General features: G+C 41.2%; 2 protein-coding genes across 4 annotated transcripts; one reads left to right on the top strand and one right to left on the bottom strand.

The window, feature by feature from the left end:
* Positions 1-13,126: 13,126 nt before the first annotated feature.
* Cdc40 (cell division cycle 40) lies at positions 13,127-62,474 on the bottom strand. The gene is made up of 15 exons (XM_055616185.1): positions 62,265-62,474; positions 46,567-46,653; positions 38,194-38,323; positions 32,576-32,659; positions 30,969-31,108; positions 29,812-29,908; positions 27,850-27,989; positions 27,050-27,124; positions 25,082-25,127; positions 22,915-23,016; positions 20,946-21,061; positions 20,579-20,712; positions 16,195-16,271; positions 15,458-15,602; positions 13,127-14,608 (listed from the first exon to the last, which is right to left on the bottom strand). Exons 1-15 carry the CDS (start codon positions 62,451-62,453, stop codon positions 14,431-14,433), a joined length of 1,740 nt encoding a protein of 579 aa, XP_055472160.1. The 5' UTR covers positions 62,454-62,474; the 3' UTR covers positions 13,127-14,430.
* Positions 62,475-62,912: 438 nt separating this feature from the next.
* Positions 62,913-109,158, top strand: Wasf1 (WASP family member 1). Of its 3 annotated transcripts, none has more exons than XM_055616192.1 (9): positions 62,913-62,997; positions 92,227-92,387; positions 97,179-97,313; positions 101,208-101,361; positions 102,920-103,037; positions 104,171-104,343; positions 105,550-105,729; positions 106,785-107,413; positions 108,303-109,158. In XM_055616192.1, exons 2-9 carry the CDS (start codon positions 92,255-92,257, stop codon positions 108,458-108,460), a joined length of 1,680 nt encoding a protein of 559 aa, XP_055472167.1. In that variant the 5' UTR covers positions 62,913-62,997; positions 92,227-92,254; the 3' UTR covers positions 108,461-109,158. The 3 variants fall into 3 exon arrangements, with proteins under 3 accessions (XP_055472167.1, XP_055472168.1, XP_055472166.1); XM_055616193.1 differs by lacking the exon at positions 62,913-62,997 and adding an exon at positions 63,382-63,468 and having other exon boundaries at positions 104,174-104,343; XM_055616191.1 differs by lacking the exon at positions 62,913-62,997 and adding an exon at positions 63,387-63,468.
* The last annotated feature ends 24,461 nt before the right edge of the window (positions 109,159-133,619 follow it).

Here is a 133,619-nt window from a genome sequence, read left to right as displayed (position 1 = left end):
TTATATTATATTATATTATATTATATTATATTATATTATATTATATTTTTATAGCAAGATTTTTGGAGACTTAAGGCATTGAAGGTTCCAGACAAGTGATACAGAGCCTTGGCTTCATCATACCGTCCATGACTAAAGTGAGAGTGGATTTACTGTTAAAAAAACAAAAACCAAAAAACAGAACCTCCACCCAGACCCATTTAGCAGGCAGCCTGTGTAATGGTCTTAATATTTATGGTTATTTTTCTTTGTGGATAGTCTAGTATTTACGGTGGATATTCCGATAGTTGCTATGGCTTCCCTGTCTCTAGAACTGATTACGCTTATGTTGGCCAAGGTCTCGGCAGTGTTGTCAATTGGAGCTGGATGAATCCTCAAGTGGGAAGACTTAGCCTGTATCCTGCGCTCTGTAGGAGGCTTAGCAGCACCCCTGGACTCTACCCACTAGAGGGCAGGAGCAACAACCCCACTCTCCCTGTGGTCACACCCAGATGTGTCTACAGTGTCAAATGTGCACTAGGTAGCAATCCATTGGCCATACTCTCGCCTCTAAAGTGGGGAATTTCAATGCTGGCTCTGAAAAGTGGGTCAGGCTGCTGTAGCTCCGGTGTTAGCTTTCAGAGGAGGGGTAACACAAGCGGGTGGTGAGGGACAGCCAAAGCCAGAGCCACCACCTCAGACACAGCACAGACAAAATACATCAGACAAGCAAAGCAACAAAATCAAATGTCATCATCTCGTGGGAGCTTACAGATGTACCAGACACCATATTCATTAGTCATTTCTTTTTCTCTCAACAATCCAGAGTATATGGGTGAAGAAGCTAAGAGATTACAAAGCCTGTGTTCTAATTACCTAGCAAATTGAATGTGACTCTACAGTCCCTGCCACAACCTACAGAGAGCACGCACAGCACAGCAAACATTAGCGTTGCAAATTGGTTACAGTTGGTTTGAGCGTCCAGGTTTGCTTACTTTGGACTTAATTTAGATAAGCCTGGCAAGTGCAGGCTTGGTGAGGAAATACGGGGATCCGATACCTTCTCTGTCAGCGGAAGTTAGGCAGCCAGAAAGGCTTGTGCGGGGGGCCTGGGTGCTGCTCTTGCTCCTGCTTGTCCCATCCTCCCAGACGTAGGAAGGCTATTGACTGAAACTACAGCTTGGCTCTCCAGCGCTGAAAACTCGCTTTTGGTCTACAAATAAATGAACTGAGATACGAGTATCTGTGGCGCACATTCCCTTAATCAACGCTCGCCAGTGCAGTGGTGCATACGTGAAAATACGAATGTAATAACTATCAAGTTACTTCAGAAAGCCTGCACTTTCTGAGGTGGAGGGAACAAGGGGGGGGGTGTCAGAGACTCAGAAATTGTCTTTCAGCAAAACTGGGTGAGGCTCAAAGAAAATCCTCCTCTTCTTGTTTGCTAGACGTGGTTGAAATAGGTGACTGTATAAACAGTCGCCAACTACTTGACAGGTTCAGATGAACTGAGCCTGAGTTTACATGTATCCAAATCTGTTGCTCACATCGGCATTTCTACCTTGGATCTGAGATCTTTCTGTAAACGTGGGCCCCAGGTGTGACTTTTCCTGAGAGTTAAATGCTCGGATTTTGCAAAGCTGAACTAAACCCGCAGAAGCAGGCTGGGCCTGGCTTGCCGGTTTAAACAAGGGCAGCTCTGCCCTCAGCTAGTGTAGCTGTCCTCTGGTGATAAGCCTGAGCTGGCTTGTTAGGCAGGGGGCTGGCTGATGCGACAGGGGTCACTGTGGAAGAGCGAACCCCAGCTGAGAAAGTTGCCCACCCCATCAGCCCGTGGACAAATCTAGTGCATTTTTTTTCATTCATGATGGCTGGGGGAGGGCCAACATGGTGCATGATGACATCCCTGGGCTGGTGGTCCTGGTTCTAGATGAAAACAGGCTGAGCAAGCCATGAGGAGCAAGCTAATAAAGTAGAACTCCTGCATGGCCGTGGCCTCAGTTCCTGCCTCCAGGTTTCCTGCCTGGGCTTTCCCCAGAAATGAAGTGTGAGCAGAGAGCAGTAAGCTGGGGTAAACCCTCTCGTCCCCACATTGCTTTTAAGATAGGCAGTAATTATTTTACACTAGCTGAATCCTGTCACTTAATTATGTTCAGTAGCTCATCCACCTACTCTGAGAGGCACCTGAACTTTTTGAAGCCACCATCCAAAGATCCAGGAAATTCCTAAAACTGTCTCAATTTAGAGGTTATTTTAAAAACTGTCCTTAGGAAAAATTAAATCAAGCAGGCCTAATGCCATACTCTGTGTGCAGAGTGATATGGGGAGATGCTACACTATTAATGTATTAAAAAAGAAAAAGAAATTGTTGGAGCTGAAGGGATGTTAAAAGCGCATGCCCACACCTGCACTCTCACACACATACCACACACATACACATACATAAAAAGATACAAATAAATCTTAAAGAAATGCTTTTTAAAAAACAGGTAGCTACATATTCATCTCACCTAAAGTTTTTTAGTAGCTTGTTTATTAATGGATTATATTTAGCCAAATTTAAGTTCAGATAGATGATTCAGAGGCCCTAGTGTTCACAAGACAATACCCCATCACTGTGAACCAGTAGAAGAGATCTGCTGCACGCACACACTCTCTCTCTCGCTCACACACACATAGACAGACATATTCTTGACAGAATGAAAGGGCTTTACATCATCTTACTTTCTCACAAAATAAAAATATCCTCTGCACAGCTAGAAATTGTACGTGCTAGATTGTAGTTTACTGACTGACTCAGAAATGACTGGTTCTTGGGAATTAATATAAAGAAAGGACAGTGAGGCATAAGGAGAAAGCCTGGGCTGGCTATCCCAGTTCTTAGATGGATGGTCTAATAACTGAATCTTCATTATTACCATACTTATTCAGTTCAATTATTAATTAGCAATTAGCCCTCACTTCCCCAAGGTTAAGACTACAAATGTCTCCAGATTAGGTTCTTTCAGTCAGGAACAAAAGCTGCAAATCCAGTATAACAAACAACAAACGGACAGCTGTGTCCAAATTTAAAGCAACAAGTTAAAAAAAAATAACAACTAATCTAATTTCCAAAAGTATTTTTAATGACAGACAACTTCAATAAGAAATGATGAGATAATTTTATAGGAAAGTTCTATTTGTAAGAACAGTTGAAATCTACACAGAGTAAGTACCTCTTGGGCAGATTCCTAGCAGGCTCCATGGTAGGCGCTGGGCTCCAGGCTGCCGATGTGGCCCTTACTCTCTGGAACGAACAGTCTTGTGGGAGAGACAGACATTATCCAGCAGGGCAGAGACAGAAGAGCCTTCAATGGAATCATGAAGCTGGAGACCTTACCTAGGGCTGGGGGTGGGGCTTCCCCGATTTCATCTCAATCCTTCAGAAATACCTTCTTGTATGCTTAATAACATTACAAATGTAACTAGTTTCGCACTGAGGCTATGGGATACACTTGGACTTTCATTTCTTACATGTGTCCACCCAGGAGTAGCTGTCGATATACCCAATACCCAATCACAAGCCAGACGGGAGAGAAGCTAGCCAGTGTTGAGGTGGGTCCTAAAATAACTGTCAGAAAGCTGCCATTGCTCCTTAATGAGGAAGCTGAGGCATTCTGCACAGGAAGAGACTCTCCTGGAACTTAGAACCATAGTACTAACCACTCTAGCTCCACAGGAAGTTGGGTTTTGCTTACTTGTTCAGGTTTGTATAAGTGTGTTCAAAATATTTCATGGAATAGCTCACTTTCAAATTAACAAATAAAGTTATATGCATTTACTGTGTACAAGACACTTGGGTATAAGTAAAAATAATGGCCTCCATTGTCTCACATTCTTAACTTCTGTTGTTTTGTTTCAGCTGAGAATATTTAAAGTCTACTTTCAGTCATTTTTATGAATATATAATTTTAATCTTCCAAGCCACACTGTCTTAATAAGATGAAATGAGTAAGAAGGCTGTTATGGGATAGTTGTTTTTTGTTTTGTTTTGTTTTTTTTTTTTTTTTTTACCTAGAAAACCTAATTGTCAGCAAAATATAAAAGCCCAAATAGATATTGCGTTTGTCAGATGCAGTTTGGGCCCACCTCTAAAAGTCCCCTTCCCTCCCGGCTGTGTAGCCCAGGGTCCTCTATCTAGAATGACATAAGCAGAAAGAGATTTCTCAAGAGCTAGTAGGTTAGCTGTAGAATCAGGCTTGTAAACAGATATTTTGTATTTGGTTCAGAAAATAAAGTTAACTCACTGAGCAATCAAGTTTTTGTCTCCGTGTGTTTATTGGCATAAATCTTAAATAATTCAAACAATTACAGGAAGGTAGCAGTTAGAGCGAAAACCAAGGTGGGAGAGGCATTATACATTTTCAAGACTGATGTATGAACCAAGGAAAGTTCTCTTTGGGCAGTGGAAGTGCTGGAGGCCTTCTCTAATATAAGGGACTCTGAGAAAGGCTTTAGGAACAGGCTCTCACTAGAGGAAGACATAATCATAAATTGTTTATTGACTTAGTGTGTGCATGCAGACGTGTGTCACAGGGTACGTCTGGAGGGCAGAGGACAACTCTCCTCCCACCATGTGGTGGGTTCAGCATGGGATGGGATAGTGGTCCCCAGGCTCGGCTCTAAGTGCCACTTAGCAGAGGCCGCATGACGAAAGTGAAGATTCTAACCTAAGTCTTAGTCTTAAGATACACATTTTACGTGTGGAGACAGGACAGTAGGGCCAAAGGAGTAAGGGGACCTGAACACTGCCACTAGCTAGCTTAGTTTTAGCTAACAAATCACCATCTTTCTTGATCTGATTTCTTCCTTTAGGTTTGACTTTGATTTTGAAGAGTTTCTTCTTGCTGCAATGTCTGGTTATTTTGACTCCTGTGATTAGGTGTTGGCAATGAGTGGATGAAACCTTGACTGTGTGCCTGCTGGGTCTGGATGTCCTTCCAGACTTCCCCTGAAAGCTAATAGTGCCTCAGCATTGCAGGGAAGAGATCCGAGAGGTGAGTGGGGTTATTAGGGTAGAGCCTTCATGCTTAGAATTGGGGTACTTAAGAAGAGGCCTGGGGAGCATGCTTCTCCTTTCCACTGGGTGAGGGTAGAGCAAGAAGGTGCTGTGTCTGAGGCAGACAGTGGTCCCACCTCAGACACTCGCCTGCAACTGCTGGCTCATGAACATCTTGGCTTCTAACATGGCGAGCAATAAATCTGCTGTTTATGAATTATTCAGCCTAATGCATATTGTTACAGAAGCTTGACTCGACCGAGACACTTGCCAGGAAAGGAAGTTATAGGATATAATATGCTTATGCATTTAAAAAAAAACAGACATGAGGGGAGCTCATTCTGATGGGCGTTCGGGAAGCAGAGGTGCTCTTAGGAGAACTGCCTTCTGGGTCATGTACACTCATGGTTCTAAGACTAGAACTCAGGCCTTATAGGCTGTACTGGGTTATTACTTCTGTTTTCAGACTGTCCCAATAACATGACAGTGTGCTAAACAGAACTATGAATAGCTCTAAAGATTCTTTCATATGCATGCAAGTGTATATGTGTATGTGTATTTGTGTAGAGGGCATAAGTATGGGGCGGGTGTGGCTGAATGCCGAAGAACAAAACCTTGAGACATACAAAACCCACAGAGAGAGTGGGACCTCACGCTAGTCACACCTTAGGACTTCAGGGTATCTGTGATGGGAGAAGCTGCAAGCTGTAGAGATAAACCAGGAGTTGGGGGTGAGGGAGGACTGGATTCTTGGAGGGCAGGACTTCAGTGAAAAAAAAAAAAGTCATAAAACTTCACATCCATCAGCATCACAAAGCTTACCTCGTGCTGCGGCTAAGGGCAAACAGAAGCGTCTCCTGGGAAATAAACTTTAAACTGGTGCAAGGACTGAAGTAGTGGGATTCATCTTAATCACAAATGAACAAAGCTATAAACTGAGGGGTTATAATAACTACTTGTTTTTAGGGGTGATGCCCTCAGGGGGACATGGGAGAAGTAGGAATAAAGTGCTTTGAAGGGACTCTTCACCAACCCAGAAATTCCTCAGGTAAGAAATTCCTCAGAGAACAAGACCCAATTGTAACCAAATGTTACATCCCATAAGGGACTGAATGGTGAACAGTGACGTAGGGTCAACAGAAACAAGACACTCGGGAGTTCCGCCCAGGTACAGGAGGTAACTGAGGAGCACTCCTTCTTGGAGTGCAGTACAGAGAGGGGTGGGACACGGTCCCATCGATCCCAGGCTGACATTGAACCATAGCTGGGGATGGGCAAGACTTCTGATCCTTCTGTAACATTCTAAGGGATGTAGAATATGGGGCTAGAGAGATGCCTGAGCAGGTGAGAGCATTTGCTGCTCTTCCAGAGGACCTGGGTTCAGTTCAAAGCACCCACAGAGCATAGATCACAACTACACATTACATGCATGCACACATGCACACAAACACATGAATAAGGAAAAATATCTTGTATATATATATATATATAATGTGTATATATATATATATAATGTATAATATAAGCTGCTCATGACTGAAGACATAAGACTGTCTAAACCTTACAAAAACAAGAGATTATGGGGGGAGGAGGGAAACAGGCATATAAACACGTGCAAATAGACCTCCCAGAAAAGAAAAACTGTGGCTGAATAGAGAAATTTAATGGAGTAAAGAGGTCAGACATAGCCAAAGATAATTTAAAGTTATCTGGACATATGTCTGATCAACTATCCCAAATGTAACATGGGACAGTATGAGCATCAAAATCCTTATTTGAATTGTTAGGAGCAATTTGGACCTTAGAATATCTTTTAGAAGATGAGACAGTAACACTGGGTACCTGGTCTCTTTTTATAAGGAAAAATGATTCAAGGGCCATACTGTGCAGTATGTTAACCAGCAGGCTAATGTTGCCATTGGGCACTAAAAAAGTGGCTGATTGAGATACATGCTTATACATGTTCAAGGAATCACAAATGCTAGGACATGGAAGCAGCCTAAATGCCCAGTCCAACTGATGAATGAAAATGTGGTTCCCATATACATTATAATTTTATTCAGTTTTAAAGAAAAATAAAATTATGAAATTTGCAGGCAAATAGATGGAGTTGGAAAACATGCTGAGTGAAATAACCCAGACACAGAAAGATAAAACATCACAGGGTTTCACTCTTATGCTGGTCAAAGTGTCGAATCTTCAGATTTGTGTGTTCAGTAACTTTGAACACCCATAGAATCTAGGCAACTAGGAAGGGACTAATGGTGATACGGGAGACATCTTAAGGGAGGGGGGGAGGTAGTAGAACACAGGGCACATAAAGAGGAAATAATGCAGAGGGGGGTTTAAGTGGAGAGGGATGAGAGGGTAGGGCAGGGAGGAGAGGGCGGGTAAAGGGATAACTAACAGTAAGGATGCCTGGAAAATTAGAATCAGCTGTATAGAGAGCCTGAGAAACTGAGAATATCCTAATTAATGTGGAAAGACCCACCCCGAAATGTAGGCAGTACTTTCTAGTATCAGCCCACATATAAAGGGCATTCGCAGAAGGTAGATTATTTGCCTGTTGGTGGTTTGGTCTTGCCTCTTAGTACTGAGTGCGTTTATCCTGTGCTGCTGCTGCTGTGATGATTCCTTTGCTGATACCAAAATCAGTGTTCCCAGGCTTTCATGGGTAACTGAGTACCAGTTGCTCTCCAGAAACCCTTTAGGTTTTGGGTGAGGTTTGGACTGCTGAGCAACCCACCTCAAAGACGAAGCAACTACAGAGTTCTTGGTCTCCAGGGTATGATTCAACTATTGTTACTATTTCAAAATAAGCTGACTCAATAAATAATTTTAACAATATACCCTTTCTACTGGTTCTGTGCCTCTAGAGCAGTGATTCTCAATAAGTAGGTTGCAACTCCTTTCACAGGGGCCACCCAAGACCATTAGAAAACACAGATACTTACATCATGATTTGTAGTAGGGTGGCATGTTTTCCCTCCAGGCCCCAAGCTCTCAGAATGACTCATGAGACTTACACTTTATTTACAAATACCTAGGCCATATGGCTAGGCTCTTATCTGATTAGCTCATAACTTAAAATGACCCATTTATACTAATCTACATTCTGTCTTATGGCTGGTTACCTCTGCTCAGGTACCATGTGTCTGTTCTCACATCTTCCCCAGGCGAATCTCCCACATTGGACTCTATCCCCAAATCCTTTCTGCCTACTGGATGTCCCATCTTCTATTCTATCTTTTCCTATAGGCCATAGCTTTTCTCATTGACAGATGTTGCATCTATACAATACACAAGATATTCTCTCTACAATGATTCATAACAGCAGCAAAAATGCAGTTATGAAATAGTAACAACAAAAATAATTTGTGGTTGGGGGTCACTACACATGAGGAACTGTATTAAAGAGTTGCAGCATTAGGAAGGTTGAGAACCAGTGCTCTAGAGAAATCTGGCTAATATACCTCTTTTTGGTCAGGGTTATTCTGGAGCCTTTAAAAACAGTACAATCATTGCTCTTGATTGCCCAACAAAACTTGATGGTAAGACCCTATTGCTGAAAACACCACACATTTTGGTCACAGGAGATGATGAATTGAAGATAGCACTGACAAAGAAACTTTACCCCTGTTGCTTAGCTTTCATAGTACTGGAAGGTGCTATGTAGGTTGCAGGGGGTGGGGAGAGTCCTCAAGATTTTACTCAGTTGTAACCTCTATGAACTACAATAAAGACCAAGGTGGAAAGATACGCCCATGGAGGCAATAGTGGTGCTGGTGTAATAGGGGTAACCACCCAGTTCCTTCTTGGATTTAAGATCTGCATCACAGGAAATAAATAAATAAATGCTCAGTTCTGTAAATCTTGCCAAGAACTCCTAGTTGGAGAATTCATAGACCTCAGGAGTGCATCTAATGCTATTATTTTGCTAAATGGACACAATATCAAACTGCCTTCTAAATTTATATCTATGCCCATGGAATACTGCAGCCCTCAGACCTCATCAGAGAAGTTTCTTTGTGCAATAAAGGGTGGTTAAGCAGAAATCCACAAGTAGTCAAAGTGCAGAGTGTCAGTGAAGTGCTCAGTTACCATAAGACATCTATATCCCAGCCACCCTGCACGGCTTAGGGACTACCATGGAAGAGAGAGCCTAAGACTGGAGGTTAGGAGGACCAGACCTAAACAGTATTTTCTGGACATGACAGGACCACTGTAATAATGAACTCACAGCACCTGTAGTTGCCTGCACAAAATCAAGCCAATCAACATTCCAGCATGCAGCTCCAGTCCCTGGAGAATCTACTGACATCTAAAGGCATCTGGGGGAAAGAGAGTCAGGTTTTCTAAAAAGGGTGTGGCCCTTAGTAGGTCAACTTTAGTGTGTGGTCTTATAGTCATGAGTATTCAGGCAGCACAAATTTGACTCAGAGTTATTTAAACAAAATGACATAAAGTTGGGTAGAGGAGGTGTCGGATGGTTCTGGACAGAGTGAGGGGAGAAAAGAATTTAAAATTATTTGAAATTCTCAAAAGTATATACACATGTATATACATGTATATATATGTATATATGTGTGTGTGTATATATATATATATATGTATGTATGTATGTATGTATGTATGTATGTACGTACGTACGTATAATGGCTGGGAAAATTAAAAGAACTGAATTTCTTTTAATCAAAACCAATTCTGGGTCCTAAAGAGATGGCTCAGTGTTTAAGAGTGCATATGGTTCTTGCCAAGGATCCAAGTTCGGGTCTCAGTATCTATGACCGGTTATTTACAACTCACTGTAACTTCAGCTCTAGGAGATTTGGGATCCTCGTCCAGCATCTGCACATGTGCACACAAATAAATCTTAAAAAAAAGTTTTTGTGCTGAGGTGCCAGGGTAGAATTCAGTGCCTCAGTGTGCTAAACACATGTTCTTCCACCAAGTTCATTTCCAGTTAAAGAACTGACTTTCAAGTAATATTTATTTTTATAATTAAAAACTATAGAATTTATATAAGATTCAGTTATTAAAAAAATTTAAAGTATGCTTGCAACAACTTGGTGGGTAATTTATGTTGCGTGAATGGTAAAATGCTTTAATGAAAATTTATTTGTCTGATTTGAAACATGTAATCAGTGTAAAACACAATGTTTCAAAGTCTTAGGATACAAAAATAAAATACCAAATTTCAAAATTGAATACATGTTGAGATAAAAATTTATACATATTAAATAAAATGTAAGATTAATTGTCCATTTTACCCAGTGATTAAAAATGTTAAAACTATGTCTGGCTCACATATTTCTATTGGAATATATCATATACACATAATGTTATAACAGAATCTCTTTGTACACAGGTATATAAATTTAAAAGTATATCTACAACACAATTGCTGAACCTGAGGCTCAAGGATCATTGTGGAAAAGGGGCCAGAAAGGTTGTAAAAGCCAGAGAAACAGAGAGTTTGTTGTGAGATTGTGTCTCCTAGGCATGTCAGAAGTTTCACCAACATGACTGCCTAGACATGAGCTGAACAACGAAACCACCAACAGACATGCTTATGTGGAAGAGAGACAATTCATGAGGCCTCAGCCCTAGACAAAGAACAATGGGCAACAAAGGTATGCTGAGGAGAAATGGTCTTCCCCAGGGAAGGGCGGACCAACTGGTCATCCAGTTCTAAATGATCAGCCTTGGGGACATACAAACAGGTAACATTATACAGACTGAGAAGGTTGTATTTATGTCCTTAGGAAACACACATGCGCACGCATGCACAAGCACACACACACATACACACCTGCAGTTAACGAAAAAGGAGGTGATGAATTTGAGAGGGAACAAGGCAGGGTACAGGGAACGGCTTAGAGGGAGGAAAGGGAAGGGATAAATGAAATAATTGTATTATAATCTCGAAAATGAAAATTATTTTTTAAAAGGACATAAATTCTAAAATGTTTAAGCTGGGCATGGTGGCACACACCTTTAATCCCAGAACTTGGGAGGTGGGCCAGCCTGCTTTATACCTACCATCCAACCAACCAACCATCCAACCAGCTAAAAAATGTTTGAGATTTGAGTTAAACCCCTGAGATCTAAAATGCTGGAAGTTGGAGAGCAGGGAGAAAAAAACATTCATGTAAAGGCAGCTAATACTGGTGTATTGTGAAACCGACACAAAGCCATACCTGGTAAGAGGGATTCTTAACTGAGGAACCACCTCTATCAGACTGCCCTGTAGGCGTGTCTGTTGGGCATTTTCTTTGTTGATAATTGAGGTAGGAGGGCAGTGCCATCCTGGGACAGGTGGGCCTGGACTATGGGAGGACAAGGAAAGCAGACGGGCAAGGCAAGGCGAGCAAGCCAGTAAGCAGCTGTGGTTTCTTCTTCCTGCCTTGGTTTCTCCTTGACCAAGGCTAAGATGAAATACGCCTTTTGCTCCCAAGTTGCTTTTGGCTATAGTGTTTATTACAGTGACAGAAGTTCTCTCTTTCACTCACTGTCACTGTAAATGAAGCCATTTCAAGACTTTTGGCTGAAAATCTGTAATCCTCTTTTAAGTTCTGGGTAAAACAATAGTCAGGCTGAGAAAGCTGCTTCCATGATAATTGACTTGTACCACAGAAGGCATTGTGATACAAGCACATGATATATGTACATACATGCACTCAGACACCCATGGGGGCTTTTGGCTATCCAATTTTCGTATCCCAAACAGCCTAAATTTTTAAATGTCTGATATAAATTTGGGATTCTAATTTTGTGGCTCTCCTCCGTAGTGTGCTCTTCCTGGAGGATTATCGGGAAAGCCGGCCAGAGGTTTTACCCTGAGCTAGAGGCAAGAACTCTTCATTTTAAGGAGAACTTCCCAGGGACTGTACATGTGTCTTTATTTTTACTTCAAGTGAATCTTCCGTTAGTTCATTCTGTTTATTTACCCGCCAATCATGTGTTCCACGATGTGAATTTTGATCCCATGCTTGTGACAGGCGCTTCCCTCCCACTAGCGCCTTTTCCGCTGACTCCTTTGCACTTGCCTTCTCTGTATTCTATTATGTTAACTACGTTGTGACTCACGAGGAACGGATGTGCCAGTGACGGATGCTGCCAGTCAAAGTATGGCACAGCATTGCTTTCAACTACAGCCATATCCTGAGACTTTATGTGAACATTTTGTCTCTGATGAAATACGGCAGCTGTGTTCCCTAGTCTCCTGCCGAGATCCACACCGAGGCTTCTGGCGGGGCATTTTACATTCCTTTCTGGCACCTGAGCTCTCCGTGGCTCCCTCAACTATCTGCTATTTTCTTCTGAATCCTAAATCATGGCCAACAACACACTCCAAATGTACACTTCAGTCAGCCGGTCTTCGAGGAGCTTCTGCGATTGCTGCTGGTATTGGGATCTTCTCGGCTGTTCCTCAGAGGTAGGCAGTTTATAAACACTTGAAGGTTGATGGACAGCCCCACACTGTGGTTCTCAAGGGTCACTTCCTGCCGGATTTGGTACATGCCTATAATCCTGGCATGTGCCAGGTAGAGGGAGGAGAACCAATACAAATACATGTTTGGCTACATGGTGCATTTGAGGCCAGCCTGAGTACATGAGACTGTCTCAAAACACACAAAAATTAAAACGTTTTTCCTCAGAGTTTGTTTGACCATACTTCCTGTTCTCTGTCTTAAAATGGGTTCCTTACTTATGGCAAAACAGTCCATCAGTGTTTAAACATTCATTCAGCTGAATCTTTTACCTCCGTTCAACACACCTAACTTTTCGGGAGCAACGCTGTCCTGGGTGTGACAAAAAGCTTGCAGCCAGGAGGAAGCACAGAATGTAAGCGCTTGCAATGAGCAGTAGTGAGCTTTTAGGTTTTCTGTGCTGGAAGGAACCTGCCTGTCTGTAGACCCTGCATGCTTCAAGGGGCTGGCTGTGTCTGATCACGTGATTAGAACAAACCATTACCACAGTAAACCCACTCCTCCCACCTCTACACATCATTTCTTTCTATATGACCATTTACATATGAAGATGGTTTGATTGGTATCCCCACAGACTTAAGACAAAAAGGACACAATGGACATTTCAATAGCACTTTCTACAAAAAGAATACTTTATTCAAAAATAGGATCTTTTCAAAAAGAGAAAACTTTTATGTACAGTAACTTTGTTTAGAAACAGTCAAAAGCATAATAAGAGAAATTGAGATTCCAAAATTATGATTCGTAACATGCAATACTGCTGTTGAAGTCTTTCTCTTACCATACACATTTCAGTAATTCACATTTGTTAAGACAGTGTTAGGGATGACAGAGAAGTTGTGTATGGAATCTTTCCTCCTACAGGCCACCCTTCCTGGAAGACATAGAAATGGCAATGGCTTGGCAGTGCAATGTTCAACATGTGATTTAAAAAGTGGGAAAAATGGTTCCTGCCTCTCAAACCTAAGATCTGGAAAGAAATTTATTTTTTTTTCTAACTTTCAGAAGTTTTACTGTTCGTATTCACAAGCAAAATCAGAGTAATCTTAAAAGACAAAAAGTGACTTCAAGTGGTATTTTGGATTATGCCTTCATGCTCTGGCCAGAGGGAGTTCATTACAATGAGTAGCGATGTGGGAGCAGAGCCCTAGACACCTCGGTTTCTGAGAGTGCGGCCAGGCCCTTACTGACAGTGATTACAAGGAAAACGCAAAGCCTTGGCTGCTCATTGTCTCAACCTTCAGAGAAAACCTCACGTTCTGCTCACCCTGCCCAGGAAGAGACAAGGAGGAAACTGGGGAGGACTGCTTGTTAATTTTACATTGTTTAATAATTAGAGGAATGCTGCAGCCAATGAAGGTCACTATTTACAAGTAAAAATATTCAACACAGGCCATAAAAAATAATGGAACTCGCAAAAGACTAGAACTTGATTCAGTGAAAATCATAGAAACAGTACTTCTGGGTGGTTTCAGCCTTCCTCTATAAATCACACGATATAATTCCTTCCCTCTACTGCCACTTTGGTTGGGTTGCTAAGTACCTGGTACCTTTCTTAGTCATTAGTTACATCACTTCCTGTAGGATCTCATATCCAATAGGCATTTTTTTTTGACCCCAAAATCCTCTTAATGACATCACAGGAATAAATGCAAACTGCCTGCCAACAAAAGCTACTTGTCACATAGTCAATTGTCATTCTTCATATAAATAACATCTATAAGGAACAAAATGAAGTTGCCAATGAACTTATCTGAAGCAAATATACAAAGCTCTTAACAAAAACAGGCCGACTGCAAAAGGCCAAATATAAAAAGATTAGCTATACATCAAACTGTCATCCAACACATTTTAATAATTAAATAGTTAAATATAACACTGGATCAAAAATGATCCCAGACAGTGAAAGGACTAATCCCGCTAATCCCACAATTTAATGAGGCCATCCCAACCACACGTGATGACCTTGGATGTCTCATGGGGATGCCATACTGCGCCTATGCACACTTTGTCATGGGCTTTAAAGCGACTGTAGAGTTTGGTGGTCTTCCAGTCCCAAATGTTTAACTTTCCATTTCCGTCTCCTGAAATCACGTAGCTGCAACAGAATGAAAACCAACCTTAATTATTCATACACCTTAAGCTGGTGAAAAAGTGAAGGGAGCTTATCCCTTTACCGTAAGAAATACTCAGAAGAATCAATGAATGAGGCAGTCTGTGGCTGAACCCCTCCCGCCCCTCCCCCCAGTAAGCTGCCAGTCTAAGAGCTAGAAATCTCTTTGTCACCGAGGAGCCTGGATGTCTCTAGACAGGCAGACTGCACAGGGGAACCAGCATCACATATAGCCAGGGAACATGGTAGGCACGCTGGACTGCAGGAACTTTTACACATCTGTTGCCTCAATATGATTGAACACGTTGAAGACTGAGTCATAGGCAGGCATCTGAGGCCTAATTACCACGCTAAAGATACAAAGACGCAAGGCTATCTGAGTTCTTCAACCTGTGTATCTTTAGCTAAGAGTAGGGAAACGAATAAAAAAATCTCACTAATTGTGACCTAGAAATATCCAAAAAGCTACATTTCAGTTTTCAGTGTAGACGAATCTGTAGACAATATATGAAGCTCCATTCAAATCTGTGATGCAGAGCTCTGGCATCCACTCAGCCATGGGGATGAGAGAGAAAAAAGTCATGTTGTTTTAGACAGGAGTGCGTCAGGTAGGCGGATAAAGGGCACAGCCTAAGTAATATCAGAAAAGAGATTGAGGAAGACCCTACAAAAAAGCAAAATCCAATTTTCTGAACGTGTTCTTGACTTTATGACTGTTCTGTCATTTTGAAGCCACAGTTGTCACGCGACTACAGTCACAGTGACTCGTGGAGCACTGTTATTGGAGTGCTACTCTACACGCCATCATATGCGAGTCTGAAGACTTCAACTTACCTCATGTCCGGTGAGAAGTCCACCTGGCAAGCATAGCCTGCTACCATATGGCCCTTAAAAATTTTCTTCTTATTTAATCTGAATCTGTTCTGTGCTCCAAAAATTAAGATCTGGTTATCCATTGACTGGCATGCTAGCCATTTCCCTGTAAAATGCAAAAATTGGCATATTTTAGAGGAAGCGTGAAACATTTCTTAACGTTTATTTACAAGTGTGATGCGGGTGGGTTCACTGACCAAGCAGCACACTGTGTGACCTAGCGTTACCACATTCAAAAATCTACACAAATGGGCATGAGAACTAACTTCTCAGTGTCAGACAGGATCATAAAACTGCTTTAAAGAATCTTTTATATGTAAATTGCTAAACTGTTCTCATTTTGAAGAGACAGACCAACATTTCCTATTCCCTTGAAAGAAAAGTGCCTATTAAACGATATATTGAGCCTGATTTGTGTTGGAAGGGAAATCATTAAAAAGAAACAACAACAACAACAAAAACCCCCAACTGTCAGAAATCCAAAATGTCAACTATAAATCACCTATTCTTTTATTTTTCCTAAACAAGAGAGTGGGAGGGGTGATTCACACAGGAAACCCAGTAACCACTCCTAATATTGAGAAGGTTTCCTTACACAAGGATGGCGGCACACTGACTCCCCCTAAGTGGAGCGCCCCAGTTCTTGTGAGTCCAGCAATTACTCTGCATCTCGGAGCACGTTCTGTGTGCCAACTCACCATTGGGAGACAAAGTCACCGCAGGCATTGAGTGCATGCTGGGCTCCGCTATGTACTTAAAATCCACAGGGATATCCCTAAAGGTTGAAAAGAGCATACAGATCAGAATGAGTAGTTCACAAAGGCACTTTTAGAAGAATTGCCCAAATGTACCCGTGTAACAGCAACTTGCCTTTTCATTAAACTTCCAGGGTGGCGTGTACTACTAAAAAGCTTTTATTTCAAAAATGACTTTCCATGAAAATTATATTAGTGTCAGAAGTTGTATTTTCTAACTATTGACCTTTGGCCCTTGTATTACTATTCTTTAATGATGAAGTCAGCTTAAAAGGCAGCAACAAGATGCTTCAGCAAGCCTATGAGGAATGCTATTACCTGCCCGCCAACCTTCCCTCATTCCCTCGTGAGCACGTGGAATGTTAAAAAGCCCAGCAGTGAGCAGGACGACAGGCAGGGCTGCAGGGATCGGCGTGTGCTGGTTTTATCTGCCCAGAAATAACGACCCAGGCCACCGAGTTTAAGTGCTTGTAGCAAGCCTATTTACAGTTTACATATAAAGCATTTCCACAGTGTATAGTACAGGACAAAAGGCAAACTACAGAACAGCAAAAACTTCATGATAAAAACGCCTGAATACAAAACAAAACTCAAAAGTTTTCACTTAAATTGAGAACCAGTTATACTAAGTACTGTTTCATTTTCATTATTTTTCATAATAAAAGTTATTTGGTAATTCGGGGAGGAGTTTTGATGCTGCTTCCTACGGGATCCACAGTGTTTGTGTGGAGTATTGTAATCTGATGAAACACTATGAGGCGAAGAACAATTTCAAATTATGGTATGATTCGAGTTTCAATACTTTGCTTAACTGGGAAGTAATTTGCTGAATTAGAAAATAATTATACTTTGCCTCAGGTTCAGATTTCTCTCTTAGGTTATCCAAAACACCTCTAGAAGGAACAAATGACTAGAGGAAAAAGACTTCTGTTGCAGCCAGGGAAGTGACATTTGCCTGCTCCCAGGACTCACATTTCTAAGCGCAGTGAAATGCATCTTTCTAAATGACCCAAGTCTATGAAGGCTCAGTTTTTAAAAAAGATTCATGTTCCCCACCTTCGTATCTGTCACTAGTAGGTACTGAATTTTATAACACGGATTGGAACAAGAGCACTTTCTAAATTAACCAACCATACTGTAGGTTCACATCTTTAGTAGACATAGCAAAAAAGTTCCAGGGTCCTATTTCAGGAAGTCTTAGTATTTGGTAAATAAGCTAGAACAGTGGTCCTCAACCTGTGGATACAACCCCTTCGGGGGCTGAACAGCCCTTCGCGGGGTCACATATCGGATCTCCCGCATATCAGAGATTTATATCATGACTCACAACAGTAACGAAGTTACAGGAATGAAGTAGCAACAAATAATTTTATATTGGGGATCTCTACAATGTGAGGACTTGTATTAAAGGGTCTCATTAGGAAGGCTGAGAACCACTGAGCTAGAACAGGAACTGAATCTGGGCTACCTCTGGAACCTCACTAGTTCTGGCAAAAATGCCTGCTAGGCACAGTGAAACTTCATTAGACCCTGTAACTCAATATAACAGGGTTGGAACCGATTTCAGATAATCTGGTTTGGAAATGAGCTTAGTGAAAGTTAATGAGTCTGTGGCATTTTAAAAACAAAAGGTAACTAGCGATGTTTATCAATTTCTGTAAATTTCCTTTAAAAATATTTCACCAAAATAAACATCTTTGGTTGAAAGAAAAAAATAAAACCCTCAGAGCAACCAACCCCTATGCCTGCTGACAAGCTTTTGGCTGACTCACAGGCCACAGCTGCTGGTATCTGCCATCCCCCCCTTCTCCTGCTCAACTACGCTACCGCCTTGCCTGTACAGCACTGCTGAAGAAAGCCCAGCCTCCCCTGGTTGTTTTAAGTCTTTCTTTTCATGTGTATGGGTGTCATATTTACATGTATGGCTGAACACCGTATGTGTGCTGGGTGACTGTGGAAGTCAGAAGGCATCAGATGCCCCAGAACTGGAGGTGTACAGGGTGTTCTGAGCTGCCACGTGGGTGGTGGGAATGGAACCTGCATCCTCTGGAGTAGCAAGCAGCTGGTTCTTTTCCTTTATCACGGTGCTATGCCACAACGAGGCAGCGGATAGTTAAGTTTGGAAAATCTCCTCCTGTGCAGAGGCCCCAGTGCTGGGAGCGTCCTGCCCCTGGGGAGTCTCTGTGCTCAGGGCTCCCTCCCCCCGTGCTGGCATCAGGGTAACCAGCAGTTACTCTCAGGCAGAGAGATCTGGGGTGATGAGCTGCTTTGCTCTCCACTAAGCAGAAGCGAATTACCTTCTCCCTACAAGTCTCCCCATCTTTCCCTCCCCCACCCCGTGTAGCCACAAACTCAAGTTGTGAAATCAGTGGGACCTGCAGTTTGACTTTTGACATTTTCGTGTCCTATGTAACCTTAGGCAAACCTTAAGCTTTGTTAGCTTCCTTATATGAAAAAAGAAAGAGCCCACCACACATAAGGCTGCTCTGCACATCACGTCAGAGTCCACATAAAATGTTTATCTTGGTGACTGCCGTTTGGACGCACTAGCTCCACCACTGTATCTCCACTAATGACTGGACCAGTACGGACTTCTGATGACTGGGGAGGTGGCTCAGGGCCTAAGAGTGCTTGTTGTGTAGGCGTGAGGACCGGAGTTCAAATCCCTAGCACCTCTGTAATAGCGAGGCATGAGTGTGAGATAGAGGAAGACACCTGACGTCCTTTTCTGGCCTTTGCATACATCACCCACACGTGTGTGCATACAGCATATGTACACACCCCAAACCATCCAAACTTCGCGTTCACATCACATTCTCTGAAAGCCCCCCCCCCTTCCTTTCTTTCACTTTGAATGGAGCTTGGGGCCTTGCACATGCTAGGCCGGCGCTCTCCCACTGCGCTCAATCTCTAGGCCTAAGATTCAGCATTTGTGAAGACCGTAGTTTTAAACCATGAACGGTAAGGGTGAATGAGGCTAAATGTTAAGATTAGATACAAAATCCAGTCAGTGTCCTTGGGGATGATCTGCAACAGTACAGCGATGGTACGGAAGTTGCCAGTTGCACTGAACCTGAGATGCGCTCAATTATCTTGACGGTACTGAGAGCCTGTCTGGCTCTCCTTGAGAGGCAGGCTGAGGAGGGAACCGCTGGCTGTGGTTCAAGGCCTTGCTTTCTTTTAAAGTGCAGCTTCTGGGGGGGGGGGGGGGAGGTGAACGCTCTAGTCCTGGCTAGGCAGTGGTCTCCACTGAGCTGTGCTCTGTGACTATAAAATCAAGCCGGGTTCCACCCAAGAACTGATTTTAATAAGAACCATCATCACTTATTTCTTTGCAAATAAATCATAAAACTATCATGACAAATAATGAAACCAGCTGAAGAATTTTTTTTTTTTTTTACTTTAGAAAAACTTTTTTCTTGAAAAGGAAAAAAATAGTCAATATATTCTGATTATATTCAACAAGCAAAATGTTGAAAGCTGATGATACGAGGCAACTTAAAGCATGGATGATTACAAAGCAGACATTAAGAAAACCGAGAGCTAACCACATTGGTATTTTCTTTGGATTTGTTCTCAGTCCAGGATCTTTATGTGTGACCCGCACAAAACCAAATGTAGCCAGACATCCGACAACTTGCCTGCCAAAGATGAGTAAGACATCTAAGAAGGACTGAGAGGGAGCTGGCAGGATGACTCGGTGGGTAACAGTGCTGCTGTGCAAACTTGATGACCCGAGTTTGATCTCTAGAAACCCCAGTGATAGGAGCACTGACCCCTGAGAGTTGTCTTTTGACTCTACACATGTGCAGCGAAACACACGCCAACACTTACACACATACGAATCCAAAAATAATAAATAGAAATTTAAAAAAGAGCTGGAGAGATGGTTCAGTGGTCAAAAGCACTGGCTGTTCTTCCTGGTTCTATTCCCAGTAACAAACATGGCAGCTCACAACTGTCTGTAACTCCAGTTCCAGGGGATTTAAACACCCTCACATCAATGCACATAAATAAATTACATATAATTCATTTAAAAATTTTAAAGAAGAACGTGAGATATGACAGTTAACAGTTATCATGACCACAAAAAACAAAAATAAACAACAACAATGACAAAAACCCAGTTCAAATCTTTGGGGAGATTCTCCAAAGACTGTGAAGGATAGTATAAATATTAGTTCTCAATTTCCAAACTGTCGGGGTACTTAAATAATTAAAACACTTTGGCTGGAAAAGTATGCAAATAGCTGCACATTATCAGGCTTTGGCTATAGTTTTTTAATTGTTGTTTCATAAAAGATTTTTTTTACTGATGAAAACTCACCATTCCCAAACTCGTAGGCTCTTATCATCAGATGTACTCACAAATCTTCGATTCTCATCAACAAAAACAATAGTGTTGACAGCTCCCAAATGCCGGTCATATTCCTGAACGACCTCTCCACTGCGAATGTCCCACTGTGTAGCAATGAGAGGGAAGGCACAGAGGTAAGAGGACTCATGAAAACCAGCAAAACACACCTTGGAACCTAAAGACTCTAAGCACCCTGGTTTATGAACTGACTGCTTCCCTCTAAGCACGACATGGATGGACCCTCAAAGGAGCAGACATCAACCACGTGACCGTCCTGCTCTCTTCACAACACAATCTGAAGCTCCAATCCCGACAGATGGACTGAAGAAAGACTTACCTGCACGATCTTTTTATCAGACATCCCAGCCACAAAGAGATTCTGCTTATCTTCGTCGGGATTGAACTTGACACAGTAGGGCACTTTGCGGTTGGTAAATCTTGATATACACTGTCCTAAACCGAAGAGTCAAATTAAACAAGAAACATAAGTTTCACTCCCGAGGGATGACAACGGCATGAAGATCTATTGAGCAGCCAGCCCTTACTGAATTCTGAGGAAGGGCAGCTTGCTTGCTCTTAAAGCCACTACATTGATACTTTTCATAGATTTTTTTATGATTACAAACATCATTTTTAGGAGCTGGGGAGAGGCCTCAGGTGATAACCATGCTTTCTGTGCAAGTGTGAGGACTTGAGAAGAATCACCAGCAATCATGTCAACAGCCAGGCATGGCTGTGTATGTCCGTAAACCCAGCACTGAGGGCAGAGACAGGAATCCTGGGAGCTTGCTGGTTAGCCAGTGTGGAGAAACTGTTAAGCTTTCAGTTTAGTGAGACCCTACATCAAGGCAGTAAGGTGGATGTGTACACACACGTACATATGTATGTGTACACACACACACACACACACACACACACACACACACACACACCAAAAGTAATGTACCAGCAGTTCTGGAGAAACATTCTAAGTACATCAGTGCAGAGGACTATTTTGAGCAACAGAGAACATTACTGATACAAGCCATGAGAGTAACTCATCATGTCCAGCTGAGTGATGAGTTAGAAATAAAGAGAAAATACTGCGCGATTCTATCTCCAAGTTTAAGAGCAGGCACAGGATCTGTGGTGACAGCTGTTCCTGTGGCTGCTGGGAGAGGGTGCAGACCAGGAAAGGGCCCTGGAGGCTGGAATGCTATAAGCCTTGATCTCAGTGGCATTAACATCGCTGAACCCCTGTGCACTTTATGCTTTTGGCATATCTTAATTTTTAAGAGCTGTAGGATGGGTGCCTCTCAGCCTTGGGGACACTGGAGAAGCCCCTAGTCCATATACTGCACCAATCACATAAGAAGGGGAGGTGGAGCCCAGGCAGGAGTGACTCTGAGCTTCTCCAGGTGCCACCAACGTGCAGCCAGAACGAAGAATGGCCGCCAGCAAGGGGAGGGAGCTAGGCTGGACTCAAGTTAGGAAATTTAGACTTGGCTTTTCTGTAGGGTCTTCCTCAGTCTATTTTCTGGTACTATTTAGGCCTGTGCCCTTTAACTACCTAATGCATGCCTGTCTATCATGACTTTTTTCTTTGTTTTTCTATGTTGCTACAGTTTGAATCCAACTTGCCGCTTACTTAGATGTGTGCTCCTGAGAAATATACCTTTAGTGCCAGGTTCCTCATCTGTAATGTAAGACTACCACCCACCTCTATGGGTGTGTTACAATCAAATTATATATGCATATATGCATACATACATTTACATATATCCTCAGCATAGTCAATGTCCACTAAATATTCTTTATTATCATTAAACTTGACTTTATTTTCAGACTGGGTCTTACTCGGCAGCCCAGGCTGGCCTTGAACTCATATCTTCCTGCCTCAGCCTCCTGAAAGGCCATGTACCTTCACGCCTCCTAACTTTCTAACACTATAAAATACAAAACCACAAATACCAATGCAGGCAAACTGACTGGTCTATGTGAGGTCGGATCTACCGTGGGTAACTGAACTAAGTTTTGCTTTTGGTCTGTGCAATGCACTGCAGTGGGAGATGCGGGGAAATAGAGAGATCAGTCAGCTGGTGTACAGAACAGCGTGCGCTTGTCTGTCTATCAGTGTTTGCCGTGTATCCACAGAGGTGAGAAAAGTGCTTCCCAGGCTGTAAGGATGAGCTCCAGTCTACATGTACATGGTGCTATCAGCTGTTCCAATACTGAGAGCTGGCAGCTGGAGGAGGCATCATTTCACCACAGGGCCGGTGTTAGGGTCCACACAGGAATGCTAGCCCAGGAGAGTAACGCACACTCACCTGTCTCAGTGTCCCAAAGCTTAAGGTACCTGTCGTAGGCTGCGCTGAGGAACTGTGTTCCTGCGGTGTTGAAGCAGATGTCTCTCACAGCTTTACTGTGACCTAGAGGCGGAGCCAACAGAAGCTATGGTCAGGAGCTGTCTCTGCGTGAGCACTCCAAGAGAAGTTAGACAGGGGTGTCAAGGACGCTGTGGTCAGGATCCCCAACCCCAACTGCCTGAGGCTTAAGGGTGACTGTTTCCCTTCCTTGTAGATGCAGGTGGCTCTGATGCCTTACACTTCCGCAAGGATCAAGAGAAAACATCTACTTAAAAAAAATTTTGTTGTAGTATCTTTTTCTGTTTGTTTGTCTGTTTTGTTTTTTCATGACAGGATTTCTCTGGATAGCCCTGGCTGTCTTGGAGCACGCTTTGTAGACCATGCTGATTTGCCTGCCTCCCCTCCTGCTGGGATTACCACCGCGGCCCAGGATCTTTTAGTATGCAATGTGCATGCTGATGCATTTACTGAGAGCTAAAGTTCTGATTATTGCTCATGAAAGAAACAAAGCTGAGATTTGAGGCTCACTTCCAGTTTCCTCACCATGCTAGAAGTAAAAACAAAGTGTCCCAAACCTCAAGTCCAGGAAATTATAGCCCTTATTCAGTAATTGTATATTTCTGTGATGACATTACTCAATTTCATAGACATTGACTGAAAACTATGATGTTAGCTGCATTTTCTAGAAGATGGTATTCCGATACTAAATTAACTTCAAGGCACCGATCATACTTTACTTGGACGTCAACCTTGCAGGCCAATAAATCTTCTCCAAGTTTTGAGACAAATAAAATGTAGATAAGAAAAGCAGAAAAATCCCATTTTTCACCATGACCAGGACACAAATAACTTCACAAAATGTGCCTGGCTCCAACTGTCAACCATGGGCTACATCCTGGAACCACCTCCACCACAGAACTCCAGTCAGGCGGGTGCGGTGCAGCATATGAGCCATGGCAACGCGCATGGCAACTAGAGCCCCTCTGCAGAGTAGCTATTTGTAGAGAATTCCAGTCTCCCCTTCACCCCCCGAATATTCTGGCAATATTCTGGTGAGGCCGATGGAGAGCAAACCCGCTGTATCTGAGGGGCATTTTATTCCCCTTCAGACAGTTAACTGTTGCCCTAGGGGTGTGCTGGGGTGGCATCTCAGTATCTATCTGCACAGATCACCCATACCACCGTACCCTTAGCACAGCATGGGAGAACAGACTCCCACTTTAATCTAAAAACAGAGCCACTGTGAGCCACAGCACGTCAATGTGGTACAGTTAAATTTGGAAAAAGTAATGAGAAGCGACAAGGACAGAAAAGTCTTTGTCAGAAAGGCTACTCTGGCACACAGCCTATCCTCCTTTTAGTCCACTTCTTATCTTTAAGGAGTTTCCTCAATCACATTTTTTATGTTCCAGCTGCTAGCTCCCAACCTCGTCCTAAAGCTTCACCTATGGCTGCTGCTTACTGGCTGTCTTCACAGGCTGCTCAGCTATACAAGCTCAGACCTCTGCCCCCTCCCTTGCTGGAGGGCAGTCACTACCATTCACCTGGCTACCTGGGGTCATCCACGGTCCCTGCCATCCATCACTCCTGTTACCGAATCTCATTACATTCTTTTTCTGTCTCTGTGCTTTTGTCAAACTCTCACCATTTTTAATAGAGACTAATAAAATAACTGTATAGTTTATTTTCTTACTACCTATCAAAGTGTCCTCCATATTGCCACATAATCTGTGTACACTTCCAATCACATTACTTCTAGTAAGGGCTGTTAAATGGCTCTTCACTGCCATTAGGATACAGTCTCTTTCATTAGTGGCATGACTGGTTCTCCAGGCCTTGGTTCCCTTTCTATTTTCAGCCACACTTGTCCCTCTCCTATATGCTGGCAATCGTTATGTCACGTGGCCCCCAACGCAGCACACTTTCTCATGACATTTGTGTTTCCACCATTCTCACTCACCTCCTAGTCCTCTCTGCAAACCGAGAGAGATTTATTTCTTTATGACTCAGCTCAGGTCTATGAATACTTCCTTCACATCAGGGCAGTAAAATTACTGCTGATGATGTTATCTTTCTTGCAAAAGCTTTTCTAAACAGATTTATAGACAGAGAGAAAAAGAAATATTACCAATAAATGTTCTCAGACAGCGCCGGTCTCCATAAACTTCCCATAGCTGGAGAAAAAAAAAAAATGAAAATATTAACTGTTTCTTTATGGCGTTGGAAATTGAACCCAGGGCCTCATGTATACTAAGAACGTGCTCTGCCAGTGAGCGAAGGCCCTAGCCCTGGGGTATCAACTTTAATACAAGTCTTTATCAGTAACAATAGTTATTTGCTAGCTGTATGTATGTGTGTGTGTATACACATCCTGTGGGCACAGTGGATTTAATTGGTAAGTACTGGTTAGTTTGCCGGTCTGTTATATTTTTGGGACACAGATTATATACAAACATATTTTTTATACTTGAAGAGGTTTTTACATCAAAGCACCAAGAAGATTTAGCTACAGAGGGAGTTTATCTGAGTACTTCCATTTCTTATTGTTTTTTTTCTTTTATATTTTATGTATTTTTCTATGAGGAACAGTTTTTAAAGGAATTAAATGTATTAGGATTGCTGTTACGAGTCACTTTAATATTGAAAAGTGTTTTTAAAAAATCTTTTCTGGTTAATGTACATAATCTGTATGAAAGTAGTATCAATGGCTCATAATTCTAATCATTGCTAAAGCAGATAAATACAAAGATTTCAAAACTAGTGCTGCTTTTGTCTACCTCAAGTTACCCTGACAATGTTGCTGTGCTCTAAGACTGAAAGCATTTTCTGGCCACCTAATGCCAACCAGAGAGAAGCCTCATGTTCCATACATGCCAGGCAAGAACCTCTGGGCCCTACGCCCTTGCTTCGGACTGTAATTATTATTTTTTTCAAATATTTTAAGCTCTGACAGCCACAAAACTGCTATAGGTTTCAGCATACATCATGCTGATTCATTGTCTTCACTCTCCCAAAGCATGCTCTACTCTCCCTGTCCCTCTCCCCACAGTCCCCACCCCTTTCCTTGGCCTTCCTGCAAAGGCATGCTTCTTGTAAAGCTAGAACCGGCTCCTGTGCCTGCCTGTGTCATGTGAGCAACCTGAGATGATCATTCCCAGGAAGAGTCCATACTTTCAAACCTTTGATAGTATAATCCCTCTGTCCGCAACAGGTACCTGATAAATGTCTACCTGAGCTACATTCAACTTTATGTTTTATCTCTTGATCCAAGGGAGGATCATAATTTCAATGTATAAAGTGAAAGTTAAAGAAAATTAGGGATTTTCTGGGAAACTGTTTTAATTAAAGGCAAACTGTTTCTATTATAGACTAATGCCTGAATGGCTGCTCCCACTAAAAGCAGTGGCTTTATATACTGATAGTACTCATCAATACTTAAAAAGTCTAAAGCCTTACCAATGTCACTGTCCAAGCCACAAGAATACTACAGGGTTAGTATTTATTGAGCTACCACAATGATCTGGACACAGAAGAGACACTACCATACCAACTATTCTTTAAAACTTAAGGTTTCAAAGAAGTTTTCTTTGCACTGAGTTGCAAGAATAACAGCTTGCCGCTCCTGTCACTCTGCAGCTGGGAGGAAGGTTCAGATGGGGCTTCCTGAGAGCACCAGGAGCAGGAGAGGGCTGAGGGCACTACTGGTTGGTGTCCAGTGTTCAAAGGGGAAGGATAAAATAAATTAGACTGTCTACTCAGCCAGTCTGAGCAACAAACAAACTCAGTTACATATCCATAACCTCTATAAAAAATGCATTATTCCTGATTCAATATTTATGTGCCCAATGCCAAAGTGATTGGATTATATCCTAATCAGTTGTCTGAGCTTTAAAAAGAGTCCAGCCAATTGGACCACAGAGCCATGTCTGAATGTACAAGTTTGGAAGCAGTCCACAAATAGCTACATCCATAGGGCTTAACAGAAAATAATTAGCCTCTAATTGCCTAACAACCACATATTTATTTATGACTAATCAAACAGACTGAACCATAGCACTGGTTCTATAGCACTCTCCCCGGGTTACTGAAAACTCACCTTAATTTTACAGTCCATGGAACACGACAGCAACAAATGTCCAGAGAGAGGAAACAGCCTGACTGCACTGACACCCTGGAAAGAGGCATCACGTCATTGCCCTGCTGCATTCAAAAGACAGTATCCCACAAGCAACCTAATTTGCCATTTTTCTTTATTCCAAACATCATGTTTTAGAATAGCCTTCATCAGTGTTCCAGGAGGCCTTATCTCAATACCAAGCTATTGAAGGCTTTTTATTTTAAAAACTTCCGATTCACTTCCTTATCTGAGCCAGTCAGACTGTTACATGCCTACTTCTTTCCCTTATTTCCTTGGTCTTGGCAAAGACCTGGAAATTAACAGCTGGAATAGTGCAGACAACAAAGACATCAGCCTCTTAAGTTTGCAAATACCTCATTTTGCATTATTTTAAATACTACCTTGGCCTAGACAGCAAGGGACATCTACTCTCTGCTGTGTAATAACCCAGGAGCCACAGCAACATTCCTGAGGCTGGGTACCATCTGCCCATTATTCACTGTGTGGTGCCAAGAAGAAGCAGATGGCAGTAGGAACTTGTGGGAAAACGAACAAGCGACAGTATGAGGGATGGACACTGACCCATAAAGCTTAGGTCATGGCCAACCTGGATAGCCTTGCAGACTGATGAGCCACTATTCCATGAGGCGTTTCCAAAGCCTAGCTCGCATTTACCTGAATCTGATGCTCCTATTCTGTCTACCTTCCCTGTGTCAACAGCTAAAACTCTGCACTGGCTTCCTTCTGTGTTTTATATTGGGAACACTCAACTGTCTTACCTTTGTGTGTCCAGACCACATATGAATTTGTTTTTTTGGTAGGTAACATTTTTCAGGTGGCACAGATGACCTTAGATTAACACCAACATCCTGAGGTATGTGAAGGTAGGACCTGCCTTGATAGTCGTACATTTCTTTAACTAGAATAAAATGTCAAAAGAAAGCCACAAATAAGCATAAACCATAGTCATGAAATCTGTATTCTTAAAATAGTAACAAATTCTCAGGTATACTGTCCTTATTAAGATCATGGTCTGGCTCAAATTAAGCTCCTGGAATTCTGGCTATCATTGCAACGGGAGGTAGTAATTTAGAATTTCTAAACACCCAAGAGGTAGGAGACCTTTAATAGGACCCACAGTTCTCTCACTCAGTGACACACGTCAGTGATAAAGACTTCACTGCAATCTAATCACAATGAAGGAAGAAAAGAGGATACTTAAGTCTCTTGAGTCAATGTTACAGAACTGGGGGCAACACAGGCCAAGAAGGGAGCCAACAAAGAGCAAGTGTGAGCGCTCTGTTTTTTCATCTTCCCACTTTTCACCTGTGGGCCTCCTTTACATCTGCCTTTCCCCGTTCTCACTGCAAATTTTGCAGGAAAAGTTGCATGGGTGGCGTGCTGCCACTGCTGTAACACCAGCACTGCTTACGGACCCTCAGCTCAGATGTAAGACGGACGACTGTATGACACAGCTTTGTGCTGTTCTAGACATGTGATGATGGAATTTGGGAAAACCAAGACTTTCGATTTTCCTGCCACCATCCTGGGCATGTATGCATCCAAGTAGTATACCTTTGTCTGATTTAAAAAGCTGCTATTTGCGTAGGTTTCAGTTTCATTAAAAATTACTAAATGAGTTCTGGCTTGGAATTAGGACAGAATTTCCAACAACCTCTGAAACGGCCCTAAATATTCGTCTGCCATTTTGTACTCTGTATTCATGCAAAGTGGTGTTCTCAGACTGCTGACCATAAAATCAAAATATTGATCAAGTTGGAAAAACATTAAAATGCTTTCTACCTCCCGAAGTATCAAATATTCAACCAAGATTTAGTTCTTATGTAAAAATCAATAAGAACATTGATTTCACTAGTATGAAAACCTGTTTGACTCTTTAAAGAATGGTAAATTTATATACAATTTTTTTTTAATTTCTTTAATATCAGGTAAATGTTTAAATTGTACACCGGTTTTACATACCTGCCACTGCTATACATACCCAAGTCAGACATATCTCTCAGGTGTAAAGGAGTCATGAGTGGAAAAAAATTTAAGCAGCTGACTTAAATAACACTGTATACCTAAAGCAGCTGGCAGCATGCCTGTCCCAGGCTCGGTGCTCAGTAAATGGGGCCAGCTTCCGCTTATGGTGCTTATGGTTTTAAACATCACAGCACTCACTAACCAGAGTCCTTGGACATAAAATTGAAGTTTGTGAAACCACTGGACTTCCTGAAGACTAAGGACCAAGCACCACATCAGTACTGAAGCATTCATTCTCTTTGGCCATCAGCACGTAATTTCCTAACCGTAGCAACTCTTTATGAACACATACACTACAGTGTGTTTATATGTCTAGTGACCTCTAATTTACTCATACAGACAGTCTGTTCTTTATAGGTGAATGTACTGAAGGATCTGGCCTGGACTGAAAATAGACTTAAGTGGCTGACGTACCCAGGAAAGGACTTATGGACCACTCTTCTTTACTCATTAAAAAAAGAAAAATCCACTGATAGTTAAACAAAAATGATCTGTGCTTATCTTTAATCATGTTACATTCCCCCTTTAGTGGTATAAAGTCTGTGCTGATTTCTGTAGGATGGAAACTGTTTTTGATATATGGTTACATAACAGCAGCCAACAGTAAGAGCAACTGGTATTATATGAAATGAGAAAAAAAAAAAAAAAACATAACAGATTTTCATTAAAGTAAAGATGTCTGAAAACCATCTTACCATGTAGGATTGTCTTCTCCTCCCCAGGCTTCTCTTCTTCCTGCTTGCCTTTTTTCTGCCTCTTCGCCGTGATTTCATCCAACTCCTTTTGTTCTTCCTAAGGAAGCAAAGAAGTGAACTTCAAAATGAGTGTCTGAAAATCTCATCATGCGCACTGTTGGTTATATATTCTTTATAATGAGGTTCACAAATATGTCTCCTAGGACAGCAATGGCAACTCTTCCACAACCAGCGATGACTACCTCTTAAACAGATCACAAGATGACATCAAACACATGCTCAACAGTATTTTTAAACATACACTTCTGTTACACCTAGAAATAAATGTAACACGTTATGCTAATTATGCAAATGAAAAGCCAGGCCGTCAGAAAATCTGGTATCAGTAAGGATAATGAGTTTTAGAACACAGTGTTGTTTTCAGTGAGTTGCTTTTACAATGTCAAGAGCAACAATTATGGATTTTAGACCAATATTTTTAGAGATATCTGGAAAGAGAAGACAGCAAAACAGCAAATCCATATCTATCATAAACCAGTGTAGAAGTAAAATCTAAAGGAAGAGAGCAGAACATACATGCCACTATGCTATACAGATGTAAGGCACAGCTAGAATATAAGCTTTATAAGGACAAAGTTTTCTTGATCTTGTCTATCACTGTGTTCCAGAACCTGGAACAGTGCCTCATTTCAGAGACAGTGGGTTACAGAGGTGGGGAAGAATTCTGTAGTTTTATTTTATAAACTTCACAGGAATCTTTTAAAAAACAAAGGATAAAACTGAAAAAATTTAAAACAAATTAGTAAGTAAAGACTATTACTAATTCCAGATGACAGCAAGGCTGACTCTGTCGTGACAGTCTGTTAGGGATCGAAGGACAGCAAGCAGGGCAATTTATGAGCATTAGTAAGGGCAGTTTTATTTAAAAAAAAAAAATGGTTCCATATTCTACATTAGGCAAAAGAGCATAGGGGAAAACAACAGAAAACAAAAAAGGTAAACAAATATTGTAAAGATTATATTTTCTCAGTCAGCTAAGGCTGAGAAATTCTGATGAGTCATGGGTTCTCAAGGGAAATCTCACATTTATCAACACAGATATGATTGGTAGAGACACAGTACACATTGGAACTGACAATGAAAACATCAAAGCTTACTTCTGAAGGTTTCGCTACATCTTTTTCATCCACATATTTTGCCCACGGTCCCAAGAAACCATCAATATTAGATGCATCATTTTCTTTGAACTTTTTCCTTTTTTCTGTTTTCTTCTGACCAGTTTCAAATACAGTTAAACCTACATTAACAACAAACATAAGCTGTAAGTAAGCAAGCCTGTTTTCTTCTGAAATACCAGCACAGATGACTTTATATGGTTACAGCGAGTCTAAGCAACTAAACGTAAAATGCCTGAATCTGCCATATTCTTGCCGACAAAGAGAGAGAGACTTATTATTATTTATTAAATGTATTATTGTTCGCTTCAGAAGGAGTGAGAGAACAGCTGCCACTTGACAGGAGACCCGGGAAATAAGGCACCCCACCAGGTTGCTAGTCTTGGGCTTTGAAAGACTGATGACAGAAGCTGGGGGAAGAGGGGGAGCTGAGGAGCTGCTCAGTCCAGGCGCCTTCTTAATCAATCAAAAACCAGTACTGGGGGCCTTTCTGCTTTGTTCTCAGAGACCAGGTCTCATGTAGCCTATAGTAGCTTTAGCTGGGATTATAGGTGTGTATCATCATGACCAGCAAGATACAGCAACACTGAAAACAAAAATAAACTGTAATTTATCATTTAAAAATGGAACTACAGCAAATGCTCAATAATTTATTTTCACTTTCTGTGTATACAACAGTACAAATTAAACAATGTTTCATAGAATCTGGTATTACTCCCACAATACCATATGATGTATGATGCATGGCTTCCACATGATGTCAGTCTAAACTCGGTCTCTAATATCATCAACCTTAAACAGAATTAACAAAGTATGATGTTTCTTATTTTGATTTCATCAGTAGGTGAAGGCTGAATACTGTTTGCACCCACTAAATGTCAAGAAATGTTTGAGTGTCATATCACAAGCTCAGAATCTAGTTATATATTTAGGGGAAGAGGTGTAACTGAAAGAAAACAGACCATCTATATGAACTCAAAGCAGTTTCCATTGGGCTGCTTGTTACAACAAAGAATTAAAATTCTACTTCAATACTAATTCACACACTCATAATAAGGGATTATCCTTGCGTAATTAGTACATTTTATTTTAACAGCATTTTATAAATAAGACTCCAATATTCTGAGGAGCTTTGAATAAAGGTGGCCTTTGGGTTATAATGGCTTGTTTTATTCTAAGTACTAAGTGAATTTGAACATAAATATGTATTAAAAGATATTGAAAATCTGCTATTTAGCAATTTGTCATAATTATTTGAACAGACATCTAGTACAGAACGTTTTCTGTTAAAATGTGGCTTGACAGTTGCAAGGCCAATTGTCAAAGTTACCTATCCATTAATTGAAAGAATGAGTTGTAGAGGTTGGCATGGTGCCAAGTTTTCAGGCCACACCACCACCTTCCCGATGAGACTGAGCAGCTCAAGTGGCCAGAGTGAGTCGAAAAGAGTTCCACACTTCCCTGCTGTAGCCTGTATCTTTCTATTTCTTCAACTTAAAAAAAATCAGGAGCTAAACAAAATGCTCGCTTCACCTACTGATTGATGACAGCCAAGTCATACTTATAAATATCTGCTCTGGGTATCTTACCTTGATTCTTCTCAGCCTCTTCCACAGAGCCAATATACTTAGCAGACACTTGATGGTTATCCAGTGAGGGGTCCAGTGCATAGCCTGAAAGCAAAAGGCACAAATGACTGGCTCCTCTCCTTCAGCTTTGCTGTAACTGCCCATCAACACCCACTTCATAGTCCCCTTTCCAGAGAACAAAAAAGTGTCCCTAAGGGCTAGGCCTTCCTTTCTTGGTTCCATATCTATTTATAAATGCTTAAGCCCCATGTCAGACTGAACCAAGAAAGATTTGAGAAGAGGAAGCAGTATTCCATAGGACGAACGTAACAATCATTGTAGCACCAAGAGCATTTCTAGCTGTGAATTCAAAGTTCAGCTTCAAATTCTTTTGGAGCTTAAGAAAACAGGTGTACTATGTGTTCAGAAAGTTAAGAGCTATTTCCTTTTCCTTCTGTTAATCGATATTACAGGTACAGCATTAATTATTAAACTGATAAAGAAACAGAATGAGAAAGTTATATATAATATACTATTGTATTGTATTTATAAGATACTACATAGCTATTGCTTGGAAAATATCCTTCTTAGTAAGGGCAGTCTCCAGTCTTAAACCACAATTCTTAAAAGCAACCCTTCAATCAGTCACATAGTCCATAGCTGCATGTACTAATGGTCTTCACTGGCCAAAGGGAACCAAAGAAACAAACATACTCATTACCCACATTCAAATTAGATTTGTTTCAAGATGATGTGCTATTATAATACATTTTTGCTAAAATTATTCTTCATAATAAAGTAACATTCATGAAAGTGAGCCAGATCATCAGTCTATGTCCTATAGTCCATGTCAACAATCATGAAAAGCAGAACTGTACTTTTTAAAGGGCATACCAGGGGATAGATTTAACATTTATTTTTATTTTTGCGGGTGCAGAGCAAAAGGAATTTCTTCGGGGAAACATAAAAGAGATTTGTTATGAAGTATTCCTTTAAAACAGGCCAAGGATACAGGAGTTCAATTCATCCTTACAATATATCAGAATAGAACCAACCGTCTGGATATTAGGTCATTTGCATATAGTTTTCTCTCCTTTCCACCAGTAAAATATGTTCTTAGCCAGAGGAAAGACTTGAGGTCAGAAAAGTGACATTGGAGTATAATCTCTGAAACCACAGGCTCAAATATCATGACTTACTTTAGGTTCTTAGGGGTGTAATGATAGAATTAGGATTACAACCATTTCAAGAATGATTCCCAAGAGGAAAAATAGCAAACTACATTGGAAACTCAAAATGGAAAAGAAGCTTCAAGATCCAAGAGAATATTGAAGAACTATAATGTTTGTACATGAACTATGTGATAATAAAAGACTTTTTATAATCTTTGATATTAAAAAAAGATTGTGAGCTACAGACTAACTGATGATCTGGCTTTCTTTCTGTAATTCACTGGGTTATTATGAGGGCTGATTGTTTCCAAGCATTTATTAAGTGGGTGCTGGGCGTGGGGAAGCTCTACTGTGAGCGCATGTGGGTAGATGTTCTCTTCCTAGGTTCTCTGGGGCCACTGAGACCACAGCGGCCCACAGCACACAGTGTATTTGGGATGCTCGGCACACAAAGCACGTGACTTTTGTAGCTATGAGCCTTCACCTCGAACTGAGCCGCTTCTCCAGCCCTGTGAGCCAGATTCTTTAAGGAGACTTTTATGAGGCTTATGCAGAATTCAGACCCACACAGTCCTATGTTTCAAAGCTTCCACTTCTGGCATAAAAACGTAGCAAAAGTACAATGAAAATGAGCTTTGTGTTTATATGAATGGTACTTCATGGCATTGCAGGGGAACAGGGATGGTGTTTCTGGTCATCCTTGTTCTGTGTAAGTACCAGTTCCCGGCTCAACTGGCCAGTCTTGGTCCCTAGGAAAGACTTTAGGCCCTGCGTTAGAATCTTCCCTCAGCACTTCCACCATCCCCTCAGTTGCCCTGCACGCCAGGTGATGAGGAGGTTGCAGAATCTTCCTTTCACAAACAAGGTAGACCAGAACATCTAGACACGTACCCTACCATAAACCACCAGCGATAGGACAAGACCTAAGTCGAACACTATAGGATCTCAGCTCAAGTAGTTTTCTATTATCTGTTATCTGTATCTCAAAAATTTAATATACCTTTCATTGTTGTTTTAAGTATGCTCACATATCTTTCTGAAGCCTATTTTCCATTTTGCCTTTTCAATGGAGTTGTTGTTAACGTTTTTCCCTTTTGGTAGTCATACTTAAAATGGTTGTAACACTAATTGTATTATTATACCCTTTGGTTATAAAAAATTAGTTATTGTAGGTGAATCAAAAGAAACAACAATTTGCAAAGGATTACTTAAAAATATACATAAAAACTTTCAATTTAATTACTAGCACAGAAAATCAAAGTGAAATAGAGACATACTAATTTTGATTATCATATGACAAAGAAAAAAAAAATCAATCACACATGTCCTGGGTAAAAGTACAGCTTTTGTACATGGCCTTCATGTTTATCACATGTTGGAATAAACTTCTTCAAAAACAACTTGATAATGTGCCATGAATTTAAAAACACACAGTCTTTGATCTACTTTGGAAATTTATTTATGAAAACAATAATAAAGTAAGCTTTATACATAAGAATATTCACTACTATATTTTAAGAATCATCTTGCTGTATAACACACAAATTGCATTTTTACTATTGCAAAATGGAACCAACTTGAAATCTAGTATTTCAAGGATTTTTTACAGAAAGTATTCTAGCAGACTTTAATTTCTAAAAATGTTAATTGATATTAACATGATGAATGCATGTTAATGACTATGATGAGACTAATGGCATTTACTTAAAATTCTACTCTCTCATTCCTAAGACTGGTGAACAGAAAACTCTGAGTGAAAGTCAAACAATGGGAAGAGCCCTTATGGGAAGCCTCCTCCTCCCTCTAAGATCAGCAATAAACCAGGCTAGGAACTCAGGAAGGAAAGGAAGCAAACAGGAAGAGAGAGTTTACACAGACACCACGTACTAGAGCAGGAGAGATGTCGTCAACAACAGGAGCTAAAAGCTCAACGATAAAGCAAGGAATTGGGCTACCAGAGTAAATGACACTAGTTTCACTGGTAAGGACTCCACAGGTTGGGTCCAGCATAAACACAATGCGTTGTGGAGTATAAATCAACCCGGAGTCACTTACTGAGATAGTAGGACTAATGTTTGTTCTTTACCTCAGAGCTAGGAGATGCTGCTCAGGTAAAACTGAATCTATGTGTCATCTTCTTAGCCCCGTCTCACACAGATAACAGTGGCACAGGATGTAAGGAAGGCTCTTCTCTAGTACTTTACAAATGAGGGGCAGTAACATGAAACCTATATTTATTCTTTGTATACGAGTGAAAACTTCATAGTGCATAGCCTAGGCGTCTCGACCGTAAGTCAGGTTAGACCTATCTGTTCTTTTGGTTTCCAGGCTGCTTCATATACTATAGCTACACTCTTACTTTTTATGTCTGTCTTTAACCCCCTAACTAGTACAGCCTTTGCCCTAGCCCACTGCTACCTCCAGGTAGAGGCAACACATAATGGCCCTTTTATTTTCTCTGTCTATCTATCTATCTATCTATCTATCTATCTATCTATCTATCTATCTATCTATCTATCTATCTATCTAGAGACAGGGCCTATAGAGCTCTCTATAGGAGGTCCTGGAACTTATTATCTAGACCAGGCTGTTCTTGAACTGACAGATACCCACTGCCTCTGCCTTCCAAGAGCTGAGATTAAAGGCATACAAACACCATATTTTCAAATAAGTCCATTCCCAAACTAAAGCAAACTTGTCTTGTAAATGCTATTCTTGCTATCCAGAATTGGAGAGTGGAGTCAATATACACATAACTTATTACTATTATTTTAATCTTGCTTTGTTTTAAAAGGAGACTTAACCTATCTAAATTATTATATATGGCCACCTAAAATCTATGAAAACAAAAACTTTAACTCTCTCTTAGTGGCGGCTAGAATATATAAATTCACAAGTTTTTGGTTTTGTTGGGGGTGCTTTGCCTGCGTGCATGTCTATGCATCATGTGAGCGCCTGGGACTACAGAGAAGAGGGCTTTGAGACCCCTGGAAGATACAGTTACAGACAGTTGTGAACGACCATGTAGGTACTGGAAATTGAACCCATGCCCTCTGTGAAGAGCAGCCAGCATCCCCCAACCCTTCGCCCAGACAGAGTGTCTCTGTGTAGTGCTGGCTGTCCTAGAACTAGCTATGTAGACCAGCCTGGCCTCAAACTCACAGAGATCCACCCGTCTCTGCTTCCCTCCCGAGTACTGAGATTAAAGGTGTGTACCGCCACTGTCCAGACATGCAGCCAGTATTCTTCACTGAGCCATATCCCCATCCCTCATGATACACTTTTCAATGTGTCACACTTCACTATAGGCTTACAATGGACTCCGTAAAGAAGCAATGGGTACAAAGTGAATCTGTAACCATTTTATTGGACTAGAGGTGTCTATGCAGTCTTTTATGATGGTTTTAGTAGTATGTAGTCCTTTTGGTTGCTGTCTTTGAGACAGGATCTCATGCAGCCCAGGTTGGCCTAAACTATGTACCCAAGAATGACCTTGAACTAAAGATTCCTAGGCCCGTTCTTCTTGGAACTAAGACTACAGGCATACATGACTATATTACCTGGGTTATGTTGTGCTGGTGACTGAACCAGGGCCTCGTTCATGCTAGGCCAGCAGTCAATCGCCTGAGCTACATTCCCAGCTGGTCTGTACTTTCCACTGTGACTGCACACGTGCCACAGTGATATATAACCTAATAATATAGAGAGGAGGGCAAGGCTGCCATGCCATGAGGAGGAGGTCGCTGTGGAGGAGTCACCATGGGGACAAGGTGGAGCAGAGGTGGCAAGGACGAGACTAGAGGACAGCTAACAGGGTCCATGGCTGGGAAGTAGGTCTGACTAGCATAGCTGAGTTAGAATAGATTGATATCTGCCCAGTCATGGTGCCTGAAGCTTATTATAAATGTTAACATGTCTCCATCTCATTATGTGGGAGCTAGAGTGGGCACAGAAAAAACCCCCTAGTCTGACATTTGATGAGAGAATATAGTTACTTTATATTATGGATTTGTTACTATATACTGGCTAATATTCTTTAGTAATCAAGAGAAAATATTTAAAAAATAAGATTTGAGAAACAGAATAAGTTAAATAGTATATAGGATGATGAATGTAATTTTTCACGCTGTATTTTCATTAACAACTTAATAATAATCTGTATGTGATAAAGATTTAATAACACATGTTCATTACTGAATGTAGTGACAAGGAACATTCTGACAGAAGGACCACAGATTATTTTCAGTACTGAGAAAAAAAATCACAGGATTTAATAGAAAAGCTCAATATTCCAGGATACTTCCCATTCAGTATTTATAGGAATGCATAATAAGGTACATTGCCTCTTTGATGAAATCTAGAAGAATAAATTTAGGAAGCAAGAAGACAAAACCAGTCACGGCACACATTACTCAAGCTATTAATAAAGCCGAACTTACAACTGTTTGAGTTCTATCATCACCTTACCGTAAGTGGCAAATGTTCTTCTTTGCTGTTCAAACATGAAGTCATTGATATGTGCTGGCTCGGCGTATCCAGAAAGCATATTTCTAGGAGCAGCCATTTGCTGTGTTCTAAAGGGATTTTCTGGTCCAAACTGCAATGTTATAAGGAAGGAAAAGAAGGTTACTGAAATTACTGTACAATGTATTTTCAACTCTAAACCATCGGGGGCTGACTGACCTATTTGGGATCATGCCTGCTGTAATGGTTCTGTGTAATGGCTGATTAGCTTTTGCCAGCCCCTGGGACAGAAGAAGACCGTAGCTCACGTAAGTCCACGTGTGGACATTTATTTCAAGAGCTGCATGTTCATACTGCAGGAAGTCTTATTTGAAGGCACTTCTCTGGACAAATGAGAATTACTATAGATTTTTCTAAATCACGACTTGGGATTTGGGTGATATTTTGTCAATGATAGCATTGAAATACAGCTTTTGTTTTAAAAGCCATGTTTTTCGTCCATTTAGGAGTTCCTCAAAGGTAGGGACTCAGAATCTTCTACATTCACCACGGTGCCTGGCAAACACAAACTACAGACATCATTAATCAAAAATCAATCAGAATCCTTGTGGAGGCACAGCACAGAAACAAACTAAAAATTAAGTGTTTGAAACAGTCTAAGAAGAGAGATCACAAATGTAAATAAAACTTATCCACTCTGAGAATTCACATTCACAAACAAAACAGTGGCTTTAATGTTGTAGCCTTCCAGAATTGTTTTCCAAATGTTGATTCGTTTTGTACAAAAATGCTGAAAAGTTAGACAGGTGATCTCCTCTGCCACATATAAAGAAGCCTAAGATGAGGCATTTTACCTGTTCTAGGGCCAAGTTTTATTACTTGTAAAAACTAAGACTACAACAAACCTAAGGCAAACGTCTTACTACCTTAAGATATTGCCTAAATGTACAACCTTAAAGCCTAACTTGTAAGACACTCAGTTAAGAAGTACCACAATATGCTATGTTAACCCTATTAAATAATGCCATTATGAAAGATCCTGGGAAAATCACTCTCTGAGACAGGGCTTCAGTCTGTGTCCCAAGCTGTCCTTGAACTCCTTGCAATATTTCTCTCTTAAGTTCTTGATTTCTTGTTTGTATTTATGAGTGTTCACTCAGCAAACTTAATACTTTTCTTCATTATTGTTTCGTTTCACAATATAGCCCAGGCTGGCTTAGGAATGCTTTCGAGGCCACAATGGCCTTAATTTAGCAATCCCCCTGTCTTCACTTCCTGAGTGCTGGGACGGTAGGCACACACCATCACACCTGGCACATAACAATATTTATGTAAATACTGGAACACCCATGGTTCCTCATAAAATATTTTGATATTAGAACATCTCAGGTTATTGTCTTTATGCCTAAAGATACAAATGTCAATTCCTGCTCCCCAACCAGTTCTGGGTCTTCTCATTGTACTGTGCATGGAAAGTTATAAATTTAGCTGTCAGATTATTTGCCTAACATATTTTTTACATTAGAGGAAAATAAACCACTACATGATTGCTGTAGACTAGTAACTTGTATTTCTGCTTAAAATGCTCAATTTTCTACAAGGTTTTTAACTGCTAACTCATTCCAAATTATAAAGGCCAAAGCAAGACTTTGTAGCCCACATGTGCTAATGGAACACAGGAAAAAACAATGCAGACTGCTGGACATTGTTGACAACTTCATTTATTCATAAAATTTACAATGAACAGAGAGAGCCACAAAATGAGAGGTAAGAATATGGCTGACAGCTCCTAAGATGCAGCCCAGCACACTCACCACCTCAAAGCAGATCTGGTGCTTCTTGAGTCCGGAAGGGGGAGGGAATGTAAAACGACAGAATCCCTACTGCCCCCGAGGGCCTCTGAGCACATGCGATAAACTACCGCAGCGCTCACAGCGCTCTCCTTAGAGAAGGAACACCCGCCTTGTAAGAAGTGTACAGTTCTACAGGCTGTGCACATCAGATTCACTGCGCTAGTTACAGGCCATCCTTAGCATCAAGTATATACACAATCACATTCACTAACGCTGAGTATATTCCACGTGTGCTGCCGTGCCTGCAACAATCTTAAAGTCTAAATAGCTCAGAGATATCTGGGGGACACAACAAAAAATTCTTCTTGTACTATTAGGAGGCTGTGGTGGAGGAGGCCCATCTACTTTAGGCCAACCTAACTGCCCGGGAACTGGCAACTATTTAAGCTCACCTTAAAAACACAAAATGAGGCAGAGAACACTGCTCGGTAGGGCCCTGTTCTAACCGTTACTGAAAAAGCTGCCCAGATCTCCCGGTCTCTGAATATGCACCTTGTTTAATTCTTGAACAGCCATTTTCAAAAGTATATAAAAGGATAGACAGCAAATTCAAATTTTCTTTTCATGTTTTAGTAGCTAAGTTTAAGGTTTGGATATGAAGTGTCAACCCCCACCCCTCAAAAGAATTGTGTTGGGGACTTAGTCCCTGGCTGGGAGTGCTCTCTTAGGGGGCTCTGGAAACATTCTGTGGTGGCCCCGAGCTGCAGAATGTGGCTGGGCACAGGTAGACTCCAGAGGCTATTTTGCCCTTGGCATCCTGCTTAGGTCCCCTACCCACACAATCCTGCCGCCATAAATTCTGTCCAAGTTCACGGGGCCAAACAACCATGGAATGAGTTGAAACCATGAGCAAACAAACAAACAAACAAACAAACAAACAAAAAAATCGAGGGCTGGAGAGATGACTCAGCTGTTATGAGCACTGTGCGTTCCTTCCTGCAGGACTGGGGTTCCATTCCCAGCCCCCCACATGGTGGCTCACAACCATCTGTAACCTCAGCTCTCGGGAACCCAATGCCCTCCTCGGACCTCCACTGGTACCAGACACACAAGTAGTACACTGACATAAATGCAGGCAAAAAAAAATAAAAAATAAAACATAACAAAACCCCTCCCTCCCGTAAACTGTTTATATCAGAAATTTTGGTTATAGGAATAAAAAGCAAACCAATAAACTAATTTTAAGAGTTAATATGTTCAAGAGACTTATAGCAATTTATACCAATATACTAGTGAATGCACAGCAAGCATCTGTACATGAATATATAATAAATTCACATATCAAGTTAATTAACTGTGAGTGTTAAGTTTTCAGTTAAAATTATATCAGAGTTCACTATAGTTAGCTGCAATTGTAATCTCCCTACATAATATTTAAAATGTAAGTAAGAAACTATTCATATTTGCAAACCATATACTGATAAAGGGTTAATATTCCAAATACATGGAGATTTCAAACAGATCAACAGCAAGAAAACAAGTAACTGATTAAGACAAAGGGCCATAGCAGCCATATTTAAAAAAGACAACATGGACAGTATGTAGATGAAAAAATGTTCAACATCAGTAATCAGAGAAACATAAATTAAAACCTCAATGAAGAACCACTTTACCTCTGTCAGAACAGCCCTTTGCTTATCAAAGACAGAAGTCCATGAGTGTTGGTAAGGATGGGAGTAAGTAATTCATGCACATTGTTGAAGGGAGTGCACATTAGTACCAGATCCTACGCAACACAACATGAAGGGTCCTTAAGGTTGAAAACCACAACTGTTATGTGACCTACCAAAGCTCTTACTGGGTATGTACTCCAAGGAAATGAATGAAATATGCACTCCCATGTTCACTGCGGGTTATGTGCAATGGCCAAAGGGTCTGTCTATCAACTAGGTGGTGCAAAAAAAAAAAAAAAAAGAAGAAGGGAGGGGGGTGGGAAGGCAGGCTGTGAGTTACAAGATTGGAGCCGCTCTGATTTATATAGTGAGTTCCAGACCAGCCAGAGCTACACAGTGAAACCCCTATCTAACCACCCCTCAAACAAACCACCCTTAGAAAAAACTGTCATTTGTGACAACACAGATGAGTCTGGAGGATACTGTGTTAAATGAGATAGCTATTGTATTATCTTACTAATATGCAGAACTGAAAAAGCTGCATGTTATATTAGCCAGAGTTCTCCAGAGGAACAGAACATATTATATATATGGGGTGACTTATTAGGATGGCTTACAGGCTGTGGTCAAGCTAGTTCAACAACGGCTGTCAATCAACAGAAGGTCCAAGAGTCCAAATTGTTTATTCCACAAGGGTGGATGTCTCAGCTGCTCTTCAATATGCATCAGAATCCTAAAGTAGGCTTTAATGCCAACGAAGGATGGACTTGCCAGCAAGAGCAACAGCAAGAGCTAAAGCGTCCTTCTTCCATGTCCTGCATACAGGCTGCCACTAGAAGGTGTGGACCAGATTAAAGATGGATCTTCCCACTTCAAAAGATCCAGATTAAAGGTGTATCTTCCCACTTCAAATAATTTAGTTAGAAAAGAAAAAAGAAAACTCTGACAGGTCTGCCCAGCTGCTTGAGTTTTAGTTAATTCTAGATGCAGTCAGGATGACAACCAGGAACTGAAAGCAGAAAGAACAGTTTGTACCAAGGGTAGCAGGTTTATGTGACGGTGACACTGGTCAAAGGGTAGATTTTAGTGATGGGAGGGATGAACTCGAGAACCCCCGTGGAGCTTTCTGAATGACAATGGCTTCTAAGAGAAGCAGCCTGACATCTTCCAACTGTGCTGAATTTATATAAAGTGTTGATTTATGTAGAGTGGGGAGAAACATTCTTAATATCCTCAGAGATTTGCTTATTACAAGATATTCTTAAGCTGAGCAATGGTGGCACACTCCTTTCTTTTTCCTTCCCTCCCCCCCTTCCTTCTTTCCCTTTTTTGAGACAGGGTTTCTCTGTGCAGTTCTGGCTATCCTGGACTCACTCTGTAGACCAAGCTGGCTACATCCAGCTTGGGACACTCTAATCCCAGCATTTGAGAGGCAGAGACAGGTGGATTCGAGTTGGAGTGCCAGGATAGCCAGGGCTACACAGAGAAATCCTGTCTTGAAAAACCAAACCAAACCAAACCAAACCAAAAACAACAACAAACCAAACCCCTCCTCCGTAAAAAACAAACAAACAAACAAACAAAACAAAACAAAAAAAACCCCAGCTCTCTGAAGTCTTCAGGAGCTGCACTATTTCAGCAGTGTTTTATAATGTGACTGGAATTAAGAAAATGAATACTGGTAAAACAGATTATATGAAATCACAACTATAACTTTATATACAAGGAAAACTCACATTGGTGAACTAATATTGTAGCTATTGCATAAATGTCTAAAACTTGTAAACATATTTTAAAGTGAGAAGAATTTACTTACTGATTATTTTCTACAAATCAGGAAAAGATCATGACTCCGTTTTGTGGGTAGAATAATTTTGTAAGATGTATGTGAAGTGTGACAATTATACAGAACACTTCACTGCTGCCACTGACAACCTTGGGCTCAATCTTCTCATAAGACTGAGAAGCCACAGTATTTCTAAAGCATTAATATTTATGCAGCTCTTATGATTAGATTTTTTAATAGCAACTACCATTTGTTCTCTGAATTTAAACGCACACACACACACACCAGTTTAAGGGGTCTGGAATTCTTCCTGAGTCGAGTGAATTTAAAGAAACTAATAAATAATTTACTTCTAAGAAGCTGAAAAAGGACCTAGTCAAGGAAGAAAGCTGCTGGACTAAACACTATTATATTTTCAACTTTAGTTTATAATTTGAACAAATGATTCTGCATTAATAGGCATACGATCTAAGAAAAGTTGTTGGTTGGAACAACAAAAGAGGCAATGTGGTTGACTTTCAGAGTTAGCAAAGTCTTAGGACAGCACCATGCAGATTACACAGCGGCCTTCAAATGCTTCTTCCAGTTACTGAGGGGTAATTAATAATGATCTAGACTTGAGTCCCAGAAAAATTACCTGATGGCAGATGGGTTTCTATTCTACAAAAAAAGGGGGAAGAACACTTACTTATAGGCTTAACAAGTACAAAAGGAGCAAAAGTATGTCAACACCTCAGTTTGTATGTGTATATGATTTTAAAAAGTGGTAGTTTTATCTCACCCATCAGTCTCTTTTTCTGTTCTTTTCTTATCATTCAAACCCTAACCAGACATTTAGTCCTAAAAATTCAATTTTGATGATATCATTGCTCCATTTCAGAATTCCGTGTGTCTATCATCTATTAAAACCAAAGTCTCCCCTTGGCTCCCAAATCCTTGCACTACTGTGGTTTGATCTCCCTAATCACGATGACAGGTTCTGACTAAAGCACTCCTGTTCTTCAGGACTTTTGATGTAGCTTCAGCATTGTGCCTGTATTCCTTCCCCATAAAAGCCTACCTGATCCTCAGTGCCCATGATGACAGAAATAACATAAACTTCCATCTGCTAAATGCCTACTCTGTGCCAGCATTTCCCAGCACACCGTGCATTAGCTCGTGTAGTCAGTAACTCAGTATAGTAGACATTACCTTTATTTTAACTATGAGAAAAAGCTAAGAACATCCAAGGTCTCCCAAAAACAAACACACAGTCTCATTCCAAATTTCACCTTCTAAACCTGGACTGTATTGAAGTGGACTGCCCACTTCAAATATGACTTTTATAGAGAAGTACCTGTCTCTCCAATCAGATGCAAAGTCTCCTGAAACTTGTGATGGTGAGCTATAGTTAGAGAAAGAAAAGAGCCCAGACTCTAGACGACACAGCACACCATCTGTCAAATATCAGGTTGAGGAGAGGGATTATATTTTGGTTCTAACACTGGATCCTCAGCATTTAGGGATTTGAATTGAACCTTAATGTCCTGGCAACACCTTTCCAGACTTTTCCAAGTGATTTGGATTCTAGTCATAAGAGACAAAGTTCACAATCTGTTATATCACAGATGATTGCTTCCTTGGTAATTAGGAAAGATTCTAATTCTGCTTCCAAGTATCCTTTCTTAAACTTTAACATGAGTGGGATTGCTAACATGAACAAGTTTACGTGTTAGTGAAGGCTCCTTAGCATGAGGAAGGGACGGAAGTAATGACTTGCCAATATCATTACATAATCAATTCATTCGTTTAGTCTTTTGATTGAAAGTTAAAAATATAATTCTCTAGCAATATTACAGTTAATAATAAGAACTCAAAAGTTAGAAAAAAGCAGAGCTTGTAGAAAATAAGCTGACATCAAAATGTTACACGCCACGCTGCTTTCAAATTTTCTCCTCCTCTGAATGCCAGTAAGCGCTATTTTACTGAAGCCCCTTTCATTTGTAGAAATCACGAGGCGTGCATGCACCAGCGCTCTCCTAGATGGGCCAGCTGAGATGTCACTCGGGGAGAGGAGACAGCTTACAGATGCAGGAGGTCAGCGCTGACACAGGGAAGATGTACAGTGCACAGGTCTCCGAGTGCCGGTACAGTTTACTGGGCTTCTACACAACAGCCAGAGCGGAGCGCTGTCTCACGCCACACCACAGTACTGACTGGGCCGCACATCTCCACGGCAACTGTTCAGATGCCTTGGGGAGCTAGGCGGGTGCAGTATGACGTCGCTCTGGGAGCCTGATGTGTCTGTGTGCTATGCAAAGAAAACTATTAAAAGCACCCCATTTTCCACCAATAATCAATAAGCGATAGCTCTTCATGTCTGCCTTCAAGAGATGTCTTAAGGATCCTGCTATTCAAACCTTTTTTTTGGCGGGGGTGGGAGTGTGTGCCTTATAATGACCATTTCCTGGCTTCTTCTTGTCAGTCACATGCCTTTTCCATTTTAATATTTAAGGATGTTAACTTCTTAAGTAAGCTTTCCTTAATGGACAGTGTTCAAAGACTCTAAGCAGACATGAGGAATTTTTCCTTCATTCCTTCCCAGTGTTCCCACTGCTACTTGTTACCACGTGGAAGAAGGAAAGAGTCCATGGAGCAGGCTGTTTCCCTCAGCAGCTGTGACTGTTCCAGCAAAGAGAGAAAGACAGAGAGAGAGAGAGAGAGAGAGAGAGAGAGAGAATGTGTGTGCGTGTGTGAGACACTGGAGAGACATCTGAGGTGGTCTCATAATATATACATTAATGTTAATAAATCATTTTCTTTGTGGTTAATTATAATATTCCCTTACTGATGCTGCAAGAATATCGAGTTCACAGTGAAGAGTTAGATATTTTCAGATTCCCTTTTTCAGAAGCCAGTTCCATATGAGAGGCCATTTGTATGCAGGCAGATGTGCAGCCAGTGGAATTTTAAAAGGGTTCTCATAAAAACTATTTAGGTTTTTAGAGACTAGAAGGTTATATTTTCTAAAACTTGTAGTACTATAGTTTTATGAGAAAAAAATTTAAAAACTCAATATCCATTTATCAACCTCTGTATAATTGAAAATACTCCATATAAGGGAGAACCCAGTAAGCTTTCTTACCTCAGGAGCGAACATGGTCTCATAGGTAGGATTATATTGAACTTCTTTGACAGCAGGGTCAAGGTGAACTCCAGTCTCCAGATCTTCCTAAAACAAAGCCAAATGGACGTTACAAATTTGCTAAGTGAGTATATATTTTAGGAGCTACATCAAAGTCACACCAGCATTTTAAATGTCTAACAGCTGACTTCATGACTATTACCTTAGTATCAAGCACTAACAATTGTAATAATCAAAGAGTAATGAAACACGTGTGTAGTAATACAATTTAAGACATAAAAAGACTAATTTCTTTTTCAACATACTAACTTTATTAACTAAATAAGTTAACAGTGCCCAAACACTTCAATGAAAAAGTTCTAGCTTCCTCACGCCATCTGCTGTGTCAGCCACCAATGCCTGGAGGCACTCTAGGAACCCACAGGGCTCTGCAGCCTGGGAATCAGGTAGGCAATCTTCACACTCCTTCCCATTCTGCATTTTCAAGTCCTCAGTCTCTTCCCATTCTGCATTTTCAAGTCCTCAGTCTCATCCCAGCCCTGCAGCAGACTACCTGTAGCGGCCTGTCTTCCCTTTCAGTTTCCACTCCCAATGGACTCTGCTGACCTTGGTGGTAGAGCCAGCTTTCCTCCTTCAGTGGACCCTCTCAGCCCTCACTTCTACCCATCCTCATTCCTTCTATTAACCTCCAATATCTAGAAACACCTTCTACCCAGGACCCCACAGTGGCCACTGGAAAGGAACTAGGAAGCACTCCCTACCAGACACAGCACAGCCACCACACTCTCCTAGGGAGCAGAATGTCAATTCAGAGCATGGCTGTTCTGGCAAGAGATCATACCCGAAGACCGGCTGGAATACGAACATGCCTTTCATCCAGGAGACAGGCAAGCAGATCTCTGAGCTCAAGACCAGCCTGGTATAGCGCAAGTTTCAGGTAAAGAAAAGCGTAGGTCCAGGTGTGATGGTACACACCTTTAATCCCAAGCAATGCAGATAAAGTTAGCTTGTAGAAGGAAAGTGTTTGAAAGTGATGTCTAAATGAATGGCAGAAACAGTGATGAATCAGAGAAAGACTTGACAGAATAGGATATGCCCAACTCTCATGAGAGGAAAGAGGAAACGGAAGCTACTTAAGGGGCAATGAGAGAGAGAGAGAGGAGAAGGCAATTTTACTGGGACAGTAGCAGAGAGAGAGGTTATATAGGGAGAACTCAGGTGAAGACAGGATGAACCAGAGAATGAGAAGGAGCCAGGAGATTAGAGCTGTTTGCTTGAGTTAGTTTGAGGCTGAGCAGAGCAATTCAGGGGCTGAAAAGAGGAGCCAGGTTGAGTAAGTGAGCTGGGAAGGAGTTTGAGCCAGAACAGCTGAGTTGAACTAGCCAGCTACAAGCCCAGAAAAAAACAAGAAACAGTGAACTTATTAAGCAGTAACTCTCAGAGGCTGAAAACATGCTAGGCCTAGATTAGATCATATGGAGGCTAGAAGCTTCCAGGACTGGGCCTAAGTTAGGCAGGAGGAGACAGTAAGCCTCAGAAACAACTGAACCAGGAGAATAAAAGCTACTTTCACACTCCTAAAAATCCCAGAAAACAAGGAAAGGAACACTCATCTGGACTCCATTGAGAAGTCAGGTGTAATATTAATATGTCTGTCTGCCTTTATACGTTGCATGGGCTTTCCCCTTGCAGCTTTTAATATTCTTTCTTCTATACATTTAGTGTTTTGATTATTGTGTGCTGATATTAACACCTGGGATCATAATCATCCAAACCCAGTGAGCATACATCACAGTAAAAACACAACCAAAACCGTTCAGGGAAATATGTTTCACCAGAGCCCAGCAACACTACTACACAGGCCCTAAGAAATGCAACACGGCTGAAGCACAAGACAAAAACCTCAAAACAGCTATCATGAATAAGTTAGAGGTCCTTAAAAAGGATATGAGTAAATCCATTAATAAAACATGTGAAAATACAAGCAGTGAATAAGCCGAAGAAAACAGTTCAGAACATGAAAGTAGAAATAGAATCACTAAAGAAAAAAAAATGAATTTAGGTATAACGAGAAATGAAAAATTCAGGAAGGCAAGCAAAAACCTCAAGAGGTAGCAAGCCTCAGCAACAGAATACAAGAGATTGAAGAATCTCAAATATTAAAGACAGAATAAAACAAATGGACACCTCAGTCAGAGAAAATGTTAAATCAAAAGAATCCAGGTACAAAACATCCAGGAAATCTGGGACGCGGAAAGACAAAATCTATGAAATAAAGGATTAAAGGAAGGAAAAGAAACCCAGGTCAAAAGCACAGACAATATTTTCAACAAAACCATAGAAGAAAATTCAGAACACCAAATAGAAAAAAACAAAAAACAAACAAACAAAAACAACAACAACAACAAAAAAAACTCCTCAGGACACATAATAATCAAAACACTAAACATTTTTTTTTTTTTAGGAGATCACATTTACCTTGATACCTAAACCACATAAAGACCTAACAAAGAAAGAGAATTATAGACTAATTTCCCTTATGAACACAGAAACAAAAATTCTCAATAAAATACTTGCAAACCAAATATAAGGCCATATTAAAACGTTCATGTAGCCGGGTATGGTGGTGCACAGCTGTGATCCCAGCACTCAGGGAGACAGGCAGGTAGGTCTCTGAATTTAAGGCCAACCTGGTCTACAAAGCGAGTCCAAGACAGCCAAGGCTACACAGAGAAACTCTTGTCTCAAAAAACCAAAACCAAAACCAAACAAATAAAAAAGTCATCTACCACGATCAAGTAGGCTTCATCCCAGAGATGCAGGAATGGTTCATCATACATACATCAATAAATGTAATCCACTGAAAGACAAAAGCCACATGATCATCTCTTTAGATGCAGAAAAGGCCTTTGACAAGATCCAACACCCTTCATGATAAAAGTCCTGGAGAGATTAGAGATACAAGGGATACACCTCAACATAATGACGACAATTTACAGCAAGCCCGTAGCCAACAGCAACCTAAATGGAGGGAAACTCAAAGCAATTCCACTAAAATCAAGAAGACAAGGTATGTACTCTCTCCATAGCTATTCAATTTAGTACTTGAAGTCTTCGCTACAGCGGTAAGACAACTAAAGGAGATCAAGGAGACGAAAATAGGAAGGGAAGAAGTCAATGTGTCTTTATTTGCAGATACAGCTGATAAACACTTTTTCAGCAAAGTAGCAGGATACAAATTATATACCAAAATCAGTCAGGCTTTCTATATACAAATGACATGGACTGAGAAAGAAATACCTTATTGCTTATTCAGAAAAACAATACCTTTTCACAATAGCCTCCATAAAAATATCTTGGGGTAACTCTAACCGAGCCAGTGAAAGCTTGTATAATAAAACTTTAAGACATTAAAAAAAGAAATTAAAGAAGATATCAGGATGGAAAGACCTCCCACACTCACGAAGTGGTAGCACTAATACAGTAAAAATGGCCACCCTACCAGAAGCAATCTATAGATTCCATATAATCCCCACCAAAATTCCAACACAATTCTTCCCAGAAATTAAAGCGACAATTTTCAGCTTCATATGGAAATGCAAAACACCCAGGATAGATAAAACAGTTCTGAATAATAAAAGAACTGTTGGAGGGGTCACCATCCTTGATTTCAAATTGTACTACAGAACTATAGTAATTAAAGCAGTATTAACATAAATCCTGATCAATGCAATAAAACTGAATACCACGACGTGTGTCAAGACACCTGGTTTTTCATAAAGAAGCCAGGAATACATGGTAGAAAAAACAAACAAAGAAAAAACCAGCATCTTCAACAACTGGTCAAACTGGATGGCTTCATGTACAAGAATGTAAATAAATCCATACTTATCATTCTGCACAAAACTCAACTCCAAATGGATCAAAGACCTCAGTGTAGGGCCTCTTATGGAACAGAAAGTGGGAAATAGCTTTGAACTCATTGGTACTGGAAATGACTTTCTGAAGAGAACACTTTTAGCACAGGCATTAAGAAAAACAATTAATAAATGGGACTTCATAAAACTGAAAAGCTTCTTATGTCAAAGGGGCACCATCATTAGAGTAGCAGCCTACAAAATGAAAACAGATTCTTACCAATTACACAGCTGATAGAGGGCTAATATTTAAAATTATAAGAGAACCCAAAAAGAATCAGACATCATGAAAGCAAGCAACCCAATTAAAAATTAGAGTACAGATCTAAACAGTATTCGCAAAAGAGGAAACACAAATGGCTAGGCCATACTTAAAGAAATGTTTAATATCCTTAGTCATCAGGGAAATGCAAATCAAAACCACTTTGAGATTTCATCTCACACCAGTCTGAGTGGCCAAGATCAATACAACAAATGACAGCTCTTGTTGGCAAGGATGCGGGGGTACACTTTGCTGCTGGCGGTAGTGCACGCGCTATAGAAATTGGTGTAGTGTTTCCCCGGGAAGCTGGGAATTGAGCTACCTCAAGTTCTAGCTATACCATTCTTGGACATATACTCGAAGGACTCTATATCCTATTACAGAGACCCTCGCACTCTACTTATAATAGCCAGAAATTGGGAACAGACTAGACACTGATAAAAGATGAATGGATAAATTATGGCACATTTTCATAATGGAATGTTATGAAGCTGTCAAAAAATGAAATCATGAGATTCACAGGGAAATGGATGTAGCTAGAAACAAAACAAAACAAAACAAAACAAAACCCTAGACTTCGTTAGCCACCAAATAACATCTCCAGTGCCAGGAATGAATTGCATCTAATCAAGCTGTTGGTGGAAGGGACCTCATGGAAACCCCAAACAACTCAAACTACTGCCAAAGTTATTGGTTGTTCTCTACAAACTGATGGTAAGGCCCTACTGCTGGAGACAACACCTACGTAACTCACTGGTCAGGGAAAAGTCAGCTGCTGCCTACTTAGAGCCTTCACCCCTAATGGCTAGTGTTCATGGTACTGACAGGTACTGTGCATGCTACCAGAAGAGAATGGTACACCCCAACCTAGCTACAAATCCTTCTATCTGCATTGGTTGCCTCCCTGAAAGAAACACTTGTGCAACAGTGGCACAGACTGTGGGAGTAACCAACCATCCTGTCTGCTTGGCAGTAAGGCCCATAGAACGCATGCCTGACACTGCTTGAGAGGCCATGAACCTGCGACTTGCTAGGCCATGGGCCTGGGAGAAAGGTATGTAATAACATTCTCCTATCATCACAGATCACTGTCTTGCCCAGCCATCATCAGAGAAGCTTCCTCTTGGAGAAGATGGGAACAATACACAGAGAGTAAGAGACCTTGGAACACTTAATCCTAAATGGGGTAGCTCCATCAAATCCCTCCCCTCAGGGTTCAGGAAATTCTGAGGAAGAGTAGATGGAAAGACAGAGAAAGTAAGAGCCAGTGGGGATGAAAAACATCAAGGAAATAGGGCCTTCTGGACACAGCAGGGCTGGTGCACTTATGAACTCATAAAGACTGTGTGTATGTGCAGTATGTACAGGGTCTCCAAAGACTAAGGCAGGGGGTGCTGAGGGGGGATGTGGACTAAGGCCCCATCCTTAACCCAGAAGCTATTCCTAATTGATAACCACCCATAAAACATAGTTTTCTCCAATGAGTCTCACTAGGTATACAACCACTCTTAAGGGCAGGCACCGTGCCCCACTCTAGGCTGCCAATACAAAATGAACTCAATGGCATTTTTGAGGGTTCTTTGTAGCATAATGTGTTGTCTGGACTTCACCCCCTCACTCCCCCCAAAAAAAAAACCTTATAAAACCTTGTGTTTCTGATTTCTATGTGTGTGAATGTGTGTCTCTAGGTCTGTATGTTTCCTGAGTTTTGTTTTGTTTTCCATTTGTTTTGTCTTATTCTGGGTTGTTTTTATATTATTTTATCTAATCTACCTAATTCTATCTAATCTAATCTATTATTACTATTACTATTGTTATTATAGATGTGTTTTGTTTTCTAATGAGAGAAAGGTGTGTATTTGAGTGGGTGGGGAAGATCCGAGGAGCTAAGGATCTCCTAATAGATGCACACCCGACTTCTGCTGTATTGCAATAATGGATGCTAAAACAAAACAAAACAAAACAAAACAAAAAGACCCCAGCAAGTACTCTGATGCTTTTTCTGCCTTCCATGCTGTTACTGCCCCATCACAGACATCCCGCCCTGTTACTGCCCCCATCACAGACATCCCGCCCTGTTACTAGCCCTGCATCACAGGCATTGACTTTGTTACGTGATAAGTCACCTTCCCATTTCCCCTGACCTGCTCCCTCCTCCTGCTACAGAAGGAATTTTTCTGCCTGTAGTCTTACGAATGCTTTATTTTTCACGGAATTTGTAATGCATTATTTATTGCACATGGCTTTTACTTAGGTTTTATATCTTTACTGTCTTGTAGAATGCAGGGCAGGCAGCACATGTCAATAACTATTTGTTAAATTAAAACGATGAAAGAGAATGTAAATCCACAGAGAAATTATGTAGAATAAGGTCGACTAACAGTCGCTGGGTTTGGCACAACTTCTGCTGAAGTGATTCTAGCACCGAGACGGACTGTGGAAGCCAGAGGCAGAGAGCACTGCTGTGATTCAGAGTGTGCAAAACAACAAAGCAATGCTTTACACTAAAGAGTTAAAAAAAAAAAAAAAGACAAAACCACAACAAACAACAAAACCCCAGAAGAGAGGGGGCACCAGATGAAAGATTTCCAGAATACAATGCTTGTTTTTTATCTCCTTAAGGAAAAAAACAAAAACAAAAACAAAAACAAAAACAAAAAACAACTAAGTCAAAGACAGTCATAGTGCTACAGGAAAAGAGACCAGCAGAAAGAAACACAGGACAACACAGGAATGGCAGGAGGTGGCTGGGGCATTTCTGGAATCCCACGACTGGGGAGGCGGGGTGGTAGGATTGTGAGTTCAAGCCAACCTGACTACACAGAAAAAAGGAAGAGAAAAGGAATGAGGGGCTAATCAATGGTATCTTATCCAAGAAGAGGGACGAGGGAACAGAACCCAGGATACCGCTGAAAAGCATTGTGAAGAGGGCTTTTAGAGATTACAAAGGCGAGATGCTGCCAATCAAAATGATCTTTTGAATTCCTCTGTGTAGTTAAGGTGATAAGACATGTACAGCAACAGCAGATTTACACATTCAGCAGATGCTGACCATGTGCCTGTTGTGTCAGGCACTGTTCTAGGCCTACAGAAATAGATAAAGCTGCCTGCCTTTATACAATTTGTTCTAGTGGGAAAGAAAGACAGTAACCTATACAAGAAACAAACATAGCTTGCTATAAGAAGATAAATACCATGAAAAAAGGAATCTAACAATACAAAGCTGTTAATACTGGGGTAGTAGTTGTATAATCTTTTGGGGTAAGAGGCAGAATGCAACCTTTGGTTTTATTTCTTAGCATTGCTCATGTTCTTGTTTTGAGAAAGGCTCAGAACTTGCCACCAGGCTAGGCTGCCAGCCAGTGAGTCCCAGAGCTCTCACCTCTCCTTCCCCAGTCCTGTGCTTGACTGGAGGTGCTCACCAGCATAGCTGGCTTCTTCTTGGGTGAGGAGGTATGTCTGTGAGGCAGGCACTTTACTAACTGAGCTATGTCCCCAGCCTATCTCATATCATCTTCAAATCATTCCTGTGAGTCAAGTTATAAGCCAGATTAAGTCATTCCCACTAATGTTGACCAGAACTAATGACAGACAACAGGGGAAGAGGTTAAAGCAATGACATGAGGAAGCGAGCAGCAAGACGGCTCAGAAGGTGAAGGTAAGCCTGATAACCTGAGTTTGATCCTGAGGACCTATGAGGTGGGAAAGAAGCAGTTCCTGCATTTGTCCTCTAAGTTCTCCATGGGCACTAACCTGCCCCCAACACACACACACACACACACACACACACACACACACACACACTAAACACAAGGGTTAGAGATACAGCTTTGAGAACCAGGCAGATAGCATCACAATCCAAAGCCAATCATATCACAGGACCCATCCAGCGTGCACAACAATTTCCTGTGACTGAACGACCATCACTACTAAACAGCTGTTGATGTCACGAGATGTTGGCTGGTGAACTGCTGGCCTGGGAAACTAAGTGTTGGCCTCCACTGCCACTCAAAAATCCTTATTCCTTGCTCTGTTGTGGATGAGTTTCCAATGAGAAAGTTCAGGGGGACCTTGAAAGCTTGTTTGGAGGTTCTGGCAGGGAGAACAGCTACTCCCATATCATTGACCCAAGACTGGTCCTCTTCTACTGTATTCTGAGAAAGTCCCTTCCCGTGTACAGCTTTGGGAGGAACAACTGCCTAGCCAGTCAGATCAGCTGAATCAACAATGCTGTAGTCAGATCACCCTCACATTAAAATGAAAAAATAAATAAATAGAAAGTTCATGTGGGTGGCTCTGGCTAAGCCCAAATTAGAATGCTGACCTGAAAGGGAGCTGGGTGACTGGGAAACTCGAGTTTCACTTTCTGATGGTGGGTGTGAATGGGTACACTCTTCACAGCAACACTCTTATGGGAGGGGGCTGAAAAGCTAGGAGAACTAAAGATAAGCCATATAAGTTGGCTAGATCAACATCAACTTGATACAAGCTAATTGGCAGAGAGGAAGAAAATGCCTCCATGAGATCAAGCTGGAAGGCATTTTTAAATTAGTGATCAATGGCAGAGGGCCCAGCTCTTTTTGGGTGGCGCCATCCCTAGGCTGGTGGTCCTAGAAAGCAGGCTAAGCAAGCCACAAGGAGCAAGCAAGTTAGCAGCATTCCTCCATAGCCTTTGCATCATCTCTTGCCTCCAGCTTCCTGCCCTGTGTGAGTGCCTGCTTTCACTGCTTTTTATGATGAACTGTTATATGGAACTGTGAGGAGATAAACCCTTTCCTTCCAAAGTTGATGTTGCTCACGTGTTTGATCACAGCTACAGTAATCCTAGCTGAGACAATACATAGTAGTCTTTCCCCTGATTAGAGCTAACATTGGAGCCTTGAGACAATGTTAAACCCATTACTGTAAAGGTGAAAACATTACATAAACTAAACAAAACCCAAATTAAATACCATAACCTCTTAATAGTCAACCCCTAGAACAAGCTATTTAAACGAGCAACTGGCTTTGCCTTCTGACCTCCTCAGTGGACTTTATTCGGTATGGTTGTTAGCACCGCTTATAGTGCCCAGGCTGCCAGATCTTTCCAAGTAAGAGTATTAAAGATTCTAAACCTGAATTACCTTGAACAGAGTATGGGGAGACACCAACTTTTAACTACACAGTGCAAGCTAAAACATTAATCTTTCATAATACCAACAATGGCAAGCAATAAACAAGAGACCATACCTTTCAGTGTCTGAAATTAGAGAATGAACTGAACAACCCTGCAGAAAAAGGGCAGCTGCTTTAAATTTAACTAGGTACATGTGAACAGTGCTGCAACTTACTTAAATCTCAGGAGGACTCCAATGCCAACCAGGCATGCAATAGAATTACCATAGAATTACAAAGGATTTCCAGTTTCAATTCGCTACAAAATATTAAAGTGCAGTAACTGAAGGGCACACCATGGGTCAAATAAACTTGAACAGTTTAACTGATGACTTAAATATGAGACTAAACAAAATTCACTGTTAGGTCCCTTTCACATTTCTTCTGGTGTACAAGTACGACATCAGACATGAAAATACTATGTAAACTAAACGGATCAGAAGTTTTAGTCATTATTATGCGGTTCCTATCAACTTATGACATATTTTCCTCTCAGGAATGAGAAATGATTAAATTTCCCAAAATAAAGAGTTTGAATGGCTGAAGTACTAGAATACAAATTTGGATATATGGATCTCTGAGCGAGGCCCTTAACAGATGTACAGGGAAAACGGAATTTAATTGAAGTTCATGAATATAAGCATTCCAACCAAAAAGAAATTAAAGTTATGCTACAAGTCTAAGAGGAAGAATTTACATTTTACTCAAGTTGGCTATGCTAAACAAGGATTTCACTGGAGGAAAGTAACGGTCATTGTCTGAAATGGCTGTTTTTAATTTTACTATGTATTTTTTATTTCTTTAACTTTCTATAAAGCTTGTTGTTTTTTGTTGTTGTTGAGACCTGCTTATGCCTCCTGAGAGTGCCAGTATACCAGCATGATAAAAAATTCTTGCAATCCAGTAAGGCTTATCACTAAAGTCCAGGCTGACCCTGAGCTCCTGGTCCTCCTACCTTGTCCTCAGGTGTGGGAATTACAGATGTGTGCCATGATATCTAGCCCAGCATACCAGACGTATAAAGTAGTGATTTCTAATGTGCAAACAGGACAATGTTTAATAACAACAACAAAATGCTCAATTATTATATATATAATATATATATATATATATATATTATATATATATATAGATGGAGTTCCAGAATCGGAGAACAGAGCTAAAGCAAGATGTAATGAAGAAAACTGTGAACTTCCCAGAAATACTGAAAGATCCACACTCCAAAGAAATCTATGTGCTGCTAAAGAAACTCAACAGGATTCTAAGTGGAAAAAGAATAAAAAGAAAGCCATAGTTTATTTCATTAAAAAAAAAAAAAAAAAACACAACAAAACCATATGTTAAATAAAAGAGGGTATGTATCTATATGCTGTCAAAAGAAAGAAAAAATCACTTTTAAGGAAAACTAGATTCACTAGAAAAAGAAAAGTGGTCTGTTATCAGTAACGACTGAGTAAGAGAAAACATCTTAAGTGAGCTGAAAGGAATTCTCAGCTGAGGCAACTGAACCTAGTAAAATTATCCCCCAAGAAAGAGCATCAAACGTGAACACTGTAAAGATAAACTAGAAGTGCGATCACTCGCCATCACCAGCCACTATATAAAAAGGCAGTCTAAAGAAAGCACTACGACAGAAAGCGGGTACCTCTGCTGCTAAGATGCAAGAATGCCCGTCACTCACGGCTGCCTTGTGGTGTGCGTGTGTGCACACATCCCAAACAACACTGTCTTCAAATGGTGGGGATGCAAGGAAAATTGAAATAGGGGTTGTACTGCTTGGGAGGTGAAGGTACTGAGTAACTCAGACATGTCGTTTCTAGGGTAACCACTTCATAGAAACTGGGTGGATGATCTGTAAATGACAGATAATGAACACACTGACTAAGAAAATCATCGAGAAGCACAGATGTCTGCCCTGCTTTATGCCTTTCTCCTACTGTATGTCGCAGTACATCTAGTCTTATACATATAAAAAATACCCTTTTTAAAAAGCGAGAAGGCTGCACCTCACTGCCCTTGTCACCTTCTTTACGTTTTAGATGAATGTGTGCACGCATGTGTTTATGGGCTAAGGATGTAACTCAGGTGACAGCCTGCTTCCTTAGCACACATCAAGTCTTCGTGTGGATGGAACGGTGGCATAAGTCTATAATCTCAGCACTTTTGGATTAGAAATTCAACGTCATTCTTGGCTTCATAGTGAGTCTGAGGTCAGCCTGGGATACCTAGGTCCTGTCTGCAAACAAACAACCCAAAATAGCTTCTTATAACTGGTTTTCTTTGGCTCATGGGGCAAGTTCATAGTTACATGTATATCTCCCCTTCGCCCCCTGCCCCCGAGACAGGATTTCTCTGTGTAGCCCTGGCTGTCCTGGACTTGATTTGTAGACCAGGCTGGCCTTGAATCCACAGAGATCCGCCTGCCTCTGCCTCCCCGAGTGCTGGGATTACAGATGTACACCACCACACCTGGCTTATAAATCTTATCTTTTGTGCCTAGTGTTTAATGTAGATGCATTAAGGGACTGTTGTATCATATGACCTGGGTTAACAAGCATTATTTTGTGATCTAGCACAAGGGTTGGCAAACTCCAGGATATGGGGACAATTTAGCCCACAGACTGTATTTCGTACTAACAAAATTAGAATGGTACTCACAGTCTTAAAGAATTGATTCAAAAGAAATAAACAACAATAACAAAAAAAACAAACAAACAAAAAAAAAACGACAGAAATTATATGTGGCCAATAGTGCAAAATACTTATAATTTGCTGCTCTATTGTAATTTGCTAATTTATTACATGATCAGTTCTTTTTTTTTAAAACCTTTAATTTCTGTGTGTGTGTGTGTGTCTCTGTGCGCGCGCGTGCGTGCGCACATGTATGCCTGTGGCAGCCAGAGGTTGCCATCAGTGTCTTGCTCAATCATGCTTCACTTTATTTTCTGGACAGGTTTCGCACTGACCCTGGAGCTCACCATTCAGCTGTACTGGTGAGTTAGGGAGCTAAGGAATGAGTTGGCCCCTGACCTCCACATGGGTGCTGTGATTTGCACTCTCTCCCTCACCCCCAAAAGAAGCAATACAACAGAGCATACATTTCTTTTTGACCAAATACTCTCAGTCACATGAACATCAGTCAAACTGATAACGTGTATTTGCATGCTTCACAATTCTTTCTAGTCATGTGCAATGATATTTACTAATATGATCTTTTCTTCTCCCCTGCACATAAGCAAATGTTGGTTTACACTGCTCATCTCTATGACAGAACCCAGAGAGCTGGGGATCTAGCTCAGCTCTGAACGAACCTCTGGTATGTTAGGTTGATTCTACCTGGTTGTCTTTACTTACGGAACTTGTAATTAGGAGGCTGAAATAAGAAAGACAACTTCCTCCTTGCCAGTGCCTGCTCAACTCAAATCTGATTCTCAATGTCCATACTTGGTCAAGACTTTTTCTTTTAGTTTTTCTAGTGTGTTATTGAATTTCCCTTAATCTCATGTACAAGGCATTGGAGATATAATACTCTCTGGGCCCTAGAAACAAACTTAGAAATGTGGTAAGTGGTGCCAGTGGGGTATGACACAGAAGCTTCGATATAGGAAGAAGCATGTGCACCGAGGCTGGGGGACCACAGTTTTGGCTAGATGAGGGCGGTGAGGGAATCTTGGGAAGAGAATGGTACTTGTGGGGCTGCACAGAGGTCTCGGCATGGGAGGGTGGCGGGCTTCACAAACTGCACAAAGAGTGCACTGCTCTTCTAGCAGACAACATGACGCTTTTTGACAGGGATGCGACACGATGAAATCTGAATGCAGAGCCAACAGTCTAAATGTAGAAAGAGGAAAGAAGTGGGTATGGGGTTAGAAGACAAAAAGAAAGTAGTACATAGAAAGCTATTCTTGTTTTCAAAGAAATGAGAATCTGAACCAAACAGGGGAAGCCATAGAAGAAAGAGACTTTTGATAAACATCAGCCAATTCCAGTGGGAAAAATAGCCATCACTCAAAAGCAAAGGCTGAAAAGTCAAGAATAATTTCTGGGAGAAATGAGGATGCTATGAAGGCTGTGTTAAGGAAAACAGAGAGGAAGACACTGATTTGAAAACAACAACAAACCTAATGAAGCAGAGGTACCAGCTGAGCAACTAACTTCAGGGGCTGAGAAAAAGAAAAAGAGCTTTCTGTTTTGTGGCTTGAGCCAATGGGTAGGATGTGGACCAACCAAAACGGGAAATACAAAGATGGACTTAGGGAGAAACTTAAGCTTTTAGCACACCATATAAAAGGGGTCCAAGAGCCATCTGGATGAGATTTTTTTTTTTTTTTTTTAATTAGGATCTAAGCTGGCAAGGAATTTAAGAGAGGGGTTTTTACCAGGATTGCGTATGTATTTGGTACAGCTAAAATTGCTTTACATTTTTGAAAACTGGTCACTAAAGCTATTTGAAAGATGAGTAAGAATTGGCTCAGAGCTCTCCAGTGATGTATCCAAGGTGGCCATGTGGGTAAGTGCTAGAGGTAGATATGAATAACACTGGAATCTTGATTCATGCCTATGCAACCTCTTCACACTGGCCACCTGTGAGCCATGGAAGCACAAAGTGTGATTAAAAATATGAGAGAATATGTGGACTGAAACTTGAAGTAAGAGCATAGACCCAGGAAACACTAATGCTGAAAGTGTTGGCAGAAAAACAGGGAGCCCAAAGGCTGAGGATAGCTCAGTTGAAGTCAGAGGGGGAAAAGGAATTATAACAGTGTTACCTGATGCAGAGATTCAAGTCAGATGGAAGAACCTGATAAATGGACGGCCTAGGATATCATTCCCATCAAGTATCAAGCAGTTAATAAAGAAGCCAAGGCTAGACTGCACTGAGGTTTGGGTGGGGGGCACAAAGACGGGAAGAACACACAGTACCCAAAGTTGACTGTCTAAGGAACAGACTGAGGAGGCTGCTGAAAAGTCCTAAGTCGGGAGAGCTCTGTTTTGTTCTAAAGATAGAATTCCCAGCATTCTTTCATGCCAGATGTCCTTATAAAAAAAGTAACATTTCATAAATGACTCATCAAAACCTGTAAATGACTTAAGACACAAACAAGACCCAGGGAAATCTTAGGAAGAAATTTTTGTAGTTTGTTTCTTCACACTGAGCTTCTGATCATCTGCACAGGGCTGACTACTGATTGATGCTCTCATTAGGTTCAAGACACACCAAGTCTTCACCTAAGCTTGCAAAGCCTTGCTTTAGCTTAAGTAGTTTCTCTTTCTTTGAACTAACGAACTAACTTCCTTCCTTCCTTCCTTCCTTCCTTCCTTCCTTCCTTCCTCCCTCCCTCCCTCCTTCCTTCCTTCCTTTTTTGTTTTGTTTTTGGAGATATGGTTTCTCTGTGTAACAGAGCCCTGGCTGTCCTGGACAGACCAGGCTGCCTTGAATTCACAGAGATCTGCCTACCTCTGCTTCCCAGGTGCTGGCATTAAAGGAGTAGGCTGGCAAGACAGGAGACTTCTATGAAATTCTTTCTTTCAATCTACAAGAATCATACGTCTACCTTATTCTTTCCCATGGTTACTTTTCCCCTCCCAGTCTTCAATCCAACTGTAACCACTTTATTTGTGTACACGTAAGTGGTTGCTTCACCCACTAGAATTATTCCAGGATACACTATGATAGCAAACATGTTCTGGGTGTTGGCCTTTCTGGCTCCGGACCTGTTGTTACTGGAAAATAATACACGGTTGATAAAGAACTATATGGCTGGGTTTTCCCCTTTATCAACTTCTTTAATTGGATTCATGTCTCCTCTTTCTAATGTCCCTTTCCCACTCATTGTATTAACATATAGAATCATAATATCTAACATGTATTGTCCTTTCGCTAGGTGTTAGGCTCTGCTTACAATTTCACTTAATCTTTACAATAACTTCCCAATAAATATGTAAGTTTTTATACAACCATCTACAGTTGTACAAGTGTAAGTTGTGTAATTTGCAAGTGGTGACGCCAGGATTTCAGACGGTTCCTCTAAACAAGAGTTGCCTGTTCAGGGCTCACTTTTAGTAAGGGCACAAATTCCAGTTAGAAAGTCCTGATCCAGTTTTACCTATGTTCAGAACCTACATCTGCTCCAACAAAGCTACGTCCTAGTACAAATTCAAACTTTTCCTCCCCTCGGACTACTTTCATCCGATGGAGAAACGAAGGACTGCCCGGTAAGTCCAATCGTCGAGGAGGGTGTAGGGAGAGATGTAAACGCCAGTACCTCACTTCTCAGCGCCGAGGTAAACCAGCATCTAACTGGAGATGGGGGATTTGGGAGCTGAAACCAATTTCCGAACTCATGAATGGCCAAAACACTTACCTTAACTGCCACCTCCGGAGCCGAGTCCACCGCCACGGTCAGAGAGGGCTTGGCTGAAGGCGATTTGGTCAAGTGCATGAGAGAGTCCGCGGCTGGCAGCGGACACCGGCTGCCCTCACTGTCCGAGTCTGATTCGGATCCCGAACCCGAACCATACGAAGCAGCTAGAGCAGCAATCGCAGCCGACATGACAGCAACAGATCCGCTCTGCTACGGCCAGGCCAGGGCGGAAGAAGCAGCGCCGCGCAGGTCCTGACAGATTGTCACGAAACACGTTATTTACCTCCTTTGAGAACGAATCACTTATAACTTCTAGAAAAAAAAACTTAACTATTATTACAGTAACTGTATCGAACTTGAGATCCGCAGACATTCATCTAGAGAAGCCCAAGGAATTGCAACTACTTATAACTTTCAGGACCTCGTCGATTAAAGACCCAGTTCTGAGATAGCTTTGAATCCTCGAGGTCCTCCACTCCCGGCGTGCAGCGCGGCGGGGAACGGGAGGCACCATGGGAAATGTAGTTTGGGCTGAGGAGGCGGAGCCCGGCCGAGGGTGGGGGCTCTGCCTTCGACCCCGCCCCCAAAAGGATGGTTCATTCAATTGGATAGCATCTTCCCTCATTCCCTGGCCCAGCTCGGTTCTCTCCGGCCCCTTCCCCCAAAGTGCGGATTGGGCAATACCACGGAGCCTCAGGACAGGGGGAAGCGCCGTCCTCTTGCCCACGGACCGGTAAGTGGGCGGATGCTAAAGCTCCCGCCACACCGCCGGACGCCCTGCGGGGCTCTAGGGGAGGGTGTGCATCTGAGGCGTAGAGACCTGGGAGCCGTGCGGCGCGGCTTCGGAGAGAAGCGGTGCGGCCGGGCCGAGAGCGCCCCGCGGCTCCCCCTGCTGCAGGCCCGGGTCCCCGCGCCCGCTTGTGGAGCGTCGCGCGGGGAGGGGGCGGCGCAGGGCAGCGGCGGCTCGCGGTGTTGTTCGCTCGCGCGACGCGCGCACCGCGGCTCGGGCGACCAGCGGGCGCCCCCGGCGGCGTCCCCGGCGGCCCGGCGGCCCCAGCCAGTGCCCGGAGCGCCTTCCAGCCCGCGGCCCGACCCTCCCCCGGGGGCTCTCGGTGGAGTCCCGGCGAGGAGCCGGCCCGGCGGCGGCCGCCGAAGCATGAAGAAGGGGTAAGGCGCGAGCCTCCCCCACCCCCACGGCTTCACGGTGAGCACGGGTTTTTGTCCTTTTTTTTCCGTCCCGGCGCTGCACCGGCCGGAGCGGAGAGGGGCGCGTGCGAGCCCGGCTCTCTGCGGCGGCCGCGGCGATGGCTGGGCGCGCCGCCCCCGCCCCCATCCCGGGCTCCCCCGCGCCCGCCGCCCCGGCCGCGCGGGGAGGACGAGGCGCGGGGACCGAGCCGAGGATGCTCTCGGGTGCAGCGGCTTCCACCTGCCGTGCGGGGCTCGGGGCTCCGGTCGCCCCGGTGCCCGCGAAGGCTGCAGCCCGCCGCGCAGCCCCGGCTCGCCCTGCGGGCCAGCCGCTCTGAAAGCCGAGCTCCGGCCGCGCGTCTGGGCGCCGCGGCTCGCTGTGCCCGACCGCGGTAAAGCGACCGGGGGCATCCCTTTATCGCCCCGTTTGGAAGCGGAGGCAGAGCGGTTGCCGGCTCGTCTCGTGCCAGGGAGTGGGGAGGCTCCTCGGGCAGAGTTGGGGAGCCGCTCGCTGGGCTCTGATGTCGGCAGGACTCGCCCATTGTGCCACCCAGATAATTATTCAACTCTGCAGCATCCATTGCACCTTTCCCGTTTTTCTTTTCCCCTAGCTACAGCATGCCCCCTAGCTTCCGTACTCTGACACCTTCTCCTGCACTTGCGGATGATGAACTAGAATAATGGTGAAAAGAAAGCGCATCCGATCTGAACGTTCACCGACCTGCCCTGTGACTAATTAATACCCACTTAGAATAGGTCTGACTCCTCTAACCTTAGTCCTTACTATACAGGATGTGCCTGAGATTCTGTTCACATTTTTCTTGATGTCCACATATTGGCTAAGTCTCCTTTCTGTTAAGTAATCGATGTGGTTAGTTAATTAGTTGATTCCATTGATGTTTGTAGATTTAATCTGGTAAACTTCCATTTTTCTAATTGTTGACAGCAGCATAACACAGTTACAAATGCAATCCCTCTTGGAATTCGAAGGAACAGTTTATCCTTGATGATCTAAGTTTCTGATAAAGAATTTTTATTTGTTTTGAATATTTGGATAAAGTATTTAATACAACATTTTCTGTTCTTAGTAAGAAAAGTTTTGTACATATTTTTGTAGAATATTTGATACTAATAGTAACCTTTATTTGAGTAAAAGGAAGGATTTAATATTGGGAAGATCTTAACTCCCTAACTTACTGGGGTCTTAATTTTCCCTTAGCTATTTTTACAGTATATTTTTATTGCTAGTTATAGATTTTTCTCTTTATTTTTTTAACTCTTATCTACATGGATGAATAGATTGTTTTGAATGCTCTACCTTAAGGAAGAAATATATTTTTAAAAACACAAGAAATAAACATAGTTACTTACCATTTAAATATTATTATTTATAAACAAATTCTTACCTATCAGAAATATCTTTTTCTTTTTGTCATTCTTCCCATCTTTATGTGTTTAAGCTTGTTTTGTTAACCCTTTTGGTAAAAGCAGGATTACACACAGACAATGCAGGAGTTTGAAGGTGCTCCTAGTTATTTAATGGAACCTGTAAGCGGCATACATATAAATTGATAGCATAGAATCATTTATTTGGCTAGGGAAGACCTTACAATTTACAAAATGGACTTTGTTTTGTCTTGGTTTTCTAACATGTAAATGGAAACAATACTCTTCCACAAGATAGTATGCCTTAATTCAGAGAAGCTATTTTTTAGTATTTTTAAACCAACTTGAAGTATTTTTAATTGATGAATCATGAAAATGCTTCGTATGCTTTTTCATGGCACCTGAGAATGGCTGACTTACATTTTAGTTTGCTTTGGCAAGACTTCTTTAGCTTGATTTTATTTCTTGTGTTTTTTGTTTTTTAATTATAGACTTTATGCCTACATATAATAATTATAGTTAATACTGATTAAAATAGTTGGTATCAAGTAGACTATTAAGTTAAATTCGTGAAAAGTCTAGAAAACATTGAAGATCCTTTAATTTAAAAAATTTTGGTTAACATATTTCATAATTGTGATCACTTGTAAGATCCAGTGCAGGATAGCTTTATCACTTGGGTTCCTAAATGTCTGTATATTGAGAGAGTGCATTAGTATAGTTTAATGCTCGTTCATTTAATTTTAGAGTGATTTAAGATACCTTTCTCCAAAGGCTTGATCTTCAGTAGAGAGTATATTTGGTTTTTATTGAGAGATTAACTCCTTTATTTTTATAGCAATAACTGCTGTTGAAAGACTGTATTATAACAGCCTTTACTAAAATATTAGACTTTTGGTTACTTTGTGGGTGGAAGTCCTATATAATTCATTATATAGCTGATTTATTTTTTTGAGAATTAATTTGATTATGCTTTATCATGTTTTCTTTAAATATAAAGAGCTAAAATTTAGCTCTTTGGGTTTTTTTTGTTTTGTTTTGTTTTGCTTTTTGTTTGTTGGTTTGTTTTGAGCTTTGTGAGGACAGGAACTGACCTGCTATCCTGAAGCTTACTGTCACAAATCCTAAGGTGGTGGCAGAGCGGTAACAGATAGCAAAGGCGTCACCTACACTCAACAAACAGAAGGAATAAAGAAGGAATAGCCACCGAGTGCAAGATGTAGCAAACATCTCATTTAATAAAGCAGCTTCATCTCCAAAGAGAAGGATATGTTGGAGATTTTTTGGAACCTCTGTCTATAGTCCCTTTACTGCATGTTATTGAGCTAGCACTAGATGCTGAATGATGGAGATGTTGGCAGTCTACACGGAAGGAGAGTAATGATCTTGCGGCACACTTCCTGAAAATGGACGTGAACACTTCTGTTTCCAAAATTATCTTTCTTTGTGATTTCAGTTTGCCAGTGAAATCTTAATAAAAAAGATGTATATAAGTGAAGTCTTGTGCTTCTTTATGTAACAGGTTTTAAAAATAAATGACCTCAAGATAGAACTTCCTAAAATTAAGAATTGTGTGCTTTTATTTACTACATGTAGATTGTACAGGTTATAATTAAAATTTTTTCTCTCTCTTTTTGTTTCTTTTGTTGTTGTTTTTTTGTTGTTTTGTTTGTTTGTTTTCTTTTTCCTCAATCTCAGGATAAAATTCAGGGTCTTATGTGTGCCACACACTACTACTAAGCTACACTTCCTCCTCTTAATTGTGAATATTGAATTTTTATGAGTTGGTAGCCTTAACTTGTTTATTACATTTGAAAACGATACCGTGCTGTAGGACTTTACAGTAGTTCCTTTCCTCAATGCTGAGAAAGAATAAGAAATTTAACGAGAGCAGCTTACAGGAGGGGAACAATTGATTTCACTTAGTGTTTGAAGAAATACTGTCCATCAGTGTATGTGTGGGGTCGGGGCCCTGAGCCTGGAGGCAACTGACCACGTCGACAGTTGGGAACGAGAGAAGCACTGGTCTCTACTTAGTTTTTCTGCTTTATTCAGCCAGGATCTGAGCACATGGAATGAGTCACCAACATTCAGGGTGGGTCTCAGTTACCCATCTCTGGAAACCTCTGTCTCCTGGGTGATTCTTCGTCGAGGGATGTTTCTAGTAAAGATTAACTATCACACTTGGAACTTGTTTCCTCAGAAACTGCATGCTTGGTAATTAGACTCAATATCTACGGAAAGCTTACTTAACCCATTATATTCTGGAGCTACAGAATTATCCTAGTAATTAGAAAATTATAAAATTATGCTAACAGCTATATATTAACATATAAATATATCTTAAATACCTAATTCTGTTTACCAGTTCTTGCGTCTTGTTAACAATGATAGCATTATCGGGACTTGCCTTCTTTCATCCATGGAGCAGGAAGAGGAAGCTATTTCTTGGATTTCACGTTGCTTCGCCTCATATCCTATGAGGCAAGAAGTTAGGGATGTGAGAAATTGGAAGGGCGCAGGGGGTCTTGTGATTTTACTTCTCGGGGGCTTTGGTTTTGTTAGTTGTAACACCAAAAGGTTGAAGTAGAGGCTCCCTGCTGGACTCATCCCGAGAACAGAAGTCTAAAGTACTTGGAAAAAATCTGTACAACGAACTCTCCCCTTTCATGTGAGACTTCTTTCCTTTCTAATATTTCCACTTGTCAGGGACTTTTCCCTTCTAGTTCTACTTCTGAAAAGAACATAGTTCTAAACTTTTTTCCCATGTCTCCTCTTGGAAGCAAGGTATTTAGTTACTATCACATTATTAATTTTGATAGTTTTTAAAATAAGCTCTCGGCACAACTAAATGGTATTGTGGCATAGAATGCTTTGAGAGGTCTGGTGGGGTTGGAGGCAGATTGAAAAGTGAATTATAAATGATACAAGGAGAAAGGCATTTGGGGGTGTTTGTTTTTCTGTCCTTCCATCCCCTGCTTTATTTTTATTTTCCTACTGTCCGTTATTTAGCTTAAGCTAAATGGATTTTGAGTGGATGCAATTGCTACAGCATAGCAGGCAAGTCATTCTGCTATGAGAATGGAAAGATCTGAGTGGTTTAAGAAAAGGACTCATGAAACAGCTGTTTGCCGCTTATGTTGGAGGTTTTTAATGAACTTGTTTGGAGATTAATGATATTCAAAGATAATGTATAGCATATTCTAAACAGAAAGGAAATATTATACACTTGCTTTATTTTTTATAAGTGATAAATTTTATTTTATTATGTTTTAAATTTCAGTTTTATTTACTTTATATCCAAAGGGTGTCCCTCCCTCCTCTCCTCCCAGCCTCCCCCCCCTTTACCACCAGAAAAGGGGAGCTCCCTCTCCCCCGTATCAGTTCTCCCCAGCACATCAAGTCACTTCAGGACTGAGCATATCCTCACTGATGCTAGGCAAGGCAGTGCTGCCAAGGGGAAGTGATCCAAAAGCAGGCAATAGTGTCCATATTAGAAACAGCACCCCTTCCAGTCGCCAGGCACCCCATATGAAGACCAAGCCACCCTTCGGCCACATATGTGCAGGAGGCCTAGATGTCTCAGTCTCTGTTTGCCCCCGTGGGACTGGGTTAGTTGTGTCTGTTGGTCTTCTTGTGAGGTTCCTGTCCCCTCCAGGTCCTTCTGTCTTTCCCCCAACACTTTCTACAGGACCCCCAAAACTTTGCCCGGTGCTTGGCTACAGTCCCAGTATCTGTCTCAGTTCACTGCTGGCTGAAGCCTCCTGTACAACAGTCCAGTTGGCCATCTTGCCAAAAGCCATCCACAGATTCAATGCATTCCCCATCAAAATTCCAACATAATTCTTTACACTTGCTTTATATGCAAGTCACCTCATAGGGTTTTTGCGTTTATTTTATCATACTGGTACCAGTGTGGGACCTGCTCTCTCCCTGACTTTCCCAATAATGACAGTTCTACCATTCTGCTCATTTGTATTTGGTTAACCCAGTGTTACCAACCTTCCGCTGAACCAGTTATTGATTTGTTATAAAGGCCAACAGAATGCTAAGCCTATGAGAGGGAGTATTGCTGCGTAGGAGCTAGACTACAAGAGTCTAGTTCTACAGAGGTTATGGACTGTTATGAAGGAGGAAGGCCAATTGCAGCTCTGTTGAGTCCTGGTTCTAGATGCTTATCTAGATACTTATAAGACCAAGTCACTAAGAGAGCTTTATTCCTGAGTCCCATGTGCTCAAAAGTTGAACAATTTTGTTTTCTTTTCATTGTCCAGTAGGCTATAAGATACACACTCTGAGACTTCTAACCACTGTTTCCTTGTCATACAGAGTAGGTAAATAAGTGGCCACATTTAGGACCAAGGTCCTGGCAAGGAGCAGCTGCAGTTTCCTGAGTGTAGGCCAGAGTGTCTTTGTCCGTGGTCCTGAGATTGAGTTCATCAAAGATGGTATTTTTGTTCTGTGTCTTTGTAATAAATCTTTATTTTTAGCATGTAGTGGTTGGACTTATATTTTAGATAGTTGCCAGCTACCCAGGAACAATCTGTTGTAGATGATGTAGTTTGTTTCAGGTCATATGGCTAATAAAAATGGAGGTGAATTTTCCACACAGATGTGTGATTTCCAGTTCGTCTTTTCCTGCTACTCTAGACTCAGGAATGTCATTTCTTAAAGCTACGAATCTTAGAGGAACTCTGCAGAGTGCTGAATTTTGAGTGATGAAGGCAGCAGAGCTTTTGGGATGTATCAGATAGTAGCCCAGATTCTTGCTGTTTTTCCTTCCTGAGTGGTCAGTACTCTTAGTTGGCTAATGCTCCTGCATTGATTAAATCTGTTTAAAAGAAGGTTTTTGTTTTGTTTGTTGTTGTTTTGGTTCTTTTGCTTGTTTGTTAGCTTGCAAATTTGTCTACAAAATTAAGCCATTTTTTTTTCTAGTTCTTAATAGAAATGTCTCCTGTCTTATTATCTGTCTATTTTTGGCAATTTTAAAAATACATGTACTGGAGTTTATGCCAGAAAGCTATAGAAAATTTAAGCAGAAAGAGAAAAGTGAATCACTTGGATCCTAGTGGAGAACCAAAGCAAAATCTTCCTGATTGACGTAGAAATCCGTCAGGTTTGTTATTTCTAAAGAACTCATGTATGAGCTCAATGATTTTTCTCTCTTGGTTTCCAGTTTTTAATTGCATTGATTTATGTCCTTTTTACTAGTTTCTTTCTACTTACTCGAGGCCCATTACACTTTATTACCTGAGTTGGAAGTTTATTGATTTAAGATCCTCCTCCTTTCCACTTTTCCTTCTTCTGGTGTTTAAGCTAAAGTCTCATGTAGCTTAGGATGGCTCAGTCTTGCTTTTGTAGCTGAGGATAGCCCTGAACTCCCAGTCTTTTTGTCTCCTCTTCAGGTTTGACTTTTTTTATTTCCCCATAATCTTTGTTTTTGAGATGTCACACAAATTTTGAGAACATATTTTCCTTTAGTTCTGAATATTTAAAAAATTCTTTTGAGACTTTCGATATGGCATTCAAGCTCCAAATATTTTGGCATTTTCTATCTTTTTTTTTCCTATTTAATCTGATTGTCCTTTGAGAGCATACATTGTATAGTTTCTACTTTAATTTTTCTTTTCTTCCTGTTGGATCTGCAATTCCTAATGGGGGAATGCTGAAGTCTCCAACTCTGCTAGTATATCCAGCAATTTTTTTCTTGTCAGATTTTGCCACATGCATTTTCATGTCCTATTCTGAAGAACATGTACATTAAAAAGATTGTTGTATTATTTTAGTAAAGGAACCCCTTTATCTTATTATAGTATATTTTAAAATTCCAGATCATTTCCCTCATTCAGAAGTTACCTTTACTAACTCTAGGTACTCCAAGCTTTCTTCAGGTTCATATTGACATAGTTAAAAGTTTCTTGTGTAGATCTGGCCTATGGTTTAGTATTTTCCTTCCCTCTGAAGAACTTGTTTTGTTGCTTCTTGACAGCAGTATTTCTCACTGCTGACAAATTCTGCTGGTTTTTATTTGACTGAGATTGCCTTGTGTTCACAAAATTTTGTGAACACAAAATTTTAGGTTGGTAAGTTTGTTTTTCTTCCAGGATTTTCTCCATTCTTTTATTTTTTTAATCTATGCCTTTCTAAAATAGGTTTCTTGTAGACAGTATGTAGTTGGCTATTTTTATTTACTGAACATCTATGTCTTTTAATTGGTATATTTGAACTATTCACATCTAAAGTAATTAATGATAGTTGGATTATGGCTATCATATTTTTTAATTTGTATTCATTGCACTTATACTTTTTTTAATCTGTATTTCATCTTCCCTGACTTTAATTGAACATTTTATATCACACCATTTTTCTTTCTATTCTTAGCATATCAGTTATATATTTTAAAACTTTATTTTAATGGTTACCCAGATTTTTCAGATACATTTATAGTTAATCCAAGTCTTCATATAAGTATTCTAATAATATTCAACATGTAGTTTAGATGCATTTTAACAGTGTTCCCAATTCCCTTGTCTTGTCCTTTGTAATATTGGTGCCATTCACTTTGCTTAATTATATCACATAATGCCTTGATGTATTACTTTGAATGAACAACTATGTATAAAGATTTTATTTTACCTTCCTTTAATGTGTCCTGACATTCTTCATATTCTTATGACGATCTGGCCTGTTTTAATATCCCCCTCTTCTCTGTGGAAGAATTTTGTCATTTCTTGACAGGTGTATTTACTGGTGACAAGTTTCCTTAGTTTTTATTTGCCTGAGAAGGCAGTTTGTGCACCTTGGAATGGCCGAGTATAGAGCTTTGTATAGGTAACTCTGTTTTTTGCTCCCTTGTCCCAGTAGCTGATAGTGAGAGCAGTTCAGTGTAACTCTTCCCTGTCCATCTATATGTAAAATGGGGTTTCCTCTTAGGGATTTTTTTTCCCATGCCCTTCAGACTTAATTTAATTAATAGACTAATTATTGAAGCCTCTTCCATGATAGGTAGGTTCTCTAGCACTGAGCTGCATTCACAGCCTACTGTTGTCTTCTGCGGTTTTAGTATCATTTACTTAGGTGCAGATTTTCTTGGTGGTCTTGATGGGTCTGTCTTTTGATTTCTGTCATTGACTTTAGGAAACTATTGATTTGATATGTGCTGCATCTCTTACATAGTTGATCCTTACAACAACTTTGTGAAAAGGTATAATTCAAGGCAAGAGCTAAATTTTAAATACAGACAATAACAGAATTTTTATAATTCTAGCCAAATATTAATGCCTTTTATCTATTTCTGACTCTGGCTTTTCATAGACATAGAGAAGAAAACAGAATTATTTTAATTTCCTTACTGAGTTGGAATATTGGAGATGGTTGTTAGGAACTTGCACAGCATACCAGATCAGTTTACCATTAAAAGATTTGAATGAGGCCATGTCACGTGACTTCTGCAGAAATGTAAACAAGCATCTATTCACCAGGAAGAGTACTGGCAGATCAAATAAAGGACTCCTTTTAAATCCTTCTTCTGAGATTGTTGAGGGTCCTTCCTGGGGAGTGGGTGACAAACCACAAATCCGAGCTACAGTCCCAACCCCCAGTCAGCCTTTGACTTTCTATACACGCTGAGCACACCCAGGACCATCACAGCCAGGGAAGGAAGTGCCACAGGCCTCTCTCAGGGAGGGTCTCCTGAGCTTCTCCCCACCACGCTTCCCACCCAACACAATGCTAACAGCCTCTTTATCTTAGCCTAGCACATAAGGGCCACAAATATTGTCTCCTTATTTTGTTGCCCTTGACGGAGGGCCAGGGTGTTCTGTAGACATGAGATCTGATTGGTGATGGCAGTAATCCTGCCGCAGTTAGAGGAAGTGTCTTCACAATAGCAGACTGCAGCTGTTGTACCAGTGGTTTGTACAAAATCAGGAGTCGATCACGGGATCCTTCAGTAGGTGACAGTACTTGCCTGGTGAGCCTAACAACCTCAGTGTGATCCATGGAATCTTCACTGGAAGGAAAAAGGCCACTCCCCAGAGTTGTTTTCTGGTGGTCACACATGTGCTGTACATACGCCAGGACTCTCTCACATATACCTCATATACAGAAAGCTTGAGTGAAATGATTAATAGGAGACTCCAACATTTGCCTTGCTTTCGTTTAAAGATAATCAAATTAAGTGTCTTAATTTTCAATAAATCATTGTCATCTTTCTTTAAAGTTAACATGACTAGAATAGTCACACAAACTTAATACAGTTAAGCCATTGAAAAGCAAAACAAATACTCTTTATTGGATAGTTCATAAAAAATAGTCTTGTCCGTGGTATTACCCTGTGGACTTAAAATATAGCAGTAGTGCCTCCTATATAGTATACTTATTTCCCAAAGCCTTTCTTTAATAATTCTCCCTATCACCAGAACATTCTAATGATAGTAAAACAAGTGCTTTCTAAACCAACAGTTTCTGGAGTAACTGTGATCAAGATAAATTCTATACTGATAGGAAATTATCAAAGCTTAAAAATATTCTAAAACAACCCCATGGTTTTCACAAAATAAGTATACCTAAATGGTAGTATAGCCAATCTAAAACATGTATGTGTTGGGTAAAATGTATACTGTTTATCCCTGAGTTGCTAGGAATTAGATGATTTTTATTTCCATTACATGTGAAAGTGTATGTTCAAAAAAAGATTATGTAATCCACAGCAATCAATATTTCATAAGATTAAAAGATACACATTTCTGAATAAAGGTGGGAAAATACCTCGTTTTGTGATAGTTAACTATTCGGTAAATTTTTAAAATTAGCTATTTTGGTTTATTATACTAGTTTCATGCCATAAAGACTTGCTATTCTTTCATATTCTTGGAAAATCCCTCTTTTCATTGCCTGGAAACAAACACTGTTACAAATTTTGTTTCAGTATAGTTACTGCTTTTATGCTAGAAATAGGATGTAATTTTATCTCTGAAACTACATTTCCTATGTTTAGGAACCATCAACCCCATTTCTAAGTGTTAGAACAAATTGCTGATATCTTGTGGAGAAGTAGCAAAGTGAGGAAAGTCACACTGGCAATGATAGGATGAGCCCTTTGTTTTTCAGGAGCAAACTCCCACTCATCTATGCTTAAGACCAGTCACTCCTAGCTGACAGTTGCAGGCACTTATTTTTAGGTAATAAATATTTTCATGGTCTGGATTTGGCCTGGCATCTTGTTTTTTGTTTTGTTGTGTTTTTTTTTTTTTTTCATTCCCTCTAGTGAATGAAGTTTTCTTTTCTTTTACTCTGTGTGGTTCTTGGAGAAAGAGCCATGCAATGCTGCACAAAAGTAAACATGAATTATTTTAACAACTATTTGTTGAAAACCACACATAAAACTGTTGTCTTTTGGGGTAGTCATGGATAAAACATGGTTTCTACCCATACAGACCTTACACTCTAATGATAAAGATAGAACAACAAAGACAAACACGTGACAGCACAGGATTACATTCCTGCTTTACAGTGCAGCCAAAAGCTGCACTAGTGATTTTTAAGTAGGTGTCTTAGTTAGGATTGCTATTGCTGCGATGAAACACCATGACCAAAAGCATGGTGAGGAAGGGGTTTTTTTGTGACGTATTTCCCTCAGTCACGCACAGTCCATTGAGGGAAGCCTAGGTGTGTGCTTGGAGGCGGGAGCTGATGCGGAGGCCGTGGAGGATGCTGCTCACTGGCTTGCTTCCTACTGCTTGCTCAGCCTGCTTTCTTACAGCACCTAGGACAACTAGCCCACAGATGGCACCACACTGAGGTGGGCCCTCCCACTTCAGTCATTCATACAGCCTGATCTTACGTAGGCATTTTTTTTTTCTATTGAGGTTCCCTTCTCTCAGATGATTTTAGCTTGTGTCAAGCTGACCTAAAACCAGCCAGGGCAACAGGGAAAATAACATGTTTGGACTTGTATTTTAGGACTACGAGTAGTTGCCTCAGGAAGGCAAGAATAAACTCAAGTAACCAAAGTGGACACCAACCGGTTCTAGTTCGAGCAAGAGACAATAGTGGCTTGATGTAAGGTGGCTGTTTGTGGCGATGGGAAAGTAATAGATGAACTTGATACTTATTTTGAAGGTACAGTCAACCTAGTGGTACCAAAAAATGTAGACAGCGAATAGAAGGAAGAGTCAGGTGACACATTTGTGACTGTGTGTTAATGGATTTGGGTGTTGGGTTTTTTTTTTTTTAATTGCCATTCTTGGTGGAGTGAGCAATGGCTTAGAAGTTAAGAGCACTTACTAGTCTTGGGGAGAACGTAGGTTTGTTCCTAGCACGGCCTGGCAGCTCACGTTAATCTGTAACTCTGTATCCAGTGATCTGGCACCACATAATGTGATGCACATCCGTACAGGTAAGCAAAACACTGCACATGTAAAGTAAAAGAAATAATTATTAAAACTGCCATTGTTGTTAGCGTTTACAGATTTTAAATGCACAAATAAGATACTTTAACTCAAATGTTGGACTCCAGGACTTTTTTTGGAAGTACTTATCATGTTAATATTTCCTAACGCTTTAAGGAGGGTATCTTGAGCCAAGGTTATCTTGCCTAGCACAGTGACTAACACCATAGGTGCTCTGTGGAGATTTGTTGAGTGAATTATATTCACTGAGAAAAAAAGTATACTTTCCCCCATCAGACTTGGACAAAATGATCCCTGTGGCATATAAACAGCCTCTCATTTAAGTTGACCGTGGAAGATTTGTAAGACAGGTAGGCTATCCCAAAGTAGTCAAGCAGATTTGATTTAAACCTATAGCCCAAATTAACATTGAGAAGGTACTTTATGGGATTACCACAAAGAATTGAATTGCAGAGCTAAGCTATCTGCGTGCCAGGATGTTGCAATAATAAATTAGTGTCATTGACAAAACATCGACATAGGTGAGACCTAGAAAATACAGTTTTCTGTTGACTCTGATGTGTATAATACTATTTTGGGGTTAGTTACTAGTTTTAGAAACTTCTATTTCCAGCCTGGTGTGGTGTCTCACATCTTTAATCCCAGCACCTGGGCAAGCAGATGCAAGGGGATCTCTGTGTGTTTGAGGCCAGCCTTGTCTACAAAGTGAGTCCAGGATAGCCAGGTATATTACACAGAGAAACCCTGTCTGGAAAAAAAAAAAAAAAAAAAAAGAACCAAACAAACAAACAAAAAAAAACACCCCACATCTGTATGTATATATAGTACGGTACTTAACAGGCTTGATGACTCTGCTTCTCCGTCCTTGGTCCTCGTTATCATGGGGCTTTGGCCAGCAGACTTGGTGGAAGTTGTGTTTTGACCCTGAGCTTGGGCATTATGACAAATAGATGATGTGTAATCATGGAGAAGAGATGGAAGCCATCCTGGCAGGGACACTGTAGATTAACCAGCTACTCGGCAGCTGGCCATAACACAAGTGAGCTCAGCCTACATTGTTGACCCATAAAAATCAGTTGTTATTCTACACTATGATTTGATAGTATTACAGCATAACGATAAGAACTGAAAAAGTTGGGATCCATGCTGGATACAGTTAAATAACAGAAGAAAAGTTTTTGGATGCTATATTCATTAATCGCCATGTTATTTTGTTAAAACAGGACCTCCTATAATCCAAGCTGGGCTTGACTTTTTTTTTTTTTTTTTTTTTGTGAAGAATGAAATCGTGTTATTTGTAGGGAAATGTGTGTAAGTGGAGACAATTACAAGTGAATTAAGCCAGTCTTAAAAAAAATACTGTGTATTTTCTCTCATTTGTAATTCTTAGGCTTTATATAGATAAGCATAACCATGAATGTATATATGACATGAAAGTAGAAGTAAAACTGTCTAGAGGGATGAAAGAGTCCACGGGGAGAGGAGGGGTGTTAAGGGATGTAGGAGAATATTGTGGTTCGAATAAGAATAACCCCCATATCCTTATACATTTGAATACTTAGTTGTCAGGGAGTGGAACTAGTTGAAACAGATCAGGAGGTGTGGTCTTTTTGGAGGAGATGGACTTTGAGGTTTCAAAGTCGCAAGCCAGGCCCAGTGTCTCTGTCTTCCTACTGCCTGTGGATCCTGATGCAGAATCCTTAGCTACTTTTCCAGCAGTGGGTCTGCTGCTTGCCACCATGCTTCCTGCCATAAATGATGATGAACCAAAAACCTCTGAAGCTACAAACCAGCCCCAATTAAATGCTTTCTTTTAAGAGGTGCTATGGTCACAGTAGCCCTTCACAGCAATAGAAGGCTAAAATAGGGTATACGATGGAATATGCCTAATATACAATGAATACAATGACAGCTTAAATTTGAGAGTTGGGGATTTAGCTCAGTGGTAGCAACTAGCTGGGCCAGCATGAGGCCCTGGGTTCCATCCTTAGCTCAAAGAGGTAAAGGAAAAGAAAGCTTAGAATTTTAAAGGTTCGCTAAGAATTTGTAATCAGAGTTTCAAAAGCACTTAATTTTTTTTAAGTTGCACAATTTTAATGGATAATTTGTGTTTTGTTAGCATAAACAACTATTTGAGTTTCAGTTAACTAGTAGCAAGTTTACCTTGGAGGGCCTCTGTGAGTCCCCCCAAAATAATACCAGCTGTTGCTGTTGGTCTTGGTCACCCGCCAGAACTATAGAAGACCATGTTGTTGATGAGGCTATGTGCTTTGGTTGCTGTACGTAGAAAAATCAAGGTGGAGCTGAACCAGAAGCTTCCTCCCTGCTGGCTGGTTCTGAGAGTTCCAGAGGTGTTATGCAGCCTACTGGGGGAGATACAGCAGCAGCGAAGGGCTTTCACCGCTGTGAGCCCTGGACGTTGTAATATTGACCTGCTGAACAAGCTATGTTTACTGGGGCAATACTGACATGAATGTTAGGGTGACAACCAGCAACTTTTTTGTTGAATTTGAGGCCTGCTCCATGAGAAAGAATTCATATCTCCTTTAAAAAACAAACCAACAGCAAAACACCATGCTTGAATAAGTCATACACCCTCATGGGAGCTTACTGTTGTTTGGCTAAATGGACAGATTGTCAGATTATCTTTTAAATATTTTTATTTATACCCATAGATTAGTACTGTTCTCAGTCTTGGTCAGAGATGTTTCTACAGTCAATGCAGAGACTCATAACTGGCCAGAATTCTGAGAATAAGTGACTTCTGAGCACTCAGCTATAGACGGAACATCTCTATGACGCCCACCACCACCACCAAAGGTTCAGTGAGCATCTTAGGAGAAGAGACAAGAAGAATGAGAACTGGAGGGTGGGAAGCATATTGTGAAGCAGTGTCTTCTGGACACGACATGGCTGCTGCCTTCATGAAGTTACTGCCGCCGTGTTCACCTCCACAAGACTTGCAAAAGAGTGAACTTGCCCACATTCCATCATGGATGGAAGAAGGCCTCGTGGAGCTGTTGACAGTTAATGAAGAGGAGGAAGCTGGGGGAAGAGGAGCCATTTTCTTCAGTAATATATTCACTGATAGGTTGCTCTGCCCCAGTAAATAACCTTCTACCCATGCACATGCAATCATTCCTAATTCACCCCTAACTCTGTGAGCTCCTCCCCCACAAAAAATACATAAAGAGAGAGATCAGTGGGAATACGAAAGGGTGATGGAGCTGAGTACAATGAAAATACTTTATATACATGTCTGAAATCAAAGAGTTAATTTTGAACATTAAAAAGAAATAAAGGTACTTAAATATTTTGTTTTATTTTATTTTTTAATTGAATTTTTTTTTCTTTACATATATCCTGATTATGGCTTCCCCTTCCTCTACTTCTGGCTCCTTCCCACGTCCGCTCCCATCCAGATCCTCTCCTTTCTGTTTTACTAGAAAACAAACAGGCTTCTAGGGAATAAAATAAAATAAGATAGGCTGGGTGTGGTGGCGCACACCTTTAATCCCAGCAGTTGGAAGACAGAAGTAGGAGGATCTCATGAGTTGGATGCCAGCCTGGTCTACAAGTCGAGTCCAGGACATCCAGGGCTCTGTTAGTTATACAGAGAAACCCTGTCTCAAAAAAACCATGATGATGATGATGATGATGATGATGTAATAATAATAATAAACAGTAAAACCAAAACTAATCTAGATGTTTTAGTTTTACTGTTAGTAGAATATGATTAAACAGAATTTTATTATATTGATCTTCTAATTTTCTATTAAAAGTAATTGGTTAAGCTTAAATTTAGGCCTCATATTTTATTATTTTAAATACTCAAAAATTGAGTATAAGAATAAAATAATATCAGTTATTATTTTTGTTCTGGATTTTTAATTAATTTGGAGAGGTTGGTGTGTTAAAATATATGCTGATGATAGCTGTTGAAATAAAGCTGTATTAGAAACTGGCTGAAGATTTTAAATTTTCAAGATAAAATTATGTAGTAGATTACTGTCGCTTGTAGAAACTTCAGATTGTGAGCAGTTGTCAACTTCAATCCACACAATTTCTACTTTAGAAATTGTACTTTAATTAAAAAAAAAAAAAAAAAGAATTGTCTTGAAATAGCTTTGTAAAGAAATTAAGTGTGTGAGGGCAGGACTAATATATATTAGTGTTTTGTTTTTGTTTTGTTTTGCTGTTTTGTTTTTTTTTTTAAGGGAGATTTAAAGATAGTTCCTCAATTTTCCCATTTCTGATGCAGAGTACCAGCCTTCCAGGCTCAAACCTTCCTTATTGTGTACTGTATGAGTCCCTTCTTTTCTAGCTGCCGGATGTTTAAATCCATTCCTTATCAATTTATTAGTGATAAAAATACAAATGCCCCTAGAAGAGCCTTATATCCAGTCTTCCTTTATTTTATCCTGACTTAATACAATTAGTTATTTTATTCTTTGGCTTTTAGTTTTTATTATATACTTAGCTTGAATTGATGGTTCTTTTTGCCATATTGTTATTTCATAAATAATGTAGCCAGTAAAACTTAGTTTCAAATAGAGTTTTTACCATGACAGACATGTATAAATTGAACTTAGCGTTCTGAATAGGTAAAACTGTCAAGATGGTATTTTTAAATTCATTGTTACCATTCTAATACTGAATAGTTTTTTTTAAAAAATTGCTAAAGCCACGCTTATTTTTGAGCCCTTTAAAGAAAGATGTTTTCCAAAGTGTCTGTGTCCTTATGAATAATGGTATTTATTCGCTTAGCTGGCCATGGCCCAATATTAGGCTCTACTGGGTACCATCTGGTATCAGCAGGAATTGATATTTGAAGACCCTTATCAAGTGCCAGAGGAACCGAAGATGTGGAGAGAACCTTGTGATGACACTGCACTTCACTGATAGCTGTCCCTACCTTGGGATCTGGCCGTGTCCTGTGTCTGCCCCAATATCGGTGGTTCTCATCTTCATGCCGCTCTGCCAAGTACTGTGACAAGATTACATGGAGCCTGATCTAACGTCCTCAGTCATCCGTATTCTGTCCCTCTATGTCTGTCTTCGTCTATCCATCTTTGTCTCTCTTTCTGTGTGTTTGTGTGTCTGTCTATCTGCCACCTTGATGGCTCTTCTCCCTTACTCATTAAGACAGGGACTCTCAATCAAACTTAGACCTCACTTGTATGGCTAGCGCTTGCTAAGAATATCCTATGTCCCTGTCTTCTGAAGCTGGGGTTATGAGTAGGTAGCCGTGTTCCATCACCCAGCATTTATGTGTGTTCTGGGATCCAAGCACTAGTTCTCAAGGTGACAAGCACTTGGTTAATCACTGAACCATCTCCCCGGCCTGAAATTGAAATTAGACGAGATAAAACTTCATAATAAAGCGTAGTTGGCCTTGTTTGGGTAGTCAGAATGCTAATGTCCAATGTCAAGTGTTAGCAAGGAGGGCCTCAGAGTTGCTGAGGTGCTGGTAGGGATATAACTGGGTCCAGCACTTTGGGAAACCGGCAATTTTTACTAATGCTGTCATATGCATGAATGTTCAAGCACCGTGGTTTACTGTGTCGTTCCTCATCCTGCGCTAATTCCACAAGCACACTCTAAATCAAACGTTTGTCACCTTACTCTTCTAAAGATTGTTTTTCCTTGGAAACTAAAGTGCACAATCTGTCGTTTCAGAATATTTTTGTTTTTTTCCTTTTCTTACCGCTTCTGTGTTTCTTTCAAATGAGTTTCTGTGCTTTACCTTTCTTAAACTTGATTTAAAATACCTTCATCTCTGTCATTTTACCTCTCCTGAACCATCAGTGCTGTCCCTTGGAGCTCTCTGCAATGCTCTAAGTAGCCCATATGAGTAACAGCCACAGGCCACATGTGGCCACTGAGCGTCTTTAGTGGGATTAGTATGACCCACTAGTGGATTAGTGGGTGGAGTTTAATCTTGGTTCAGCCACCTGTGGATAATAGTTAATATTTTGAATATCACGTGTCTATTTAATATTCTCCTTAACCTCTCATTTGTTTCGATTTCGTTGTCTGACCGCTGTAGACCTTTAGCTAAATGTTAGTTAGTGTTGACTGTTCTTAAAGTTGATCTTTCTATCTCCATTTCTGTTGATGTGTAAGCTACTTTAATTATTTTGCGTGTAATCTGCAGCTATTTGTTGAAAAGAGTCGTCATCTGAGAATTGGGAATCATTATTGGCATCCTCAAAATACCATCGGAAGTGCTGTAGGATACTGTGAGAGGTGGGAGGCTGCTTTGTCAGACATACTAACTGGATTTACAACAGCAGCAGGTTATGAACAGAAGAAACGGGATATACAAAATGTGGAAACCTAAGATCTGATCTCAGCTTTGTTGCATCGTTTTTGAACTGACAAGTTTCTTGTCTTGCTTTTAATGTTTCTCACTGTCTTGAAAGTGATAGGCTTTTCTCAACTATTAACAGTGAGGATTATAGTTGGTAGTGGTTTTCTTTGGAAGTGTCCAAGAAGAGAAAATACATGTAGAAATGCACAGGTTTGAAATGAATAAACACTATTCTTTGTAGTAAAATGCCAAGATGACAAGTTATGCCATGAACTTATAATAGGAAGGAAAATAGTAAAAGGGTTTCTTTATAGGGTTGAATAAAACTAAGAAATAGAAAACCATATTGAAGTGATGATGTATTCCCAGTAATTAGCAAGTCCAGGAATAATAATTAGGAGAAAGTCAATTTGATGTAATGAAGTGAACAGTGCATTGGGATTTGTAAGAGATCACTGTCCCTGTAACACCAGTCATTATTATTTATACACATTAAAGTTAGAAAGGCTATTTATATCTGCATGCTCTAACTGGTACCTTTAGACCCTAACACAGGTGACCTTTTGCTTTCAAGAGATCTGGCAGTAATTCTCCTGTGATTCACCTGATTGTCTGAGTCAGCCAGCAGAACAAGCCTTTGTTTTTATCACTCACAAATGCTCACTCCTTGAATACTTCTTATTTGACCTATTTCTCTAGCCTTCACTACTGTATTCTTGAGAACTTCTACCTCTGTGACCAGCAAATATCCCATCTCTAAATTTTAGCCTTCTGTCTCCTTGCCGTAACTGAAACTTGTCCTCAAGCTCCATTTTATCTCTGCCCTCTTAGGTGAATGCTGAGAGTGCGCTTGATTACATCTCACCTGCGCTGTGTGGGGAAGCCGTTTTTGCCCCTCAGTGCTGTATCCACACATTTCCTCATTTAACAGAAGGCAGAGAGGCTCCCAGTGCTGCCTGCTAACGTGCACGGTGCTAAGACATTAGCAGTGGTGTGTGTTCCTTTCCTGCCGTGCAGCATGGACTGCTCTAAAATCTGTGCCTGTGATAACCGTCTGAGCTGCCATTTCAACTACCTTGAGGTAGATAATGTTCTAGTCATTGTAAAGATAAGAAATTGGAAAGGCACAAAGAAGTTAGCGAGCTGAGAAAATTAGTAAAATGCTGTCATGTGAGAACTACAAATTGTATTTTCCTATGAGACATATTTTGAAAATAAGTATTTCAGAGGTCTTGAGTTTATCACATTTAAGCCAGTAGAAACTGGGCCATGGTGAAAGCTTGTCCCAGTGTTAATTATTAAAAAAAAAAAAAAAAATTAAAAGTCATAAAAATGTCCAACACTGGAGGAAAGTTAAATTACAAAATATCCTACAGACTGTCATGTAGGAATTAAAATGTGTTTTTTCCAGTGTTTGGGAAGCAAATGAGAATATAAATTTGAGGAAAATGGAAGATTATTTGTCAGTTAAAAGAGACGTTTTGGTGTGTGCACTTTGTGTGTGTGTGTGTGTGTGTGTAGGTTGGAGGGCCTCACTGGTGTGTGTGTGTGTGTGTGTGTGTGTGTGTGTGTGTGTGTGTGTGTATGTAGTCAGAGCCTCAGGTGTCAGTCCTCACCTCCCACTTGACCCAGGACCATTCTGTAGCTGTCCAGCAAGCTTCTGGGTGTCTCCTGCCTCCGCCTCCTGTCTCACATGAGGAGTGCTGGGATCACAGAGACAGCAGCAATGTGTGGTGTCTGGAGGTCGGAACTGGGGTCCCCACACCTCCGCAGCCAGTGCTTCTCCCCACTGAGCCACCGCCACAGCCAGACCACTTAAAAGTTGTCAGAGACGTGGCAGCACTAATGTCACCAGTTCAGGAAAGTTACCTGATGGATATTTTGTACAAACTCAATATGGTGAGACCAAAAGTAAAAAGATTCCAGTATTTCTAACGTGGCTATTGTGTGATAGAGCTCCCCCCCCGCCCCCCCCCCCCCCCCCCCCCCCCCCCCCGGGGAAAAGCAGGGCCTGTGATTTTGAGTTTCCTTAATAGAGAGATGGAAGATAAGATAGCTAGTCAATATCTAGAAATACAGATGAAGACAAAGAGGAGATCTGGCCCAAAAATGGCAAACGGGTTGGAGCAGGTGTGAATTTTCATATCTTGGCAGAAGTCATATGCAAGGAGTTTGTGGGCGGGCCTGTTCTGTGCTATCAACGATGTACTTTGGTACTTTTTGAAATTACATGTTCTTCCATTTTTGTTAAGAAAAAAGAAAAATTGTGTTTCTTCCGTTCAGTAAAATTTTACTTATTCTCTGAATAAAGAATTAGAAAACATTTCTGTAAAGTTTGCATTGTATGATTCAACTTACTTTTAAAGAACAAATGGAGTGTGGTCAGAAGAACACAGAGAAGCAGATTGTGTCCCCAGCCCTTCATCTTCAGCAGCCAGCACCCTGCTTAGCACATGGCTTAGCCTGGCCTACAACAGTTCCTACCCAGAGCATCGCTATAGATGCTTAAGAGTTCCTGCTTCATTTACTGTTTTGTTTTAATTTTTATTTCAGAAGGAGTATTGAGAGCACACTGAATCCTTTAGAGGGCTGCATGTCGAATGACTTTAGTATGTTTCTTTATGGTTTTGTTATCATAGCCTTGGTGGCAAGGGGTCTAACTTGAATCTTTCAGTTTACTGATGCTAGTGAGGCAAGCTTTGATATAAATATTTTCACACTGTAAGGCTAGTAGCAAGTGGGTATTGTGTAAATCAGATTTCTTCAGAGAAATGACTGCGCTCAGAAATGGCTGTCGTAACAAAGGGAAGCGTCATTTTGGAGCAGTTGGTACGGGATCCTTATGGCAGGCATTGCTTATGGGAGCGTTTGAGAACCTCGCAGTGAATGATACTCTTTAGACTTTTCTGGATGTGAAGTTTTATAGGTATATTTTGTTTTCATGGTTGTGTAAGAGGTACAAGGTACGTGCATGTGTGTAAGTAATACCCAATGTTAATATCAGGAGTCTGAAAGTGTTTTTCCTCTCCAAAACGTGATAATACAGCACTTTTTTTTTTTTTTAACAGTTAATATAAACTTAAAACCTTTTCTACCCTGGGGCTGATAAGATTGCTCAGGGGGTAAATAAACTTGCTGCCTAGCCTGACAACCTGAGTTCAGTACCAGAATACATGTTGTAGGAGGAGAGAACTAAGTCCCCAAGTTGTCTTCTGGCCGCCCCATTTGTGCCATATGCATAAATAAATACACAAATGGGAAAATAGTCCTGTGTCCTGGCCACAAGCTCGGTAACCAGGGTTGAGAGAAAAAACAAACATCATAGGGTTGTTCCCTGACCTTCACGAATGCATTCTGGCATGCATACCATACCAACACAGTACTAGAAAATACTGTTTAGGCTCTTAAAACTTCCCAGTCCTGTATGTCACTGTACTGTTACCCTTGGAAGAGTCAAAGAAGTCCTATAAACTGCATTTGGAATAGCCTATTTTAAAAAGAAATTTTAAAAATTTATCTCACTGTGACTGTTTAGTTCCACAGACTAGTATGGATAACGCCATTGGCATGGTCACCATACGTTCTGTTTCCTCAGACATGGAAGAGGGAGAGCGGAACAGTCAAGAAGTAAGTGAGTCATTGATAGTGCAGATACTCCTTCAGCCATGCTGTCTTCTGCAGAAAGAAGGCATCACTCAACGTGTGCGTGGGTCGGTTGGGTAGCCGTGCAAGTTGAAGAGCTAGGAATATTGTTTGCCTTGGCTGTGTTGCCCACAGGAGAACTGGGTTATGGGGCATATATGGGGTACGGGAATCTTATACAACAGAGCGGCTATATGGATCTAAGCTTTCTCCTTTGGGTCTGAAATAAGTAAAGTACACATGTCATATAGGAGAATAATAAAACAGGAAAAATGTTAAGAGGAAGAACAAAACCACTAAATATCTCACCTCAGTTGATTTTTTTCACCTTAAAACATGCCACTTTTCCATTGGTTCCTTCTCCAAACATCATTAAATTACTATCCTAAAAGGTTATTTTCCCAGCTGTTCATGAATCTCTTTAGTTTCACAGATTTTATGGATCTGAAAAATGTATTTGATATAATTGCTGTCCTTCAGAAATTATTTGGTTTGGACTGACTGTAGAAGGTTTCTTACACCCAGAATTTGGATCTCCCTCCTAGTCATCATTCCTCTTTTATTCTACCCGTAGGATATACTTTAAGTTGATACCACTCTGTCATCACGTTCTGGTGACTGCCATCTGTATCAAATTCCAACTGGTCTACCTCCACTTCAAAATTTCCTGCTGCCCAAGTCTTTATAGAGAGCATGATCAACCAAGGTCAGACTGGTCAGTCCTGTTTAGTTTGCAGTTCCTTCAAAGAATTTATTAAGTAGCATTGAACATCTTCAGCATGACGTTCAGGGTCACATTTGATTCAACCTTCTAATACTTCCCACACTTCTGGTCCATTCTACCCATGCTGGTCTTTGTTCACTGTCTGCCAAGTGCTTGAAGCCCACAAAGCACTTCCCAGTTCTGGGCCTCTTGTGTATTTGATATACCTGAGTTTAAAAAAAAAAAAACAAACAAAAAAAAAAAACAAAACAAAAAAAAAAACACAGAGACTTCAATTCCCTCAACTTGGCTAACTCTTGATAATCGGCCTGGTCTCATTAAGCATATTTCCTTAAGAAGTTAGAGCCTACCTAGTTAGGCACTAGATCCTAGTCGGAAGAGACTGCCTGCCCTGTCAGCGGATAGAACAGTAATGGAATCATTGGTGTTCAGTAAACTGCGTAGTTGGCTGGCCATGTGTGAGTGCTGTGGCTGCACTCGGCCCAGAAACACTGCTTTTCCGACAGGGCCTACTGTGTGTCCCAGGCTAACCTCAAAGAACCCACTGTGTCACTGGGTAATCCACCTGCCTTACCTTTTTAGTGCAGGGGTTACAGTGTGAGATACCGCAAATGGCTAAAGGTGCTGCTTTTCAGTATAGAGTGTTTCATCTTGTTTTTCAGGTGATTTAATCTGAATTGGTGGTGTAGACATCTCAAATTTCGAAGTAGCATCTCTTAAACTACTGAAAATAACATTACTGTAACAATATGGTTTTATAACAGATTTGTAATGTTTCGGTACTGCTTTATTAATCTAAGAAATACATGTGTTCTTGAAGAATAACACGGAATCACATAATAAACTTGTATCTGTAAGATGGGATTACTGCTGTCTGCACTCTCAACTCTTCCCGAGTTGGTCGAGTTGGTCGGTACTGTCAATGTTACAGTTGCTGGGTAGCTTATTTCATTTGCTTTTACTTTATTTCATTTAACAATTTATTCTTTCCAGTTTCAACACATCAAAATGTAACATCATGTATTGTCACATGAGGTACAAAATACCCTTTTTTTTTTTTTTTTTTTAAGAAAGCATTATTCTTGGGACAAATTCTTTAAGCAAAAGCCAGGGCATCTCAAAGCAATCTGGTACCTGGAGTTATTCAGCATGAATCATAATTCTTTAGATTATGAATTGATTTTTTTATCTTGAATGCAAAATTCTAAAGATCCATGAATAGGAAGTAGTTTACTATAAGCAACAAAGAGGAAACTTGTTATTTTTATATAATCCTGAGATGGTTTGGTACAAGCTTTTTTTTAAATTACATTTTTAAGCTCTTTTTTTTTTTTCTTTCAGTCTTTCGTTTACAATAATGAAAGTTTAGAATATGAACACTAGAGAATTGGGAAGCAAGCTATAAAATCCTGTGCTGGTACTCTTTTAAACAGTATATTTTATAATATACCTTATAATAATTTACTGTTTAGAGGCCTGTGATTTTACATAATTGAATTTGTGATTCAAAGTTATATTTATATATTTTGGGTATATGTAATTCTTACTTCATGAATTCTTTTCTCAAAACTTGTATGTTTCCTTAATCAGTTTAGCCTTTCATAACTGTAAAGCATCTTGTTATTTGTACTATGTTTTAAGAAAGCTATTTTCATGGAGAATTTCTCTAAACACTTCCATGTTCAGATTATTTAAATAGTTTATTGCATGCAATTAAATCAGTTCTAATCTTAAGGAAATAGGACATTTCTAGTGGTTTCTTAGTCGGGGAGATGGCTCAGTAGACAGGTGATGGCTGCATACGTGAGAGGACCTGGGTTCAGATGTGAACACATAAAGCTGGGTGTCATGCTGCCCGCCTGTAACCTCAGTGCTGAGGGTAGAGATGGGCAGAGCGGGGGCTCCTGAGCCAGCATTCTATCTGCAGCAGCGAGTTCCAGGTCAGCGTGCATCTCTATGGCAAAAATCTCATTAATAACAGTAATGGCAAGGGGAAGAGCAATAGAGGAAGATACCCAAAGTTGACCTCTGGCCTGCACATGCACACATAAGCCAGTGCACCGAACACACACATGTACACCACACACACACACACACACACACACACACAAACACAAGTTTTCTCTGTCAAAATTTCTTATTTAAAGTACTGGAACTCTTTAGTTGAATAATTATTTCATAGTAATTTGTCATCACATTATAGATCGTTAGGTGGATAAATGTCCAGTAGTCTTAGGGAAATGGAAAATTGTTTTTTAAACTGAGAAACAATTTGAAATGATCATAGATTATTTGACATGCATCCTAAGACTTATATAAATTGCTTTAGCAAGTTGTATTAGATACTTTTCTCATTGCTCTGACAAGGGATTGGCCAAAGTAACATAGGGAAGTTTTGTTTGTTTTGCTTTGTTTTTTTGGCACGTTTGTTTGGCTGACGGGGAAGGGATGACGGAGCAGTTTTGTGGCTTCAGGGACGTGAGGTGGATATCTTCACTTGGCAGCTAGACTAAGAAGCAAAGAGGACAGGACAAGTCAGACTTTATCCCTGTAGGTCCTGCACTTAATAGACCCACCTCTGCCAACAGGGCCTGTTCTGATGTTCTGCAGCCTCCCAAATATTGTCACCAGCTGGGGATCCTTTAAATACAGGACTATGTGGTGGACATTTTGCATTTAAACTAAAACATGGTTATTGGTTATAATTATCTGATTGACTTTAAGCTGTGAGGTTTTGTGCATTATTTACATGGACTCCTTTAAACATTTTAAATAATTTCTATAGGTTAGTTTTTTTGAGTTCTGAAAAGGAGAGTTTGTATAACTTGTTTTTGTGATTTTTCTATAGTTTCAACATCATTGTGGTATCTGATCTTGGGATATTTTGATACTCGTGTAATGCTTTATGCTTTTATACATAGGTGGCCTCATTAAAAATCAACAGAAAATACACTTAAAAGAACTTAGAAAATTATCGATAATAGTCACCAAAATGGAGCTTTAATTTTGGTTGCTGTCAGATATTTTCTGTGATTGAATGGATTTCAGTAGTTACATTTTCTTTGTTCTCCTAAGGGAACATTCAGTCTACTAGTTTAGTAAACCTGTCATCTTCAGCATTGCTGTAGCCAATTTAAAACCCACGTCAGCATTTAGAAATATACCCACTAAAAACGGGATATATTATTATTATTATTACTATTATTATTATTATTATTAAAAACATTACTTAGATTTTAGCCAAAATTCTTATCTTAAGAATTATTTTAAGAATTGGTCTGGTTAGGTGATACATTGTTAAGTTTGCATCAGTAATATATAATTAAATTGTTAAGAACAGTGGATAAATATATATATATATTTTTTTTTCATATATATGTAAAAAACCTGAGAATTGATTTAGGTTTTTGTATCTCGACAGACTCAATTATTTTTAGAACCGTTTGGATTATATAACAGTTGGGAAGTAGGGGTTGCTATGGTAATGTCTTTGACCTAGGGGAACAGAGTAACAATTTCAGAAATGAGTTGTTTTATGTTATAGCACAATATAATTTGGCTTTCTTGTTAAAAAGTTTCCTTCAGAATCAAGTTAAACATTGATAATTTAAAAAAATTATTTGTAATTGGCTCATTCTGGACAACTTTGTATTGCTTTTAAATAAAATGTCATTTGCAGTATATTAAAAAAAACAATGAAGTAAATTTGATTTCCTGTTTGCTTGGTAATTTATATGTTTTAATGAGTACTTTTAATCTGATAGAAGGTGCTATGTTAAAAGTGGTAAAGGGGTCTTTAAAACTAGGAATCTGACATTTTCGTATAATTTTTAATCACTGAGATTGTGATGCTGAATTAGATAGGTGGTCACTGTATTTAAGACAGGGAAATGAAAAATGAGTATGGTGTGACAGCTGAAGTAAAGGGAAGAGGCAAGGACAGAGGTTCTTCCAGGTACCCTTGTGGTGTGCGTAAAGGCTCTTAGAAGCACAGTGCAAGCCTTCTTTTGTTTTGTTTTTGTGATCACAATAATGCTTGAAACTACTTTGTAAGTCTTTCCAGCAAAGTTGTATGTTTGCTGTACTGTAGCCTCTGAGCTCAAGTCCAGAGATGGCAGAAAAATCAAGTTACTAGCAGTACACGAAACCAGCAAGTGTTGATTTTGCAGTGCAACTGTAGGACATAATTTTTCTCAATATGTCCCTTTTCTATGCAGATGAAGAACCCTCAACTCCTTAAGTCATGATTTGTTGCTTTAGAAAGGTATATGTGTCTGCCTTCCTGGTGACCTAAAGAGTTGTATTGGTTTTGCCCTTGTATGTCATAACTGCTTTTTCTTCCCCTTACATGTTGATCAGCTATGCGTCATCTGATCACCACCTATTTAGATATTAGAAATACAGACTGAATAAGACAAGGTTTTGGTTCTCTCAGAATTTTCACTTAAGTCTAAATATGTAAACAAGTCCAACACAAAAACATATACTTGGTAGAATTCTGTTAAATGTAAACATGGGTCAGAGTTGAGCACACCGAAAGTAAATGGGTACATCTTCCTCAGGTTCAGTGAGGTTTTGGAGGAGGGAGCTAAGGGTAGTCTCAACAGTATTCCCTGTGAGGATAAGAAAAGGAAAGGCATTCTGGGCAGAGCAGCATGTGAAACAGGATCAGAGTGTAAGGAATATAGTGAGGAGAGGGTCTAGGAGGAGGAAAGTTGGGGCCTCAGTCCTGAACACACACACACACCCTTTGGAGACTACAGGAAACACAGGTACACCATTGATCTTAAACTGTAGTAGAAATTAAACTGTTTCATTTTGATGTTTTAATGTTCCTTGGGATTTTTGTGGGTTTTGTTTGTGTGTTTGTTTCCTCCAAAGCAGTATCTGAAGGCAAGTTGTCTCAGCAGGTAAAAGTGCTTTGCTACAAGCCTGGAGACCCGGGTTTGATCCCTGTAGCCCTTGCCTGGGGGAGAGAATGGACTCTGAGCAGTTGCTCTCTGCTGTCCACAAGTGCACATCTGTGCCCAGACACATCAGAACACACCGTTAAACAACCAAACCCACTGAAAACTCTTGCTGTTTACAACGTAGGGACATTTTTTTTAAAGTTAAAAAAAAAAATTACTGGATGTAAGTATAACTTAAAACGTTAGGAGCAATAAGGATTTGTGCCCCGTTTCTTACTGAAGATGTTGCCGAGAGCATCTTGAACAGCGTCTGCCTTGTGCAGCTTTCAATGGCGCAGTGAGCAGCGTGAGCCTCCCTCCTGCGCCTTGGCAGCCTGGCAGCTCCTTCCTGCTGCATTTGAATCAGCCTCCGACGCGTTCTCCTTTCCCTCTGGGTGCAGCGCCGCAGTGCCGAGGCTTCCTTGAATGTGAAGTTACTCTTCCAGCGTCTGCGTCTGCAGAGCGTGCTCCCCGTGGTCACAGCGTGCTCCTCACGCTCCTCCGTTGTGACCATCCGTTGACCTTCACCGAGTTCTTCCAGTCGCACAGGCAACTGCAGTGGCAGTAGTTGTTCTCTTAGATGATATTTGAATTTCACTGTCAGCAGGATCTTCTTCTCCTTTTTGCTGCTCTTTCGTCTTTGTCAGCTCCCCCTTTCAGCTACCTGTTTTCTAAAATTCTGCGTGGGTCTAGGATGGCCTGCAAGATGGCATCCCAGCTAAAAGCTTAACTGGTGACGGTCGCCGTGCTGGTCGTGGTGCACATTTCATAGTGACAGTGATCTGTGACCCAGGCTGCTAGGAGTGACACTTGAGTTTACACATTCATAATTAATATTCTGCGGTCAGTGAGACTTGAAGCACGGTGTTGGGAGGCTTGTGGTGTTTGCCCAACCCTTGCTTGCTGAATTTATGTACATGGGAATCACCCAAATGAGGGTGACTGAAATTTAAAGAAGCAGAACATTTGGTAATTAAAAATTTGATGGATTTCGGGTGTTGCACTGTTGAGCACACAGCTGGTATACGTAGAAATATAAATCTGATAACTGCTTCCCCAGCCTTTTTAGACTTCCTTAGCGGGGATCTCCTAACAGCAGTTACACAGTACCAATCTCTACAGGTGGTAAATAACAACAGTGTGAATTTCCCAGGGGCCAATGCTACAGAAAATGAGTGTAAAAGAATGGTATGGTTGTAATGATTTCAAAGAAATAGTTAACAAGTGAGTTTGGGCCAAGCGGCTCTGTTTTGTTGTGTTCGTACAGAACATAACTTTATTCTCCAGGGTGCCATTCTCTGTTGGTTGCAGTTGAGTAACACGAACGTCTCTCTCTTTCTGCTCCTCACAGGTGAGCTGGGATAGCGGCTGATCTCAAGATGCCACTGGTGAAAAGAAACATCGACCCTAGGCACTTGTGCCATACAGCACTGCCCAGGGGCATTAAGAATGAACTGGAATGTGTGACCAACATCTCCCTGGCAAATATAATTAGACAACTGAGTAGCCTAAGTAAGCACTTGAATCAGTTTGAATATTGCAAACCGGAATTTGCTTTAGAGGTGGCAGTGTTAAGAAAATGCCCTTGTTATTAGTTGAGGAGGTATTATAGTGTTATCATGAAATTTAGTCACTTTAAGTAAAATCAGTGAGTTACAGCAGGAATTTCTTCTTCCTATTAAGGAAATAACAGAATCTCTCAACAGTGATTAGAATTGTTGGCGCTAATGTGAAAATGTTTTTGACGATTCAACTATTTGTATTTGGGGGACTGTGGGATCTGCATTTTCGTATTAACAAAAGGTGTAGAGAGCAAGGTAAGGCCAGCACTAGTGATAGGATTGGCTAGTAATGTTAAGTTCTGTATAATGTCAGATATGGGATCAAGAGTCTGAAATACACCATGATGTGAAAACAGCAAGAAAACTCAGCTTTTGGCAGGCAGAATTGGCTGTAGAAAAAGCACAGGGGTCCTAGAGAGATGGCTTACTGAGTCAGAGTGTTTGCTGTGCCACCATGGTACATGAGTTCAAATCCTCAGCACCCACATAAAAAGCCAGGCATGTCTACATGTGCCTCTGTCTCCAGTACTGGGGAACAAAGATAGGCAGATGCCAACTGCTTACTGGCCAGGCACCTTAGCTGAAACAGCGAGGTTCCCTTTCAGTGAGAGAGCCTGTCTCACGTGCAGAACACATATACGCACACGTGTGCATGCACACTCACACACAGGCATATGCATGCTCATACACATGCTCATACACATGGTCCACAGTGCTGGGCACAGAGGAGAAGGGAGCATGGTATAGCACATCCCTAAGAGATTGCAGGAATTACACAGATTATTCCCTGTTATTAATGTTTTATTTAAAAAAGAAACCCAGTGTGTCTTTTAATGGAAAGGGTGAGCTTTTTACTCAGATGTCTATGTTTTTACTCAGATGTCTATATTTCATTTTAAATACGAATTAGGTGTTCTTGACCAGATATATTCCCTGAGCGGTACTAGGGAATCATCGTCAAAAAGGGTTTGGCTCCTTTTCCTCTTCTGCCAACTCATCTCTACTCCTGTTACTCGTTAGGATCAACTCTAGGTCTCCCCCCCCCCATACCAGAATTTACAGATAATCAAGTCCTTTAGATAATAAGGTGGCGAATTTTCACATTTGCCCATTAACCATCCAAGATTACTCATAACACTTAGTAAACTCCATGTAAGTAATTATTAGCTGTACCGCTTACGGGAAAAAATTCAGAATGTGTTCAGTACAGAAGCCGTTTGTTTCAACTCTCCCTTACAGGATTGAGTGAATTACATTAAACCCACAAATACAGAACTCACTGATACAAAACTACAAGGGCTATCCCCACACTTGGCCCAAGAAATTGTTAATGTAATTCTTTTCAGTGAAAAGGCTGGGGCCTTTCCTAGCTCGGGCAGCATGGGAGGGTACACAGATGACCCTCACTTTTGACGTCTCTGTGAATGTCATAAGTTCTGGTGCCTCACACACACTAGGTGCCCTTGCTCAGCAGCCCTGACTGGCTTATTGGTCGCTAACTCTCAGGGTCACACAGTTATCCAAGATTGTCTGCCTTTGCCTGCTGGCACCGCCGGCATTGTCAGAGAGCCCAGGGAAAGATCAAGATGCACGCCTCCACACGTGAGTCCTGCTGAGTTGGAGAACCTCATGCTTGAGTCTTCTTTGTGAGACAGTAAATCCTTGTGCTGCCCGTGAAATAGCTGTGAGGATAAATAAAAGGGGGTGCATGTGAAATCAGTTTAATTGTTCTCTTTATTCCTGTTGGTGTTTTTTTTGTTTTGTTTTTTTTTTTTTTAATTGAAACCACTTGGTTTCACACAGGAAACCAATCCTAAGTTTTTCACACTAGTCAAAACAAGAGTCTTAGAATTAGCCATATTATTTAAAGATATTTTGCTGACTTTCTGTGGCCTAACCTAGTTGATTTAATGTCATAAAACTTCATATACAAATCTATTTTATGCCTATGTTAGTATAGAAGTGATATTAGTAACTTTGGGGAAACATTCTTAAATTTAAAATAAATTTTGACTCTAGTAACATACACTTTAGGCCTGTATTGCCCCGTACAAAATGTAGGATTAATGTAGGAGTAATATGATTAGGTGGGTCAGTTTGAGATAGAGAGTGAAGACTCTTTGTGGGAGACTGCAAAGCAGCAACGTCTCTCAGTCCATGGTTGCTGTAGCGCCTAGTAACAGAAGCCCCACAAAATAAATTAAGATTAGGCTTCACTTTTGCATTCAGGCCACTTAGATAATTTCTAACCCATCCATAGAGACAGTAAATCAGAGAAAATTCCATGGATTCAGGGTGTAACAATAGTTTATTACCCTGAAATTAACCTTTCATGTTTCCCTACCTGTCATAATTAAAAACCTAGAATTAGGTTAAACTTCAAAGTCCCCTTGGCTTTTTAAATAATCCTACACTCTAAAGAAAGGAGCCAGACACACACAGGATGACCAGTTAACCCCTCTTAGAACCTGTTTGCTTTTACTTTAATGGTTTTGGAACACTTGATGGTTTGGTTTCTTTTTTTTTGTTTGTTTGTTTTTGGTTTTGTCTTGTTTTGTTTGTTTCCATATTTCATTTTTTTAATTTTTATTTTTTTTCACAATTTATTCATTATATACCCCGATTGAAGCCTCCTCCCTCTACTCTCCCCAGTCCCACCCTCCCACTTCCCCCCATCCCCTTCCCTTAGTCCACTGAAAGGGGTAGTTCTCCGTCATTGCCATCTGCCCATAGCTTGTTAAGTCTCATCAGGACTGCCTGGATCCTCTTCCTCCACAGCCTGGCAAGGCCGCATCACTAGGGGTGAGTGATCAAAGAGCAGTCAAATGAGTTCATGATAGAGGCAGCCCTACTCCCCTCACATGGAGACTGAGCTGAGACTGAGCTGCCAATCTCCTCCATCTGAGCAGGGGATCTAGCTCATCTTTATGTATGGTCCTCAGTTGCAGTCTCTGCAGGACCCCCTGGGCTCAGATCCTTTAGCTTTGTTGATCTCCTTGTGGTGCTCCTGCCCCCTCCATGTCCCTTTATTCCCCACCCCTCTCTTCTTCCATAAGACTCCCTGCACTCTTCCCAAAGTTTGGCCATGAATCTCAGCATCTGCTTCTATCCCCTGTTGGGTACAGCCTTTCAGAGTTAGCCATATAATATAGGATAGCCATCTACAGACCTAAAGAAGCTAAACACTAAGGAGGACCCTAGGGAAGATGCTTAAATCTTATTCAGAATGGCAAACAGGATAGACACCAGAAGTGGTGGGAGAGGAAACAGGATGGTTTGGTTTCCTAAACATTGATGTTTTGAAGGATTGAATAGAAGAGGCATCACTGAGTTTGATTAAAATCAGTAGCTTACAGGATAGCTGAAAATGTAATCTGAAAACTGGAAAGAGACCATTTAATATTCCAAGGCACTTTTTTTTTTTTATGGCTTAAGACAGTTAATTGACTTTAATAATTAATTCCTGGTCATAAGTCCTCAAGAAAAGTTTAAGTTATAGTTTGTTTTATTTTCCACTTAAGAGTATATTTTACAGTAGTTTTTATCTAAAACAGTTAAAATAATAAGGGATACACTTAGTAATTTTAAGCTACTTAGAAAACTTGGCTATCTAAAATGATTCTAAAAGTCAGGTATTGTTGTTCACACTTGAAATCCCAGCATTGCTATGTGAAGTATGGGTTGACTTAGGCCTTTAAAGAATGAAATGTTTTGAAAGGAAGAAGAATAGAGGCAAAAACAAACAAACGAACGAAAAAAAAAAACCATGTGTTGATTAGGAGAGTTGAAATGACTTGACGTTGGAGCCTGGTGAAGCCTGACTGGAGAACAGAATATGAGAGGAGAGGATTTGTGCTTCGTTTCATAGAGAATGACATTGTAGAGTCTTAACGTAAGCATAGTTGAACTTGAGCTATGAGCATATGAGCTTCACATTGTAACTTCATTGTTAACCTCTCTCTGGAGGGGAGGGGAGACAGATAGGAAATATAAAGAATATAAAGAGAATGGATGGGATGCTCTCCACTAAGAGTTAAACTTCTGGGGGAGAGTGCCACGGACACTATAGAACAGTTGAAAAGCTAGGGACCCTCTCTCCAGAAAAATACAAATGTGTCTCTCTTAGTTAGGTTTTCTGTGACCGTGACAAAACACCGTGGTCATAATCGACTGGGGGGAGAAATAGTTTATTTCAACTTGCAACTCTGGTGTCACACTCCATTCATCACTGAGGGAATTCAGGGTAGGAACTCAAGGCAGGAGTTGATGCAGAGGCCTTGGAGGAAGTGCTCCACATTGCTTGCTGAGTCTGCTTTCTTACAGCATCCAGAACCACCACGCTTGCGCACACTATTAAAAGTTCCTTGTTTTAAACTGATCTCTTTTACGGATGATCTCTTTTATTCTGCTGTCTGGCTTGAAACTTAGCTCTAGCAGAATCTGTATAAATGCTGGTCCCGGGGTGAAAGCATATGCTATTTGTGTGGATCTTGACATCCTAATCTTCCCCATCCCTTATCTAGAAGTTAATGTAAAGCATATGAAGTCTTTCCATCAGTCTTCCTGGACCCCGCCTGCCCGCTCCTGCATTGCTGAGTAATGTTGGGATGGGGTTTAAAGTTTAAGCTAGTCCCAAATACGTGCCAAATGCAACAGGATGGCACTTTGAACTATCATAGTGCTTTTGTGAATGGGTGATTACCATTACATTACAGTTACGGTGCATTTCCTTTCTGCTTAGGTAAGTATGCTGAGGACATATTTGGAGAATTATTCAATGAAGCACACAGTTTTTCCTTCAGAGTTAACTCACTACAAGAACGCGTGGACCGCTTGTCTGTCAGCGTTACACAGCTGGATCCTAAAGAAGAAGAGCGTAAGTTTCCTCTCTCTGTTTTTCTTTATATTGTATTGAGGCAGAGGAGATGAGGGTGTGTTTCTGAACAGTATTGTTAATATACAATCTACCCCTGACCTTTTGTGTCCGTGCAGAAATAAATCAGTGTATTATCTCTAAGAGCTGTCAGCTTGGCCTTCTGTTTCTCCATTGAAAAAAAATCCGGATTGTGTATTCTATTCATCTTTTAATTATTTTTTGACATAAAAACATTTTAATTAGACTCTTCATTCAGTTTTCTTTCTCCCTTTTTGTCTGACAAGTTATATGAAAAGCATCTGAAATCTTAAGGTTTGGCTGAAACTCCTTTTATTGTGCCTTTGTGTATGTTTTGCTAAACTATGACCTTGACATTTAATCAGCTGCTACTACTATTTAAATGAACATTCCCAAACAAATTGTTCTATGCTAAGAATAAAAAAAAAAATAAGTTTTTTTTTTTTTTTAGTTTTATTTTTAAACATACTGCTATTTAGTAATGATAAGAATTTTAGTGGTAAAAATACACTTCATGCCTCCAATCTTGCATGCTAATTATTTCTTTGTCTAAAAATGCCTTGAAATGTTGATAATTCACAAATTTCTTTGCTTCTTTACCCATACAAAAAAAAGAATGTAATTTTCCCTTATGTTCCATAGAGCAGTGGTTCTCAGCCTTCCTAATCCTGCCACCTTTTAATACGGTTCCTTGTGTTGTGGTGACCTTGACCACAAAATTATTTTTGTTGCTACTTCATCATAATTAATTCTGCTACTGTTATGAATTATAATTAAATATCTTTGGAGATGGTGTTTGCCAAAGGGGTTGTGACTACAGGTTGAGAACCACAGCTGTAGAGACTTGTTTTGTGTGAATTTTTCATAACATACTCATCAAATGTTTTGCTGAATAACATTTTTAGTATAAATTTTCAAGTTATAGATCTAAATTTAAACAATGAAAACGTTTTTAAAATATTTTAAAAGCGAAGAGTAGAATGTTAGGATGGCTGTCTTGGTGATGGAACAAACTCCTTTAGGCATAATATCAGCGTCTATACCCTAACTTACAGCCTCCAGTACAATTGAGATACAGTTTCAAAAGGTCGTATTTATCTAATTTTTGAAACTTCGGTCAGATTCAGAACATTTTTAGCACACCATGAAGAGGCCCCACTCTACTTTTTTCCTCTCACCCTGCCTGTGTCTTATCACTAATCCGCTGCATCAACGTACTTTCCCGTTCTGGACATGCCACTTAATAAGTGGCCTCTTATCACCAGGGTGTCTTTCACTGCGTTCTTAAGATCCATTTGTATCTATTTATATTTCCTCGATGAGTAATGATATTAAGCGTAAAGCCCTGTGTATATTTTCTTGGAGAAATAACCATTCAGTTCTTTGCTTTATTTTTATTTTTTCCTTCTATACCCCTTCTGTTTGCCCATTTTAAAATTGGATTATCTTTTTATTCTGAAGTTATAAGAGTTTTCTTATGTTCTAGGCCCTGGTCACGTGTATGTTTTTCATGTGTAGGTTTTTTTCCCTTAGAGCTTTCCTTTAAAGTGTATTTATATACGTTAATCACATTTCATGAAATTCTTGAAGTATATCTTTAATTGTTACTGTTGAGAAATACATTATAGTCATACATGCTTTCAAATATAATTTATATCAACATTCTCTTTTTAATATTTAGTTACAAATATTTGCCAGCAATATTATGTAAATTCAGTTTCATATATAATAAAAATTAATATTTAATTAATGCTATTACTTTTTAAATATAGAAGTTACTGATTTTCTTCCTTGACAATTTCATGCATGTATATATTACATTCTGGTTATGCTCATGCTGTTACATGCTAATAAATGGCTTAATGCCATCATTAAATTTCAAAGTAAAAGTACAGATACCACTAAAAAGTAAAAAAGATAACTTTGTATGAGTATTTCAGAATTATATGTAACTTCCTTTATTTTTCTCTGTAGTTTTTTTTTTTTAATATGTGAAACATGCAAAAGAATTCTGAATCTAAAAGCTGAGGAATTGTTTTGTGGAAATTTGTGATTCAATTTGAGTTTTGAAATTTAGTGGGAATTCAAAGAAAATATTGTGAACATATAAATAAAACTACTGAGGATGATAAAAGTATTTGGTATTATCTTTAAGTGGTAGCAACCATGAAACTACCAATGTAATTTAGAAAAATGTGTAAAAATGTTATAAAATGTATACGTTGTATTTAATTCAATTTTGTTTACAAGTACATTGAGCTAACATATTTACTGTGTAATACTATTGAGGTAGTGTAAGTTATTTTCAAGTGGAAAGGACTTTGTCACCCTGGTCTCTTTATCAGTAAGATGTGATAAAGAGGAGTTGAAGATAGAAATGTACTTACTATTTTGCTTTTTTTTTTTTTTTTTTTTCTTTACCAAAATGGCTTTGGGCATTTGGCACCCGGCTCTGTTTTGGTTGCATAGTTTAGAGTTGATAGATAGAGTGAGCGGGTGGCAGCAATCAGTCCCTGTTCATTGCCCAAAACACCAGCCACTTCCAGTAGCCTGAAAACCTTATATGTATTGTGGCAAGAATTAGCCTCAAAAACAGATCTGAGTTTTCTGTTCTGGAGGGCTGCTTTTTCAACCTGTTGTGTATTTTTTAGTTTTGGCTTTTTGTATTTAATTACAGAATAACAGTTTCTGTTTCGCTGAAAGGTTAAATGAAAATCAGTGAAAGTATCCATCACATATAGTATTTATTCATTAAATAGCTCCCTAACCACCCTCTGGTGATAGTGAAGGAAAGCTTTTTTCTTTTCTTTTCCTATCTCTAAATTATAGGCTAATGTTCGTAAACATGTCACAAGTTGGGTGTATGGAGTTGTTGAAAATGCAGTTGCCCTGTGAAAACTGTAGAGCGGTCCATTGCTCCCCTGTGCTGTACAGATCCAGATGTTCATGAGTTGTACTTATAAGAAACTATATGGTATTTTAGGGAAAATGGTTGAAAACTGAGTGGTTACTGACATTGCTATTACATATAGCATTTGTATACTACTTATGGTCCAAATATGCAAGAGATTTTTCTTCTTTCTTTTGACCTTGGTTTTGTTTTGAGATAGAGCCTCACTCTGTAAACTAGGCTGTTTTGGAACTTGTGATAAATCTCCTGCCTTCACCTCCCAAGTTCTGGGAGCCATCGCACCAGCTTTCCCCAGTTTTTTCATGCGAAGAAACCATTGTAAATGTCTAGCTTATAGTATTTTGATGTATACCTTATTTTAATATGCTGGACAGTACAGAAGTAATTACTGGGGATAGTAATGTACATGAAAGTCTCAGTCTTCAAAACGGTTTTGTTAGATTGAAATCATTATATACAAATAAATGAGTAAAGTCAAAACTAATATAGATCACCGGTATGTAATATTTATAGTAGACATAGCAGGATGTTGAGACTACGCTTAACCTACAATACTACTATCAATTAATCCCTTGAGCTACTTCTGACGATAGCCACTGAGGAATAAACCTAGAAGGGGAAAGATGACAGGAAAGCAAGAGATGTTAAGTTGGGTGGGGTGGGTAAAAATAGCCAGTAAAGAAAAAGAAATATTGGAAATGTGTCATTAGGACCTTCTGAGCTTTTGAAAATGAAAGTTATGATAAACTCTTCTAGAAGATCAGACCGAAAGATAAATGATAAAGATAAGGATAAAGACAATGATAGGATGTTTAGAATGACTCCTGATTTAAGGCACACAGTCTTTCTGGGATACCAGCGTTGAAACAGACATGCAGTATGTTTCAACAAACATGTTAAAACAAACATCTCATTCAGCTGAGTTGTCTTAGGAAAATAAAATGGGTTTGTGATTTTTGTTTTAGTGTCTTTACAAGATATAACAATGAGAAAAGCTTTCCGAAGTTCTACAGTTCAAGACCAGCAACTTTTCGACCGCAAGACTTTGCCCATCCCCTTGCAGGAGACGTATGACGTCTGTGAACAGCCTCCGCCCCTCAATATCCTCACTCCTTACAGGTCAGTTGGACAGTAAGCTGAAAACCTGTATCTCATACTGCAGACTTAAATGCTTGGTTCACACACACTTAATTTCATTTGACTCCAGCGAGCAGAGAACGGCCTCCCTTCCTGCTAAGTTCAGTAAACCGTTTTTATTCACTAGATGAGCTTCGCAGGCTCTGACAGATGATGCTTATGAATAGCAAAGCTATTACCAAGGCACTGTGTCAAGGAAGTTGTCATTATCTTTCTAATTTAATTTTTAATCATAGGAAAGTAAGGCTCAAAATTCCACAATACCAATCATTTTTGCATTCTCTATGTTCTTGATATATATATATATATATATCCCTTTATTCATAATGAATATGTAGGGTTTTTTTTTAAATACTTTCCACCACTTACTCCAGTGGAGTCTGAAATGAATGTTTTTTGGGATTTTTTGTCACAGCAGTTGTTAAATATGTGTTGTTAAGATTTACAACATATCCTGAAAAAGCTGATATACAAATTGTTATTTGAAGCCGTAGTTCAGCATGCCTGTAAGTACATGCTAACTAATATTGAACTGAAAATTAAAAAGTGCTTCTTGGATTTAGTAAGATGGTAAGTTTATTAGAACACTGGTGGAAACGTGAAATGTTCTCAGTTCTAAGCAATGCTCCTGCTTTCCAGACTTTGGTTTTTGGCAGAAGTATTTCTAATTATTGGGTTTCCCCAAAGGAAATTTAGTATTCAGCAAAAGTGAGGTAAAAGTGAACACTGGTACTTTAAACTATTGGTCACCATGCCTGGTACTTGGTTGGAGTATGAGTCTCTGGGAAGACCCCTGTGTTCAGATTTTCTGGTTCCAGGCATGGAGACAACCTAGAACCCCTGCACAGATGTAGCCCATGGCAGTTTAGTGTCCAAGTGGCTTACATAGTAATGGGAAGAGGGACTGCCTCTGACATAATGTGATTGGCCTGCTCTTTGATCACCTCCCCCTGAGGGGGGAGCAGCCCTACCAGGCCACAGAAGATGACAATGCAGCCACTTCTGATGAGATCTGATAGACTAAGATCAGAAGGAAGGAGAGGAGGACCTCCCCTATCAGTGGACTTGGGGAGGGACATGTGTGAAGAAGGGGGAGGGAGGGTAGGACCGGGAGGGGAGGTGGAAGGGGCTGATGGGGGGGATACAAAGTGAATAAAGTGTAATTAATAAAATTAAATTTAATTTAAAAAAAACTATTGGTCAACTCTGAAAAGTGTCTGCTTTTCCATTTCCCACAGTTTCCTTTCTCATTTATTTTTAAAATTTTATTACTGAAAATCTCTTATTTTGGCAATATTTATTCATTTTGATACACAGTTGTCTTATGTTATCCAGAGGGGCCTCGAACTTGCGCCCTTTTGCCTCACCTTGAGTGCCAAGATCTCTGGTGTGCACCAGGCCTGGCAAGGCAACACTGCAGCGCTGGCTGTGTGGCCCAGCGCCAAACGGTGTGATGTGTGAGGGGAGCACACAGCAGTGGCAGGAGTTGGTCTGCGTGTCCCTCTGTCTCGCCTAATATGCTGGGTGTGCTGTGTTCCAGGGACGATGGGAAGGAAGGGCTGAAGTTCTACACCAATCCTTCATACTTCTTTGACCTGTGGAAAGAAAAGATGTTGCAAGATACAGAGGATAAGAGGAAGGAGAAGAGAAAGCAGAAGGTATTCCAACAGATTCAGAACCCTGAAGTTATTTCTTATGTGTTCATGTGTTGTCGCACATGGGAAGCTTGGTTAATCCATACTTTTAGCCTTGTTTTGTTGGGCCCGTGCCCTTCTAATGACACAGATCACAAGAAAATATCGTGTAGACGTGATTCAAGTTGGTAAATTAAGCCAGTGGGTGTTTTGCAACACCGCAGGCCCTAGCTGTTTGGACGGGGATTCTCACTAAACCCCTGTTCCTAGTCTGCCGAGCTGCCGTTCTCGGCTCCCTGGTAAAATTTTCCCGAATCTGCCTTGTTTCCTACTGATGATTTGAAAGCACATAGAAGGAAGAAACAAGGTATGTCTTGGCACAGAAGAGACACAGTCTGTCTTCATCATGCCTCTGGTTTTCTTGGCTTTACTGGGTCTCCATAATGGCCTCTTGTTATATCCTTACATGCTAGACAGTACCCTTGTGTTCTAGCTGGAGTCTGCAGACGGGTGACTTGGCAAGCCAGAGTGCTCCTGAGTGCAGGTTTTGTTCGCCAAGCATGAGGAGTTTAACATTTTGTTTGAAGTAGAGTTCCTTAGGTGGCCATACCTATCTCACTCATAGTGTGTCCCCAATCTCACCTGACAGGCTTCTTTCATACCTGTCACCTGCTTTGACCCTGTGGACATTTGGTATATGTTGTACCTTCTCCAGGCCTTCCCATGCTGTCTCCCCCGATTTTAATCTTCAGCCATTTCCCATACAGATAATTTAGTGACTTAGTTATATTTGACTGGCATTAGGCAGGTCCATCCATGGAAAATCTTTGAGACTTATTAAATGCAGGTATAGGAGTAAGGGCAAGTGACATTTTTCCATCCAAAGTAATTTCTGCCTCAAGTCTAGGCACTATTTTGTAGCTAATCTCTCAGTTTGAAATTGAGTTACAAAACCATGATGAGAATTGGGGATTACAGTGAACTTTAGTCTGTTTTAACTCTGCATGTACACATAAAAGTGGTCCTATGTTTTTGCTATATTATGATGACATTGCCATTTTCAGTATTGACCTTAGGATTTTATTTTGATTGTTCTAACCCCTTTTTAAGTATTTAGCATTTCACCGCTTGGCTTTGTTTCATTACATTTGTTATAGCAGAAAAATCTAGATCGTCCTCATGAACCAGAAAAAGTGCCAAGAGCACCTCATGACAGGCGAAGAGAATGGCAGAAGCTGGCCCAAGGTCCGGAGCTGGCTGAGGACGACGCTGATCTTCTGCATAAGCATATTGAAGTTGCGAATGGCCCCGCCTCTCATTTTGAAACAAGGTTTCTTTTATGTTTCTTTTAGATGAATGGTAGACATTGGGTTGATTTATAATACCTCTCTGTATTTCTGAGTATTGGCTCCTGATCTCTTGAGTTGGAAGGCTCTGTTATAATAGAAATCATTTCAACCCTGACCTGACCTGCTGAAATCCAGCCTCCTAGGCAGGTTATTTTCATATTTGGACTTTGTGTTGCAACATTAGAAAGAAAAGCTTCAAATGGATACTTTTCTGCTTTGTTTTAGCTTTTCTCTGAAGACTTAACTCTTTCCTAATAGTTCAGGTAGAGTGTATTAGACCGCCATAATAGATGTATCTAGGATATTTTTTAAGTATTAGTTCATCACATGTGAACCAAGAGTTAAGAGGTTCAGTTCTGTTCTTTCTGTCTCCTCCTACTTCCTTTCTTTTCCACATCTCCAAATTCAGATATATCAGGGATTTCAGACAGAATTACTTAACTTCCTTTACAGACATGTGACCTAGATCCTGCTCCTTTCTCAGGGGCCAAGGGTCCTGTCTAGCATACTACCATAACAGATACGTGCCTTGAAACTCCTGTGGAAAAATCTATATATGGGTTATTGTACTGATTTTATTGGAAAAGAGCTTAATGTTTTCTTTTGAAAAACACGGAAAGTATTAGCGGCATAACTGAAATACTGGGGCCTATTTTAAGAGGCATGCATATCTGAGAGATATTCCTTAACTATGGTGCTAAAAGGGGCTGAAAGAGTAGAAATCAAACAAGCAAACAAAAAAGTGCATAGCTGAGCGCTTCTGCTACAGTTAGACATAGGTGCCTGTAAGTGGAGGAGTTTGTGACATGCACCGTGCATATCTGTTACCAGCTCTGCCCCCAGAAAGTGCTGCAGTCCGTAAACGCAAATCCCCACATGCTCAGCTACAATTTTGTTTTATCTAAATCTTACATTGCCCTGTTACTCAGTGATAACTCTGAGTTTTCTTGCCGTCTCTGTGACCCTAGAAGCAGAGTTTTATTGCAATACCTTTGGAAATCATTAGTTTAAGAAAACAAAATGTCCAAATGATAATGAATTCCATTTTTTATACTTATGACTGCTCGATCATTGGGTAAAAAAAAAAAATTTTTTTCTACAGAAGTAACTACTGGCATTTAAAAGATTAGCCATTGCTGTAGCATTTCATCTCTATTAGACACATTGATAACATATATTTCTTTAAGGCCGCAGACATACGTGGATCATATGGACGGATCTTACTCACTTTCCGCCCTGCCCTTTAGTCAAATGAGTGAACTTCTGACCAGAGCTGAGGAAAGGGTCTTGGTCAGACCACATGAGCCACCTCCACCTCCACCAATGCACGGAGCAGGAGATGCAAAGCCCATACCCACCTGTATCAGGTATGTGGGGACAGCCTCCTAATGCTTTAGTCTCAGGGATTAGCCACCTTTTCCTTTAAGGGATCAATAATAGACATTTTAGGCTTTAAGGACAAATCATTTCTATCACAGGTGCTCTAGTCAACCATCATTGGGTGGAAGCAGCGTGAGATTGTCTATAAATTACTTTTAGGGAGCCAGTCACCTTTAGCTTATGAAACGTGTTTGCTTTCCTCTGATCAGAGCTGGCATATTCTCCTGGGGACATTTGGTTCATTGCTGTAAGGATTAGTGTTTTCACATAATTACAGCTTTGTTAACTAGCATTAGCATATATAGTTTATTAAGAAAATGAATTTTTGCAATGTGGTAAGGTTCTAAAATATGGAGGCCAAAGGTGTTAGTTTGTTATTTAGCAACTTCAAAGGCCATAGGCAGTTGCTTGTAGCACTATTTCAGCAAAGCTATTTTAAACTTCAATATGATCAGGTAGAAAATTTTAACATAGGCATATTAAAGAAGTTTTCTAATAGAGGAATACACTCCAGCTTTGCCATTTGTAGTTGAAAATAGGATAAACCACAAAAACCTCCTATTGCTGGCTTATTTGGTATTCAGGTCTTAGAAAGAAAGAGGGCTGTAAATTTCCTTTTGTGGTTTTTAATGAGCTGGCATTGGCTTCACTGAAATGCCATACGATGCACCTTAACAGCCTATAAAAACACCAGCATCCTGCTTGCCAAGTGGCGCTCTAAGTATGGCCTCAGACACTGCAGTGCGGTAAGTGCGGCATCGTGGAGGACTCCTATCAAAGCCAGACTTGAACACTGTTTACTAAAGCAAGCACAAGCTTCCCGAATGCGTTGATAGTCGAGACTGTTCAGAAAGCTAGACTCTCAGAAACCAAGGCAGCACCCATGAGTTTTCTTGTACTCTTTTAGTTCTCATTCCTTTGAAGTAATTTAAAGTTTCTATAGGAACTTAGACACGTTTGTTTTGATGTAGCTACCGGCAGTCCTTTATAGTTCTTTATAGTTTCCTCTTTAGTAACTTCTAGGCTCTCTCTGTCATTTCAGTTCTGCTGCAGGTTTGATAGAAAACCGCCCCCAGTCTCCAGCTGCAGGCAGAACACCTGTGTTTGTGAGCCCCACCCCCCCACCTCCTCCGCCACCTCTTCCATCTGCCTTGTCAGCTTCTTCACTCAGAGCTTCGATGACTTCAACGCCCCCCCCTCCAGTGCCACCTCCCCCTCCTCCTCCAGCCACTGCTGTGCCAGCCCCGGCCGTACCGCCACCCCCAGCCCCTCTTCAGATCGCCCCCGGCGTTCTCCACCCAGCGCCTCCTCCAGTCGCTCCTCCGCTGGTGCAGCCCTCTCCTCCAGTGGCTAGAGCCGCCCCAGTATGTGAGACTGTGCCAGTTCACCCACTCCCACAGGGTGAGGTGCAGGGGCTGCCTCCGCCCCCACCCCCGCCACCTCTGCCTCCGCCTGGCATCCGGCCATCATCACCTGTCACAGTTGCAGCTCTTGCTCATCCGCCCTCTGGGCTACATCCAACTCCATCTACTGCCCCAGGTCCCCATGTTCCATTAATGCCTCCATCTCCTCCATCACAAGTGGTACCTGCTTCTGAGCCAAAGCGTCATCCATCCACCCTACCGGTGATCAGTGACGCGAGGAGTGTGCTGCTGGAAGCAATACGAAAAGGTAATTTCCTCAGCGGTGGACAGCACTGGTCCAGACATGGAGATGCTACCAGATTCCACACATACAAACTTTCAAGTTCTCATGTTTTTTAACAGACAGGGCTAGGTAGAACTCGGATTTTGAATGACTTTCAGGAGAAATAGGACATGCTTAACCTGTAGGGTTTCTTAAAATAAATGAGGACCTGAAAGCACTGGGGGGATTGTAGCTCAGCTGTTAGAACGCTTGCCTGGCGTGCCCAGGGCCCTGGGCTTCAACCACGTGCTGCATGAGACTGAACACAGTTCCGTACTACACAGTACTTGTGATCCCACGGCCTGGGAGATAGAGGCAGGAGGGCCATCAGAAGTCCTAGGTGATGCCTGGCTCCGGTTAGTCCCGTGGCAGCCTAAGCTACGTGAGACTGAAAAAGAAAGGAATTTGAAGCAGTGGACGTCTGTGATACAGAAAGTTTAATAACAAGTTGTCTCTAACACCTACATTAATCTTTTAAAATGGTATGTTCAGTGTATTTGGGGTGTAATTGATGTTCGTTTTGCCAGATGCCTCTCCAGGATTAAGGTTCTTCAATTAGAAACAAGGAAGAACATATTTACTCATTGCTTAACCCAGCATTTCCTAGGCAGGAGTCAAGAGTGTAGAACAATAGTGCCTTTCCTGCAGGTACAGGGGACAGGGAAAATGGGGGGCGGGGGGACAGTCAGTATCTGATTTGCAGATGATTGTGTAACAGAAGACTTAATGACCCAAATATGATTCCTTCAAATTCTTTTTTTTAGTGGCGTTTGCTGTTTATTTTTCCGTTGGTATTATTCACATGCTTTTGGTTTTAATCCAGAAAGATTTTGCATTCTGATTGAAAATGATTGGCTTGGCTTTGCCGTATCAGGTATTCAGCTACGCAAGGTAGAAGAGCAGCGTGAACAGGAAGCTAAGCACGAGCGGATTGAAAACGATGTCGCCACCATCCTGTCTCGCCGCATTGCCGTGGAATATAGTGATTCTGAAGATGACTCGGAGTTCGATGAAGTGGACTGGCTGGAGTAAGGAAGTTGCATTGCTGTGTATTGCAAGACTGAATGCACATGTCCTCTGTGGCGCTTGTTCTTTGAAAATGTTTGGTCATTCTAGTGTTTTGCTTCCTACTCCTCATAACAAATAACCCTTCTCCTCCATCATTTTTGATTTCTATAAAAAGTATTAGCATAAATTTCAAGCTAAATATTTTACAGTGGCTTCTCTTATTTTCCCCCCCTGGAAAAATATAATTTGGTCCAATAAACCGCTAAGTATTAAGCATGGACAGCCGTTATTAGCGTAGCAGATTCCATCTTTGATACACCTTAATTGTGCACTTTGTGATTTTCTTTTTAAATTTAAAGAAAGCAACTGAGAATGAAATCTTGAAGGCAGCTCTGTTAATGAGCCTTATTCCATTTCTTGATGTTTTAAATGAAGAAACACTGCCTCAATTATATGAATACACTCAGAAAGAACATTTAGCTTGTAGTATTGAATTCTATTAAAGGAATGGTTAATTTTTGTTATCATTTTATTGTTTTAAATACCTGCCTTATTTGAACGTTTAGCAGAACCCTTTCCCACTTATATATTGTGTGGTACAGTTTTGCTTGCCTATAGAAGTTTAAAGTTTTTCCACGTGAACTACTCAGAATAAGCATATGTGTAACTTACAGAATGTGAGAATAACAATCTGATGTAATAAACGGTTCATTTTAAAGGTTCTCAGGTGTCACTGAATGAATCTGTTGGTAAGGCAGTGCGTGGAAAATTTCAAGGAGCGACTTCGGCTGTTAAGTTCCTCTTATAACGTACAAGTGGTCTCTTCTGTGAGGGAACTTTTTTTCAGCTGTACTTTGTTTATTTTTATCCATCTATTTATTTATTACAATTTATTCACTTTGTATCACTTTGCATGCCAAGCTTTTCTGAAGTTTCACAACTACATCTCTCAGCTCCCTATGATCTCAACCTCCCAACCTTTGCTGTTTGCTGTCCGCATGCCTCATTGTCAGTTTATCGCCACTCCTGCCAGATGTCTGTGATGATGAGCTGTTCGTGTTTGTATCAGTTGAAGGCATCAGGGAGGCAGCCTTGACGTCAGACACGTAAGGAGCCTGCAGGGACTATGCTTGCCTGCAGTGCATGCGGTCCAGCGTCTGGAGGGCTGACAAGAACGAGTCAGCCTGGGCTGCACGGTAAGGTCTGGTCTCAACAAAACAAAACAAAACAAAAACCAAGCTAAATAGATTCAGGCAGGTTGGTTTCTGTGTTTATTTTGCTTTTTTTTTTTTTTTTAACAGCCTTGTATCCACAACTTGCGGTTTAGTTTCCAGTTGATACAGTCAAGAGGTGCATGGTGCGCCTGTGCCTCCAGTCTGGGAGTCTCTAAGACATGCTTTGACCCGGAGCATGTGGCCAAAATGAGGCTGTAGCAGTTGTACACACAGGCCTCCTCCCCGTGCCCATTCCGCTCCCCTCCCCGCCCCCAGGTTGTCCCACAAGCCCTCATAGACAGCAGCACTAGGAGGAGACTGGGTTAGAGCAGCCGTGCCCAGGTTCGATGCTTCCTGGCCTACAGTAAACAGGCGAACAAACCCGAGCACGGACGCGTGCGCCCATAAGCAGAAAATGAGCTCTCGGTCTTGCATCTGACTTTTGAGGGGTGTTATCTCATGAAGCGTCATTGGGGAATGAGGTGACTAATTCGTAAAGTCGTCTGCTAAGGAGATACTGTCGGAGGTATTTAACCAGCAACACGTGATCCGTATAAAGTAGAAATAATGAACTACATCCAACAATTTGTGTAGTAAAAAAATGTCCTAGTGGCTTAAATAAACATAAGATTTGTTCCAGTCTCTTAGATAGCTTAGTACAGACCAGTGGCTCTCAACCTCTCTAATGCTGCGACCTATAATTTTGCTACTGTTATGAATCGTAATGTAACAGTGTGACACGCCGGAGGATATCTGATATGCAACCCCTGGGAAAGGGTCTCGACCCACAGGTTGAGAACCGCAGATTTAGGACGAGTTTAAATATCCACTCAGGATTCTTTCCAGCCTTAGGAAAATATTGTATCAAACTTAACTTAAAATATGACAGTTTAAAGTCTTCTTAAGTGTGCTTATAATTAAAAAGTCATAACTGGCGTGTGTGTGTGTGTGTGTGTGTGTGTGTGTGTGTGTGTTGGGAGGGGACCACACATGACATGTCCGCATGTGGAGGCCGGAAGACAGCTGTCAGTCTTCATCTTTCACCTTGCTTGGGAGATGAGCTCTTGCTGCTTACCACTGCATGTAGCAGGATCGCTGGCCTGCGAGCTTCTGGGGTCTCATCCGTCTTCCCTCCCATCTGCGTGGAGGCGTGCTAACAGTGTGGATGGGCACTGCTACACTGAGGTTTCTACCGATCCTTGGTACCCAAACTCCTTGGACTCCTGTGGCAACCGCTTTGCCCACTAAAGCATCTCCCTAGCCCCCAGTGTACTTATATAAAGATTAACTAAAACCAAACAACCAAAACATAATCGTGTGGGGCTTGAACAATTAAGGGAAATGCAAAAGAAAATTGATGAAATTTTCTTAGTAATAAAGTAGATAAGTTTATCAATAAAGCCTAGAAGTATATATATCATAGTTTATAGAGTCTCTGGTTTTTGTTTTTGAGCATATTTCTGGAAGATAAAAAAAAATGAAGAAGCCAGAACTCCACTGTAGAGTCGAAATAATCTTTCATTGTAGGATATTCAGCTTACTCTGGTGAGATTTTTTTCTTTTTTAACAAAGTATGTGGGGTCGGCTTTATCTACATAAGAAGGATGAAAGCTAATGGATGATGACTACCTTCTCATGGCCAAACTTTCTCCATATTCAGCAGGGCTCTCACAACTGCAGAATCAAAATGAACATATGCTGTGGGCACCACTCATCACCACATGACCGAGTCCTTTGTTTCTGTATTTAATCCACCTGCTTGAAACCTTCCTCCCCTTTGGGCTCTTCCCGGTGACGCTGACTCAGAAGTGCAGAGAATAGCTTGCATCAGTGGTGCTGGGATAAAATGCATCCTTTGCCTATAGAAGGGCAGGGTATTCGTCTGTACCTATCTACGTGAGGGGCATGCGTCAGCTTCAGGAGTCCAAAGCGTGTCAAGCTGTCACCATGGTCCCATGACATATAGTAACATGAGCAGATGAGATGGAGCCCAAAGGAAAAATAATGTAAATGTGGATTGTGTTGTATAAACTGTGCAGGACTCCTGTGGCCTTATCTTTGGAAAGCCCCACCCTTCCTCGCACATCCATCATATTTTCATGAAGTCTCTCTGGTCATCACAGCTATAGCAGCTTAGGAGTGGCTTCTGCTCAAAAGCTGACAATCATTAATATTTCTGAAGTCTTTTTTTTTTTTTTTTAGGGTAAAAAGCAAAATTGTGTTTTAATTAGAATCCTCATGAGTTACTTTCAAAGAACTTTAACTTCATCCTCAGTAAACATGACAATGTATACAGGTGTTTTGCCTGGAGTTTTGTATGTGGACCACTTGTATGCATGCTGCCCACATTGGCCAGAAGAGGTCATTAGGTCCCTGGATCTAGAGTTTCAGACAGGTGTGAGCTGCTAGGTGGGTGCTGGGAACTGAACCTGGATCTCCATGTCTCCAGCTAAAACTGCGAAGCCATCTTTCTAACCCCACTACCTTTTTCTCTTGGTGTTAGCTGTTTAAGAAAACAAAACAAAAACTCCCCGAAGGGAAGTAAGTATAAGATAAATTATTTCAAGCTTCTAAAAAAAAAGAAATTCCTTTTTGCACCCAATATCTCTATTAAACTCACTTAACAAGAGCTGCATATAAACCAGTAAAAAGATGCTCATTGTTGCAAATCAGGATTTAAAGATAGCTTTTCTGTGTTGAACTAACGAAATGTCAAATCAGGGAATTTCTGAGTTGGATAGAAATAGTTATAATTAATTAAAAGCAACTTACTGAAGCCAAACAGAATGTATAGGCCCTTGTAATACGTATAATGCACCCCTATTTATTCACTGCTGGATGAAGAACACATTTATTTATGTTCTCCATGACTGGACTGTAGAATGCAGCCATAATCTCTGTTGCTTTTCAAGCCTGACAGCCAGGCTCTGAGTAAAGAATGAATACAGCCTTGAATGAGCATTTGAGACACTTTTTTTTTTTTTTTAAGTCTAGTCATCAATACCTTTTTCTCATTATTGTAAGGCCAGCTGCTCTGCCTTTTCCTTTATGGGGGAAGCACACACACATACACACACAGCTGAGCCTGTATTGAAGTCTTTTTCAGGGTATGCATCCTCTTTTCTGTAAACTTGGAATGATTTTGAGTATTTTACTGTATGCACATGTGTATCCTTGTGGACCCTGGGTGTATTATACTCAAAGACTTTTTGATAATTTTCTTGTTTATCCCTGCTGCCTTTAGGCTAACTTTTTTAATACTACTTCTTTGATACAGAACACAGATATCTTCGTGACTAATAAAATTCCCCATCCACCCCTCTGACCTGAAACAACAGAAAGGACCCAGGAGTTATTTAATCTCAGTTTGTTTTCTATTTTAACATCTTCCAGTATTCCATTGTGTTTATTTTATTTGTAATCGTAAAGGTCATGAAGTATGCTTCTAACTTTAATGAAACTATATAGGAAACACTTAGACCACTCTAAATGGGGCACATCTATTAGAGATGGTTTGTTTTTATTCTGTTTTATTCTGTTTATTGGATGACTTCTTTACACCTTCAGGATTGAAATGGTGCTTGTTATTGACAGTGAACAGAGCGCTCTTTTCTGAGGATACAGATAAATTAACAAAGCACAATGAACATTATGTTAGGGAAGCTTACAGTACAGACACTGTTTTACTTTCTTTTTAATCGCTGTGACAAAACACCATGACCAAGACAACTTACGGAAGAAAGAGTTCATTAGGGGCTTCAGTTTCAGAGAGTGAGCCTAGGACCATCGTGGCAGTGAGCATGACAGCAGGAAGGCGGATATGGTGCTGGCGCTGTAGCCAAAGCTTCCATCCTGATGTTCAAGCTTCAGGCAGAGAGAGAGAGTCAAGACTGGTAATGCTCTGGGTTTTTGAAACCTCAAGGTCCACCCTCATAGACTCACCTCCTCCAACAAGGCCACACCTCCTAATCCTTCCCCTAAGGCCACAGTTCCACTAAGGGAGGACTTGAGTGTTCACACATGTAAGCCCAGGGGCGTCATTCTCATTCAAACCACCACGTTCACTCCCTGGCCCCTTACAGGCTCATGGCCATGTAATGCAAAATGTTCTTAGTACTACAGCTTCAAAATCCCCAGTCTTTCGCAGTCTCGTAATTGTTACCCCTGCAAAATCAAGAAGCAAATCACATACTTCCAGCATATATGGCACAGAATATATATTACCATTCCCAAAAGAAGGGAATGGCACATGGTGAGTGATTCCTGGACTGAAGCAAGACCAAAACCCAGCAGGGCAAACTCCAGATTTTGTAGCTCTGTGTCTGATAACGGAGGGTTTAGGTGGTTCCACCCTTCTGGGTTTGCTGAGTACACACACACACACTTCTCTAGGGCTGCTTCTGCTCCCTCACCGCAGCTGCTCTTGCCTCTGGCCTCACCAACATCTCCCAGTCTCCCATGCAATCCAGGCTTCACTCTCACAGCTTTGCAATGGCCTCTCAGGGACTCCCCTGCCACACACATGCTTGGCTTCAGAGGCTTTCCTTAATGGAGGCAGATTTCACAACCCCTTTACTCCTGTTCCCCTCATGAGTCTAAAGTCAGAGGCTTGTGGCAGATGCTGCCAAGTTCAGCTGCGGACTTGGGTTAGAAGCTGCCCCTGCCACGCATTACATTTGCATAAACTGATTTGCTGTTACTTTCTATTGTTGCATAAGCTTTTGCTTTTTGTACATTGGGAACTTAACTAGATGGTATCTTGCACTGAGGGTACTATTTCCTTTATTCCATTTCCTTTTCTCTTTCGGCATAAGCCTTAGCTCATCTCCTGATGTTTGCTTTCTTCTTAAGCTGTTCATTTTGTATTTCTTTGTACCCTGCTTGGTCCTTTTCACCTGCCACCACTAATAACCAAGTGACAGAATCAATATTAAGCTATCTTGAAATCTTTTCTGCCAACAAAATCAGTTCAAAACTCTTCAGTTTAACCTTAAGCAGATTCTTAGGACAAAGGCAAAAAGCAGCCACATTCTTTGCCAAAATATCACAAGAATAGTCTTTATTCCAGTTGCTATTGTTGTTTTCCTTTGAAATCCCTTGAGCTGGGCCTCCATAGTCCGCACTGAGGTCAGTCAGTGCTACTGTCTTCTAAACTTCTACTAGAATGGCCCTTTAAACCCTGCTTGCAGCATTCGTCAGCTTTCCTAGAACAAAGTCCCAAAGTCTTCCATGTTCTTAAAACAAAACAAAAAACAAACACATGGTCAGGCCTGCTTCCTGGTACCACCTTCTGTCTTAGTTACTTTTTTAATTTGCCATAACAGCATCATGCTGAAGGCAGCTGATTTAGTTGGGGTTTCTATTGCTAGACTGTTCTTAGAGAGGAAAGAGTCAAGATGGCTTCTAGGGTCGAGGCTAGTAAGGGAGAAGCCGGTTTGGAGAAGTGTGTGATGCTGTTGGAGTTTTGGATAGATGAGGGTGTGGTTGGACAGAAGGATTCATTAAGGATGGGAGAGGGCGGGTATGCGCTCCGTAGAAAAGGTAGCAATAGGAAATTTCAATAAGCAATTGCTGAGGTTGGTGACCACGAAAGTACTGTATCTCTAGTGTGCAGTCTGGAGGGTGGTTTGCTTGCTTTCCAGCAGCCTGACCTAATTTCATGATTAAATTTCCACATTGGAGCTCTCACACAGTTCGCTTCCGTGCTGGCTTGATCTCCTCTTTTCGTGAGGTACATTCACAGGCCCTTCTGAGGTGTCAGTTCATGCAAGCAAACCTTCCTTTCATCGTAAGACAGCTCTCCACCTCCCCAGGTTCTACATCACCTCAACTCCTTGCAGGCTTAGGATGCAGACCCGCTTTTCCCATCTCACCTGCAGAATTTTTCAGATTAACAACTATAGCCGCTCTTTACATGGACAACTTTTCAGTCTAGAGGTCTTCCTTCTAAGCGTCCTGACAGAGAATTCTGCTTTGATGATGGTGTAAATCGGAACAAAGAAGGAGCAAAGGGAAGCCCTCTGGGATTTGACTCTTGTCCTCTTTTATGTCTGAGTTTATCTTGTCTGCCCAATTTACTCTTGTCAGCAGGAATCCGTTTTATTCCTCAGCTCAGATAATAAGTATCTGTGGTCTTATTAATTTTACCTCTCAGAGCATATTGAGATGAGACCAAAGGTTTAATGATTGGGTTGGTTGATGTTTTTATCCCACAGTTCCTTGGCAATAGACATTTTACCCTTAGCAAGGCTTTTCAGAAATGTCAGGTGTAGCTGCAGTGGCAGAATGGGTAATTCTGTGTCAACTGCCCAGCATTACTTAAAAAACAAAACAAAACTCAGAAGCGAAGTGCCTGCTAAACCAGAGGCAAGCATTCATTCCAAAGTCCAAAACTGGACTCCTCCCTTTGGTGTTTTAATATTTTTATGTGAGAAACGCATGTTGGAAACGTCACAGTTTAAGCTCCATAATCTATCAGTAAACCTTCCGCAACCCCCGGCGGGTCACACAGTAGAATACTGTCATTACCCCAGAGGCTCACATGATGCCTCCTAACTGCTGCCTTTTCCCAAACTCCAGCCTCAGACTAGCAGACTACAACAGCGGCCTCTGGAAGACAGCATGGGACAATCATCCCCACCACGGTGAGAAGGGGAACTGCATTAAAATTAGTAACTTTTCCCCGACAGGAAAATCTAATCATGAAAATACTGTTGTCTTGTTTTGCCTAAATCTGAGGGTATGCGGAAATAAATGGACTTTTCATTTCGCTAGGACAGGCAGGCAGGTGTGTCTGGTGGTTTAAAGCTTGGTGAGGTGTAGCCATGTTTTCTTCTGCCTGCGCTTTGCTTTATGGTATGGTTCGTGGTATAAACGGCATAGTTTATCTACTTTCCTGTTGATTACCTCATGTTGGGAACTACATATAAGTGGAACCAAGTCACAGGGATACTCATCCCTTTAGTCTTAAAAGATGATGCCAAACGCTTCCCCAAAGCAGTTGTGTCTTCTACCTGCCATCACAGTTCTGTTCCTTCTCGCCCTTGCTCGCCTTTGAGGATTGTACTGTTTCATTGTAGTCATTCGTGTGGGTGTGTGGTGATGTGTTCTTGTAGTTTTAATTAATTTTCCTTTCCCTGAGTTCTAATAAGACTCGGTGTGTTTTTATGTGGCTATCAGCCATACCATCTTCCTTTGATAAACCTCCTTTTTGGTAGTGCCTGTTGGGGAAGTGGTACTCATTCTAATGAAGTCTATTTTATCAGTGTGTGTGTGTGTTCTGTTTAAGATTTTCTTATGCTTGGGTTACAGCGATTTTCCTATGTTCACTTCCAGAGACTGTTTTCATCTTTTATATCTGGAGTATAGACTGTCTGGGGTTACAGCGATTTTCCTATGTTCACTTCCAGAGACTTTTCATCTTTTACATCTGGAGTATAGTCCGTCTGGGGTTGATTGTTGTGTAGACTGTGGTGCTGAAAGCATAGATACACAAAAACCCGTGTATTGATAGCACACATCCTCATAGTGGTGTCAGTTTTTGTTACAGACTTAAATAAGGATTGGTAACCAGAATGAAATCCCAATTCCCTTGTTTTTCTGTGGGGTGGAGCTTACCAATCTTGATCTTTTGCTTTTCTGTATAAATTTAGACTCAGGTGGGCAGAGAACAGACAAGACGTTCAAGCAGAACAGCCAGATCATTGCGTAGCCTACGTTTCTGCTGCTGTTGTGTGCTTTCGACGCTTCTGGCCTCTGGTGTGGCTGAAGAGGCTCAGCTGCACCTCTCTAGGAGCTGGGCATGATGGCACGTGCACCCCTTTAATCCTCAGCCTCAGAGGCTGAAACAGGGACTGGCCAGAGTTCGTGTCAAGCCTGGTCCACAAGCAAGTCCCAGGGCTACAGAGTAAGACCATTCTTAACACACAAGTAGTCTCAGCACGCTGCGCCTCTGCTGAGCAGATCTGCAGTCGCTTGTAGGTAATTACTGTGTTCCTTGCTGAGCTGTGCATTGCTGAGTAAGAGTGGCCAGGACCCGAGCCTAAGCTTCCATGGGAAAGCAGCCAGCTCTCTCTCAAAGGGTACAAGTTGCAGGGCCTTCAGAGCTGCCCTTTGCCAGATAGGGAGTGTTTTGTCGGTCCCTGTTTATTAAGTCTTCATCCTGGTGCGGAGTTGAATTTTGTCAGAATGTTTTTTGTATATGAATCCAATGATGTGGTTTTCTCTTTTAGTAATATTAAGTGTGCGTGTCTAGAAGTAGATGCTTGATCATCACTCCTTTTCTTTGCTGCTGGGTTTGATTTGTTAACATTTTATTAAGAGATGATACTGCTGATCAGGAGAAACAATAGTTTTCCCTTTCAGTTTTTTTGTTTTGTTTTGTTTTACTCTGTCTTCTTAAATACATTCTTGCCTCTATTTTCTCAATTTGTGTAAGCTTGGCATCGTATTTTTTTTTTTTTTTAAGTATTTGAACCTATCTGGGTTAATAGGTTCCCCCTTTCCATCCCCCATGGGAATTTTTTTCTTTACAAAGTCAAAAAAAAAAAAAAAAAAGATTTGATTTTGTTAATAGACAGTAGGGTTTGTTTTTTTTTTTTTTTTTTACATTTCAGTTGTGTCCATGTCACTTAAACTGTTGAACTTATGGGCATAAATCGATCATAGTATGTACTTACTGTCCTTGAATGGCAGAATCTGTTTAATATATGGTTTCATCTTATCTGTGGTCCTTGGAATCCAAGGGCATCGACTCTGTGCGGTAGTGTCTTTAATTGGTTTGGAGCTTTCTCTGCCTTTTTCTGTCTTTCCTCTTAGAATTCCAGGCGCTGGCATGTTAGAAGTCCCACTGTCTCGGTCTCTTACCCATCTTTCTGTAGTTTTCATACATTTAAGTTTCATCTTAGTATGTTCTTCTGCCTTCAGAACTGAGTGAGTCTTTGTTGAGCCTGAAGTTCTATGTTTATCATTTGTAGAATATGTCATTTTAAAAAAAGATCCCAATTTCCTGACTATTTATTTATTTATTTATTTATTTCTACTTAGTTTACATCCAGATCACAGCTTCCCCTCTCTCCTCTTTTCCCAGTCCCTCCCTCTCTTCTCCCCTCCCCAAGTCCTCCCATCCTTTCCTTCTCCTCAGAAAAGGGGGGACCTCCCATGGATATCAACTAGCCATTACCTATCTGAGTTTCAGTAGGACTAGGGCATCTAATTCTATTATGGCTAGGCAAGGCAGCCCAGTTAGGGGAAAATGATCCAAAGGCAGGCAACAGTGTCAGAGGCAGCCCCTGCTCGTGCTGTTAGGAGTCCCACATGAAGACCAAGCTGTTACATATGTGCAGAGGGCCTAGATCAGTCCCATGCATGTTCTCTGTTTGGTGGTTCAGTCTCTGTGGCCCTCCACAGACCCAGGTTAGTTGATTCTGTAGGTTTTCTTGTGGTGTCCTTGACCTCCCTTGCTTCTACAATCCTCCTTCTCCCCCTTTCACAGGATTCCCTACGCAGTGCCTAATGTTTGGCTGTGGGTCTCTGCATCTGTCTCCATCAATTGGTCGGTGAAGCCTCTCAGATGACGGTTATGCTAGGCTCCGGTCTGCAATATACCAGAATATCAGTAATAGTGTCAAGAGTGGGCTCTCTCTCATGGCTTAGGCATTGGCTAGTCATTCCCTCAAGTTCTGCTTCTTTACCCCTGCACCTATTGTAGGAAGGAAAATTGTGAATCAAAGGTTTTGTGGCCAGGTAGTGTCCCAGTCCCTCCACTTGAGGCTTTGCATGGCTACAGAAAATGTGATTCATTTACACAGAGGACATTGGCTAGCTCAGTTATCATCCACTTCAAAATTAATGTAAAGCCCATTTTTGTTACTTATAAAAGCCAACAGAAATAGTCATTTCTTTTTCATCTTTAGTGTGAGTTTTCACACTAATGCAGTTTTCACATTTTAAGCAAGGCTTTTAAGCTTAAAATTAAACTGTTTGTTGCATGCAGCTGCATTTTAAGACATATCAAAACAACAGTAAAAAATAATAAGAGAGAGAGAAAGAGACGGTGAATAATCTAGGCTATTTTTAACTAGCAAAGCATAGATACAGAGGCTTACGTGAGAGCTGGAAGTAGTACGTCCAGGAGTATTTTGAGGGCTGAGAAAATTGAAGTGACATGGTCCTTTCAGATGGCCAATGTGTTGCTCAGGTCTTACAGGGCGCCGTTTGAAGTTGTACAGCTTCATAAATTAAGTCCTGAGGGTACTTGGACATTTGACAATATTTTGTGAAGTTCAGTGCTGTTTTAACTTTGAGTCACTGTAATCTTCGTTGGTAACCAATACTCTCCTCACACGTGTCTCTGGCAACAGTTTTGCTAACGGGTAGACCCTGTCTTTTATCTTTCTCCTCCTACTTCTTGGTCCGGCGCATATTTATTAAAATACTAGTTGTCTAGAATCTTTAAAAAAAAAAAAAAACATTCTGGATATGGCTCCCTTTCAGACTCCGAAGGGTCAAAATTATACAAGCTGCAGAGAAGGGTGAAGTGCTGTAACTGCCCTCGTTACCCTTCTGTTATTTTGGTATCAGGCATGCTCCTGAGCAGCTCACGTGAGTTCTCAGTGGACTTTGCTGATAATAGAACTAGATGGGACATGTGTTACGCTCATCTCAGGGATGAAGGAGCCCAGGCCCAGAGCTGCAGCCTGGCCTGCGTTCACGGGGCGTGAGGGCTGGTTTTGCTCTCAGCTCCGTCCAGTTCCACAACTTGTCTAAAATCGTCGTTATTACTGGAAACTTCTATATGTGTATTTGCCCTTTAAGAAATAAAGTGGCAACAATACTCGTGTATCACTTGTCAGAATGTATTATAATTGCTTGTTATCCTCTTCCTGACGGACTCTTAAGAATCTCAGTCTGTGTGTGTGCATGCGTGTGTGTGTGTGTGTGTGTGTGTGTGTGTGCGCGTGCGCGCGCGCTACCCAGCCCATAAGCTTGTGGGGTTCTCCTGTCTCCGCCTCCTTTCCTTCCTGTAAGAGCCGTGCGATCACGGCCGCACACTACCACATCCAGAATTCACATTTGCACAGCGGGCATTTTACCGGCTGAACCCTCTCCCCGGGCCGGAACCTTAAGAACTATATCCTGTTAACTTTATGTCTCCTTGGCCTTCAGTCTAGATTGAAGTTCGTGGGAAACTGTCAGTCAATGGCTGCTAAAATAACTTTTTTAATGCATGAATTAGTGTCATTATTAGAGTTTATTACTGTGAGATGCTAAAAATACAGAAGCTGAAATAGCTGTGGCTTTTTACAGTGCACAGAGCTAACAGGAACGTGTTGACAGTCCTTGTGCTTGAATGTTGCTTTCTCGTTCATTTTTCCCACCCTCCAGTTAGTATTTACTAATACACCAGACAAAAGACTGCCTGCAGATATAAAGAATAACAGAGGTGAGGTAGCTTACATTTTCTCCTGAAGTGTGTGTGCCACTGCCTTTTTTGGAAGGTTACTGAAGGACACTTGCTCACACTGAACAAAATCTCTTCTTTACATAGCCTATTTCTGTTGACCTCAGTACAGTTTGTCCCTCTACAATGGATAGGCTCTGTCTAGGCTTTGGTTTGCTCTCATTGTTAGTTCATGGAGTGAGGAGGAAAAGCCTATATGTTACCCAGCACTTATCAAATCCAGCTGGCCCCCAGTTCCTTTTGGGAACTTTGCAACCATTATCATCTCATCAGTAGTTTGTATGCTCCAACATTTGATGTTGTTGTGGCTCTTGGAAGCTCTGGTTTGCCTCTCTGTTTCAATTTGGGATGATGTCTATTGCTCTGTCTCTGAAGTTCACTGCAGATTTTTTTGTTTGATTGGTTTTGGGCTGTAACAAATCTACGTTCAGAAGTCCATTAGCTCTGTTAACTAGACTTTCTGCTTGTAGAGTTTTTATTTAATTCGTTCTCTTTCTGCTGGAATCCCTTTTCTGTTCACGCATGCCGTCTATCTTTTCTACTAGATCTTTTAAATGGTTGTTCAAATATAGGCCATGTCTGATGATGAGCTTTACAAGTCTGTTGACCATGAAATGATACCTCTTTAGTGTCATTTTCCCATATGTTTGCTGGCCACTTACATTTCCCTGTGCATTTGTCTGTTAGACTCCTTTGCCATTGTCTTACAGAACAGTCCTTGTTCTACTGATTTAGGTGGCATAATGGTATGAACTGTAAATGTAGTCTCCTAATCTGTAGCTTGCTTTTCACATCAAGTGTGATGACTTCTATCATTAAATTCTCATAGTCAGATCTACTGTTATTTTCCTTTATGGCCTGTGCTTGGCTTCTCTTCCACCCTGAGGTCATAAAGATGCTTTCATCCAATTTCTCTGAGATGCTTTAAAACTTAGCTCTGCATACCAACTCTGTTAAGTCTTTAACTGTCTAGAATTTTGTTCAGGGTATGAAATAGGGAATCTAGTAGTTGTCTTTATGAATTAAAGCTATCTTATCTACACTGAGTCATAATGCCACCTCTCTCATAGGTCATATTCCCACGTGTGAGTGTGCACTGGTAGGTTATTTCTGTATCATCAGGATGTTTTCCTCATTGTTATTTTACACTATGAGTGTAACCTATACATAGATATTAACATATACAAGTGTAATAAATCTTAAAAAGGTATCTACGGTATTTGTTAGACTGATGCTAAAACTCATTTGGAAAAATAAAGAGCTGAGAACAGTCAAGATTGGGTAAGTGTAACTGGGCTTTTTGGCTACTTTATTGGGTTCCTACATCTACCACCCTTCTCCACCCCAATCTCTTCCAGCCCCCCCCCCAACGCTAGGTAGGCAACAAAGAAGGTTAGAGGGGGAAAGAGGGTGTATACCTCTTTAGACTGCTTCCTGCTGACTTGGGAACATGGAGTTCCTTGGGGCAAGTCTAATCTTTGTCAGCCCAGCAATAGCAAAAGCAGCAGCAGGAACCACCAGCAGTAGGGGAACAGCAGCCACCACAGGCCCTCTCTGGGCTAGCTCTCCCTCTCGAGAATCCCCAGAATTCCAAAAGTAAACTAGCTGCAGCTAGCATAAATCACCCACCTCCTAAAGCACCAGACAAATCATAGTAGCTGTGGACAATCTGAAGCAGCCCCGTATCCCGCACCTGGGATTAAAACAAAAACACATTCACATAGCATAACTGGGTGAGGTGGTTGAGGGAGTGAAGGTACCTATTCCCAAGCCTAAAAACCTAAGTTTAATCCCCAGGCCCCACATCAGCTTATCTCCTGACCTGCACACATGTGCCCTCACACAGTAAGTAGATAAGTACGGGGAGGGGTCAATAAAAATGTTTACATTCAGACGTTATAGTGTGCCTTGGCTTTTCGAACCTTGGATTTTAAAGGGATCTTTGTGGTTTTGAAAAATGTAAAGATTCGTGTAAAGCTGGAACTGTCAGTGAAAGCTTCACATGCAAAAGGAAGGGCAAGATGCAAATGGCCACACCTTAACCCAGGAAAACCCGTGAGGGAAAGGGGAAGTAGCCCCATGGGCCGGGAGCATGCCCCCAGAAAGAACAAGAAAAAGAGAAGATCTTCGAAGGAAGAAACAGCTGCAAGGGGAAAACAACAAAACAAACAGCAACAAGGAACAGATGATGGAGCGAGGAAAGCCCTTTCCCATGTTCTTTAGGGACATGGGAAGTCTACTCACATTTCGGAAGGGAACCGCTTTATTCCTCTACCGTCTACTGTTTAGGCAATGATGAAATCTTGAATGAGCTACTGTTCCCCATCCATCTGTTCTTACTGCTGCTTGCCTGTGCAGTCCGCCCACATCACATACATGCCCGAAGTATTTTAGTTATGATTGGCAGCCTGCACAATACTGTTCACTAGTCCCGCATCACCAGGACTCATTCAGAGAGTCTTCCAGGTCTTGACCTCTGTTCATTCTGGTCACTTGTCACTCATGTTTTCACAGTGGGTAACTTGAGGAAAGGAGGTAAAATCTTCAGCCAGAGCAAAGACTTTGCTAATTTCCTGCTCTTAGCAGCAGACACCCAAAGCATCATTCTTCCGTCACAGCCTGCTGATGTGCACAACCCACTGATGTGCTAATATGTCTGTATCCTTCTGCTCCTCCATGTGGGAACTAGAGCTCAGGAAACCATCAAATATCTGACCCTCTGGCTGCTGCTCTTACTGTAAGCAGTAACTGACCTCCCGGGTGTTTCAGGATTTCTTTCAGCTCTGTGGAGTTCGGCCCACAAGTAGAATCAAATCTTAAACACCTAGTCTAGACACACCATGGCCATCCCATTGATCAGATTGTCTGGGATTCATCTCTTAGGATTGACTTTTCCCTCTTGGCTCTCAGCCTCACTGGATCATTTCTTATATTCTGAACACTGGGTATGTCTTAGCAGGATGCCTTACTCTCAGAATCAAAGTTTAGTCTCTAAACCCAGATCAGAAATGGGCACTTTTCTACTCTGGATACAAGCCATATACAATCTTTCCTCCTGTAGTTAGTGCAAGAGGACAACCAACATCAGAACTGAAACTTGTCCTAGACTCCAGGGGGCTCCTGTGTACTTGACTTCCACACCTTTGATGACCTTGCCTTCCACCCTTCATCAGCTCCAAACACTGGGCACTGAGTTTGTTTCTTAATGTCCCTTAGGAATAATTTCAGACTTACAGAAGAGTTGCCAGAATAGAAGAAAAGACACCCAACCACTGTGTCTCAAAATCCCAGTAACTTTTTGCCTTATATCACTATTTACTCAGAGGTTGTGTGTGAGTTGTACATGTGTACTTTTAAATTGTCTTTTAATGTGTGTGTGTGTGTGTGTGTGTGTGTGTGTGTGTGTGTGTATGTGTGGTGTATGTGTGAATGCATATCTGTGTGTATGGTCATGTGTGTGTTTATATGTGTGGAGTGTGTGTATGTGTGTCCATGTGTGCTTGCATATCTGTGTGTGTGATCAGGTATGATGTACATGTGTGTATGTATATTTGTGTGTGTGTGCTGTGCGCATCCACATGCGGGTGCACATCCGTGTGTTTTGACCTGAGGTGGATGTCACTGTCTTTCTTGGTTGCTCTTCAGCTTTGGTATCAGAGCTCTGACTAGTCAGCCTGCTCTGGAGATGTATTGTCTGCCTCCTGCCTGCTGGGATTGCAAGCAGGCTGGCATACCCTTTCGGCATTTGTGTGGCGCTGGGAATCCAAACCACCGTCAATCTGAACTCCCGCCCTCAAGCTCCAGCAGGTACTTTACCTGCGAAGCCATCTTGCCGTCAGCAAGAACCCAAGCAAGCCACTTAGGTCTGTTCCCACACTGGAATACTACTCTGGCAATGACAGTGGATCAGCTAAAGCTACATACACGACCATGGTTAAAATTCACAAACACTGCATGAAAAACCAGAAGCTGCAGAAACATAGTGTACCGTGTGCTTACAGTTTGAAAACTACACAGTGCAACAATGCCATGCTCTTTGTAGAGGTATATATGTTTTCTGAAAACATATGTACACATAAAAAAGTCTGTGTTCACGTATACGTCTGTGATAAAAATACAAAATGCATGGAAAAGATAAGCATGTACGGTAGTCATGCAGTGGGAAGGTGCTGAGTCTGTGAGACCTAGGCAAATGCTCTCAATTGAACTATGACCCTGGCTAGAGACCAGTTAGGTTGAGTCATTAGCTAGGACCAAGTTAGCTAGGATAAGAAGGAAGGAAGGAAACATAAATGTGTGTGTTTGTGTGTGGGTGATGAATGTGTGTGTTTGTGTGTGAATATATATTTATCACATACAAGATACATATGTTGAAAGATATAATGGAGAGACTGTATATATAAAACATATATACACACACATATATATCAAATACAGAATATATATGTTGAAAGATGACATGAGGAGACTATATATACACACACATATATATGTCATATATAAGATATATATGTTAAAATCACGGGGAGACATTAATTTTGATAGCTGCTATTCTCTAGAGTGCAGTGGCTGTCTCCCAGGGCTTTCTCCTTGGTACCTAAGTCTCTGTCCATGGTGCTAGAGAGTGCTGTCTGTGGCACTGTGCCCTCCCTCTTCCAGCTGCTCCCAGCAGAGACCTGTGTTTCATTCACCACATCTCGTCAGCAAAACGCGCCATATCTCCAGGGGCTTTATCGCATTCCACTAGTGAGCTAATGAGCTTGTTACCCAAGAGCTTGACTCCAGCAGTATTCTGTGCTACAGGATCTTTAAGAGCTGTCCAAGGCTGGGAAGGCTTACACAAAAAGAAGGACAATGAACAAGTGACTGGTCATTTTGAGAAGGTCGGGGTCACAGGTTTCTTGGGTATCTTTTGACTCACAAGAGATAACTATGGCTAGGGGGTCTTATCTGTATTATCATCTTATTATTATCTCTATTGTGCTCTTAATATTGAGAGCCAATAAGTGGTCTCAGGACAAACAAAACCTTAAAGGTGCATGCGTTGGTCCCTGCCTGCCATGGACCAGCTGTACTCTTCCTGACCTCGTATGTTCTCTGGTTCTGTAGAGTCCTGTGCTTTTTCTTTGCTAAACTCGAAATATTCTAGATGTGGCCTTTCAGGATCACTGGAGAAATAGTACTTGTTGGTCCATTGTCCAATATAAGATCTGGTTCTTCCAGAGCCAGACAGAAAGCCAGGAAGCATCGGAGGTAAGACGACGTAGGGTGTGACACCATCTCAGGCTGGTGAAAAGTTAATACTTCCATGAGTGTCTTGGGAAATTGATTTAGAGAAAATGTACATATTAACCATTATTTTATTTCCTGTATTTCAACATGAGCTCCCTTTCAGACATCTGTTTGTCAATGTAGTTTATTAAGGCTTGATTCAGGCCCTTTCCAGGAAAGAATTACTATCTTTCAAAAAGAGAAAAAAAATTCAGCCTTCAGAGTTCTTTCAACTGTACTTTTAACCCCTAAAAATAATGCTACCAACATGAATTCTTTGAAGATCACCAGAGTGACAACTATCTTGTGATAAAATGTGACTTTAGGCTAAAAGGCAGGAGCACGGAACCCACTCTGTTTCTTTTAATGGCATCTTGCTAACCACCACAAAAGAGGAGCTCTTCAAAACCAGATGAAGTAGTCTTCCTGTTGGATTTTAGGAAAAGCCACTCTAGCGAAAGGCCAAGACACTGCAGATATACTATCTAAATGCTTATGCTTACGAATAAATGCTCTCAGCCTCCAAATGTAAATGCTGAAGATTACCACCACTCTTCAACAGATCAACAAACATTAATTAACATTTATGGGACAGACATTTCATTTAAAGAGAGAGCTCTTGGCATGAATATTCAACAAATGTTTGTATAGCTCCATCATGCAATATAAAAACGTTGTAACTTAAAAACAAAAACAAAATGTTCATTTTCTCTCTGTTCAGCTGTTACCTAAATCTCCTTAGCTTCCAGTTTTCACTTAAGCCTTTGCGGTCACAGACCTACTGAGCCCTGAGATGACATTTCAGATATATGTGTTGCCTCCTCCAACTCTTACTTTGGTATGCACTTTTTTTTGTTGATTTTTGTTTGTCTGTTTGTTGAGACAGGGTTTCTCTGTGTAGCTTTGGCTGTCCTGTAGACAGCCTTGGCTGGCCTCAAACCCATAGAGATCCACCTGCTTCTGCCTTCCAAGTGCTGGGATTAAAGGTGTGCACCAGAGCTGCCTGGCTTGGTATACACATTTTTAAAAAGATGGTGGCATGTGTGTGCTTGTCTTCTGACATCCACAAGTGTGCCTTACCTACACACATACACTCATATACACAACCGAAATATTAAAAATCAAATAAATTAACGCTTATCTTTTGAAATGAACCACATTTAAACAAAGCAAAATTCATTACAAATCAGCACGAAATCTAAAGTGGTATGAAATGTTTCCGCTGTTAAACGAAGGCACAAGATGTTTTGTGTGTGTTGTGTTATTTCATTGGTGTCCTCCCTTTACAGACATCAAGGCACGTAGCCACAGTGTGGAATTACAAGGCACACACAGAAAGTAGCAAACAGTCTAGCACCATCCTCCCGCACTGAACTGGCTCAGAGAGGTTAAATACATGGTTTGTGGCCAGTCACCTATGTTGTAGTTGGACCCAAATGGCCTGCCTCCAGTGGCCATGCTGTTTCAGACAGGGAACAGTTCCAACATTGGGTGCCTGGATGGCATTAAGTGGTGTATGTTCTCTTGGCTGAACAGAGAACACCAAAGCCCAGGCAAAGCATCTGCTTCCTATAGGTGTACATTCCTGAGCCTTTGGCTCTGGTCTGAGGGTATATGGCCATTGATAAGAAATGAACTGACTCAGTTTCTTGCATCTCGCCGATGGGTAGAGAGTTGGCTCTTTAGCAGTACTGTGTGTCTCTGCTAGAGCTTTGCACACGGCAATGGGGCTTTTCTGCTTTCTTCCACAAGACAGCAAAGATGTAGTCTTGGTAAGGCAAGCCCAGTTATGGACCACAGAAAACCCCTCCTAAACAGCCTGCTAGGAAAGAAGGAAGAGAATTATTCGGCCTTTACTGATAGTTTCTAAAATAACCAAATTTATTACTAAAAAGTCACTCATGCATCACAGGATTCCAGACTGTCAAGAGGCAATCAACAGTCTATGCTGAGGCAGGAAAGGCATTGGGTTTAAGTGGCCAGGACAGCAGAAGTAGTGACGAAGCAGCTACCTTGTGATTTGAGGCCAGCTAGCTTGCCTGAAAAAAGCTTTATCTAGGGGCCCCTTAAGCTCACTCTCCTGTATACATTCTTTTCTTTCCTTTCTCTTCAAAGACTTTATTTCTTCCTGGGTGTTCTTTAAGATGTAACTACCCCTGAGAGAGGGCACAGCTTTTGTCTTTATCAACCCACACCTCATGCTTTGCTACTTCACCAGGTGCAGCCCTGCAGCAGAATTCCCCGCCCCCATCCCCACCCCCATGGAATCAGGCAGAAGCTTAAGATGGAGCAAAGGCAGAGAAGGGTGTGAGACAAACTACCTCACAGATTCCCTTCACCTGGTTGCCTCTCAGTCTTGATGAGTACAGTATTCAGCCTACCAAAAAATGTGTTTGAAACCCTTTCCAGAGAAGTCTTATTTGGTGGGATCTACCCTTCTGGGCACTGAGCTTAGAATTTTGTTTTTAAAGTGTGGAATTGTTCACTTCTATTTTCCCATTCCCTCAGCAGAGTTTTCCAAGGCACATTCAAATTTCTCTTTGCATTGTTCCATTACTTTTTTTCCATTAAATTCTAGCTTTTAACAACAGAGAGCCCAGTCCCTCCTCCTTTGCCTCAATTATTATGTGAAAGGTTCCTCCCGAGGAGGGGGCAGGGGGCAGGGACCATGGATGATAAGCTCCTTTGAATCACAGGATTTCCAGTGGAGGTCAGGAAGTCCTGAGTGGCCTGTTATCTGTAAACATCTGTCCACCTTCACTGTATATTTAGGACCACTGTGTAGAGCAAAGCACATATGATAAAAGCCAACAAGCAAGCAAGACTGAGCTGTTCAGTCATGAGGCAGGAGTGGAGGGTTAGGGTGTGGGAAGGGAGTTGGAAGGGAGGGGGTGGACTGTAAGATGTGAAGTGCCCCCTCCTCTCGCACAGCAGAGAGCAGGCCTTCCTATGCACTCTGGCACTCTGAGCAGTTCCTCAGGATTAGGACTAAGAGAATTTACAAGGTTCTCACCGATGCCAAAAGGTTGCCTCGTGAGTTAAGCCATGTATATACACCTAGCTGTTAAATGCTGTTCTTGTTGCTCTGACAAAGGGGGCTTGAGGAAGATGGGGCTTCCTTTGGCTCACAGTTGGAGGGGCTGAGTCTGTCATCATGGTGGAGATGTGGTGACAGCAGGAATGTGAGGTAGCTGGTCATCCGGGGTCAGGAAGCAGAGATGAATGTCTGGGTGTGCTCAGCTCATGGTCTCCTTTTTATTCTCTCCAGCACTCCAGCCCATGGAATGGTACTATTCCTAGTTAGCATGAGCTGGCTCTTCCAACTCAGTAACCTAGTCTACAACTTCCCTTGCAGGCTTTTCCTGGATGATTCTCCAGGGAGTTGAGAGTGTTAATTGCAGTAGCATTAGCTTGAATGTACATAAACAGTCTCCATGTTAGCAACTCCAAGACTCCCAGTTTGGTAGCACTGGGAAGGAAACCTGAGAAGCTCAGATGGGGAAGTAGGAAGACTCCTGTTTACTCTGTGCTGTTTGCCTTTCAGGACTGTGACTTGTCCAATAGCTTTTCAAAATTGACGAGATAAAGGAAGTCACAGTCTAGAGATATAAGAAGTTCTCCACAGACTTGCTCTACACAGGGGAATGCTTGCCCCCTCACCCTGTGTGTTGCAGGGGGGAAGCCAGGTAAGTTCCTGAGAGAGTATAGGAAGAAAGGATTTATGGGTGGTAGATGGCTCGGGACCATCCTCATTTTGGAAGACTAAGTAGCACACATTATTGTTTTCAACAAAAAACACCAAATGACTCCAGTCAACCAAGGTACAGCAGCTCAGCCAGCATCTTAAAAGCACACAGTTACCACACTGTATCCCCACAGTACACAGCCAGTGAATGGCTTTTGAGCTTCCAGTGGCTTCAGTGTGGTGTGAGCCCATACAGTTTCTAAGTGTTTGGGAGTGGGGGTCTGGAGAGATGGTTCAGCGGATACCAGCATCTATTGCTCTTGCAGAGGGCCTGAGTCCAGTTCCAGCATCTAGGTCAGATAGTTCACAACCACTCATAACTCTAGCTCCAAGGGGATCTGAGGCCTCTAGACAACTCAGGCACCCTCAGAGCTATGCACACACATACGTGTAACTTAAAAGACAACCAAAGTCTCATGTAATTCCAGTGCGCATGAGAGAATACCTCCTCAATCCCAAAACCTTACATGTAAATCTATAGATGACAGTGTGTTGGAGAGGCATTCGAAGTCCTTCAGCCTCAGTTTACACAGGCTCAGCTTTCAGTGGGCTTGTGTGGCAAGTTCCTGTGGAAAAGAACTTGGACCTCACAATGACAACTAGTAGCATCCTTGTGGAAGCCAGGTTGAGGCTGCACTCTGGATCCAAAGTCCAAATAAAATTTCGTTGTTGTTTTTAAAGACACCTTAAACCTGTCTTTAAAGGATGTAGATCTAAAGCAGAGGAGATACAAACAAATTTTTTTACAAATCTATTCTTTTTTTAATGTCTTTGAGCAAAAGAGGAGTACAACCAGGCCTAAAGGCTAATCACAAGCTTTCTATTGGGGAGATGCCCATCCTTGAGGGTTCACTCAAGGTAGTAGACATTATCACGTAGTCAGGAGAATCCACATTGCTTCTGCCTGTGCTCACAGTATCTTGGACAAACCACTCCTACCTTCCTGTCTATAGCTTCCCAAGCTGAGGGAAGGTGGGTCTGTGGGAGCCTCTCCTACCCGTGGTTCATCAAGAGAACCCTCCTACCTCTTGATGAAAAGCAGGACAGGTCCAGGATCAGGTGGACTGCCAGGCTTGGCATCCAGCTCTGCTGCTCATCTGCTCTGTGTGTCACCTTGGACAAGTTTTTCAACCTCTCTATGCTTTCATTTCTTTATGTGGATAATTAAAGTAACAGTGGGGCCTGTTTTGTCATTGTGTTGCAAGGATTTCGTGAGTATAAACTCCATAATGCCGGAGTTAAATAGTCATTGCTGGGATTGAGCGTGTCTCTATGTGTGGATCTCAAGACATCACAGAGAAGAGTGCAGACCGTCTAGCTCCATTCTCTGGTGCTGAACTGTGGCTAGAGAGGTTAGGAGGTTCTGAGGGTCATGCTTTGTGTGTCACTGAAGGAGTTGTTAAAATTCTGGGACGATATGGAGAGGACCTGCTTCAGCAAGCACATGGGGAATGTCCTCTGCCCGACAGGCCTGGTTTGGAAGGTGGATAAACCTGGTGAGCCTTTAGGACGGAGGCTGGAGGAACTGTCCACCTGTATCTTCCTAGGAGAGAAGTGGGAAGGGAGAAGTCGCTGTAATGTCCTCTAATGCCCACAGTGAAAAGTCTGTCTGATGGGACAGAATCCCATTATCCTTATTCAGCCTCCTCTTAGCTAAAATTCTGAAATCTCTTGTCTCAGAGGCATGAGATATAGTGTCGTGTGTTGACTCTAAATGTTTTCAATTTTCTAGCACACTGATTTTTTTTTTCTTTTTTAAGGATCATTTAGCCACAAACTCCAAAGAAGTTTAAAAACCATCGAACCGGGACACAGCCAGCGTGTTACACAAAAGTATACTGTTTTCCCTGCATGTGATTAGTCGACATTTACAAATATTTACTTGTCACCCACCACGTGCCAGGTACTATAGCATTCTGTGTCCCGAGGGAGAGAAAAACACAGGACAAGGAAAGAAAAAAAAATCTATTTTTAGGAACCTCACATTTACGTGAGGAAGACAGATTGCTTATGATACAAGTCGGTGTAGCCACATTGTTAAAATAGGCAGGGCTGTTAGTCTGGAGAGAACCGGGCAGAGGGAAGGAGCCGCTCCAGTGTTCAGCTCAAGACTGAGGCTGGAGGGAAAGGGGCGGGGGCGGGGCAGCCGGAGCAGCTGATCCCGCAGAGCTCAGGAGAGCCCAGTAGCTGGGCTTGAGCCGAGCAGTGATAGGAGGCGGTACGGGTGATGTTAGATTCTGGCTGCCTCGTGGAGAACAGACTGAAACAAAGAGAGGGCAAAGGCTGGAAACGCCTGGAGGGCACTAGAGCCGGCAATGTGGGGACCCGCTTAGGGGAGAAGAGGGCCTACGGAGGCTCATAGGCAAGGTGCACTTCGTGAAATCGTCCACTCGCTAAGACAGAACGCATAGCGTCGGCGGCTTCTTTTAGACATCTGCATGATTGGCTCAATAACTCCGAGAGCTGCAGATATAAATAGAGGCACCGTGAGCACACAGGTATAGACATGATATTAATGAGATCCAGTGGGGAGCAGGGCAGGTGGAGGGGAAGTGACTGGGAGACTTTGGTCGCGTTAGAGTGGAGGTGGGGGGGTGGGGGTGGGGGTGAAACTGCACCAGATGCGAGAGAGAGAGAGAGAGAGAGAGAGAGAGAGAGAGAGAGAGAGAGGCAGCTCTGCGGCTACATGGAGGGATGGCTCAAGGCAGGGCAGAGACAGTGGGGTGAGTACAGTTGACTGAACCTCATTTGGCGTCACCCGCAAAACGCCAGATGCCACTCTGTAAGATACTCGCCTGTTGCCTGCTCCCAGGACCCCTAACTGCTGAAGGCTCACCTGGCATAGGAACCTTTGTCCAAACATAGAGAAGGTGTTTGCTCCAGACTTTCTTTTATAAATTTATTCATTTTACATCCTGATCGTAGCCCCCTCCCTCGTCTCCTCCCAGTCTCACCCTCCCTCTGCTTCCCCCCTAGCCTTGTTCCCTAGTCCTCAGAAAGGGGGAGCCCTCCTCCCTTACCAACTGACCCCAGACTATCAAGTCTCTTCAGGACTGCTTCCTCTTTCTCCATGGCCTGGCAAGGCCCCCTAACCTGGGGGAAGTGATCAAAGAGTAGGCAACAGAGTTCATGTCAGAAGTAGCCCCTGCTCCCCTTACTAGGCAACCCACATGGAGACTGAGCTGCCTATTGGCTACATCTGCGCAGGGGGCCTGGATCCTCTCCATGCATGGTCCTTGGCTGATACATCAGTCTCTGCAGGCCCCTCAACGCCACACTTTCTAATAATAACACGAAGGGTTTAATGAGACGAGACAGACTGAGCTTACCCTATGCGACCACGACTATCTGTGACTTGCTAACAGTTCTTTTTATTTTTACTTTTTAAATGGCACAGCTACAGAATCTGTTCGTGGTAGAGTTCAGTGTTAATTCCAGCCTCCTCCCTGAGGGACTGCTGAGGGCTTATCCAGAAGCCTGAAGGGAAATCCT

This window comes from Psammomys obesus, unplaced genomic scaffold (assembly GCF_907164565.1).
Source record: "Psammomys obesus unplaced genomic scaffold, mPsaObe1.curated_primary_1811, whole genome shotgun sequence".
NCBI lineage: Eukaryota > Metazoa > Chordata > Mammalia > Rodentia > Muridae > Psammomys > Psammomys obesus.
Note: the sequence above shows the minus strand (reverse complement) of the source record. Positions and strands in the feature narration are given on the sequence as shown.

What these genes read in the sequence shown, in the direction of transcription:
- Cdc40 (XM_055616185.1), bottom strand. Translation starts at nt 62,453, where the DNA reads ATGTCGGCTGCGATTGCTGCTCTAGCTGCTTCGTATGGTTCGGGTTCG. An exon ending in GGAGAAGACAATCCTACATG is followed by an intron (nt 27,990 to 29,811) that starts GTAAGATGGTTT and finishes ATTTTATTCTAG; the next exon opens with TTAAAGAAATGTACGACTAT. An exon ending in CTGATAAAAAGATCGTGCAG is followed by an intron (nt 20,713 to 20,945) that starts GTAAGTCTTTCT and finishes ATTGCTACACAG; the next exon opens with TGGGACATTCGCAGTGGAGA.
- Wasf1 (XM_055616192.1), top strand. Translation starts at nt 92,255, where the DNA reads ATGCCACTGGTGAAAAGAAACATCGACCCTAGGCACTTGTGCCATACA. An exon ending in TAGACAACTGAGTAGCCTAA is followed by an intron (nt 92,388 to 97,178) that starts GTAAGCACTTGA and finishes CTTTCTGCTTAG; the next exon opens with GTAAGTATGCTGAGGACATA. An exon ending in AGGAGAAGAGAAAGCAGAAG is followed by an intron (nt 103,038 to 104,170) that starts GTATTCCAACAG and finishes CATTTGTTATAG; the next exon opens with CAGAAAAATCTAGATCGTCC.